Genomic DNA, 144,179 nt, shown 5'->3' on the forward strand with positions numbered 1-144,179 from the left:
GAAAAGGAAAAGATAGGTAATAAATGCAACAGTGGCTATGAAGAAATTGATGTAGTAAGTGTCAAAATGGCATCAGATTTTGAAAACAGAATAGGAGAGGTGAGAGGGTTAGACTAAGAACCAATTGAGCAGTGAACAGGCTTGATGGTAATAAATGTTCTCTGGTTTTGTAAATGTATATAAAAATAAATAAGATAGAGATAAAACATTAAACAAAGAAGTCAATGGAATTTACTATTCTAGATTGTTCCTCCCCTCTACTCTGCAAAGCATAGTTCAGTGGCAAACAAATATTTCAGTTGCAGTTCTGGGTCTGAGTGGAGGATCCTCAAGGTGGCATGACTTGGAGCTAAATGTAAAAGTGCTTGAAGCCTCACTTCTTCTGAAAATATGGGATTAATAATAGTAATAATAATAATAGATTAATTAATAATCTTCTGTAAAAAATTTAAAAATATAATAATTAAATGCCATAGTTTGTTAAAAATCAGCAGTGTGTCTGCCAAATTATGTAAATTGTTTTATTATTACTACAAAATTATTTTTTCTCAAATATTGAACATTATTATAAAAAACTTGAGCTTAAACTTTTTAATTGATAACTGACAATCTTTTTTTTTTTTTTAAGATTTTACTTATTTATTTGAGAGAGAGAGAACAGGGGGAGGAGCTGAGGGAGAGGGACAAGCAGACTCTACGCTGAGCCCAATGTGGGGCTCAATCCCTGGACCTTAAGAACATAACCTCAGCCAAAACCAAGAGTCAGATGCTTAACCAACTTAGCCACCCAGACGTCCCGACAGCTGAGAATCTTGACTAGAGAAAGAAATGAAGTGCTTCTTTTTAGTGACAGATTTGGAGAAAGCAAAAACAAGCAAATGGACCACAAAAGGATGATAACCAGGGGAGGATAACTGTAAGAGTCTACCAGCAGAGAAGATTGATGAGCTGAGAAAGTAACCAGGAATTGGGCATGGATAGCAACAAGTGAGCTAGCTGCAGATTTTCTGTAATGACTCACCTGCTGACGGTCTTCAAGCCATCTGCTCTGTCTTCCGCCCTTTGTGAAATGAGGTCCAAGATCAAGCAGACAATGACTTAGCACAGGTTTCAAATTCAGGCAGACCTGTTTCAACGTCCACCTCCCCAACAACTGTATGACCCTTTATATCTCTGAACTTTAGTTCTCCCCACCCCCCATTTTTTAGATGATGATGATAATGATATACTTCATCGGAATTTTAGGAGTATCAGATTGAGTCTTACATGTGTAATGCTTAATAGTACCTAGTTTGTTGGTGGGTATCTAGTGAATGCTATTTATTATTTCCTGGTTTATTGACATTACATATATATATATATATATATATATATATATATATATAGTTATTCTTTAAATAAATGTTTTCAATGATTATTTAAATGGATATTTCACAAACAAAAGAGAAAACTGGGTATTTGAGAATTGGTTGGCTGGAAAGATTATGTAACATGAACATATAGATAGGATATATACACATATATAATGCACATATATAATGCATATTCATGTGCATATATGCGTGTTATTTATACATATGTGTCTTCTATTATGTATACATATATGTCTTCTATTATGTATTGGATGTATATTTCTTAACCTAAACTCTGTATGTTTTGTGAAATTCTTAGCCAAAGAATCAATATACTTCAATAAATATACATTGAAAAATTAATCTACAAAAACTTTGGCAAAGAAATACATAAAACCAAACCTCTTAGAAATTCAAAGAGAAACTGGCAAAAAAAATCAATCATAGTGGGAAAAAATGATATAAAGATACTTATCTGGTGGCACATGGCTCAAACTTGGCCCACAATTATCTTTACTATAGCTGCCTTACATTACCTTGCAGGCTGTTTTATTTTAAATTTGTTTGGATGCCAATATTTTAAAATATGGGCAAAATTTCAGTGGATAACAATGAACTTTGCTGTGGGAATTAATAACCTCAAAAATGTAATGACTTAGAACAACACAGATTTATATCTTCCTCATACCCCTTGTCCAACAAGGGTTGGCAAGAGCCTCCACTCATTGTAGTCCCTTAAGGATTGGGCTGAAGGAGTTTCCTGCGCTTCCAAGATCGCCATATTCTAAAGAAATATGAGTCAAGTTTTAGCAATGAATTTTTCACCCTAAAATGAGGGACACATATCACTTTCTCTAGTATTTTATTGTTCAAAGCAAGTCACCTGGGTACAACTAATGACAAGTGGACAGGAAAGGCAATCTCAACACAACCTCCAAATAAGGATAATCCAATAGCTACCATGCACCTCAATCAGAATGCAAAATAATCTGTTAATTAAAATATAAATAAGAGTACAAGGATTAGAATAAAACAATAAAATCTAGTTAAATCTATAGATAAACTTGCATACAAATTAGAAAATACATGTTTATAGAAAGTCTATGTATTGCACTATTGCACTTTTACAAAATCTGATAAGATGAATTACCATAAAGAAAATTTGAATAGTTTTTTTAAAAGATTTTACTTATTTTATTATTTGAGTGGGAGAGAGAATGAGAGAGAGAGCATGAGAAGGGGGAGGGTCAGAAGGAGAATCAGACTCCTTGCTGAGCAGGTATCCTGATGCAGGACTCAGTTCTGGACTCCAGGATCATGACCTGAGCTGAAGGCAGTCTCTTAACCAACACAGTCACCTAAGTGCACCAAATTCAAGTAAATTTAATAGAAACATTATCAGTCAAGGGGGGAGGAGTCAAAATGGCAGAGGAGTAGCAGGCTGAGATAACATCAGGTAGCAGGAGTTCAGCTAGATAGTTATCAAACCATTCCAAACACCTACAAATCCAACAGGACATCCAAGAGAAGAAGAGCAGCAATTCTAGAAACAGAAAATCGACCACTTTCTGAAAGGTAGGACCTATGGAGAAGTGAATCCAAAGCTACAGGAAGAGAGACTGTCAGGGGAGGGGCTGGCTCCTAGCAAGTGGCTGAGAAATGGAGCACAAAATCAGAACTTTTAAAAGTCTGCTCCACTGAGGGACATTGCACCAGATGCTAAGCAGGGGTGGAGCCCTCGTGGGGACAGCGTGGTCTCAGGTCCCGCGGGGTCACAGAAGGATCGTGGATGTCTGAGTGTAGCAGAGCTTGCAGGTATTAGAGCAGGGAAGCTGGCTACCGAGACAGAGTGGAGGAGTGAGATCTCAGCTCGGGGTTACCTTAGACTGTGATCCGTGGCACAGTCAGACCACTGCTCTTTGAGCAGGGACCCCACAAGTGGCAGATCCAGTGAGACCCCCCTGGAAGAGTGCAAGGATCTGCGGGGTTTGGAGACTCCAGGTGGAGCTGTGTGTCATAGACAGAGATGCTTGGTCACAGGCTGGGTGAGCTCAGAGCACAGCCGGAGGCCAGGGAGACAGGAGTGATTAAGAGCTTTTCTCTGAGGGGGCACTGAGGAGTGGGGCCCCAAGCTCTCGGCTCCTCTGGGCTGGAGATTGGGAGGCCACTATTTTCATTCCCATCCTCCAGAGCTCTATGGAAAGTGCTCAGGGAACAAAAGCTCCCAAGAGCCAACAGATTAAGCAGATTACTTAGCCTGGCCCCTGGCAAGGGCAGGGCAATTCTGCCTCCAGCAAAGACACTTGAGAATCACTAAAACAGGACCTCCCCCAGAAGATCAGCAAGAAATCCAGCCAAAACCAAGCTCATTGATCAAGAACAGTGGAACTCCAGAGGAGGGGAAAGCGAAACATGGAATTCATGGCTTTCTGCCCATGATCCTTTAGTTTGCAAAGTTAATTAAATTTTTTTAATTTTATTTTTTTTCTTATTCTAATTTTTTTAACTTTTACTCTTTCCTCTTTTACATTTTTTAACTAGGGTATCTTAATAATATCTCTCTTTAAAAAAATCTTTCTGAACCTTTATTATTAGTGTCATATTTTATCCCTCATTGTATCTAATGTTATCTTTGTATACACATAGGGTTTGTTTTTCTAAAAAGTTTTGGGATACAACTTCTTCTCATAGATCAAAATATACCCTAAATCTAACACAGGGTTTGTTCTAGTCTCCAGCCTGAGCAAATTCTCTCCATTTTGTTTTTCTTTCTTTTCCCAACCAACTTATCAACCCCTTTTTTAGAATTTTTTTGAATTTTCATCTTTACACTCATATTCCATCCCTTCATCATGTTTATCCTTATTTTTGTATACACACACACACACACACAGATACACACACACACACACACACACACACACACACACACACATATATATATATATATATAAGTTTTTCTTTCTTCAAAATTTTGGAAGGCAGTTTCTTCTAAGAGACCAAAATACTCCCAAAATAAAGTGGGTGGCTCTGTTCTATTCACGAGTCTAATATATATTTTTTCTTTTTTTCTTTTTCTTTCTTTCTTTCTTTTTTTTTTCTTTGAACTTCTATTTACTCCCTGTCTTCTCCCCATGATTTGGGGTCTATTCTGATTTGGTTAATGCACATTTTTCTGGGGTCTTTGCCACTCTTTTATTATTTTATTCTCTCTTTCATATACTCTTGTCTGGATAAAATGATAAGGCAGAAAAACTCACCACAAAAAAAAAAAAAAAAAGAACAAGAGGCAGTACCAAAGGCTAGAGACTGAATCAATATGGACGTTGATAATATGTCAGATCTAGAGTTCAGAATGACAATTCTCAAGGGCCTAGCTGGGCTTGAAAAAGACATGGAAGATATTATAGAAACCCTGTCTGGAGAAATAAAAGCCATTTTTCGAGAAATAAAAGAACTAAAATCTAACCAAGCTGAAATCAAAAAAAGCTATTATGAGGTACAATCAAAAATAGAGGCTCTTACTGCTAGGATAAATGAGGCAGAAGAGAGATTTAGTGATATAGAAGACCAAATAGTAGAGAATAAAGAAGCTGAGCAAAAGAGAGACAAACAACTACTGGACCACATGGGGAGAATTCATGAGATAAGCGATACCATAAGACGAAACAATATTAGAATAATTGGAATTCCAGAAGAAGAAGAAAGAGTGGGGTGGCAGAAGGTATACTGGAGCAAATTATTGTGGAGAATTTCCCTAATATGGCAAAGGGAACAAGTGTCAAAATTCAGGAGGCGCAGAGAACCCCTCTCAAAATCGATAAAAATAGGTCCACACCCCATATTCTAATAGTAAAACTTACAAGTCTTAGTGACAAAGAGAAAATCCTGAAAGCAGCCCAGGAAAAGAAGTCTGTAACATACAATGGTAGAAATATTAGATTGGCAGCAAATTAATCCATGAGACCTGGCAGGCCAGAAAGAACAGGCATGATATATTCAGAGCACTAAATGAGAAAAACATGCAACCAAGAATACTATATCCACCTAGGTTATCATTAAAAATAAAAGGAGAGATAAAAGCATCCAGGACAAACAAAAACTAAAAGAGTTTGTAAACATCAAACCAACTCTATAGAAAATATTGAAATGGGTTCTCTAAGCAAAGAGAGAGACAAAAAGTGGTAGACCAGAAAGGAATAGAGAAAATATAAAGTAAGGTCACCTTACAGGCAATACAATGGCACTAAATTCATATCTCTCAATTGTTACCCTGAATGTAAATGTGCTAAATGCCCCAATCAAAAGACACAGGGTATCAGAATGGATAAAAAAACAAGACCCGTCAAAATGCTGTCTACAAGAAGCTCATTTCAGACCCAAAGGCACCTCCAGATTTAAAGTGAAGAGGTGGAGAACAATTTACATGCGAATGGAAATCAAAAGAAAGCTAGGGTGGCAATCCTTATATCAGATAAATTAAATTTTAAGCCAAAGACTATAAGAGATGAGGAAGGACACTATATCATACTTAAAGGGTCTGTCCAACAAGAAGACCTAACAATTTTAAATATCTATGCCCCAAATATGGGAGCAGCCAACTACATAAACCAATTAATATCAAAATCAAAGAAACACATCGACAATAATACAATAATAGTAGGGAACTTTAACACCCCTTCACTGAAATGGACAGATCATCAAGCAAAAGATCAACAATGAAATAAAGGCCTTAAATGACACACTGGACCAGATGGACATCACAGATATCTACAGAACATTCCATCCCAAAGCAACAGAATACACATTCTTCTCTAGTGCACACGGAAAATTCTCCAGAATCGATCACATCCAAGTCACAAATCAAATGGTACCAAAAGATTGGGATCATTCCCTGCATATTTTCAGACCACACAATGCTCTGAAGCTAGAATGCAATCACAAGAAGAAATTTGGAAAGAGCTCAAATACATGGAGGCTAAAGAGCATCCTACTAAAGAATGAATGGGTCAACCAGGAAATTAAAGAATTGAAAAAATCCATGGAAAAAAATGATAATGGAAACACAATGGTTTGAAATCTGTGGGACAGAGCAAAGGCGGTCCTGAGAGGAAAGTATATAGAGACACAAGCCTTTCTCAAGAAACAAGAAAGGTCTCAAATACACAACCTAACCATACACCTAAAGGAGCTAGAGAAAGAACAACAAAGAAAGCCTAAACCAAGCAGGAGAAGAGAAATAATAAAGATCAGAGCAGAAATCAATGAAGTAGAAACCAAAAATAACAATAGAACAAATCAACGAAACTAGGAGCAGTTTCGTTGAAAGAATTAATAAGATTGGAAAACCCCTGGCCAGACTTATCAAAAAGAAAAGAGAAAGGACCCAAATAAATAAAATCATGAATGAAAGAGGAGGGATCACAACGAACACCAAAGAAATACAAACAATTATAAGAACATATTATGAGCAACTCTACGCTAACAAATTTGACAATCTGGAAGAAATGCATGCATTCCTAGAGAATATAAACTACCACAACTGAACCAGGAAGAAATAGAAAACCTGAACAGACCCATAACCAGTAAGGATATTGAAGCAGTCATCAAAAATCTCCCAACAAACAAGAGCCCAGGGCCAGATGACTTCCCAGGGAAATTCTACCAAGCATTTAAAGGAGAATTAATACCTCTTCTCCTGAAACTGTTCCAAAAAATAGAAATGGAAGGAAAACTTCCAAACTCATTTTATGAGGCCAGCATTACATTGATCCCAAAACCAGGCAAAGACCCCATCAAAAAGGAGAATTACAGAACAATATCCTTGATGAACACAGATGTGAAATTTCTCACCAAAATATTAGCCAATAGGATCCAACAGTACATTAAAAGGATTATTCACCATGACCAAGTGGGATTTATTCCAGGGCTGCAAGGTTGGTTCAACATCTGCAAATCAATCAATGTGATACAACACATTAATAAAAGAAAGAACAAGAGCCATATGATACTCTCAATAGATGCTGAAAAAGTTTTTGACAAAGTACAGCATCCTTTCTTGATCAAAACTCTTCAAAGTGTAGGGTTAGAGGATACATACCCAATTTCATCAAAGCCATCTATGAAAAACCCACAGTGAATATCATTCTCAATGGGGAAAAACAGAGCTTTTCCGCTAAGGTCAGGAACTGGGCAGGGATGTCCATTATCACCACTGCTATTCAACATAGTAGTGGAAGTCCTAGCATCAGCAATCAGACAACAAAAAGAAATTAAAGGCATCCAAATTGGCAACAAAGAAGTCAAACTATCCCTCTTTGTAGATGATATGATACTTTATGTGGAAAACCCAAAAGACTTCACTCCCAAACTGCTAGAACAGGAATTCAGGAAATTCCTGAATACAGGAATTCAGTAAAGTGTCAGGATATAAAATCAATCCATAGAAATCAGTTGCATTTCTATACACCAACAGCAAGACAGAAGAAAGAGAAATTAAGGAGTCAATCCCATTTACAATTGCACCCAAAACTGTAAGATACCTAGGAATAAACCTCACCAAAGAGGCAAAGAATCTGTTCAGAAAACTGTAAAGTACTCATTAAAGAAATTGAGGAAGACACAAGGAAATGGGAAAATGTTCCATGCTCGTGGATTGGAAGAACAAATATTGTGAAAATGTCTATGCCACCTTAAGCAATCTACACATTTAATGCAATCCCTATCGAAATACCAAGAAATGGAACAAATAATCCTAAAATTATATGGAACCAGAAAAAAAACTCAAATAACCAGAGGAATGTTGAAAAAGAAAGCCAAAGTTGGTGGCATCACAATTCCGGATTTCAAGCTCTATTACAAAGCTGTCATCATCGAAACAGTATGGTACTAGCACAAAAGCAGACACATAGATCTCTGGAACAGAATAGAGAGCCCAGAAACAGACCATCAACTCTATGTTCAACTAATCTTTGACAAAACAGGAAAGAATGTCCAGTGGAAAAAAAGATAGTCTCTTCAACAAATGGTGTTGGGAAATTTGGACAGCCACATGCAGAAAAATGAAACTGGACCATTTCCTTACACCACACACAAAACAGACTTCAAATGGATGAAAGACCTCAGTATGAGACAGGAATCCATCAAAATCCTTGAGGAGAACACAGGCAGCAACCTCTTCCACCTCAGCCACAGCAACTTCTTCCTAGGAACATCCCCAAATGCAAGGGAAGCAAGGGCAAAAATGAACTATTAGGATTGGTTAAGATCAAAAGCTTTTGCACAGCAAACAGTCAAGAAAACCAAAACATAACTGACATAATGGCAGAAGATATTTGCAAATGACATATCAGATAAAAGGTTAGTATCCAAAATCTATAAGGAACTTATCAAACTCAACACCCAAAGAACAAATAATGCAATCAAGATATGGGCAGAAGACATGAACAGACATTTCTGCAAAGAAGACATCCAGATGTCCAACAGACACATGAAAAAGTACTCCATGTCACTCGGCATCAGGGAAATACAAATCAAAACCACAATGAGATATCACCTCACACCAGTCAGAATGGCTAAAATTAACAAGTCAAGAAAGGACAGATGCTTGCAAGGATGCGGAGAAAGGGGAAGCTTCCTACACTGTCTGTGGGAATGCAAGCTGGTGCAGGCACTCTGGAAAGCAGCATGCAGGTCCCTCAAAATGTTTAAAATAAAGCTACCCTGTGACCCAGCAATCTCACTACTGGGTATTCAACATAACAGATACAAATGTAGTGATCCGAAGGGGCACCTGAACCTGAATGTTTATAGCAGCAATGTCCACAATAGCCAAACTATGGAAAGAACCTAGATGTCCATCAACAGATGAATGGATAAAGAATATGTAGTATATATATACAATGGAATACTGTGCAGTCATCAAAAGAAATTAAATCTTGCCATTTACAATGACATGGATGGTACTAGAGGGCATTATGCTGACCAAAATAAGTCAATCAGAGAAAGACAATTATCATATGATCTCCCTGATATGAGGAAGTTGAGAGGCAAAGTGGGGGTTTTGGGAGGTAGGGAAGGAAAAAATGAAACAAGATGGGATCAGGAAGGAGACAAACCAAGGGTTGCCAGGGGGAGGTGGGTAGGGAGAGGGTGGTTGGATTACGGACATTGGGGAAGGTACGTGCTATGGTGAGTGCTGTGAAGTGTATAAAACTGGCAATTCACAGACCTGTACACCTGGAGCCAATAATACATTATATGTTAATTTAAAAAAAAACAAAAACAAAAACAAGTTTTTACCCCTCTGTAAGTAATTATCTAGTACTCAGTCACAGGGCCCTTCTACTGGCTCTGACTTTTCAATGGCTTCATTCTTGATGTAGAATAAATAAATAGATAACTAAAGAAAGAAAGAAAAATATTACCAGCCATTCTCTGATCCCATCATCAAAATATTAAAAATTAATAATAGAAATAAAACCAGAGATACAAAAATAAGAGAAAGAGCACTTATTGGTAATTATAAAAATAAAGTAAGCATAATGTGCTTTGGAGAGATAATTTGAAGAGGCATATATGCTCCTAATAATTTATAAAGAAGTTAATTGTTCAATATGCTTAGATTAAAAAAATTGTGTGGTCGCTGAAATAGCTTCTTAATGTCAAATTATGTGACATCTGAAATATATATAGTAAATTTGTTTTTCTCACTAATTATAGGATACAATTAAAATGTTTTTAATCTAATAATTTTATACATATATAGGTTATACTGGATATAACCAGTATTCCATCATACTTCTAATTCAGAGTTATTTGGAAAAATTTTGTCAATAATTTCTGAAAAGAAGCATTCATTTAATGTTTGTAAGAATAATGGAGAGTGATACAGATGTTAGTTTGTTTTATATTTTTTAATTTTTCAAAATTTGAGTGTAGTTAAAAAACAATATTCCATTTCATTTTAAATGAAAAGAGGGGCATCTTTGTGACTAAGTCTGTTGAGCATCTGCCTTCTGCTCAGGTCATGATCCCAGGGTCCTAGGATCAAACCCCATGTCAGGCTCTCTGCTTAGCAAGGAGCCTGCTTCTCCCTCTCCTTCTGCCTTCTGTTCCCCCTGCTTGTTATCTCTCTGTCTAAATAAATAAATAAATAAATAAATAAATAGTTTTCCAAAATGAATCTAGATAGAGAACTCTTAATCAAATCTAGCATGTTAATGTGTTTGCTTTAAAGCTATGCTGAAAAATGATTTCTGAATCTTCCCAGGTTATACAAGTCACACCTAGTTAAGGTTTGAGTTTAATGTGTTTAGACACGTTTTACAATTCAATTCAAACTCAGAATGAAACTTCAATAAAAATGCCATTCATATGACCCTCTATTTTCATCTTCTGAATTTGCATTAAGCACTATTAAATAACGAATGCAATATAAATAAATTTGTGAAATAGACAACCACTGCATGTTAATGTTCAAAGTTACTCAGTAGTGCAACTGGCACCAATACGTTAACTTCTGACCGCACTCACTGTACTACTATATTAAAACAATTACTCCAAAATCAACCAATCACATTCCTCAGTCTCCTCTACATCCTGAATTATTTAATACTGTTGAGGGCCTTGTCTGAAGAAAGGTGTTTCCTCTGTCATCTTCTGACATATTGAAACCACATCTTCTCAGTCCCTTTCCATCTCTCTGAAAACCCTGTTTGTAACTGTTCCCTACAGGAGGACCTTACCAAAAACACAGATTGATGACCCAATAAAGTTGTTAGACTTAGGACATTTCATCCTTTAACTCTTTGACATTTTGTGAAATTTTATGAGCTCATCTACTTCCATTCAATAACAAGTTGTAGAGGACTTACTCAAACACCAAAAGAACAAATCGCCATATTCTGGAAATATGACACTGGTAATGTTTTATTTCCCCTAATTACTCCACCAGGAAAACAGAACATAGAAGAACAAATAAATAACAAAACAAAAATAAACAAAATAAATCATACATAATAGCTACAATACTAGGGGATAAAGGATTTTAAGCGTCTTCCAGTCTCGAACAAAACACAGCTTTATCCGCTGAGACTGGGATGTACTTGGAAGACTTACTAATTAGAATTGCGGCCAATATGGACAGATAGTGAGTTGGTAAGAGAATTATAAAAATTGAGGTCTATGGATTAGAGGACTTCAGCAGACTGATCACATAGGAACCAACAGAGAATAGTAAGGATTTTTACTTTTACTGTAAGATAAGAGAAACAATTGGAGAGTTTTGCTAAGGAAAATAACATAACATCAGAGATGGAAGGGAATGAGGAAGAACTGAGACAAGGAACCAGTAAGGAGATTTAAAATATGAATTCTGTAGGTAACTACAAAAATCTCTGACCTAACTACAGCATGGCAATAAAATCTTGGAAACACTGGCAAGTGTACATAATAAATGGTTTCTTGGTATTGCGTTAAAATAGGTGTTCTATTCATGTGTTGTTTCACTGAATCAACCTACACTTTTAACATATCCCACAAGATATACTTATGGCGAATCTTTAAATACTAATCTTTAAATATTAATAATTATGATATTTAATTAAATATAATTATGTTAGTAGTAGTAACTACAAATTTTTCTATGGTTTCTGATTTGTGGTCCATATTGCTATAGCTTTCCCTGCTTGTACCTTGTTTTTTGTGTTTTGTTTGTTTTAGTATTTAAAGAGTAATTTTTTTAAAACACTTTTTTCATTTATTTATTTGACAGACAGAGATCCCAAGCAGGCAGAGAGGCAGGCAGAGAGAAAGGGGAAGCAGCCTCCCTGCCGAGCAGACAGCCTGATGTGGGGCTCAATCCTAGGACCCTGGGATCATGACCTGAGCTGAAGGCAGAGGCTTTAACCCACTGAGCCACCCAGGCGCCTCTGTTTTAGTATTTAATTTGAAAACTTAATTAAATATAAAAGTAAAAAAACTTTGAAGTTCATAACTAATTGAAATAAATGAACTTGGATTATTGGATGAATGAAGATAAAGAGGTAGATGGAGTTACCTTGTAATCTTTAATGGGACTTATAAATAGCAACACCAATTTATTTATTTTTCTTTTTGAAAGAAACCATATTTTCCAATTGTATACTGAAAGGGGCTAGAAAAAAACATTTAGTACCAACAAGAATTCCTAGTGCTAAGATAATGGACTCTGAATAAAATTCCCACTAAAGTAAAATAAACCAGGGCTTCATGAAAAAGAAAAAAAAAATTCATTCCAGAAAATAATGAAGCTGTCCAATACTACAGAAGAGGGCTTACAGGATGCAGCAGTCAACTAGGAGAAGCATTCTTTGGCCAAATTTGAGCACCAAAAAGAATGAGTGCATTGAATTTAAAACATATACACCAACAAAGTAAAAACCCATGAATTAATATGCTAATAAAATATACCATTGGTCAGCTTTGAAGACTGTTACATATGAACTCTATTCTGAAAGTTTGTTAAGAATAAAAATTTTATCATGACCTTCCTGCTTGTACTATATTTTTCAGTGCACAAATTGTTGATGAGAGGAAATCTTTCTTTAGAGAATTCCAAGTAAATATGGAAGTAATGGTAGAACTAAAAGCAAAACAAATCAAAAAAACTGTGCCGTGAAATCATGATCTAGGCAATATCAGCAAAGGAAAATAAACAAATTAGAGGGCAGACTGATGGAGAATTTTATGTTGGATGAAACTGGCAGATGAGAACTAGCTCTCTGATCAGTTTCACATCAAGTGAAATAAAACATCTGGATATAAAAGCAGAATATCCAGAAATTACATTACTTACTGTGAAGGAATATAAAGCACAAAGCTCACCCATACGTTATTATTCTTATAAAGGAAAGAGGAAGAGATGCAGGAAGAAGAGAACTTTAATCTTCTAGATCTGACTACCTTCTATAGTAGATTTAAAGATTAAAAAAGAAAGATGATTGATTACAGAGACATAATTTACTCAGTCCAGATATGGTCCAAAACAAATGACACTAGATGAAAAAAATAAAAATAAAAAAGGTCGACAAAGAAGAAAAAATATTTTATTTTACTAGTCTTTGAAATAGAACACTTCATTCCCTCATTGTTATCTCTCCTTCTTCTTGGTTTCTTGCACTATTTCATGCATATCCAAAATTGAAAACAGGAAATTATTTTTAATTGATTCCTTCTTTTTACCACCTACATGCAAACATCAACCACTGGATACTAATCCCCACATACTAAGATTGATCCCATCCTTCCCATTCCACTGCCACCAAATCAATGCAGGACTAATTATTTCTAACCTGTGCTAAAATAACCTTCTTTCCAGAATCTATTTACTCTCTTCCTCTTCTAAGTCACGCCATGTACAGCAGTCTCAGATAAATTTTAATTGTGGTAAAGTATATAAAATCTTTGATAGATTCCTGATAAGTATGAATCAAATACAGGATCATTACTTAAAAATCAAGACCTTAAACAATTAATTAAACCTATTTTTTCAGCATCTGTGGCCATGCCTACTCTTTTTCTATCCTTTGCTTAAGCAAAATATCTAAGGTCTTCATGTGTATTATATATTTTCTCTTCCTGGTGTCATTATTTCCTGATGGGATTCTCTCTAATCCTATTTTCACTTCCTGAAATGCAACCCAGTGCTCAAATTTTACATTAAATACTATTTTTTCCCCCTGATCTTCCAATATGGACCTTCTATTAGAGTGACTTGAATATGTATCTAATTCTTTCTATTATAATATTCCTTTTAATTGGAGAAAGCAGATACACTTATAGTTATTTTTACCCAAAGATCAGCCCCATTATCAATGTCATAAACCTCACTCTCTGCCTGACAATTGTGCTGTAAGCATAAAAACAGTAGAACTATTTGAAAATTGAAAATTAAAGTTATAAATAACTAAAGAACAATTCTGATAAGACATGTCAATAATCGTCAATAATCACAAGTAATTTTACTGTAGAAATAAGAAAATCTATAACAATATTTAGATTTATAATTTTATAATAAAATTATGATTTATAACTTCTAATTATTAAAATAAAAGTTAAAAATATTTAGATCTGGTTGGGTTAAAGAAAAATTATGTATTTTTTTAAAATGTGAAGGTAAGTTTAGGTAACATTAGAGTACAAATCCATTTGATTGAGTAAAACCATCTACTGAATAACAGCTTTATTCTTTTTGTAAGAATGATGCATATTTTTCTTTTTAAAAAAATTAAGCAGTGATAAAAAAGTAAAAAGAAGAAAATAAATAAGGCTCTAAAATCCTTCCTAAACATCTATAAATAAATTTTTAATCACAGAGACAGACAGACACACATATACACTTTTATACTGGGGGAATAATTTCATTAAGACAATCATATTTATATACCTCTCATTACTTTTAATGTTGTCTGAATTTAATAGAAAAAAAGAAATTTGATATAAAATATTTCTCATATTAAGCTGAGAAATTTCTGAAATTCAGATATACATTTCTGTTCACTACCAGAGATATTGGTTCCTAAGATTGAGAAAAGCTTATAAAATCCACTGGAAGCTTAGAATCATTATGTATTTTTTAACTGATTGCTTCCTTGTTTTAAAAGATAAAATAGCAAACTAAGATTTGTCACATTTTTCTCTCACTTCTTGGTATTTGTTATATATATTTTTTCTGATATTTATTACTTATGTTATATATACAGTGTTATTATTATTATCATTATCATTTTGACTCTCCATCATCTAGTTTAGTTACTTATAGGATATTTCAACTATCTTTGTCAGCTTTGAGTCTCTTAGTTGCTAGTCTTAGTTGGTATCTAACTGGATTCAGTGATTGTCAGCATTACCTTTTCCATAACTTGCTCACTCATTTTTAAGAATTAGTTATCAATTACACCTTGACCTGTATCTCACATCATACACAATAATCAATTTCAGATGGGTTGCAGATCTAGATGAATAAGGTAAAGAACCAAACTTTTAGAAGAAAAATAGGAGAACTTCATGTGGTACTAAGCAAAGACTTCCCAACAGGGCATGAAAAACACTAATTATAAAGATAAAGAACTGATAAACTATAGTGCATTAGATTGATAACTTCCAATCATCCAAAGACTTTATTAAGAAAGTGAAAAAAATAAGTTACAGAGTAAGAAAAAATATATATACAACACTACATCCAACAGAAAACTCATTATAATCTAAAGATTGCAAAGCCATATTAGATCTCTCTGTGATGTGTTTCCAGAAACAAAGAGAAGAGAGGAGAGAGAGATGACTTATACATCAATACATATAAATACCTGAATAAATATTTTATGATGTTGAAAATGGAAGTTATTGATTTGAAATGCCAGGGAAGTTTTTTGAAACTACATTTGTTGGAGCCCATTTAAGATCACAATTCTGGTGAGGCCCTGACATCTGTATATTTAATTGGTGTCGCAGGTATGGCTAAGTGTAAACTCTTATATAAAAACCATCAGTATAGAGAGCTTCTCTTAAGCTTTAGTTCTTCTGCGTTTTTTGCTTAGTAACTTTCTTTTTAAGTTAGTTTATAGAAAAAGAACACTCCCAGATATATATCTTTTTTTTTTAAAGTTAAAAAGATTGATTTATTGGCAAATTCTGTTTGTATGCTAACCATAAAGTTGACATTTCTTGGATCCCTTGGAATCTTCAGTGATGCCCCACATTAATAAAAATTATTGAACACGCACAAAAATGCATATTTATTTCTAAATTTTAGATAAGTACTATTATATTAGCATATTATTTATGTTACATTAAACTTTTAAAGCATGGGATTAAGATATCATAATCAATATTTTAAAAATATTTCAGGGCACCTGGGTTGCTCATTGGGTTAAGCCTCTGCCTTCAGCTCAGGTAGTGATCTCAGGGTGCTGGGATCAAGCCCCGCATCGGCTCTCTGCACAGTGGGGAGTCTGCACTCTCCCTCCTCATCCTCCACTCATCCTCCTCATCCTGCACTCATCCTCCACTTTCTCTGCCTGCTTCTTTGCCTACCTGTGATCTCTCTCTTTCTCTGTTGAATAAAGAAATAAAATCTTAAAACAAAATCTTATTAGTCATTACAGCTTCATACCAGTATTAAGTATGAGTATAAAAGAGACTCATTAGGGTGAAGATTCATCACTTAGTATTAGAATGAGTGTCATCATGGGCCATAAGGTATGTAACTTCCTGTTTCAAATTGTCCTTTTGAAAACTTTTGTTTTTCCAAATTATTTGCCAATATGTTTTGATCATTTTAAGGTTTTATTTTTACCTTGGTACTATGGCTGAAGGATGACTTATACTAGTAGTAGTATTTTGCCATTGTTGTTTCCTTGTGCCCTTACAATTGGTTGCAATTTTCTGAATTTTCTATGTAATATTTTTTTAAAAAAGAGCTAAATGACAATTTTTAGTTCTGAGTTACTTAAAACTAGATAGTATTACTTACAAATACAGTTAAAATACTAAAAGAAAAACACAATATGTGACATTATGCTGAAAGAGAATGAATGAATGAGAGCACTACTATCAATTCCCATCCTTCCAGGATCACAGATTTTCCTCAAGATGATTCATCTAGCATAAGAGACACATGGTGCTCACCATGCAGACCAAATGGGGAAGCCAATGTCAACCCATTTATTATGTGTTAGGAATCTTGATTTTCACTTTATTCAATAAAATATAACATTAAATGTCTTGCTTACTCTATGAGATGTGTTCATACAACTCTTTCTAGGACCACTGATCAGAGGGTGCTTTTACTAAGCATAAAGACAGAAAAGAAAGTTTCAACACTTAAGGAAAAAGTTTTATGTAGTATTTTGCAGATGTATTTAACAACTGTCTCGGGTTTTCAGTAAAGAATTTGTTGAGCCGGCAACTTTAAGTCAAACCATGTAAATGGTCAAGTCTGAGCATCAGCGGGGTAATGGGGAATCACAGACCTATTCATCCTTTTTATGCATTTCTTTAAAATTCACATTTTCACAATGAAGTTGCTTCTTTTCACCCTCTATAAGAGCAAAAATAAACAAATGGTACTTCTGCAGGCCTGTTTGAAGACAGAATCTGCAGGAATATTTTCCTAGAGCAAAACTTACAATAAAAATACCCATTACGATATTTTCAAAAGTTGCTTCCAAAATGAAGTAGTTTGATATGATATTTCTACTGCTGTAGTACCACCTCCGTCTTTGATTGGAGATAAAACCAGCAATCTTCTTCTGGAAGTTGAAAAGTTGAGCTAGCTTTGAAAAGGAAGAATTTTTGATCCATATAATTACAAAGGACATCAATGAGGTAGAGACGGTCAAGAATTTAAAATTTTCCAAATCTTAACTCTGCCCATTGTCTTTATAATTTCTGCATGTCAGTTTCATACTTCACCACTGCAGACTGGCTTTTCCCAGAAGACTAGGACTAGCACACCTTGGTACTCTTGGGCTTACATATTCTCACCTTTTCCTCCAGAAAGAAGCAGTCTCTTCCTTTATCTCTGAATCTAAACATTTAATGGGATGGTTTATTTCAAATGCTCTTCCTTTGACCAATCACTGTGGTTAGGCATCTAAGTATATTTAAGAACAAAGTAATCCCACTTGGACATGTTTCGTTGGTAGGGTGAAAGAAAATTAGCTATTTCCTGAAAGAAAAAAAAAAAAAAGGTACATATTCATCCTAACATAATAAGGAGGTATTGGGAGAAAAAACAATGTCCAAAGTCAGGGCTATGTGGTCAGCAAAATGTGTTTCTACAGTGTGAGTACATCCTTGCAAATGAATTAAATCTGTTAGCAAATACCATGTCTCAGCACCACATTATCAAGACGGATAAAGAGACTCACATACGTCATCCTTACATGAAGTAGTTATTTGGGTTGAATTGTGTCCTTCCAAAATTAACAAAATGAGGCTCTAACACCCAGTATCTTGGAAAGAAACTGTATTTGGGGATGAAGACTTTAAAAAGGTAATTATGTTATAAAGGGGTTGGTAGGGTGGCCTTAATCCAATATGGCTGATGTCCTTATAAGGAGAGAAGTTTAGGATACACAGACAAACACAGAAGGGGAACCACGTGAAGACATGGACGAGATGGTTGTCTGAAAGCCAAGAAAGGGCATCCAAAGAACTAATCTTGTTATCACCTTGATCTTGGACTTTTAGTCTGTGAAAAATAATTTTCTATTGTTTAAGTCACCCAGTCTCTGGTACCTTGTTAGAACACCCCTAATAAACTAATACAGTGCTTCACCCATATCTATTTTCTTAATCATATGTATTATTAGACAAATTTTAGAATTGGTTTAAATAGTGACATATCCTTTATTTTTTATTCAGTACTTCTTTTTTGTCTCAAATAGTTGTGTTTGTTTTTCTTTAATGAGGTCTAAATTCAAATGATTTTTCCTTTTCTTATGTTACAACTTCTCTGAAGTCAGTGACTTTGTTATTCATTTCTTTAAATAAGCTTATGTTGGCAATAAAATCAAGAAGTAGTAATCTAAATTGTCATACCATGCCCCTAGGAATATCTAAATCAGTTGCAAAACAATCAAATTTCTTTTTTTGCAAGACTGAGAACAAGATTTGTGTGCTCGCTAATGGAGTCACAAGCAATGTAGGAAAGAAACAATTTTATTCTGTATTAGGGTTCTTTGCTTTAAAGCAGAACTCTTATTTCTTTAAGATAATTCATTTAATCAGTATGGCAAAGGAAATATATCCCAGAGTTTTCAGCATTACATTAAACAGATAATCAATAGTTGGAGACAATAAAATAAAATGTTTGAGCTTTATTAAACTTCGGGGACCTGTGGAAGCAACTGGAAAGTAAAATAGCATTAAAAGTCAGTTAACATAGCTATTATTGCAAAGTGTATCTGAGTCACCACTTAGCATGGGGCTTCCGTGTTATTCAGGCAAAATCAGACTGAAAAACAATCTTGGAAAAACAGAAAATAGAACTAGCTGAAATATTCAATTCCTTAATTTCCAAAAGGTAAGCAGCAATTTAGTTTTGTATAAAAATGCCACATTTCAGATTTAAGGACTCAGTTTGGTGTTTTTTATTTTATTCAAAAAGATTTACCTCTCTTACACTTAAAAATTTTTAAATACAACTATTCGATTCTAATAAATACAATAAAAAAGACAATTAAAATTTCAGTTGAAATATAGGCCATTAAAATAACTTTAGGGGCACCTGGGTGGCTCAGTGGGTTAAGCTTCTGCCTTCAGCTCAGGTCATGATTTCAGGGTCCTGGGATCGAGCCCTGCATCAGGCTCTCTGCTTGGCAGGGAGCCTGCTTCTCTCTCTCTCTCTGCTGCTCTGTCTGCTTGTGCTCTCTGCAGGGAGGTTGCTTCTTCCTCTCTCTCTGCCTGCTTCTCTGCCTACTTGTGATCGCTCTGTCAAATAAATAAGTAAACTTAAAAAAAAAAATAAAATAACTTTATATATAGGAGAGCACATTTAGTACTTTCTATGAATTAATTTATTCATTCCTACAACAATCCTGTTTGAGTTATTTAATAATTGAAATAAATGAGACAGACATAGGTTGGTGTCCCTCCTCCAAGTTCAGCCAGGTAATGAAAGTTAGGCTGGGACTGGGGCTATCCCTGCTGCTGTTTCCCCCAAAGATCCCAAATATTTGGGGGCTCTTGGGCTCTAGATCAGGAAGTACTATAAACACCAGCTATGGTGTTGACTAAACAAAAAGATTTCAGCTCATTACACAAAAGATGCTCAGTTAGCCAACATCCCAAGTGGAGTAGCTTTCCATAGACGTTCTCTGCTTATAGCTGTAAGTTACTATAAAAATGCACACAGGGGGGCGGGGGGCGCCTGGGTGGCTCAGTGGGTTAAAGCCTCTGCCTTCGGCTCGGGTCATGATCTCAGGGTCCTGGGATCGAGCCCCGCATTGGGCTCACTGCTCAGCAGGGAGCCTGCTTCCCCCTCTCTCTCTGCCTGCCTCTCTGCCTACTTCTGATCTCTGTCTGTCAAATAAATAAATAAAATCTTAAAAAAAAATGCACATTGGTGCCATGACACTTTGTCCTACTATTAGCAAAACTAATTTTTTTTAATTTATTTATTTGACAGACAGAGATGACGAGCAGACAGAGAGGCAAGTAGAGAGAGAGGGGGAAGCAGGCTCCATGCCGAGCATGGAGACTGATGTGGGGCTCGATCCCAGGACCCTGGGATCATGACCTGAGCTGAAAGCAGAGGCTTTAACCCACTGAGCCACCCAGGTGCCCCAACAAAACTAATTTTTTTAAATGATCTGAAGTGATCAGTCATTTTAAAAAGAAAAGAAGCCTGTATATATCAGGTAAAATAGCCTTTTACCATTCAAATAGTTGGCCAGTACTCTTCGTGTTCCAATTTTGTTTCATGAACACTGCTAACAGATATAAAAATATGGTATCTCTCCTTCAATTAAACAATGTACAGAAATAAGCCTTCTTTCTAGAAACAGAACTACGTATTTGTACACCTATTATTCCAATGAAAATAGACAATTATTAATAGTTAATATTCTCTTATGCTGGTGTGCACAGATTTGAAGCAATGTAATAGAGTGGGAAAAACAGGGACTTGGACACAGATATGCCCGAGTTTGAATCACATGTCTCTCACAATCTGCGTGGCTGATTGCTGAACCTATCTAAGCCTTTTTTTCATATCTGATAAAAGACCTCAACTTTTACCTCAAGCACATGTTGGGAATATTAAAAGAAGTTATGTATAATTCAAGTGTATATGACAATGTCTAAAACATGGCAGGTGATTAATAAATGCACATTGTTGGTGTTAAGAGGAGCATCATATTGGAAAGAGGGAGAGACGCGGGCTATTGCTGCTCCTGCTGGTGTGGCAGTCAATTCTTTGTTGTCAAGATTTCAAAGCATATTTTCTCTCTGGACCACAATGATATCCCTTGAAACTCCATTTTGGAAACACACTGTCTGCTGACTTTGGGGGTGACCTCAGGGAGGCAGCTAATGAGGAATGGGGCTATAACTAATGTTAATATTAGTGCTAATAGCTAACATGAAAAAGCAAGAAGTTAGACACTGCCCACACTCCAAACACTCAAGTACAAAAAGCTGTTAGATCTTCTCTACCACTTAACCCAGCAATCAGCCATGCTACAACTGATTTTCTCCTCTCAAGGTTGTATTATTTTTTATAGCAGCCTGGTTTCATTTAAATAAAAACCATGAAAAAAAAAAAAAAGAAACACACCATGTTATGTTACTGGATCTGAAGTCTTTTCTAGGCTGAAGAAAATTGCTGTTGGTTCTGCCAAGAAAAATAAAGTATTCTAACCAGGCAGATGATACAAGACCTCTTTATCATCAATTAGTCAGGAAATTGAATCAATATATTTTTTTTTTGGCAGCTGGCTGGAAGCCCGTTCAAAACAATACCTTTAGAACAAAGTGAAAATTAATTTCATTTTTCTGTGTACTGCTGGAAAATTCAAGATGATCATATCTCTGAAAGCTCTACCTGAGGGGCATCTGGTTGGCTCTGTCAATTAGGCGTCAGACTATTGATCTTGGCTCAGGTCATGATCTCAGGCTTGTGAGACTGAGCCCCGTGCTGGGTTCTGCGCTGGGTGTGGAGCCTGCTTAAGATTCTCTCTCCCTCTGCCTCTGCCCTTCCCCCCTCCTCTCTCTCTCCGTCTCTAACAAAAAACAATAACAAAGTCTACCTGAGAAACTAAATCCCTAAATCCTTTCAACAGGGCACACTGATGAGAGATCTCCATAGTATTTTTTTTAAAGATTTTTTTTTTTTTTAATTCATTTGACAGATAGAGATCACAAGTAGGCAGAGAGGCAGAGAGAGGAGGAAGCAGGCTCCCCGCTGAGGGGAGAGCCCGATGTGGGGCTCAATCCCAGGAGCCTGGGATCATGACAGGAGCCGAAGGCAGAGGCTTTAACCCACTGAGCCACCGGCACCCCCTCCAGGGTATGTTTTTATCAAAATTTACATTTGCACAAGTCAAGTCCTATCTCCTGGAAAATTGCTACTGAACATAACAGAAAACTTGTATTTATTGGTAATAATGCAAACTTTGGTGGCTGATAATTCATCATCCCCACCAGAATCCTAGGTCCCTTGCTGCTTGCCCATCATTAGCTGTTCTGAGGGGAAAAAAATCTCAAAGAAAACGTGTCACACAACTTGCGACTGCTTTCCTCAGCCTCCAAAACTTTTAGGTCCTAAGCCACACATATAGCAAATACTCACCTGATTCTTGAGGCAGCAAATTCCTCTGGTTCATTTATCCAGAGCTGACATACATTAGATGCTTACCACTTGTTTAAATGAATTAATAGTAAATGTTTGAAATCATTGATAAAAATTTCAGACAGCAAGATAATTTCTGGATCTGGCAAGAGGCTAAGGAAAGAGAAATTCCAGATTCTTTGAATCCCCTGAACATCAATAGTATTGGGTCATCTTTATTAACTTTCTTAAAACATCATTTTTACAGGTGGATTAGACCTAGGAGTCCCGATAGTGCAACCAAAAGGAAAATACCATTTTTCCCCCCAGGACCCTCTGCCTGCCTTGGCATGATGCCTCAAGAACTTGCACGTGGAGGGAGTCACTGATGTTGGAGAACTACTGACACCAGTCTTGATGACAGCAGAGAGAACTAGGACAAAAGTTTTAGTCTGCCCTCTCTTCCCACTGTGATCTCAAGAGCTAGACCCAGGGAAAAAAAAGGCAGGCTGAGTTTGTGCAGGGAAGCCCATCAGACAGGATCATGGATCCCTCTTATGCTGCTCAAGGGATTGGATTTGAAGGCAGATATTCCTCTTTTTCCTATTTTGGAGTTTGGATTTATAATTTAAAATCTAAATTTCTGGTTGCCACAAAAGAACCGTGGGAACTGCAATGACTTGAGACGTAATCACTTTTGGGCAAATCCTTGTATGATTTCTCTGCCTACATTTCTACATTTTGCAATTACTGAAACACTTATTTTGGGCTGTTGGAGTAGGAAAGCATCAAAAATAAAAATATTCCCGAGTCATAAATAACGCTTATATAGGAAAAAGTACAGTACAGTGGACAATTCAATGGGATCTGTAATCATTCCCCGTGTCAATCCTAGATCAGAGACCCACTAGCTGTAAGAAACTCATTTAGTCATCTGTCATATGTTTGTAAAAATTCCTAGTTCATAAGATGCGAAAGTTAATTTATATAATGTCAATATGTTCTGTGCTAAGTAAATGGTAGCTATTTTTTTTTACTCTACCTAATTCCAAAATTATTTGAGGAGTGATGGGTATTATTTTCCTCATTATTGTTACCATTATCGCTGTCATTATTAGACAAAAGCCGTACATAGACAGTAGTGCTGGAGAGACTATGCATGAATAAATAAAACCTTATGTGGTTATGATCTGACATTCACCTGTACTTGGAAAGCATTGCATAAATCTTGTTGATTAGGTATTATAATTATTTGAGATGATGCTCTTGGCTCACACCTAATTGAAAAAATATTTTCAAGGATTTTATTTTTTTCAATGTTAACCATCATTGGCATAGACTTTATAGAATTTTTCACATTATTTGTTTGGCATTCTGTGAGGAAACTTTTAAATTCTTTTTTTTAAAGATTTTATTTATTTACTTGACAGACAGAGATCACAAGTAGGCAGAGAGGCAGGGAGAGAGAGGAGGAAGCAGGTTCCCTGCCGAGCAGAGAGCCCGATGTGGGGCTCAATCCCAGGACCCTGGGATCATGACCTGAGCCGAAGGCAGAGGCTTTAACCCACTGAGCCACCCAGGCACATGAAACTTTTAAATTCTTGATGGACTTGTACTCCAAGATCATAGAACCGAGCAAGTAAGCCCATAACCCTGGTCTTATTAGCCTTGTGGTCAGGATAAGTAAATTAACTGTCGTAGAAACATCTTATTTACATACAGCATTAGTCTAAAACTATAATTCTTTAGGGTTAATTATCTTTCTGATGAGTAATTCATCATGCTTAAAATGAATTGGCATCTGATCATACCACATAATATCTCTAATGCTTGCTTTCTACCTAACATCCAGTTTTCTCATATTTAGTTCCTTCTGCACATTAGTGTCAGATGAATCTTGCTAGAACATTATTTTTTCCTTCCAGCAAAGCCCAGAGGTCACCTCTTCCGGAGATGTACCTCCTCTTGTTTGGCTGTGCTTATTTCTAAGTACCTACCATTGTACCTTACAGGCTGTGTTGTAATCATTTATTCTATTTTTTTTTTTGTAATCATTTATTCTAGACTACTCTTTAACACTGACTGCAAGGTCTGTGCAAGAAATATGTATAGATAATTTGTATAAATCTCCCAAAGAGTCAATATCTCCCACTTCTTAGAATGTAAAATCCATAATTTTTTACTACCTTGCAAATCGATAAAATTCTGACCCAATTTATCCACTCAATCTAAACTCATCTCAGTTCCAATTTTACCATGTTAATCTGGTAAAATATTTTCTCTTAGCCGCAGGTTTTCTAGGCTTGTTAATACACTCTAGATTCAAACTCTTCTTTGAGACCTAAATCAAGTGCCACGTACTGCATGAAACTTTTCCTGACTGTTCCACTTACACATCTCAAAACTTTTATAGCTGTGGTTCAGTGCATGAAAACTTTGATGCCATATTTAAGTCTGAAACACTGAGATCACGCCTCTGGGATCAGGGCAAGCTTACTAGTACGCTATGATTCTGGTTCCGTAGGTGTAATGAGGACTGAGAAGAGAGCCTATGTCATAGAGTTTCTATGATAAAGAAGGTAAAGCGCTGATTAAAAATTAACTATCGTCATTATACAGAGTGTAGGAATTTAACATGTAATAATAGACTACTACCTCTTTCTAATCCAATTGACATTTTTTTTCCTAGTAAGATTTTATTTCAAGGACAAGAATTTACACTTTCTTTGCGTACCTCACAATATGTAAAAAAAAAAAAAAATGTGTTCTACTCAGCATTTACAGACTTTTAAATTAAAATGTTTCATAAGGTAACTGCTTAATTCTTTTAATATTAGGAAAGTTATTTGCAATATCATTGCTCTATTCATTCACTATGTATTTGCCAAGATAGACTCTTTAAAGTCATTTATTTGGATGCTTTTCTAAGACAGTTTGTTACACCATTTGTAGGCATAGGTTGCTTTCTTTCCATGGATGTGTCCCTTCTAATCGCATTCATTATTGCAATTTCAAGAGACTAAAAATTCTGAGATACCCCAAACCCATGTTCATGTCTCTTGGCTTTTTCAGCACAAGAGTCCTGGTGAAAGTTTTTAAAAATTAATTTCCATATAGTGTTTGCTGGCCAGCTGCAAGGGATCAACATGGAAAACATAGATGCGTTATTAGGCGTAGTACTTTAATAACATGTACCAAGTAAAGTTACTGAAATGAGAAAAAAATAGTTGATAACCTCTTTTCCTTTAAAATTATGACCACAGATGATATTCTATATTACAACAGCATTACTGGTACTCAGAAAAAAAAACAAAAACATCAATCCAATATCTCTTTACATGTATTAAAGGGGATTCATTACTAAATGTCACAGTTAGAAAGAGTCTTGAACTATATATATATATATATATATGTATGTACATACATATATATATGATGTTCAGTCATATTACTGATGTCCAATTTTTTATTATTTTTTCAATTATCCTCAAATGTCATTTAGAGGCTTATTTTGCCACAATTTGTTTTGTATTGTTATACATAGTGCCTCAGTAGAAATTCAACAAAAACCTCCGACTGGAATTCACACCCAAGCTTAGAGGTTTCAGATTGAAATTCCAAGCACAATCAAGGTCATTTAATGTAGTGCTTTGGAAGAAATCCAGAAAAGCGTGTGTCCTTTAGATTTCCTGGAAAATACCAACTGTTACTGAAGAGGTAAAGAAAATAGCTTTAGAATTGTAGAATAATTGTAATTTTCTTTACATACCCAGATCATTAAGACATATTCAGAAGTAAATTTTTAACATCTAAGATAAATGTAATAATAATTTTCTTTTTTGTAATAGTGATTAATTTTTAAAACAAGCTATGCTTCATCTAAAAATGATTTTTTTGGGATAAATGTAAGTCTATAATAACAAAAGCATTGCCATTTAATGCTATTGTCCTTAACGCCAATTTTGAAATTCCCTAAAAAATGTATTAGATAGTTCAGAGCTATTTTTTTTCTTAGAGTTTGCTTTCCCAATTTTAACCATAACTATAAAGAATGTAGTGATTATTTATATTGAGAACCACAGCTAGTGTGAAAATAGTAAGTCTCTTAATTATAAGTAGCCCCGATCATCATTTCTGAGTGTGAACTAAATAGGTCTCAATTCTTATATTTTCTTTATTAACCTGCAGGATAAATATACCCATACGCTTCACGGATAAAGCATTAATCCCATTACAATGATGTGTAGTTTGTGGAAACAGCCCTCCAAACCACGATGAAGGAAGCTGGACAATGAAGAGGGAAAGAATAGAAGAAATCGGGGCACCTGGGTGGCTCAATTGGTTAAGCATCTGTCTTTGGCTCAGGTCATGATCTCGGGGTCCTGGGATCAAGCTGCATTGGGTTTTTCCCTCCCCCTCTGCCTCCAATCCCCGGTCCTGCTCTCTTTTGCTGTATCTCTCAAATAAATAAATAAAATATTTTAAAAAAGAATAGAAGGATGTCAGATCAAACAAGATAACCAAAGAGAATAAGGAAATTGAGCACCAGGACAGAGTTGAAAGCGGACAGCTAGAATGATATTCTGGATCATATCGAAGTAAATGCATGCAGACAGAAATTTATGAGTTCTGTGGAAAGAAAATCATAAGTCTGAGGCCAGAGGACTTTGCAACTGAAAGAGAACTTCTCTCAAACACTGTGTTTCATTTTTCCCATCTGAACACTGTGGTGCATCTGTCAATATCTGCAGTACATTCAAATTCCAAAATTATTAAAATAAATATCATCTTCCAAGAGCTAAAACAGTCTGCCATTTTCGTGAATCTGCTCTTTGAAAATCTGTGAGAGTTACAATAGTTCCCCCTTACCCATGGTTTTACTTTCCAGAGCTTTAGTCACTCATGGTCAGTCGTAGTCTGGAAGCAGGTGAGGTTTTTTTTGACTTATCAGGAGATCGGTAGTAGCCTAATGCTAGGTCACTAAGCCTATGTCATTCACCCTACTTCATCTCACTAGGCGTTTTATCATCTCACATCATCACAAGAAAGGCATTGCAATACAATAAGCTATACTGGGAGAGAGAGAGAGAGAGAGATCACAGCCATGTAACTTTTATTATAGTATACTGTTTTAAGTGTCCTACTTTGTAACTAATTATTGTTGTGAATATCTTCCTGTGTCTAATTTGTAAATTAAACGTCATCATAGGTTGGTATGTATAGGAAAAAAACAACAACATAGCACACACAAGGTTTAGTACTATACATGGTTTCAGGTATCCCCCAGGGGTCTTAGAATGTATCCCTCTTAGGTTAGGGGGTGACTATTTAATTCCATTTCATATGATTTAGATACAGCTCCTAAAGTCACCCACAGAATAAATTGTGGCACAAACTTTCATCACCCGCAGGGGTAAACCACTGTATGAACATACAGACCAAATGGATTAGTAGGGTAAAAATTCTTTGCCTGTGGCTTGGAAATCTCAGAATTTTAATAGGAATATAATACCCGCATCCTATGTCAGAAAAACAATCTGAGGCTTTTTAAGGCAGAGACACAGGGATTCTGCTAGTCATGTTATTAAGATGATTTCATTTATGTGAAAAGTTTAACTGGATCCTTTTGAGAGATTCTTTTTGCATTTGTGATTCTGCATGAAATATGACTCTTGCTATTCATCTATTTTCTTTTCATTTTTTGTCCTTATTTCATTTCCTTTTAAGAATCATTTTATGGGGGCGCCTGGGTGGCTCAGTGGGTTAAGCCTCTGCCTTCGGCTCAGGTCATGATCTCAGGGTCCTGGGATCGAGCCCCGCATCGGGTTCTCTGCTCAGCGGGGAGCCTGCTTCCCTTCCTCTCTCTCTGCTTGCCTCTCTGCCTGCTTGTGATTTCTCTCTGTCAAATAAATAAATAAAATCTTAAAAAAAATTTTAAAAAAAAAGAATCATTTTATGTACATAAAAAAAAAAAAAAAAGGAGGAGATTCCTGCATCGGAAGGCAGGTTTGATGGTATCTTGAACCTAAACAGAAGTTTAATAACTTTTTTTTTAATCCCGGGTAAATCTACAGCGTTTCTTTAAGGTTCTTGAAATTTATTTCTCATTCTGGCATCAGTTAATCTTCTTGGCTCTAAAGTCGGCTCCTAGGACAGAGTGACAGCCTCACATCTATAATCACAGTTCCCAGTAACTCAGCAGAGCCACGGGCCAAAATTCTCTCCCAGGAGAGCCATGGGCCCAGACCCAAAGACAGCGTAGGAAATCGATTGTAATAAAGCTACTACTTCTTTTTCAGAACTATTAATTCTCAAATAAGGAAATGTTTGAGCTCAAACCCATGGTCTGCAAGACATACAACTTCCTAACTTTTTTCAATCTTTCTGAATAGCCTACTCTACAGGTTGAAAAGAAACTAAGTAGAAAAAATTCAAAGATGAGCTTAATGAATAATTGCTGACTAAATGGATGGGTGGCTTGGTGGGTTAAGTGTCTGACTCTGGATTTCGGCTCAGATCATGATCTCAGGGTCATCGGATCGAGATACATATGCACCTGGGCTCTGTGCTCAGCAGAGAGTCTGCTTGAGATTCTTCCTCTCCCTCTGCCCCTCCCCCATGATCTCTCTCTCTCTCTCTTCCTCTCAAAAAAATATATAATTTTACAAAATAAACACATTAACTTCTAGAAGTTATAAAATATCCCTTAGCCTAGACTATTAAAATTGCTAATTTTCTTACTTCCATTTCATTATTTCCTTTCCATCCTTTAAGTACCAAAACAAACAAACAAACAAACAAAAAAACCAAAAAACAAAAAACTTAATCATGGAAGGTGCAATTAGAATTCCATTCTTCCATTCTCTTTCTTGCCAATTTGACTATAAGGTTCTCATGGGCCTGTACTAATCCATTCCGCAAGCGAAATGAGTAAGTCTCCATAGTTAAAAAAAAAACTTATAACAACTTATATATTCATAAAAATTTCCATATCTGGTAACTGGACGTGTGCAAGCCCTCTCTCAATATTTCCTTATGAAGGCAGCCATCTGCAACCAATAAAAAAAAGCACATGTTCCCTCAGCTTGGCAGAGATCATAATCCTAGTACAGGGAGTTTAGTCCTTCTAAGAATATGAAAATCCTAACACTCAGGAAGATAATGAAGCCTCAAAAATAGTCTAAAAATACCTCTCTGGGGTTTTATACCACCCCCGAGGCAATCAAGTTAGGTGAGAATTGTTTTGCCTACCTAATATAAAATGTGAAGACTTGTGAAGGAATTACTAGGACTATTTAGCCTTAAAAAACCACTAAGTCTAGGGACATCCAGACCCAGAGCAGGGACTTCTGCATGACACTGTGGCCCCACCTGGGGGGGTCAGAGAACTCGCAGAGTTAGGACAGTATCTGCAGAGAAGGGGATGGGGCAGCAGACATTAAAGGAGATTTGTTACACATAAAATGATTGATTTCTCTCTATTCATACACGTATTTACACGCAGAGAAGCACACAAACATGTATCTACCTTTATGTAGACAGTAGGTGATAATGGGAGCCTCTTTGATTTTTATATCTGGACCAGGGAACATGGAAGAACAGGCTAAGAGATCTTCTCTCCAGAAGCCCGGAAATACTCAAAGAATGATGGAGACATGCTTGTAGGCATTTACATTTACATCTGTAATTATTTACATAATTTCAAATACCTCCCTAAAAAATTATATTAATTACAAGAGGGAAAGGACTAACTTTACAGCTGAGAAGCCTGGCAGGCACAACCTCCATTAAACAAAGTGGACATCAGTGAAGAGATAAGTCAAAACCATGTGTTACCTGATAGTTACTCTCAAGTGTTCTAACGTTGGGGAAAGTCTTTGTGACACATATTTGTGACAAGACTTACTCTTCAGGTTGAGAATATTTCCCAGGGAAAGTTTTTAAAAAGACAAGCATTGAGTACAAGAGGAAGGAGAACTAATTCTACACCTGGAGTATGGAAAACTGAAGGGCCTTAGTGGACCTCTTTTAAGTTCCACAGTGGGCAAGTTGAGCATTCTCTAGGAACTTTCCCAGGTACTGAATGCTTAATGATACTCATCTAACCTCACTTCTTCACCTTTTATGTGAAGCCCTTTTTCTCCACCTGTCTTTCCCTTCCTGCGTTTAGCTTGTCTTCTTGACTTTAACTGTGACAGGTGTTACCTGCACCAGCCGGTTACCTCCTCATCCATAATGTAGTTTCTCGGAGAGCTAACTTTAATGGTCAGATCTTTGACTCTGCCTAAACTTGTATATGTTCCAACTTTGGTATCCTTTTTGCACATGTGGGTAAGTTCTAGATCCTAATGACAAGTACTTTGGTTGGGGGAAATGACAGAATAGAGAAGCTTCATCTTCTCCAGCATTGAGGAAGAATTTGCCTTCAAAGAGTCCCATTCTCTCTGAATCATGCTTTCATAGCAAGGAAAGCAATATTTAGCAAAGGTCAAGTAAGTCAAAGCTGATTTTTTTGGGGGATATTGTCATTAATGGCAAGTGTCTTAAAATTTGTAAGTTAATACTGCTGGACTTCCATATTATGCCAATGAAAATGTAGTCTAAGGTGTGGGTTATAGAAATGTACTGCATTGTAAAAACAGACATGCATGATAATAACTGGATCCATCTTACTGATGTATTCCCAGGGGATTCAAACCCTTATAAAAATATTTTATTCATATTTCTACTTTTTGGGAAAAAAATGAATACTTACCACAAAATAACTTGTAATTACGACTTTCCTTCTTTAAAGACTTTATGTGTATATACGGGTCTACTTAAAATTAAATGGGTAAGTGAAGATTATAAATATCCAATAATAAACACTTCCTATGAGAATGACAGAACAAACATAGAAATGTCTGTGATACTTAGTATTTTCTCTCCTAGGGTAACAAACCATAGAATTTTTAAGTGCACTTTGGTTTGTCAGCCTCTAGTATATCTGACTTGTGCATTGCCTCTGGATTTTTTTTATATTTCTGAAATGTGTGTCATGTACCACATATAAATAACTTTACTTATTTATAAGTGTTATTGTGACTAGTAATAATAATATTGCGGTGCTAATAATAATTTTATAGAACCATACACTTACATCAAGCTCTGTTTTAGTTAATTGTGAAAAAATACAAAAATACAACATAATGTTTAGGTAAGATATAAGGAAGAGAGAAAGAATAATTAAACAAACAAACAAAAAAGAACATTCAGGTACCCATCAAACATCTTAGGAGAGTGATAACCAATCACCTTGTAAATGCCAGAGAGTCCATCCTCAAATTCATCTTCTTCCCTAATCCCCCTTCTGCTGAATTCTACCATTTGTTTTGTTTTTATCATCAACTTGCTTTTTTTTTTTTAAATAAGTAGTTTGGACTACTGTTTATACATAAAATATTTATTTTTCACCTATTGAACATTATATGAATGGAATTATACTGTATGTGTGTTTGCATATATGTGTATGTATGTGCATTTGTATATAATATATCATAATATATTACGATTGCTTTCCTTCATTCAAAGTGCACTTAAGAATTCTATCCATGGGGCATCTCTTTGGCTCAGTTGGTCAAGTGGTTAAGCATCTGCCTTCAGCTCAGGTCATGATCCTGGAGTCAGGGGATGGAGTCCAGCACATGGTTCACTGCTCAGCAGGGAGTCTGTGTCTCCCTCTCCCTCTCCCTCTGCCTCTCCCCGGCCCTTCCCCTGCCTCTCCCCCCAGCTCATGCTCTCTTACTCTCAAATAAATAAATAAATAAATAAATAATCTTTTAAATTATATAGAAAATAAATAATCTTTTAAAAAGTCTTAACCATTTAATAGAAGAATCTCTAATTCATTAATTTATACTTTGATAGAATATTCCATTGAATGTATAAGAACAAAATTCATTTTATCTTTTTAAAATACTTATTATAAGAGTGATTTGCAGATTGTTTTTCTAGTACAAGAAATAAGTAAGGCTAGGGACATGTTTGTGTATTTCTCTCGGTTCCCATGTGCAAATGTATCTTTAGAGTGTGTAATTAGAACTGATGCACAGTAGGATTTGTTTATCTTCAACTTCTCTAGAAAATTCAGGTTTGTTTTTCAGAATGTTTTTACCAAGTTTAACCCCCACCGAGAGAGTGTGAGTCTTCTCATGACTTTCCATTCATGATAGCATTTGGTTTTGTCCGATTATTAAATTTTTGTCAATCTGGATGCGAAATGGTATTTCATTACACTTTTAATTTACATTTAATTTGCATTTCTCTCAGGGGCTGTCAAATGGGAGGTACAGATTTGGAGGAAGTAGAATACACAGCTGCTTGGAGAGAATCCCCCCAATGTGGAAAGATGTATGAAATAGACTGTCTTTTCCTCTCCTCACAACCTCCAGTATTCTCTAAATACCTCCAATTGGAAAAACCTACCTGGAGCTGTGAGATTAAGGAAGCCCTGAAGGTGTAATTACCTGATATGCAGAGCATGGCAGAGAAGAGCAGAAAATGAAACCGAATCAAATATGAAAATGGCCAACAAAGCTATACAGTATTTAACTTGTTACCGAATAACTTGTTATTCCAGTAGAATACAAGCTTGATGAAGAAATGTGTTTTTATTGTATTCCTTTTGCTTAGAAGATTTCCTGCCACATAAGAAGTGCTCAATAAATACTGAATGAATGAATGAATGATCAAGACCTAAGCCACTCGTAGCTTTTCACATACTTAAATCTTACTTTTTGAGAATTGAACTATCAAGGAAATTGTTATAATTTAATTTTTAAAACTTTTTTTTTTTTAGAGCAGTTTTAGGTTCACAGCAAAATTGAAAAGAAGATAGAGATGTCCCGCATAGCCCTGGCCCCCGATATGCGTAACCTTCTGCATATTTAACGTCCTCCTGCAGAATGGTACGTTGTTATAGCCAGTGAACCGACACCAGCACATCATAATTACCCAAAGTCCGGAAAACGCCTCATGGCTCACTATTGGTGTTATCTAGTCTATGGGTTTTGACGAATAAGTAATATGTACCCACCATTGTAGTCACCTGTAGAATAGTTTCACTGCCCTAAAAACTCTCTGTGCTCGGCCCTCCCTTCTCCAACCCCTGACAACCATTGGTCTGTTTACTGTCTCTGGCAGTTTTGCCTCTTTGAGAATGTTGTAGAGTTGAAATAATACAGTGTGTCGCCTCTTCCGGTTGGTTTCTTTTCACTTAGTAACGTGCATTTTTAAGTTTCCTTTATGTCTTCTCATGGCTTGATAGCTCATTTCCTCTTAGTGCTGAGTTACAGTCCCCCCTCTCTGGAGGTATCACAATTTACCCATTTACCTACTAAAAGACCTTGTGGTTGGCTCCAAGCTTTGGCAATTAGACATAAAACTTCCATAAACATTTGTGTGCAGGTTTTTTTTTTTTTTTTTGAATATACTGAATATGGGAAGGAGAAGGAAATGATTTCTCAAAAGTCCCTGTATTAACCGAGATAATTTTCTAAGATTTAATAATATTCACTCTTCTTCTTTTTTTTTTTAAGACTTTATTTATTTACCAGATAGAGAGAGAGAGAGAGAGAGATCACAAGTAGGCAGAGCAGCAGACAGAGAGAGAGCAGGAAGCAGGCTCTCCGTTGAGCAGAGAGGCAGATGCGGGGTTCTATCCCAGGACCCTGAGACCATGACCCGAACCAAAGGCAGAGGCTTAACCCACTGAGCCACACAGATGCCCCCCTTCTTCTACATGTAGTATAGATAACAGGAATAATTCACTCATTCCATAGCTCCATGCTTGTTCCTGACTCTGATACAATAACAAGCACCCATCCATCCATTGTTACCATGGCTCTCTTTCCCACCTTGTTGTGTAGATCCATTCACCTGACCTAGTTCTCTCTCCCACTGATTGCTCTTTTTCCCCTGTGCTCTCGGTCATTCGTCCTCTTCTTTCATCCCTGTACCCGAGTTGTGGTTCTTCTAGCTCTGTATCTAGCTGACTTATTTTTTATGTGTAAGATATTCACTTAAATGAAACTTCCTGGGGCGCCTGGGTGACTCAGTGGGTTAAAGCCTCTGCCTTCTGCTCAGGTCATGGTCCCAGGGTCCTGAGATCCAGCCCTGCATGCTCTCTGCTCAGCAGGGAGACTGCTTCCTCCTCTCTCTCTGCCTGCCTCTCTGCCTCCTTGTGATCTCTCTCTGTCAAATAAATAAATAAAATCTTAAAAAAAAATAAATGAAACTTCCTCAGTCTTCCTCTGTGCACCAAGGTACTGTGGCCTTTTCCCTCTTGGTCATTCGTGTGTGTGTGTGTGTGTGTGTGTGTGTGTTTCATATCAGTCATCATGGTCTTTAGTTATCCTGCATTCTATTTGTTTTCTTATTTATCTGTTTCACACCACTAGAATAGAAGCCTCTGGGGGCAGGAAATTTGTAGGTTTGTTTCTTGCTCTATCTGCGAAGACTAACACAGTATCTGGCAGCTTCATAAATTTATGAATCTTCCAGGAAACACCAGGTTTTGCTCAGATAGATGGATTAGTTTTAAAATAAGAACAAATGTTATTTTCACTACTATATGACTATCGTATTGAATTTGTATGTAGTAGATAATGTTGCACAAGTGTGTACGCTCATGCTAGGGGGACAGAAGAAATCTCACCTTGTCTTATCATGTGACTCTTTGTACTGATACATTATTTTCTCCAGGACACTAATCATATCGAAGAGAAAAGTACCTCGTTGGCTATCAAAAATGATCTGAGTCTACTTTTGCGCCATAAACATCCTCAGTTTCTTCAATATTGTAAGCATATTATATTATTTTGGCTCTCCTTATCCTCAGAGTCATTCTTCTCTGGAAATACCCCAGGTTATTATATTCTTCTTAAAGTGCCAAGTCTGGAAATTGACAGTGGTCTAAGAAGTGCAGAGGAGAGCAAGAATACAAATTCTATCACTTTGCTGCCTTTGAAAAGAATAAATCCCTAAGCTGATGGGAAACTGACATTGATTCCTTCATGTGTTTAGTACATAACAAAACCTATTATATATAGACATTGACCTCACTCATCCCAAAGACTGAAAATGTAAATAGATTTCTGAAATAAAAATGTTAGGAATATTTTTACAGAAATTGCTTAATATTTATTATAAATTATAATTTATTTACCCATTAAACAATGCCTATCATCTGGTGAATTAATTTATATTGTTGCACAAATGAGGAAGTTTTCAAGTTTGTTGGATAGCTCTTCAGAGTTAATGAAAGTGTTAGATACAAAATTGCAAAGATAAAATTAGACACAAAATTAGATTTTATCTAAAATTAATTTTACCTAAAAATTAATTTTATCTAAAATTAGATTTAAAAATTAGTTTTTAAAAAGTGGTTTCACATTTGAAAGCCATGCCATTATAGTTTTGGATCAGATTTTAGGGTTGAATAATTTTATTGAACACTATGTAACTCAATATGGATAGCAGAGGAAACCAAGACTCAAAAAATTCCGTGACTTACTCCAGATCTGATAGTTAGCAACCTAACCAAGAGTAGAATTCCGGACTTCTGACTTATAGTCTGTTTCTTCTTTAGTTATAACATGTTGTTTCATGCCCAGGGAGGATGATCTCACAAACTGAAAATGAAACGTTTGTTTAGAAAAGTTTATTGCCTATTTTATTGTGAGAGACCAAAGGATGCAGTGTAAAGAAAACCAGTGCTTAAAGCCCAAGGGCATGATACCAGTGTCCTACTGAGGCATCAAATGAGTGAAGCTGGGCAAGTCATTTAATTTCATTGAGCTGGAATTTACCTAGAGGGTAACGGTGAAGATTAAATAAGAGAATATGTAAGTATATTTTTAAAACCCTCAAGTATGATCAACAACTTTTAGCAGCTCAGTTCTATTTTACTCCATACATAATGCTAGGTAAATCCTTTTGTGCTCCTGGATAAAAAACCCTCATGAAGAAAAACAGTAGCTGATTATTTAGAGGAGAAATTCTTATCTAACACATTCAGCACCATGTTATCCTAGATGATCGATTTTTAAAGTTTAGAGTTAATGTTCATAAAATACATGGATCACTCCCCTTTTAAAGTAGATGGAATACACTGGAATAAGCCAAAATATACAATGTTGTTGATGAAGGATTCTGAAGATATCTTCTATGTATCACAGAATCATTGTTATGACTATCAGTTTCATGGGACAGTGTATAAAGACAATAATTTTACATGCTAAATCTTTCAGTTGTTTAAATGCTAGATAAATTAGGGCTTTGTTATGATTATATCTTTTTTACGATTATAAGATATCTTAAAAACATTATCAAACCAAGGGGATGAAAGCAATCTTTATTGAGTTTTAAGTTGACTAGTAGAGCAACCAAATGTGTCACTAAGATTCTCATATTGCAAACCAACATTTATTTAGAAACCATGCATTTGAATATTTTTCTTGCTAAAGGACTTGTAATTCACCAATATTAATATAGAAAATTGCATGAAAATGGGAAAGTGACGCAGTTACAGAAGTCATGGAAGTACAGGGAAGAAGTCCATTTTCAAGGTCCCCGTTCAGGGTTCTACCAGTTTTTCCTAAAATGAGAAAATGCAAAAGCTGGAAGCCAAAGAATTATGTGCATTAGAAACTTTTTGTGCTGGCAGGACAGGAGCTATTAGATCATAATGTCCATAATTTTGTGAATATAGAATTGTTTCCTACACCATTACCCACTTCTTTGTCTGCTCTACATAAATGGCTAAAGCAAAAGGGCTTTTTACTCCGTTCCTTAGGAAACAATTCCTCAGCCTAATAGACCTAACAAAGCCGCCTTTTCTGTGACAGTCACTCAAAAATTTCCTATACTCAATTTCATCCCATTACTTCTGGCTATTTTCTCTTGACTAACCTAAAATTTGTTCTTTCTCCCCTCTTTTTTACCCTTTAGATGCTTTCAAGTGATTGAATTTCCCATTAGTCTTTTTACCAAATTTAATGGATACTGTCTTTTAATCTCTGTCCATTAATCATTTCATTTATACCCTTAATCATTTTTATTGTTCCTTCCTGAAGTTTCATTTGTTCACAGTTTTCTCGCATTGAGAAATCTATATTTCTTCTCTGTATTGTGGTCAGTTTTTAAAGAAATTGAACTGGTCCTATTTCTGCCTAACCTAATCTCACCTCCCAGAGATGATTCTTTTTCGTTGTCCTCAATAGTATATATGCCTAGGTAGCACTTTACTAACTATATAATTAGGCACCCTGTTGTTTTAGGGTGTTTTCTGTATAATTTACTAGGCAATTTTCATAAGCTTCTGAATAGGGTAGATTGTTTTGCCTCCTTTTTTCAGTCTATGGTGTTCATTAAACTGCTCTGTATAGTTAACTTAAAAAAGCAAATTGGGGGGGCGCCTGGGTGGCTCAGTGGGTTAAAGCCTCTGCCTTCGGCTCAGGTCATGATCCCAGCATCCTGGGATCGAGCCCGCATCAGGTTCTCTGCTCCTCAGGGAGCCTGCTTCCTCCTCTCTTTCTGCCTCCCTCTCTGCCTACTTGTGATTTCCCTCTGTCAAATAAATAAAATTAAAAATAAATAAATAAATAAAAGCAAATTGGGTCTTCACCTTTAGCCAGGAACTGCACTAACATAAGCTCTAAAGGGAGTATCAGATCCCATACTTTCAAATGGAGTCCTGGACTAGTTTTACCCATCTAAATTCTTCCCGTGGCAATGATCTCCCTCCCACCTACGAAATATGTTCAGGCTTTCCAACCTAAAGCAACTTCAAGGGAGAATAAAATATATTTAGCCATGATATCTCGTATTTCACATCCTCCTGTTGCTTAAATTAGATGAAGATACGAAGATTTCCAGATAAAATGCAAATCTTTTGAAGTACACAGAAAACACGAAATGTTCTCAGATGAAATACTTTAACTCTCAATGGAGAGTTCGCGACTCGTAATAAGGATGAGATCCACCGCAGGCTATTTGTTAAAGTGGACTGAAAGGAGACGTAGCAGATCTAGAAAGCACCTTTTCCACACAGGAAAAGACAGTAGCTCGGACTGGGCTCTTCCAGCAGAGGGACTCTGCACAGTCCAGGACGAAGGGTGTGGTTGGAAGAGTCTGGAGGGCTTGGAAAGTGCTGTAAAGATAGCCTGTCAAGTGAGGTCTTTTTCCTTTTAGCATATGCTTTGGCCTCAACTTTCTAACAATCTGTTTTCCAGAGATATAGAAATACTGAAAACTGGGGCACCTGGGTGGCTCAGTGGGTCGAAGCCTCTGCCTTCAACTCGGGTCATGATCCCAGGGTCCTGGGGTCGAGCCCCATGTCGTCGGGCTCTCTGCTCAGCAGGGAGTCTGCTTCCCTTCCTCTCTCTCTCTCTCTGCCTGACTCTCTGCCTACTTGTGATCTCTGTCAAATAAGTAAACAAAATTAAAAAAAAAGAAATACTGAAAATTATGGGCAAGAATAAATACCAAAAGATAGGCCTCAGACTCAAATATTGTAAGGCCTTTTTATGTTTCTCCGCTGCATTTTCTGTGTGCCCTCCATATGCTAAATGATATTATTGTGAATATGATCTATGGTAATGCTGACCGTGTTGAAAAGTCAGCCTGGAGTAGAATGTGGTATGAACCACATCCTCCCGGTTCATGTAAGAAGATGGGGAGATCATTTTTCCTATGGTGTTTTAGAATCACTTTGTAAAGCAGGATTCCCTCTGACGAAAACCATAGGATGGATCCAAAAGCTATTAATCATAGTGGTATTTCAAACTAGTAATTTATTTTAAGGGTCAATGATTCATTTCAGAATCCCATATAACTTGAATGAGAGATAGTATAATTTAGCAGTTGGGATTTAAACTATTATCGTTGAAATTAGGCTTAATATTATTTATTTTCTGGGGAAAAAAGGTTCTCAAAATTTGCTGAGGGATCTACATTGCTTTTCCTGATGATCATGGCAAAATCATAAAGTTTCTTTATTTACATGCCTTCCCTTAAGTAATGTTAAAATACATACAGTCAATCTGGGCACCTGGGTGGCTCAGTTGGTTAAGTGCCTGCCTTCGACTCAGGTCATGATCCCCAGGTCCCAGATAGAGCATCAGGCTCCCTGCTCAGCAGAGTGTCGGCTTCTCCCCCTTCCCCTCCCACTTCCTCTCCCCTTTCCCCTTCCCCTCCCCCTGTTCATGCTCTTTCGCGCTCTCTCTCAAATAAATAAATAAAATCTTTAAAAAAAAATACATATACCCAGTCAAAAAGCAAGTCATAGAAAGTGTGTGAACTTAAGCAATGTGCTGTTTATGTTCTATACCAGTTCATAAATCATCTTCACTGAAATGGAATTTATTATCCTTTTTTTGCAGCACCCTCCTACGTAGTACATTTCTGTAAGGCTCATGATCTCACAATTTTCTATAAACTTTTGTTTAAGTTGTAATCAATTATCGAACATACTTTCACAATAACTCTTATCTATACTTTGGGATATGAGTTATTTATTTGGTTGCATCTACTAACCACGGTGTTTTAAATTTTATAATACAAGCAAAGTAATTGGTGGTTCTATTTTGGCAAGATTTATTATTCATAAGCTGCATCTATTTCTAGTCTATGGATCCATTATCTTTTAGGTACTTTATAATTTGTTTTTAATCCTTCATACTACCACTATCATTTTCCCCTGTTTTGAGCAGGTTGGATTTAGTGATTTTTTTTTTTAATGGGACATTAATCAATCTATAATTCTATAATTTGAAGAATTTGGTTTTCATATAAATTATTAATTTGAAAGTGCTTAATTTTATTTTTAATATCAGTAATTCTATCTTTGTTTGAGTTTTTTATTTTTTTAGGTAAATATTCAGTAACAGTCTATAAAATTATTTGTGGGAATTTCTTTCCAGCAAAACATGATGGTTCTTAGATTACTAAAGTTTTATAATCAATTGAATGTATTTTTTTCTCCTCTGCCTTCTACACTTCCGGTTTGAAAATTCAAACCCAACATGAGCTCAAATTAGGTAGCAAGATCACTGGGATCTCTAAATTCACTCTTTCTATTATAGCTATCAGCCTTTAAATAAAGGCCATAAGTGGAAATTTCAAATTTTGAAAGCACTTAAAAGGAGATTTAAGACTATTTAAAAGTAAAGGCTATTTTTGTTTTAGAGCTATTTTGTTATCTTTATAGTTATGCTGATGTAGCTATGGAGACAATATATTTCAACTCTTTCAGGAATGGTTACTGAGAATAGAAACTAGTTTCTAGTTACTGTATGGCTGTATACAGAAAATCCTTCATGGAAGCTGGTTTCTTCGATTCCATACTGCTTTAATTGGGGTTTCTAGATTGTGCTGCAATAACTAATGCTCCCCAAGTCTGAAGGGCTTACCATAATAAAAGTTCATTTTCCACAGATGCAATATCCTTTCTGTAAGTCATCTGTGACTTGATTCCTTGTCACCACTCCCTGGAACCCGGAGGGACTAAGCAGTTTCTATTGAGAAGACAAGCCATCATCTAGTAATGGGGACAAAAAACCATAGTAAGTCAGGTTCTGGCTCTTAAAAATTCTGCTAAAACTTCATTAATTGTAGCTAATTCACATAGAAATGTGTGGTCTTCTTGAAAGGAGAGGAACCTCAGGAAGGGACATTTGTCAAACATGAATACACTCTATTACACACAACAATATTATCTTCCATTTTTTTAGGAGGTTCCTGGACTACTCAAGTTTCCCTTCCATGCAAAAGGATACCAGATGTTCAAGCAGAGAAATGTATCAATGTAAAGATTCTGCATCTTTTAATGCACACACACACACACACACACACAGTATTTGTGTCCTATAACATGTATGTGTGTGCACATTCATGTTGTAACATGTTATCTATCATTTAGTGAACTAAAATTTTAAAATATCATTCATTCTCAAGTTTTTTCACCTGACATTCTGCTTATTGGACTTTCTTCTGTGTTTAATAAACAATTTTATAAGCAAGGGTATTTATCCCATCTTCATTCATGTTAACCATTTGGTTTCTTTTTCTTGATAAACATATTATTCTTGCATACATCAGTAATTTTTTTTCTGATTAATATATTCAATTATTTTCAAGTTATGATTACAAACAAGAGCTTTACTCCCTCTGTTAAGTCTAGCATACTAATTTTCAGCACGAGTTGTATATTGTTTATCCTTCTTTGAATTTGTTTTGACCTTTTGGAATAATTTAAATTTTGGAGTCCATTCTTCTTCAGTGGACAGTTTGTTTCCTTGTTTGTCTGAGAGGGAGAGAGAGTGGGGGCAGGAGGGACAGAGGGAGAGGGAAAGAGAGAATCAAGCAACTCCACCCAGCGCAGAGCCTGATGCAGGGCTCAGTCTCAAAACACTGAGGTCATGATCTGACCCAAAATCAAAACTCAGATGCCTGATGGACTAAGCCACCCAGGAGCCCCTTCAGTGGAGGTTTTTGACATTTAGGTTACTAAATAGCACAATAAACATTCAATTGGACAGATCAGTATCATGAAAAACCATGTGCACAATAACATAAATCTTTTATATTTTCTCCATGTAACCATCATTTAATTTGCTTATTCTGCATGGATAGTTATGGGGTGTCTTAATTAAATACTTTTCAAGTAAGACTTTTCTTCTCAGTTTGCAAAACATAGGTGCATGAAGAAACACACACTAACTTTTTATAAAAATTAGACATTATTCTGGTTAGAAAGTAATAAATCATTTGTTTAATTTGGCAAAGTACACCTAAATTATCTCAGTGAAACACTTTATCTTTATTTTTAAAAATAAGTCTTCTTAGAATTATCATTTTGTGCCAAGAATTTACAGTTTTATCATAATTCATGCCATCATCATTAAACTTTCTGGCAAAAGAATACAGTTAGCTTATTTTGCATGTTTTTGTTGAATGATACAGGGAACATTATAATTTACACGTATCATGCTCTTTATCTTTCTTGCCTTCCAACTTGCCTCTTTCTGGGCAGTTTTATGCACATTTATGTGCAAAATTGGAATTGAGAAGTCCTCATAAATGGATCAGGGAGACTCAGCTTAATTAAACAAGCATCTTTTGTTCTAATATACCTTATATTTTGTATTCCTTGCTGGAATCTGAAGACTACTTAGGTCCAAAGTTCATATTATATTCAATATACGAATGTCCTTGGTTAGTATTTTTTTATATTATATTTAATATATGAATGTCCATTGGCCAATATCTTTTTTATAGAAATAAGAACCATATAATTTTATACTCAAAGAGTGCCAGAATAACATATTGTGCATGTCTCACCATTTCTTCTTCATGATAGCTCTACAAAAGAAGTCAACAATCATGATTTCGAAAAAAATCCTTTCCCTGGGTTAAGTATCTATGTTCCTACTTTCCCCCCCATATGCTAGCATGAGATCTCTCACTATCCTGATTTATACCCTATTTTCTGATTTTCTTTTTTCTTTCTTTCTTTCTTCCTCTCTTTTCTCTCCCTCTCTCTCTTTTCTTCCTTCCTGCCTTCCTGCCTTCCTGCCTGCCTTCCTTCCAGATTGTGTTATTAATTCTACCATCACGCCATTAACTTCTTTTGAGCTTATGGTTGGATTAATCCCATAGGTGGTTTCTCATTGTTCTCAACTTAATTTTCAAATACTCTATTCCTTGATGTTGTATTTCAGCTTTTATGTGTTTAACTATTTTTAAATAAACTTTGAATGTCCATTTCCTTATTCAGGTAGTTTTTCAAGATGTTAGTTCTCCCTCTTAGCTATACCTTAGCTGCGTATTTGATGAAGATTTCTTCACTGAAAATATATATATTATACCTCACATATTCAAGTACACAGGCTTGTGGCAGGACATTTGAGGTTAACATTGACAAATCAACCCAGAAAGTCCACTTGTTTAATTAGCTACAAATCCACCTAAATGTACTATCATCCAGCCAGTTTTTCTCTGCTTTGTATCCAATGAAATGACAAAGCCCTTGTCCAATGCTTATCTGGCATCAAGACAAACTCCTTTTAAGAAACTCTCATGATCTAAAAGGGGTCTAACTCAGGAAATAGAAAAAAATAAGTTTTGCCACATAGGATTCCTTCTTAAGCCCATGCCGTTTTGTGTCTCCAAATGCCTTGTTTACAAGATATTTTAATAAGCCCATTCCTGAAATTGTCCAGGTAATTTCTTATTATTTACTGTTTTAGTCCCCAGTTCCTTATTTTAGAAAAGAAGAACGTTTTTGTATGTCCTTAAAAAATTCTAAAAATATTACAGAGAGCTTTGGTGATCATATTTGCAACTTAGAGGATGGTTTGTAATCTTCCTGGTATGAAATAGTTGAATGAAATTAAAATAGCTAGGCATTCTTCTAATACCAATTAACATTATTTAAAAAATGTAAAGTTTACAAAACCTTGTCATACATGTATTTTCACAGTAACAAGGTTTTATTTCTACATGAGAAAGCAGTGATCTGAGGTTAAAAAGGCTAGTGACCTTCCTAAAGTACAGAAATAATATGCGATAAATGGATATATGTGTTTATTTGACTTCATATTAAAATTTACTTTTTAATTTATTTCTTTGACAAAATTAATACATGTGCCTTTTGGAATATGAAACAAACAAACAAACAAAAAAACAGAAAAAGAAAGAGCCACCCATATTCACAACACACAGATATTAATGAGTTTAAATATGTTTGATTTTTTCTTAATCATAAATATTATATCTCCTTTGAATTTGAAACCGTTTTACCTCAATGACTAGGCCAAAAGAAAATTTAGGATTCAAGTAGTTTCCAATTTCTACTTATTCATTAACTTTGTTCCACCTTTCAGGAAGTAGGGTGTGACTGCTTCATTTTATTCTTCAAGTCTCACTCCCAGATGTTGGCCTTTCCCAAACTATTTTTTTCAGTCTGAGCCAATCCTTATTTTAAAAATTAGTTATTCTTACTCTATTTTTAATTTTTTGTGTTAATTTGCTTGCTTGTCAGAATTGAATTATTGCATCTTTGCCCTTCAGGACCCACGTTCCATTTTAAAAGCTCTTGAGTTAAAAATATATACATTTATGAATATTTAGTGTTCTTTTAAAATTTTACTTAATGCAATTATATTACCAGAATAGTCATAGCCATTTCCACCATCATCTCCAGAGCCAAAATCTACTTGTAATCTACCCTTTCAACTACTTCTCTAATCCCATCACCTATTCGCATCTAGCTCTCCATCCATCTATTATGTAATCTTGGGAAACAATTATTTGACCAGTGAGTCATGCAATTGAAGAATAAGATGTCTCTACGACCTTAGGAAAAGAAACCAACATGAAAACTGACTCATCAGGCCAAAGCATTGTACAGATATTTAAACTGAAAACCATTAAAATTCACTTTTCTGCTTCTAAATAAAGTGTATGCTGATTACCTACACTTAAATGCTGACTAAGAGAAGTAGCATTCTTGGGAATATGGTAGGGGAAGGTGTTTTAAAAGTAATAAGGAAAGGCGTGAAACCTTATTTTAAGTAGGTTTTCTGTTACTAAGCTCCAGCATAGGAAACACAAACTATTATATTTAACATTACTATTATTTAATATTGGAATTTGTATTCTGCAATCTGTCCCTTCCTAGAAAATGATGCTGTCATAGTCACTTCTCTTTGTTTTTACATAAAAATAAGGGTAGTTGCAATTTCTGTTGTATTGTCATCCACTTTTATGTATCCGACACAGTACCATGAAAAGCAGATTCAATATTCACTAAATGAGCAAGTGACTCGACTTTAATATTACTTTTATAAAGGCAGAGTTTAGTCTCGGGCAAAAGCAAATAACATTACATTTTGAGTGAATTTAATCATAAGAATTACGATGTATGAATAAAAACAAAGTTTAAAATAATTACTGTTTCGGTATGCTTTGTAAGCAAGTCCTAAAGGATTCCTTAAAATGGACTAAGAAGTGGCTTTTAAATATGTGAGACTTTGGTTAGTACAGAGCTCCTTCTAAATAGTATAACCAGTTCGTATCTTTAGAAAGGCAAATCACAAGATCTGACCATTAGGCGTGATATAATAAGCATACAGAAAATCGATTGCGGGCTTAGCCTTATATTGGAAATAATGGTTTGTTTTACATAAGCATGTAGTATTCTACAATTGATAGCTGCATCCATTTGTTTATTTGCTGTAACTAAACAGTATCTCACATTTTATAAACATTTTAGATAGGTCTACGTGTTTTTGTCTCTTTTTCACAAAAATATTTGTAGTTCTTATTCACAGATTTTCTAGGATTTATACGTAACATATTCTTAAGAACTTAATATTTGAATTAAAACTGTTTATTAATGCTTCCTCTAATCTCAGTGTACTGTAACAGATATGTCCCCATTTCTCTTTTGTTTTGTTGTTTCCTCTTTTATCTTTTGCCAAACTATTTCACTTCCACATTTTTGTCAACTTTTATCTTGCTTGCTTTACAATCCTGTTTGATATACAGTAACACATCCTCCTCCGTGCCTCTTCTGCTTGCCAATTTTTACTAGGATTCTAAATATTATGAGCATTCCTTTCATGGGGATCATCTTACCAAAATCGCTGTACCATGAAGTTCTCATCTCTTCTACTTAGTGTCAAGTTTAGTTTATCATTCTGAGGTCCATATTTCTCCACAAACTTACTATCTTCTTAGGTTTATTTTCAACTTCCGAGTTATACTTTCTTCACCTTGTTTAGCAATTGACCAAATTAATTTATGAGCCATGCATTTACATGTAATCTTTTGCAACTTTCTACAGTATTTAGAAGATGTTTTAGTGAATTATTCAATATATCATAGTATCCCAGTTAGCAACTGGTATGAATATTACTGCTTACTTACTACTGATTTACTACTGAAAAAAAAAAATGCCCATTTGACCACATCCTTAATTTTGTATTTCTACTTTCAAAGTATAATTTATGTCTGCTAATTTCCTTTTCATCTGTCAAAAATCAAGCATGAATACATTTTCTATTTAAAGTAGACAAATGGATTCATGTCTATAACTTTGAAATTTTTTAACCTATGCGTATTTCAAAATTATTGAAGACACAGAATTTTAAAAATAGCTTGGATAGTAGCTAATGTCATTAGAGGTCATTAAATTTCACCAAATGGTATGCTATTACACGTTTACCAATTTAAATTTAGAAAGAACGTTGATTACAGTAATGGGATACAGGGATATGCCAGGTATGTCTTGCTTTCCAACTTTTATAGATGCTCACATTAGCCACAATAAGACATTGTCATCATGATCAAGGGCATAATGGAAATCAGTTTCTGACAGAGCATATATTGTCCTTGAAAACTGTACTGACAAAATGAGGGGTCCAAGGATACTTCAAATAGTAAAGAATAGATCAAGGATACTTTTACAGTTTAGGAATGGTGAAAACTATTATGGTTTTAATATTATTTGTTTAAAATGTTTCTTACCCCTATATCCAAGTAATATATTTTAAATATTTATAAATATGTATACAGAATATACCATATATTATATATCTCAAAATATATGAGCATAATTTGGATAAACACAAGTAACTTATTGAAGAGATGTTGAATATCTTCTTGAAAAATATATAAGTTGAATTTATGATTCTGATCAGCTGCTATATGTTTACTTTGACCTTTTATGCAGAAAGTGAATGAAATTGATCAAACACTTGTACGTTAAGCGTGTTAATAGACTGGCTTTTATTTATTTATTCTTATTTGTCCACTATTCAAATTCTCTATTAAATTATGGTCATAGATAAGTTGCATTAATTTGTACAAACTCTTCCTGAATAAAACATATCTTCTCTCAGTTCTGAAAAAGATATTCATTAAATGCACAACTTTCAATGTGCACTTAGTCTGGAAATGGTTATTTTTTCAAGCCTACTTGTAACAGGAAGTTGAAAGACCAGTAATACACTTTTTTTTTTAATGATATACTTGTTTTAAAAAGAATTGACTATCAGTCTTCTCCATTCAACTTTGCATGGTCATTATCCTTTTCTTACTATACCAAATAATAGCTTCTTTTTTTTCTTTTTACAGACAATGAGTCCTTCACAGTCTTATACTGAATATAATAGTATCTTGATACTTTCATGTTAACTTTATTGTAAATTGAAAAATTCTGAACCTAGCCTACAGTGATTGTAACCACCGTGAATAAAAGACATTCCAAAAGGCTGTTCCAGAAACACAATAGCAGTGGGAAAATGGTGCAAATTGACTCTGATGTAATGACAATTGATCATGTCTTTTCACTCTAAATTAGTGGTCATGGATGTTTCAAGGATATATATTAGGTGAAAATTTTTGAAATATACATAAGAATACTCGGTTTTCTAACCCTGAAGGCAACTCTTTTCTTTCATACCTCAAGCAGGCAAGAGTTAATTCTGTCTCCTACAAGGATGTGAGCTCTAAGTTAGGTCTGGAAAGCAGCAAAGGAAACCTGGAAACCTGGACTCAAAGTAACACTTCTGTTGTCAAGGGTTACTGATGGGGGAGGGGAAGGGGCTGGAAGGGGAAGGAGTTATGGAAATGAAGAAGAATTGTAGCACATACTACATAAATTCAAATGCTATACATATATTTGGAATGGGATTTCAATTCTGTTGTATTTTTGCCTTTTGCATTTTCTTTTATTTAGTTTATACATGGATGGTGAATTTATGAGTTGGTTGTTGCTGACCTTATTCAGTGTATCACTGCCTAACAACATTCAGCTGTAAATTATAGCCATAATAATTTTGTAATTAAATTTACATTACTATTTACATCTCAAGAACAATAAAATCATGCTATTTCCTAAGCTGTAATATCAGCAAAAATCTTCCATGGAACTTGGTGAAGAGTCTGTGTCATTTCAGTTTACATGAGAATTTCTTTTCCTCCACAAAATTAAAGGTCAAGGGAAAATGATGCTTAAGGCCTTTAAGTCCACACGGAAAGACTGAGTAATATTCTAACTTTTAAGATAGATATGTTTAATGATGATGTGCTGAAGTGTTTTTGCCCAGTGTTACAATATTTCAAAACACCACTCATCACAGGCCTGCCTCACTTTAAGTCTCCCTTGTTATGTCAATTTGCATTACTATTGGGTTTGTTAGAGGAGAAACTGTAAAAAGAAAATGTGGCAATTCCTAGGAAACGCTTGAAATCTTGTGACATTACCAACATCTTTATGTTGATTTATATTTCTGTTATCAGAAATATAAATGTATTTACAAATAAAATATTTCTGAATTTATTTTGTAAAATAAAAGTGATGTCCATGGCATTGTCATTGATGCATTTTCGGTATCATTTAAAATATATGCCCATGTTCTATAATCAGCACATTCATATATTAGCTTCTACCATTTAACCTACTCATTTAACTTGGAGTAGCCATGCATTTTCAAGAATGAAATTAAGTGTTATTTTACATAAGTGAAGTGCAGTAGTATTTGACTATAGAAACACTTCTTGGATTCATATCCAAATGATACATTATAGGGAGCAGAAAAGAGGCTTTTTCTGCCAAAAGTATCTGTGAATTTTCTTTAGAAAATGTTCTTTTAAAAATCCTTTGTATTTGCAAAGCCACTCTGCAGAGACAATTAAAAGCAAAAATGAAATGATAGATCACATGACAGGAGTTCAAATGTGAGGGTTTTTTCCTCGGTTAAACATCGCAGCAGGCATTACAATACCAGAGGTAACGAATCAATTAAATCCATTTTCCCCTCCGCGCCTCCAAAGCTGCGTGCATAGTGTTGCTGTGTAGTTTAGAGCCGGAGCAGTAGGACCCAGGGGCCTCCGCAGCCACCAATAGAAGCGCACACTTGGACCTATTTGCATGCAATGCCGTCTGCTCTGCGCATTAATAGTAATACAGATAACGGGTTTCAAAGAATTCTCTACCGAAGAAGGATTGGATTTTTCCAGGGTGCTGGTACTGAGAAGGAACCCGACTTTACTCTCTCCCTAATTCCCCCACTCTTGGGTTTAAAAGTCCCAGACAGCTTTGGCTTGCTTTAAACTCGGGAAGGTCTCCGTGCCCAGCAAAGTTGGAGGGCTGCGCCTACACCACAGAACCGCTAGATTTCTGAAACAGTCCTCTCGAAGGGTAAGTCTCCCAAATGATTGCAAAGGAAGTGACAGCCGGCTTTAGAAACTGTCAAAAGGGACACGCTCGGTTTTCCATCGGCGGTTGCTGGAGTGCAGAATGGGTGCGGACAGGACCCCGCAGTTTGTCCAGAAATTGTGACTGGTGCACTGGGCTATTTGGGGGTAGAATCAGAAACCTTCAGGCTAAATCGGAAATTGCAGCCGTACGCTCGGGCAGGATTCAACAAGTTTCCCTGCAGGGATGCCATGGGTTTTGTTTGGTTTTGGTTTTTGTGTGTGTGTGTTTTTGTTTGTTTTGTTTTGTTTTGTTTTTATTCCCTTGCAAGTTGTTCCGGGTGTCCGTTCCGGGTGGGCTGCCCCTGCTTCACAAAGAAGTTTCGGGATTTGTGTCTGTTGTGTGGGGCTGCGTTAACCCTTGTGTGAAGCGGTTCTATGCCGCATTTGGGCTTCCTGGGGACAAACGGGAGAACTGCTTCTAGGGATGCTCGGAGCATCAGGGGCCTGCGAGGCTCGTGCTGGGCAACTTCCCCGCGTCATCTCGTGGTCTCTGAGCGTACGGTGGTTATGATGTGGGCAGAGGCGCAGAAACCAGCAGCTCCGACGCCATTTGAGCTTCCAAACTTTGAAACCGTTTTCTAACAAGGAGGGTGAGAACGGGTGCTTTGAAAATATGCATTACTAGATGAATTTTGATGAACTCTTAGTGATATGCAGGCGGTGAAGTCTTTCAGGACCTGCGTTTCCAACATGCAGCTTTTGCCTGGACGTGCGGTGCCTAAGTGGAACGGTGGGGGTTTAAAGCTAAGGCGGGGGGTGGGGGGCTTTATCTGAGGGAGCGAGGAAGAGGGAGAGAAGATAAATGAATGAACAAGGTGCGTCCCATTTTTCACATACAAAAACCACGCGTGGGACGTGCCAGGAAGCGCTCCAGTTGGTGGCGTTTAGCTGGAAAACGTATTGCAGGGAGGTCCGGGCGCCTCTGCATTATTGATGAAGCGCGGTGCCTTTCTGGGGGCCCTTTCTCGCTCCTTCTCCGTGCCCCCTCTTCGGTTCCGCGCTCCCACTGCCTGGGGCTCGGCTTTGGCGCGGGTGCAGCGGCTCGCGCGGCTCAGGCCCACAGCGCTGTGGACACAATGGGGAGAGGCAGGCAGAGCCCTGCGGGCGGGCGGAGCGGGGAGCTCGGCGTGGCGGTCCTGCTGCCGCAGCCACTGCTGCTAATCAGCGGGGACTGCGGCGCGGCGGGGGCTGCTTGCGCCCAGCGGCCACGCGCCGTAACATCCCGAGGGCCCTGCGCAGGAAGGGCCGCAGAGGTCCTGGGTTATCCTTTTTGGGGCCATTGTGCTACCGGGCAGACAGGTTGGGGTGGGGAGATGGCACGCTGAGCCATCCCATTCCGCCGTTCCGTTCAAAACTGCTACTGCTACCCGAAAATCCCGGGGGTGCACCCCAAATGTCCTAGAGAACCTGCACTCCAAAGGGAAACGAGACGAGGAGCAATGAAGGGAAACGCTGGTGAAACTGCAAGAGAACGGCAGCAAGTGATTCGGGGCAATTCTGGTCATCAGCCAGGCTTTTCTTGGCGCTTTTAAGTGAGCTGCTTAGATGCGGCTTTGAAATACGCTTCGGTGGCCTCTCTGTGGCTCCGAAGGGGCAGGCTTCCAGACCCAGGAGCTCACTGGAGACTCCATCTGTAGATGAAGGAAGGAGACTGCGGGGCAGGGTCCTTCATTTCGCAGTGTCATTTAACCCTGACCTCGCAACTCCCACCCTTTCATGCCCTCACCGGGGAGTGCCCTGACCTTGCAAACTCCTCTGGGTCATCTGCCCTGTTTCTTTTCAAGTGGTTTTTATCAGGCTGTGTGTTACAAAGGCCTGTTAAGAAATGGTTTGTGTATTTCCAGGAGTGGTGGGAGATTGTTTAATTTGGAGGTGGATTCCCCCCCCCCCCCCCCCCCCCCCCCGAGCATTTGGAAGAAGGGGCAGGGGAGAAGGACTCTGTAGAAAGGCCCACCTGGGGGGTTGGTTCTTGAAGGGGAACTTTCAGAGGACATACATCTCTTTGAGCACATGGGGAGGGGGGAGAGAATATCATTGCCTTCTTTTCCCATTTTCCATTTGTCCCCTTAATTATGGTTGTTTGGGAACTAGGGTGTAATATTAAATGGAAAATATCTTGAGAATCCATCTATTTATTAGGAGTTTATTACAAGTGTGGTAGATAGGCTTTAAGGCCCAAACTTGGATGCTCCTCAGACCTATTATTTGAAGAGATTCAGGTTGCTACTGCAAAACCTGCCTCTCTTCTATATCTTTTGAAAGCTTTTTGGAAGGCCTGGAGCATGTTGATTTCATTAATGGGGTTTATTAATGGGTTAGTGGGTATCCATCAAGCCCTCCCTTTCCACGCCCCCCCCCCCAAAAAAAAAAAAAAAAAAAAAACCAAAACCCTAACACATCAAAAACAAAAACAGCAGCAACTAAGAACCAATATCCAGTTGGTAAGAGGACTTTTGTGTGTGTCTTAGGAATCTATCTTCCTCCCACAGGAGAGAAGGGTAAAGCTGAGGAGTATGTAAGGTAAAGGTGTGAGGGCATTCACCTCATATCCTTACCACAGATTTTGGACTTCCTTTAACCCTTCTCCACATATATTCCTGCATGTGTCTTCCTAGTTAGCCCTGTATGATCTGCAGCACTGAAGCAAATGACACAGCTGCAGATCCTTGATGAAGGCTTGCTTCAGAAAATAGCTGTTAATCACACGTTTGGGGGATTTTTCCACATGCTTCCGATTACTTCCCTTTCCTTCCCTTCTCCTGTCCTTGAACCAGTGCTGCCATCTTCTAGGCTGTGCCCTGCAAAGGGTTTGTGATTTCCAGTGGCTTAGCACTGTGCTGAGCGTGGGAGGAGGGCAGAGACAGCTGCAGAGAGCCCCATAGGTTTAAAGCTGACTTTCTCTTACTCTCTACTGCCCAGAATAAAGAAAAATATCCAAATATCTCCCCAAAGAGAATTATATTGGCCCGTAAAATGGTCTTTATTTTATTGCATAATGGAATCAATTCAGATACAAAATAACTTTGGTCAGAAATGAAAGGGAAGCGGGGCACCTGGGTGGCTCAGTGGGTTAAAGCCTCTGCCTTCAGCTCAGGTCATGATCCCAGGGTCCTGGGATCGAGCCCCGCGTCAGGCTCTCTGCTCTGCAGGGAGCCTGCTTCCTCCTCTCTCTCTGCCTGCCTCTCTGCCTACTTGTGATCTCTGTCAAATAAATAAATAAAATCTTAAAAAAAAAAAAAGAAATGAAAGGGAAGCTATACACTTGCTTGCAGTATTTGGAAACTAATGGTGTACTCAGCTGTGAGATCTCACCTTTTGGCATCCATCGATCCTTGATATATTAGGAGCTATTTTTATTTAAGCAAAATTTACTATGTTACTTTTATTATGAGGCTGGGCCACTCAAGACACTGCTAAGATGTGAATTTTAGAAGAAAAACAAAAAACAGAGCAGCAAAGCAAGCCCTTGGCAGCTTGATGAATGAGCAGGGGCAATGCACCATTTGAAATGTAACTGGAGGTGAGGTTCCATCCAATCCACTGGAGAATGAGTTCCTCCTTATTGCCCAGAAAACTCAACTGATATCCTTTCTCTCTCTTCTCCTCCTCCCTCAGCTCCCCTCCCCAACCCCTGCTTCTCCATTTCTCTCTCTCTGATCTCTGAGATCAGAAATAGAACCATAATATTATACAAGAGTCTAGACTTATAACCTGGTCACATAATAATTTATCTCTCTAACCTTGCTGTTGAAGTGAGTGAGCAATATTACTCAATGCATTCTTGGCTATATCTAAAATATATTAGTGGCATATGGACCAGCCAAGTCTCCAATGCTACAGGAAATAGAGGTGCTAGACAAGTAACTGACTTACCCAAGGCCACATAGGAGAGAATTGTAAACACAATGTTAGGCATCTTACCTGCAATAAATATTTCATTCAATTTTCCCATCACTCTTTTGAGGTAAGACTTTTATTAGATTTCTTTAATATATGAAGAAACTGAAGCTCAGAGAAGTTAAACAAAAATACACAGCCATTCGTCTGGTAGGGGGAGATCCAAAATTGGAAATAAGCTCTTGCTCATGACACAGTGCATGCTTTTCCAGTATACCATGGAACAATATTTTCTCATTATATTTAAATAAGAAGTTTCATTATTTTAAAAATTTTGTTCCAGCATAATTTTTTAATCTCCTAAATATCCCTTTCATGTCCAAACCCTTTTTGGCACCTCCCTCAGACCAGTCTTCTATGAACAGTGACTTTCCAAGGATGTCAGAGCACAGAGTTCTTTCTTTTTCTTTTTTTTCTAAAGGTTTTATTTATTTATTTGACAGACAGAGATCACAAGTAGGCAGAGAGGCAGGCAGAGAGAGAGAGAGGGAGAAGCAAGCTCCCTGCTGAGCAGAGAGCCCGATGTGGGGCTCGATCCCAGGACCCTGGGATCATGACCCAAGCCGAAGGCAGAGGCTTTAACCCACTGAGCCACCCAGGTGCCCCTAGAGTTCTTTCTTTAATAAGAAAGCCTACCTCTAACCACCGTCCCAACTGTACCATCATCTTTGGAAGTTAGAAAAGAAGCATAAAAATTAAGGTCTTCATCATTTACTTTGCAATTTGCACAGATAGAACCAAGGAGTCTGGAAGAGTCCATTATTTCATTCTGAGACAGAAGCTGGACACCTCTACCTTCACATTTCCACACACATGGATTATCTGATCTGTAGGTTTTGCATCTTTACTGAACCCAATCCTATTCATTTGTTCAGGGTGGTTCATGTTTTTCCTCCAACATGTCATCTCTGACTATTCCAATCCTTATCATTTTTTATACACCTCTAAAATTTCCAATACATTACAATTCCTGCCATTTAATTTGGTCTGGATTTGGAGTTCGGAGGAGTGAGCTAACATTTCTGGAGCATTTACTCTATATCATATCTTTTTGCATAAATTATCTGTCAGATTCAATCTTCTGTCTGTCCTCAGTCACCCCAGATGGTGTGATGTATTTCGAGAGTTTCAAAAATAAAATCCAAATTTGATATTTCTAGTCCATACATTGCTCCTGATCACCACATTTTGTATTTCCAAAAATCACTTGATATCTTCACCTAGAGATGTGTTGCAAAAATTTGTAAGGAAAATTAGTAAAAGGAAATTATTCAAAGGTACATGTGTCATTCTTCCTGACATACTTGTTCTTCTACTTGGTTTTCCAAGTCATAATTTGTCCATCATGCATCTGGGCAGAATAACCTATCATAGGTCCCTCTGCTTCATCTACCTCATTTGAGTAATGGAAAAAAAATATATATATATATATTAAAAATATATAAATATATATATATTTACTAATACTTTTATTTTTCTTGAACCTAGCCTCTTTTCTCCACAGATAGACTTGCACCTAGTCTCCCTTTTACTTCCTGGGATCAGCCTTCTAATCTAACAACTTACCTCCCTTTTTGCCCCACTTAAATCCATCTGCTTCATATCTGCAAGTCATTCAACTTTCTAGAGCATGATTGATGAAGTCCACACTGCATTCATGTCATTCAAGGTGCTCTATCATTTGGATTCAGAATTCCTCTCTTCAGTCTTCAACTTTAGCAATTACTATGAAAATCTCCTGCATTTTCTCAAATACTGAGGATATAGCATTCCTTTCTTCTTTTGTTTGTTGGAACTTCAGCTCATAATGGTTCTCACTTTTCTTGATCCTTGGATCTTTGGAAACACAAAACAGGTGTTACCCTTCTGTGAAGACCTTCACGTTAAGCAAATAGATTTAAATATGTCTCTTTCTACTCTTTTCTTAGTAACATCTCTGAGATTCTTTTGCATTTATGTATTCATTTTTATCAAGAGACTGAATTCCTCGAAGCGGTATTTTCCAAACTTTTGCCATTGAACCAAGGAAACCTCTTAATCAAGAAAAGTAGTATAGAAATGGACCCATCACCAGATTTAATATGTTAAAATATGGGGATGGGACTCTGGAATCCACATCTTAACAAGCATTTCAGATGTAACTAGACACATGGAATTTATCACAACTGTTGCTCCCCAACTCAGCTAGGTCAATTTGGTGCATAATTTGGCAGTTTGGGGAAAGAGTCATCAGCATGGCTTTTTAGATCTCACTGAGGACTATGGGCGTGTCCTCTTGGGTTACTGTGCTTTAAAGAAACATCTGATCACAGAGTTTAGTTTGTCAAATCATGTGATTCATTCTTAGTGAAGGAAGAGAGTCCTGCATCAGAAAGACATACTTGCCAAGAGCATAATTGCATTAAACACATGAGAAGATGGCCTGTAGGGTTGAGGTGCTACAGTGCACAGAGTATTTAGAACTTTACTGACTCTGATATTATGTTATATTGTAATATTACAATACTGTAATATTATGATGTATGTATTTGGCAAAGAGGGAGAAAATAGTGAAGAAAATGACTGTAAATTGTCACTCAATTAAGTAAAAATATATTAAACAAAATTTAAGCCCTCTGGAAACAAATTACATCTCCCTCCAAGAGGTAAATTGTATTATAAATTTGTATATTTATCCCCGTGCATTAACTTTTAATTTCACTATATATAGGCACATCCCTGAATCATATATAGTATTGTATTAAATAACTATATTATTTAAATAAATTGTAACATATTTTGTGCATTCTCAGGAATATGGGTTTTTGTGATTTAATACAGGGAGACTTGATTCATTCCTTTTCATTGCTGTATAGTATCCCATTTTTATGAATCTACCACAAATTTCTTTCTATAACAGTGTAGCAGTGATCTGTGTGTGTGGATGTATCAGTGGGAACATAGACAACACTTTTTAAGGTATATGCCTAGGAGTGAAATTGCTTGACTATGTGGAATTTCATTAATTTCCTTTACTCAGATATTGCCTAAATCCCACACAATGCTTGTAGCATTCCCAGATTCCACACACATTTGTGCGAGCTACCATTCTATCTACGCTTCTCAACATTTAATATTGTCAATTTCTTAATTTTAACAATTGAGTAGTGAGTAGTTTTAATTTTTCTTTTCTGATTGTATGTCCAGTGAACATCTTTTCACTGGGAATTCAGGTTTCCTCCACTATGAATTGCTTAAGAACATATTTTACCTTTTTTTTTTTTTTTACTGAGCCATTTATCTTCTTATAGATTTCTAGAAGTCCTTTGTATATCCTATATTCAAACTCGTTTTTGGTAAATGCATTGAAAATATTTTTCCCTAGGCTGCATCTCATATTTTCTCTATTGTGTATGTGTGTGTGTGTGTGTGTGTGTGTGTGTGTGTGTGTGTTGTTTTTTTAAAAAGTTTATTTTGTTTCTTTAAAAGTAATAAAACTTCTCCATCATGTTTTCTCTTTTTATGTCTTGTTATAGAAACCATTCCTTATGGTGAAGTCATAAAATATTTTCATATATATATTTTAAGTTTTTAAATGTTGCTTTTTACATTCAGCTCTTTGATCTATCTAGAATTGATTTTAGTTTCCATGTGCTGAGAAGTGTGGTTGTCACATATAAATGTTCCATATGTGGATGGATTCCTTTTTTGCCTATAAGGCTACTGGGTATCTGTCCTCATTTGAGACACATATTTCTGGTCATTGTCTGCCAGGTTGGTATGAGGACCATTATCTCACTGAACCATCGCAATGTTAATGAACCAGAGTAAAAGCATTAATTAAGATTTCAACCCAAATAAGTTTATATTCAGTTAGAATTAAAGACCAGTGCTTTTTATGACAAACTGTATAATCTCTTTAAATGGTTTGTGGATTGTTCATGTGTAATGAGTCCTCTAGCTATGCCTAGCATAATTTACTTCAGTTTTAGTTCTTTATGGAGAATATTAATGAATATCCCAAAGACACATTTCCTTGTTTATAAGATTCCAGCAAAGTAGATCAAAGGCAAAATCATGACTCACTCTAGGAATGAAGCATGACTGACCATTTGCCAGGTGACTTATATAACCCAGAGGAGGAACAACATTTTAGCACAACAACCAATAGCTTCTGATCAATGCATATATCTTGAATAAGCACTCCAAAACTTGAACACAGTGGCAAAAAGTTTAGAAAGGAAATTATCTCAGTGTGCTGTGCATATTATATTACATTTTACCTTGGAATGAGGATCTGGGGGGACTACAAAACCACTTCACCTGCTTGTATGAAGTCAGAGACAGTTTCTGTAAGAGTTTGTTTTTTATTCTATAACGAACAACAACATACCAAACAAACATGGTTAGTGTTAAGCCAAGTCTTAAATTATTTAAATACTGGGTACGAACTTAAAGGCGCTTAAGAATGGTCTGGTTTGGGGGCACCTGGGTGGCTCAGTGGGTTAAAGCCTCTGCCTTCAGCTCAGGTCATGATCCCAGGGTCCTGGGATCGAGCCCCGCATCCAGCTCTCTGCTCAGCGGGGAGCCTGCTTCTCCCTCTCTCTCTGCCTGCCTCTCTGCCTACTTGTGGTCTCTGTCTGTCAAATAAATAAATAAAATCTTTGAAAAAAAAAAAAAGAATGGTCTGGTTTGGCAAATGAAATGCAAGAATCTTATATTTATAAGCTTCCCTGAAAACAAGTAAAAAATTTAAAGAAAGCGTCTGCACCAAATACAGATTACACCCAGCCCATTAAATCCAGTTCTTTCCAATTAATGTCTTTTGTCATAAATTGTCAATTGGACCAAGGAATGGAACTATCTTAGGGAAAGAACAAACTCACATAGTATCTTTTCTTATTCATTCTTTTTGTTGACACTGAAACTCTGAATTCTTCAGGGCACTGCCTTTCATACTCAGATTTGGGACTATTATTCTAACTTCTTTCCATTTCTCTTACTTCTTCCCTAGGCATAGTCTCTCTCTCACTGTACCACACACTTACCATCCCTCAAGACAGCATTTTGTTTCCAACTCATTGCCTTTGCCTTTCTGTCTTCTTAAAATATCCTTCTCCTTCTCTATCTATGAGGTCGTTATCCTTCAAGATCTAACTTAAGTGTTACCTCCTTTTTGAGGCATCCTAATTTTCTCCTAGGAAGCTCATCTCTTTTCGATTTGTGTTTTAGGAGAAATTAGTACCTACCTACATTCCTTTATCTTTTTAAAGATTTTATTTATTTATTTATTAGAGAGAGGGAGAGGGTGCACAAGTAGAGGGGGAGGCTAAGCAGGGAGCCTGGGGACACCGGCCTCCATCCTGGGATCATAACCTGAACTGAAGTCAGACGCTTAACTGACTGAGCCACCCAGGCACCCTTATATCCTCTTGATTACAAGTAACATTTGTCAGTTTTAATGACCAGACTGACTAACTGGGACAAAGATGATGAAGAATTTCTCAGTATATCTGTCTAAATCTGCTGTTACAATTTCATTGAGTATATTCCCTGTGCTATGCCTTATAATCTCAATACTTACTCTGTTTAAATAGTTACATTTTACATAGTTAATCACCACATGTTGCTCATAGCTGACATATTAGATCAAACAGGTATAGAATGGCCCATCATCTCAGAAACTTCGATTAAACAGTATTGGGAAGAATAAACTCACAGTAACATTTGGAACAAATGAATGCATGAATGAACAAATGAGATATTAATAGCCTTTGATTTTTTTTAAAGATTTTATTTATTTATTTGACAGACAGAGATCACAAGTAGGCAGAGAGACAGAGAGAGAGGGGGAAGCAGGTCCCCGCTGAGCAGAGAGCCCGATGCAGGGCTCGAGAGAGACAGACAGAGAGAGAGGGGGAAGCAGGTCCCCACTGAGCAGAGAGCCCGATGCAGGGCTCGAGCCCAGGACCACAGGATCATGACCTGAGCCAAAGGCAGAGGCCTTAATCCACTGAGCTACCCAGGGGCCCCAGTAGCCTTTGGTTTTCAATGGACAGCTGCCACTGAGTTGGATTATTGAACATGATCATAGAGGTGAAGATAATTTCACAACTTCACAGAAGTTGCAAGAAACACTTAACCTCAGCCTAACCAAGAAGGTAATTACAACATGAAATACCAAAGAAACTAGAGAGAGGGGTGCCTAGGTGGCTCAGTCAGAAGAAACGGGGGGGGGGGATAGTTAAAGCTATACTTTGATGATTTCCTTGCATATTTACCCAAAGTTTGTTCACCTGAGATGGCAGAGTAAGAAACATCATCTTTTAGGACACAAGCGTATGAGAAATAGGATTGAGCTAGGGGGAACAACTCCGTCTCTTAAGATTTAGATTCCTTCCCATGTGGAGGTAAATACACACACTCTTTCTCAAATATCGAGTTTAGTTTTATATTAATACCCATTGGGACAATTATTGCAAAAAAAAAAAAAAAACTTAGAAAATGCCAAGTGTTGACAAGGATGTAGAAATATTGGAATTGTTGTGCACCGATGGTGGAAATGTAAAATGGTGTAGCCCTGAGGGAAAATGGTATGGTGGTTCCTCAAAAAATTAAATAGAATTATCATAGGATCTAATAATTCTGCTTCTAGGTGTATGTGCTAAAAAACTGAAAGGAGGGATTGGAATAGATATTTTTGCTCCCATGTGCATAGAAGCATTATTCACAGCTGCCAAAGGCAGAAAAAAACCAAAATGTCCATCGGTGGCTAAATTGAATAACATGTTGTATATACTTATAATTAATTATTAGTCAGCTTTAAAAATGAATGAAATTCTGATCCATGCTATGGCATGGATCAACCTTGAAAAAAGGTCTTAAGTGAGAAAAGTCAGACAAAAAAAGTTAAATACTTTATGATTCCACTTATACACAATACCTAGAATAGTGAAACTATAAGGACAATAGGTAGAAATGGTGATTGTCAGGGCCCAGGGGAGCAGGGATTGGGGAATATTATTTAGTGAGTATAGACTTTCAGTTGAGAATGATGTAAAAGTTCTGGAAATGGATAGTAGTGATAGTTACACAACAATGTGAATATACTTAATGTCACTAAATTGTATACTTTAAAAGGTTAAAATGATAAATTTTATGTTATACATAGTTTCCCACATCAAAATTACTATTATTTTTTTCAAGATGTTATTTATTTGAGCTAGATCAATAGTGAGAGAAAGAGAGAGAATGAATTCAAGCAGGGGGAGCAGCAGGCAGAGGGAGGAGCAGGTTCCCCACTGAGCAGGGAGCCCTATGCACTGCTCCATCCCAGGATTCTGGGATCATGACCTGAGCTGAAGGTAGATGCTTAACCGACTGAGCCACTCAGGAGCCCCTACTGTGACAAATATTTATTAAGCCCATTTGTGGTTGGGCAACCTCACCCCTTAGAAAAAAATCTATTGTTCCAACCTGGCTTCTCGGTGCTCTTTAAATGTTAATTTTCAGGGGCCCTGGGTGGCTCAGTCAGTTAAGCAGTTAAGCTTCTGTCTTCTTTTGGCTCAGGTCATGAGCCCAGGGTCCTAGGATCGAGCCCCACATCAGGCTCCCTGCTCAGTGGGGAGCCTGCTTCTTCCTCTCCTTCTCCCTGCTGCTCCCCTTGCCACTGAGCTCTCTGCCAAATAAATAAATAAAATCTTTTAAAAATGTTCATTTTCAACACAGCTCCACAGAATGCTCTCTCTGCCTATTAATATTAAGAGAAAGGCAATGAACCCAGAGGTTTCATGGAAAAGGAACATTAATACAATGGATCGATTTACTCTATGGGATGTGTTATATGAAACAAGCACATTGAATGGAGAAAAAAAAAAAAAACACCTTGACAATGAGTATTGTGCTTGTGGATAAGAAAGCTGGTGAGGTATGCTGGAGGTTTTGGACAGAAATAACTGCAAGACAGGATGCAGTGAGGTAGACCTGAAGCCCCAGGAGGACTTTGTGTCAAGGTGATACAGAGTGGCCAATAAGGCAGCGCCTTAGCCACCTGCACATGCAAACTGCTGGATGAAAGAGTAATGTGATCAAATGGGATTACTCGGTGACACAAATGTATGCAACTTTCATGAATTGCAGATTATGGAGCATCTGCTCCCTTGCTGACTCCTCGGGGGGGCGGGATATGTACAAGGAAGGGTCTTTGTCGGGATGGTGAGAGCACTGATTGCTTTTGGTGCTGGAAATAGAGAAGCAACAGTCTCATCCTCCCCTTTCATGTTTTCTCTCCTTAGTGTAATGATTCACCTTCTGATATAATATTGCTTTAATCCATCCTCCTATTACCATGAAATTTTCTAGGTAGGTACAGTTTGACATCTTATGGATTACTCTTTTTCATGGATGATGATCTGGCATACTTAAAAAATTCACTGAATTTTTCACTGAAAAATTTCACTGAAATTCACTGCCCTTGGTACAGTGCACAAAAGTAAGGCTTTTCACATATCGTGTGAAGGGGCGTGAGCTTGGACCATTTTTTCCAAGAGGGTGAAACACAGGGCTGGTCCTGTCGTGTTCTTTTCCCTGATGCTGTGGATTACAGATGTTTTTCCGTCAAATTAAATTCAGTTTAGTAAACCCGAGAACATGGAAAGAAGTTCTTGATTTCATTAGCTTATTAGAATGACATTCCAACTAAGCAAGTTAATCAATCAGTTTCATTCTGACCGTCGTGACCTGATTTGGGGATATGAAAACTATTATTACAGTGGTATTAAAGTGGGGATGGGTGAGCCTGGTGGTGGGTATTAAGGAGGGCATGTATTACATGGAGCACTGACTGTGGCATATAAACAATGAAAGAAAAAAAAAGTGGTATTAGAGAGTGAGAGCTTAGACAGAGGTAGGGGGAAATATCAGGAAAGAATTTTTCCTTTTTATGAGAGCTGTAGCTGTAACTAACATATTAGTTCTTTATTTTGCCTTAGTTTCTAGTGCCAAAGCAGCAAAGAAATTGGGGTCACAGCTCTTCAATTTTCCTCTTCCATGTCGCTTCAACTTGTCCATTAACTGCCTTCTTTATTTATTTTTAAAAATTATTTCCATTTGAGGAAGAAAAAGTCCTTTGGAGTTTTCAGAATCTTTTCTCCTTCCGTTATCCCTTCTGTATCTTCTGCCCTCCTCTTAAAAATTAAACTTCTTGAAATAGTATCCTCCCGTTGCCTTCCCTTGATTGTCCCTAATTCTTCACCCCTCAACCAACTGTAGTTTTGGGCAGCCCTAATCTGCCCTAATCTGCACAGTTAGACTCTACAGACTTAGGGTTTGACAAATCAGGGACAAACTTTAGACTTCATCCCACTTTAGATTTTTGTGCAATTTGAAATATATCGAATAAATTTCAGGACACCATTTTGTTCTAAATTTCCTCCATACATTTGACTTTTCTACTGCTTGCTCTGCTGTCTCCTTGTCCTCTACCATTATCTTCAATGTTGCATATTCCGCAGATTCTGCCCGTAGAACTTTTCTCTTGATGTTCTGCATATTCTCCTTCTGTGATTTCCTTCACTCCCCAGCTTCAAACTTATATAATGGAGAATAAGATGACACTGTGTGGATAATAATAATTGATGATGATACATATAGATGATATTTATAGAGCATCCTGAGAAGTGCCTTTACACGCTTGCACGTGGTCCTACGAAGCACTGAGCATACAATATGGCCACTGTCTCGCAGAGAAGGAGTTCAAGGTTTTCATGTGCAAGGTTTCACAGGTAACGAGCAGAGCTTCAATTTAAACCTGGTTCTGCTTGGCTTTAGAGTCCAGGCTCTTACCATGAAAAGACCTCATGCAGTTATGTCCCTCCATGGCAGAGGGTCTCAGCTTGGCAGCATGTTAGAATCATCTGCGGAGTTTTGATTTTATTTTCATTTTTGTTTTTATTGTGTTTAGAGTCTTTTGTTGTTTGTTTGTTTGTTTGTTTGTTTGTTTGTTTTTAATCCCTGTGTCCTATATCCCAAATTGCTTAGATGAGAATCTTGGGGTTTGTGAAATGAACAATGATTTTTTTTTTAAGTGATTTAGGTGATTCTCACGGGCAGCTATAATGAGAACCATGGCTTTGTACTCAATATTTTGATGCTATTCAAGTATACTGCTCCAGCACAGATCTCTCTTCCCAGGTTTAAACTTACACTGTCCAGGGTTTACTTTATCTCTTCACTTGTCTGTCCTCAGTCTTACCCCATGATGGGATTTCTCATGTTACAAATGAACTCCCTATCCTTTGATCACCACCTAAATAATCATCCTCTAGATCTTCTGTTTTACTCAGTTCTTCCCCTCCACACTGCCCGAGCTCTCTTGAGTGAAATCTGAGCAGCAGCCTCTCAAGTTGGGATTTCCCTCACTCTTTATGTCTGGGAATCACTAATTTTCTAAATTGTATCTCAGAAAAACCTTGGCAATATCCCCCCCTTGTCTTCATTACCTCTGTAAGTAAAGTTACTTAGTCTATCCTTATCTCCCATATGGAATTTTGTACTGGACTCCCTATTTTGTTTTCCATAATGTTGTCTCTCTTTGATTAAATTTTCTTTGTTTAATGCTGTCAGTCTTACCGTGCTGATATTCTAATATGCCAGTCTTCATTGACCACTCTTTGATGAAAAACTTCTCTCCATTGCCTACATAACACAATTTAACAACTTGATGTAACTTATTAAGCCCTTTCCCCATCTAGACACACCTCTCTCCCTTACCTGATTTTCTTTTTCTTGACGAAAATCCCTACCTTCTAAAGCCCTTCCTGTGCTCTCAGGGCATCTCTACTTTTTCTTTTTTAAAAAGGGCCTTTTTTCTTTTTTTTTTTTTTAAGATTTTTAATTATTTGAGAGAGAGAGAGAGAGAGAGTGCTTGAGCAGGGAGGAGAGGGAGAAGCAGGCTCCCCACTGAGAAGGGAGCCAGACTTGGGGCTCCACCCCAGGACCTTGGATCATGGCCTGAGCTGAAGATAGACCCTTAACCAATAGAGACATCCAGGCGCCCTAAAAAGACCCTTATCATAATTACCAAAACCTGTCTTCCTCATTAGATTGTCAGCACCAGGAGGGAAGGATGACTGTCTGTTTTTCAGTGTTTCTCCGATTGCTAAAAGAGTGCTTTGCGTAGAGGAGTTATTCAAAAGACATGTGTTGCGTGTCAGTGGGAAGGGCTGTAGGCAGAAACTCATATCTATGTCATTTCACACATTTTTCTTTCTGAGTGGGATAATCAAATACTCTCTCTCTCTTTCTCTCTCTTTTTCTTTTTGACCTGGTAAACTCATCTTTGATGTGACATACACATATGGAAATTTGTGGACTTCACCAGACAGAAATAACAGCTTTCTCCCTTTTGGCTTTACAATGCATTGTTCCTGCAACTGTAATAGGAGTGATATCGAATAACACTGTATCATCTTATTCCCCGTCTAAATTAAGAACACTGAGGAACTGGCAGTGTATATTGTTTCTGTTTGTTTCCTCTGCACATAGAATAGTGCCTTGCACCCGGTGATCCTTAAATTCTTATCTTTGATGAATGGGTGGCTGATTTTATGTATTACTGCATGTATTTAAGGACTCCGGCCAGTGGGATTCCAGCAACTCTGTTTTAATGGTTAGAATGTGCAACTTTCTTCTAGGAAAAAGAAATGGAAAAATAGAGTGGTATCTAACATTCTGTCACCATTCCTTAGTGATCCTCTGACTAAGAAAAATTGTTTAATTTGTTATCTGAATAATCAGAATTTCACTGCTTTGTAAGCCCTTGTTCATATTATTATGGACAAAAATTACAAGATAGTTGAAGTGTGACCACTATCCTTAAATTTTTTTTTTTTTTAAAGACTCTGGCTTCCGTAGTGAGACACAGGTGATTTTTATTCTTCATTTATACCTTTAATAGTAGGTAATAGTCCATTTACAGACCTCCGGGCTCTGTAGATTATGTATCTGGCTTAATGGCCCAAACTGAGTATCTTCAAGTTTTGCCGTCCTATTGTAGATCATACGGTATGTTGCTCTCCTGGATGTAGTTTAGAATTTGTCTACATAATAGCACTTAGCTGAATTATCAAACACACATTAGGGCTTTTCTCTATCAAAATTTACTAATACCATTCCTCTACTTCAATGGGGTTACATTGAAAAACTGACTTTTAGGGGCACTTGGGTGGCTCAGTGGGTTAAAGCCTCTGCCTTTGGCTTGGGTCATGATCTCGGGATCCTGGGATGGAGCCCCGCATCAGGCTCTCTGCTCAGCAGGGAGCCTGCTTCCTCCTCTCTCTCTGCCTGCCTCTCTGCCTACCTGTGATCTCTCTGTCAAATAAATAAATGAAATCTTAAAAAAAAAGAAAAGCAAAACTGACGTTTAAGATTTCTAATAGGTATACATTGATTATCCTACATTTAGATGCAGTGTTAAATGTGCAGACATCTTTGCCTTTCATAGTGAAATGCAATAATATAATAACTTAATTTCCATGTGTTTGAGAATGGAAGGCAATGTAAATAACAAATAGTCTATAAAATTTACCTTTAATGATAGAGAATTAATGACCAACTCCGTTTCTCCTTGTGTATGAAGGAATAGGAAACTGAATAAATTCAGGAAAAATATGAAATTATTAAGATTTAACAGCAAGAGATATTTTTACATAATTCACAAAATTACAACACCAGCATACGACTTTGGGCTTAGGCATATTTTGTTGACTCTTTCTTTTATGCATGAAGACAAAAACCATCCCTAAACTTGTGTTCTCTACCCTCCCGTCAGCCATTGTTTCCTAGTAGAAAGAACAATACATCCTCAACCTAGTAGAAAGAACAATACAATAACTTCAGACTTATATGGAGAACTCATAAGAAAAACTCTTCTCTTGGGAAACTTTAGAACAACTAAGTATATTACAAAATGAATCATTTGTTTTAGTCATATAATTTTTGATGTAGTACACAAAGAGTTTCATAATGCCTACATGGGACTGAAAAAAATGAGGATAATTCAATAAAACAGAAAAGACCTGAAAAAAATGTAGGGTTTTGCCATTTGGTACCATATTTATTATTTGGGGCTAAAACTTTGGAATAAAACAAATTAAATTTAAACAACATAGTTTAAACATGCATGCAGATCCATACTAATAATATAATTCCACATGTAAAGATTATAAATGATCTATAATCAATCTGTCCCATCTGCTATAAAGATAATAGAATTGCGCTTTTATGATATGATCAAGATTCATTTTTATGAATATTTGTTAACAGCGTATCACAAATTTCCCTTTTATTGACTACTACCTCGTAACCTCTGATTCTGAATATCCAGACCAGCATATTTGTAAGCACATAACTCACTATCAGAGCTAGTTGTTTCTTGAATTAATTTTTATGTAATCTGCAGATCTATTTGAATTTCTACCGCTATGTGTTTATTTGAAATAATTTATATATAAATATATGGGTAAAATTCATAAAATTATTTTCAGCATTGAAAGAATCAGTATGCTTAAATCCATCAAAATCTGCAATAGTATACTTTGCTTGGTTACTGAACAGCTATGTATTTTATGTCCAGAAACCCAGGTAATGAAAGAAAATATGAGGAAAATTTTACCAACCCTATTATCAATAATTTTACATATTCATATATTTAGTTACACTGACAGATTCTGGTTATCTTTTGTATTGTTTATCCTTACAGTGATGTTGTTTGATCATTTATTCTCTCTCAAGTTTTGTCTCATTATTTGCCATTTTGGATTTGCTCTCATTGGTAGATTTTTTTTTTTCCCAAAGCCCTCTGCATATTTGTCCTGCACATTTCTCAGATATTAGTCCCATCTGACATTTAGTCATTTTGATCACTCTCAGGTTTTCTTGGGTATCTTTTGGGTTGTGAAGTGGCCATAAATAAATAGAAGGTTTGTTCCGTCTATGATTGTGTGGAACATCATACTCAGAGGAAATATGATTTCTGATTAAAGTCTGTATAGGAGTCCCAGTAACCTATATAAGTCCAGATAATCAGACATATTTCCAAAATAACTGAAAATAAAGGACTGAATGCACCAAGATTGCCACACACTGTGTTTCTAGGTGACAGTCTCCCCAATTAAACATTAAAATCTAGAAATATATCTGCAAGTGAAATGCACTTGTGTTTTAAAAAAAGAAAATCCAATTTGTAGACTGTGAGTTCATATTCCCTACTTAGAACTGTATGATTTAGGGGCTGGAATATGCCTTTGTATAAAGAAAATAATGTTAAGTATATAATTTAGAAATTAAATAACAACTTGCATCCAGCCTCCTTATTTAGGAGAGTATAACTGGTGGATGGAAAATAATATTAAAGTAATACATGCGTTAGAAATTACATAATTTGAACTAGGATTTAGCATATTCATCAACCAAGTCTTATGCAAATATATGTTATCACTGTAATACATATGCATATTTATTGAAATTATTACTTTGAGTTATATCTGTTTTTAAATGCTTGTCTCCATTGAAGATTCAATGATGGTTTTGAGTTGTTTTGTGGAACAAAGAATGCAAATTAAAAAAAAATATATTAGGTATAATATCCCAGCATATTCAAGGTGAGAGAATCTGGTATGTATTCCTAATCCTATTACTTTATAGATGAGAAACCAGAGGAAAGTGACATCAAGAGAGGAAAATTGAGGTAGAAATTGAGATAATATTAAAAAAATGTGTACTATTAATTGATGATTAAAATGATGCTTGCTTTGAAAATACTTTCTGTAAACATGTTTCAGAACAAGATGTTGGAAAAATATCAAGTTAGAATCTAGACTAAAAAATAACGTTTGTACTAAAGTGGTAAAGCAGCAAGAAATTCGCAAGTAGAATGAATGCTTGTATCAGGAGTTAGTGATTCATATCTTTCAGCAGCCTATTTCTTTGTAAAAATTAATGTAGTTGTTTCTAATCTTTGATTTCCAAAACTTTGGTGTTTCTAAGGATCAAGGAAAATATGTGAATTGTATCTATGCTATAGAAAAATGTACCATTTCCTTTCTGAATGAATATATGAAGAGACTTGAAATTTTTTCCATAAATTTAGTTTATGATAAGTCCTAAAAAGGATGAATCCAACTAAATATCCCACTATCTTTAGAAATAGGGGGAAAGTATATAGATTGGTTTCATTATTTACTTTCTTTTTACTTTGCTATAAAGTTCCAAATCGTAATTTTGTACACTGTTGTCAGTGCCTCCAGAGCAAATCTGATACAATTTGCAGTATTGTCCCCTGACATGAAATAGAGCTGTGTGAAGAACATATAATTATATGTAGAAACACATGGACTCACAGTCGGGAGCATTTTTAAGAAGAAGAAAAGGAAGTCATGGATGAAGAAAAAAAGAATAAACCGGCTTGACCTTAAGCCAATTAAGTCCTTAATGGACTAATTTATTTTCTTATAATTGTAATGCTATTCTAATTAACTAAACTTTAGTATTATGCTCTGAAAAGGAGAAAACACATGACATTCGTGGAACCTTTGCTATCTGTCTTGTGCAAGCATTTTTACGCGGTTACTTTACTTAATCTCTTCCCACACTTGTAGAATTGGTATTATAGCATTCATTTGGAAATAGAAAGAAGGAAAGGCTTAAAGCCACGTCCGTGAGAAGCAAAGGTAGACTTGGCCCCTCCTGTCTGGCTCCAAATTCTCTAGGCCATACTGCCCTGCATTGCTTCTTTCACATGGAATGTGAATGAGTGTCCTTATAGACTGCTCCAAAACCTTCAGCCGTCAGCAAACACTGTTATAAAAACAAAGGAATTACATTAATTTAATTGACCTCTTTAAAAAAAAATGGGATTTTTATTTTGTTCCTGAAGGTAACTGCTCATCGGGTACATTAGCAATTTGACAGGTTCTTTCCCTTTTTTGGAAAACACCTTATAAGTATTATCTGATTCATGTGGTCTCTCTCACAGAGACCGGTACTGTGATTGAAGAATTTGTTCTCAGCTAGACTGTTTCAGGGCAGAGCAGGGACAGCCAGTGACGACAGGCCAATAAACCGCATCCCTGAGACTGGCTGGCGGGAATGATGGATTAAAGCTGTGCTTCAAGCAAAAGCGCGCTGAATGTTGCGGCGCCACCTTTTATCATTCCCAACTGCCAGGACACTTAACTCGCACACTTGTGGCTGAAACAAAGTTCGAATAGGAATAACCACTGGGTACAATTTATACCCTGGATTACAGGAATGTGGGTGTTGAAGGTATTCATCTGGGAGAAGGGGTTAAACATGTAAAGTCAAGAAGATAGATACATGAGGGGCGCCTGGGTGGCTCAGTGGGTCAAAGCCTCTGCCTTCGGCTCGGGGCATGATCCCAGGGTCCTGAAATCGAGTCCCGCATCGGGCTCTCTGCTCAGCTGGGAGCCTGCTTCCCCCTCTCCCTCTCTGCCTGCCTCTCTGCCTGCTTTTGATCTCTTCTGTCAAATAAATAAATAAAATCTTAAAAAAAAAAAGAAGATAGATGATAGATGGATAGATAGGGTGAGTCAAGTCAGATAGGATTTTTTTTTCTTTTTCATCATTTTAAAAGTTAGGAGTTTTAAAATGTAGTAATTCTGCATAATTTTTAATAAAGGGCTCCTTGCTAATATTTATTTTTCTCCGTATGTAACTTATCTCATTATGAAAGTGGAGAGTTAATTCCTTGACAACAGTTTTTTTTTTTTAAGGTTTATTTATTTATTTATTTATTTATTTATTTATTTATTTGATAGAGATTACAAGTAGGCAGAGAGGCAGGCAGTGGGGGATGGGGGCGTGGCGGGGGGAGCGGGCTCCCCACTGAGCAGAGAGCCTGATGCAGGGCTGGATCCCAGGATCCTGGGATCATGACCTGAGCCGAAGGCAGAGGCTTTAACCCACTGAGCCACACAGACGCCCCTTGACAACAAATTTTATTCCTTATCAGTCCTTGACATGGCACCTCACACAGATACCTGCTCCTTTGTAAATATTTCGTGCATTATTTTACTAAGCAAATACCATTCAGATACCATTGCAGGGTAGCAAAGAAATGAAAATCCACCTCAGGAAGAGAGGGTTATGATTTGGCAAGATGTTTGCCGAAAACATGAAACAAAAAAGATGCGAGATTTTGAGTACTGGGAACTACCTTCTTGGCTCTGTTTCCCCTCAGAATATCACTGCCCAACAAAAGGTAGTCTTAAGCACTAATCCCCAAACCCAGTAATGTCTAAATGCTTTTCCCATCACCAATGTTGGGGGCGGAAAGCGTTTTATCAAGCACGTTTACTTTTGAAGGAAGCCCCTGTAAATGCAACTCTTAATGTCACAATAATAATTAGAGAAGGAAATAGAAAAGGAATCAAGAAGTATTTTCTGAATTTAACAGGAAGCAGTCAGTCTCATTTGGGACAGAAGCTAAAAAAAATTCTGATGAGAGACACAGAGTTAAATAGACTTAATGAATATAATTAAATAGAAGATCTGGATAGAAAAGTACCAGGAGAAACACACCTCTATAGCAGCACCCTACTAAGTGTTTTTACCATTTATCATAGTGAAATGGGTCTGATAATTAACACCAGAACTACAAAATGGCTAACGGGTGGTTGGGGGACAGGACGTAGCTGAGATGAGCTGTCCCTGCATCGAAGGATCTTTGGTCTTCTAAAGGATGGCCAAACTCTTCACATGCTTCCAGGTGTAGCAAGACACCAAGCTGTCTTGAGCACAGACTGTCCCAGCTTCACTGTGACTTTCGCTAATGTCTTCTTCGCCAAACCAAGTCACATAGCAGCCAAGACTCAAAATTTGGTGAAACAGACTGCACGTCTTTCTTTTCTTTTCTTTCTTTCTTTTTTTTTTTTAAGATTTTATTTGTTTATTTGGCAGGGTGGGGGGAGAGCACAAGCAGGAGGAGCAGGAAGCAGAGGGAGTGGGAGAGGGAAAAGCATGCTCCCTGCTGAGCAGAGAGCCAGATCCGGGACTCGATCCCAAGACTCTGGGATCATGACCTGAGGCCTAGGTACATGCTTATCTAACTCAGCCCCCCAGGTGCCCCCAGACTCCACTTCTTACTTAGAAAATCTGCACTATCTTGTTGGCAAGGTGTGGATTTAAGGAAAGAAGTAATTTGCAACCATTTTTACATTCTACCACATAGTCCTTTCATATCTATCTAGCAATTATTTGTATAATTTTATACATATTAATATAGTCAGTCCTGCTGTGACATACAAAATGTTAATTGGTAGAGTGAACACAATTTTAACTTTTGTGCATAAAAAGTAGGTTTTCTCCATACAAAATATCCAACACTGATTTCCAGTAAAAATGAAAAATTAAGGAAATTAACAGATGAAATGCACTGATATTTATTTAGTGGTTTCCTGCATGCAATACCACCACTTGTTTATAGGTGTATTTATATACATTATATAAAGTTAGAAAATTCACCAGGATATGCAATTCAGTATATATGCTTCTTATAAAACAGAGGATGTGATAAAGAGGGGAGATAGCCAGGTCTGCATGAGTGCCTTAAGTGGTTCTAATAGAATCTCCTGAAGCACATTCAGTTTTAAAATTGGTAAAATTCACTACTTTTCTGTCAAAGTTAATGATTAGAACTTTTATATATTTTATTTTAATCTTTTAAAGATTTTATTTATTTATTTGACACAGAGAGAGAGATCACAAGTAGGCAGAGAGGCAGGCAGAGAGAGAGACAGAGAGGAAGGGAAGCAGGCTCCCCGCTGAGCAGAGAGCCTTATGTGGGGCTCGAACCCAGGACCCTGAGATCATGACCTGAGCTGAAGGCAGAGGCTTTAACCCACTGAGCCACCCAGGCGCCCCAGAACTTTTATATATTTTAGAGATGATTTTTCATAAAATGAGATAATAATATAAATAATTTGAGATTGTGTGTATGAACCAGGTCTTAGAGTTGTTAATGCTGTCGTTCTAAACCAGATCGTTTCCCCCGATGATATATGAAGATAAGTCATCTCAGAGAGTACTCTGAAAACTTGAAATCATTAAAATCAGTTGTCTTTGATCATCGTCCTGATTCAATTATTGGGCTGTTGCGTTAGCAGAGTATCATAGGAAAATTATTCACATATAGCAAGCTGTGACGCTCCTGTTGGTGGGGGCAGTGGACTCTGGGCGCCCTGTCTCCAGTGCTTGGAGAAATGACTAGCTCTAAGAACACACTCCAGAAAGGCTTCTTGTGCATCTTCCAAGAAAATAATACTTTCCTCAGTTTTTTTTTCTCTTTTATCACTTAAATCTTTTTTTTAAGATTTTATTTTATTTATTTATTTTAAGAAGCGAGAGAGAAAGAGAGAGAGAGAGAGAACGTTGAGTGAGAGGAGGGGCAGAGAGAGAATCCAAGCAGACTCCCTGCTGAGCGCAGAGCCAGACTCAGGACTCGATTTCATGACCCTGAGATTATGACCTGAGCCAAAATCAGGAGTTGGCAGCTTAATCAACTGAGCCACTCAGGCGCCCCCCAAAAAGTAAATGTAGAAAGACCTCAGTTTACCAATTAACATTTTATTTTGAATTTTATTGCAACTTAATATGTTATTATCATGTACATATTGTATCTATTGTCTGGAATATAATTTCTTTGAGTTCACTAAACTGTCTCTTAAGAAACCAATACAAACCCAGACCCAGTGAAAGGACAAGCTGACATGGACTGAATATTTGCTGAATGAGCTCCAGGGTCTCCACGTTCAAAAAAAAAAAAAAAAAAAATTTGTACTTTCATCTCTCTGTCTCCACTATTAACCTCTAAATATTTTCTAGATATCCTTCTGATTAGCCCCTCTAGATGTGGGCTCTCTGCAAATTGACTATCTCAGCAGCTCTTAATTTTTTCTTTTTAAGATTTTTATTTATTTATTTGACAGAGAGAGAGAGAGAGATCACATGTAGGCAGAGAGGCAGGCAGAGAGAGAGATAGAGAGAGGAAGAAGCAGGCGCCCCACTAAGCAGAGAGCCTGATGATGCGGGGTTCGATACCAGGACCCTGGGATCATGACCCGAGCCAAAGGCAGAGGCTTTAACCCACTGACTGAGCCACCCAGGCACCCCACAGCAGCTCTTACTCTTAAAGTCTCTTGATCATGTCACACAAGTACCAGAGATAAAGATGAACGACTTAAAACTTCAGGAAATGATTAACAGCTCTTCTTCTTTGTTTAAAACCTTATATTTTCCTGTCTCAATTCTATAAAAATTCAGACACTAACACATCCTGTTAGCAAACATAAATCCATCTGCATGCATTTCCTTTCCTAAACTCTGGGTAATTGTGAGACAGTCATAAACAGTTTGTGGGCTGTACATTAAGCCACCATAAGTATCTAGTCCTATGCACTTGCACAGACATCCGAAGTCAGCTGGGACAGAATTAATAGTTTTCTCCGCTGTATTCCAGTAGCAATCAGCACACATTATTTTATGATATGTCTGTCAATATACTGGTTTCGTCTATCTTGGGAGTCTGTCTCTTCCAGTAGACTGTGAGTAACTTGTAGGCAGGGAGCTAATTCCTCCTGATGCATTCTGCCTGGGAATGTTTAGAAGTGAATGAGTGATATGAATGAAAATTCTAAGTGAATACACAATACAATAGCCTTAGTATTTTATTACAAAAACTCTGTGGCAAAATATCAGGTCGCATTGCCTTTGAAAATGCCCCTTCATGTTGACTCGAGACAATGAAATACAATTAGTCAAACTTGTTGCGAACGGATATCCTGCTAGTCACAAACTTCTTGTTCATAACTCTGAAGAAAATGATTGCAGTTCTCACACCTATACATTTCCCTCTGAGTGTAAATATACCTGCAGACCTTTTATTATTTTCTAACTGGAGGGCTAGTGAATGAGCTCAGCATGGTTGAGCAGAAAATGTTGGAGGATAATTGGATCCGGAGGCTAAGGTGGTGAGAATGTTAAAGACTTTATGTGCAGGATTTATTTGTATCAAGTCTACATTTTATTTGAGAAAATTCAGATTTTATTTTGTCATTTTCACTCTGGCTTTTAAACCACTAGTTAATGTTTAATGCCTTCTTGGAGACTCTCCTACCCCATGTTGTCTTGAAATCTCAGTAAAATATTTCTTTTCTTTGTGGGAAAATCATTTATTGTAGATGCCGGGTTTCTAAAACCGTATACTACTGAATTGAAAGGAGAAAGCACCTCATCATTTAATTTGTGTTCAGCTTACTCAATAATTCTAGAGACTCTGCTGAAAAAATAAAATTGGGCCTGTGGATCTCGCATGTTCTGCAGGATGAACAGTACCCTCTGGCTTATTTGAAAAAATAAATTACCAGTCCTCAAAGGGATCCTAGGTCAGTCTTTGAAGTAGATGGCGAAGAGGCTGGTTTCCAGTGGGCGTGTGGGAGTTGGAGGGAAAAAGATGTGCAGATAGGTGGCAAAAGGAAGAACTAATTCAAACAAAAGATGGGGGCTGGTGGAGGGGGTGAGAAGAGCCTTAGGACAGAAGAAGGACTCTAGGGGGAAATAATTAAAGCAGGTTTATTCCTTACACCATTCATCATTTGGTGAGCTGGAAAGCCTGACAGCCCTGTCATGTGTGTTTGTGGGCTTCGCTCTGTCAGGTGATTTTATGAATCACTTATTTTCTGACAGACCTGTTCAAAAAACTGTACAGTATCCCACAGGTGGAATCTGTTGGTAGAACAAAGAACATCTGTTACATTTTTTACATTTCTCACTTTAAACAGTGACTGGTGGGGGGAATGACTTGTTTATCCATTGACTGTCTCTGTGCCTCCCATGTCCTAGGGAAGTTAAGCTCTAGGAAGTTCTTTCTGTCGCTCATTTCTGTATTTCCAGTTACCAATTTCTAGTATGTGGTAGGTGCTCAGTAATATTTGTTAAATTAATGAATGCTTGAATTATTTAGTCTTTGTTGGACCTCTTGCCTCCACATAGGTAGGCTTAGATCCGGAATTAGCCATTTGACAAGTTGAGAGTTCTTACATCCACATTTAGAAAATATTGATGGTCCCATAATTTCTTTCAATTCTGATATTGTTTACTTTCTTCCCTGTGTCCTACTTACTTCACCATTAGGACTTTTCTTTCTACAGGCAGCTTTCCCTAAACCACAGTGTGTCATATGCGCTCCTAAAACACTGTGTGTGCCCCTTACTTTCCTCTTTTGGGGATTGTCTATATTGTAAACACTAAGATCTATGAAAAGAACCATGTATGATATCTTGGTCACTGAGTTTACCCTAGTATTTAGTTTGGTACCTGGATATAATAACAAATTAACAAATGTTTGATTTTTAATTTTTTAAAAACTTGATTTAATTTAATTTATTCCAATTTATTTGAGAGAGATCGAGCATGAACAGGAGGAGGGGCAGAGGGAGAGTGACAAGCAGACTCCCTGCTGAGTGGAGAGCCTGATATATGGCGTTCTGTCCCAGGAACCTGAGATAATGATCTGAGCTGAAGTCAGAGCCTCAACCTACTGAACCACCCAGGCCCATCTTACACTCTTTCTTTCTTTCTTTAGAGAGAGCATGAGCATGAGTGGGTGGGGCAGAGAGGGAGAGAGAGAGAATCTTAAGCCATCTCCACACTCAGTGTGCAGAGCACCATGCGGGGCTCAGTCTCACGACCCCAAGAGATCATGACCTGAGCCAAAATCAAGAGTCAGTCTCTTAACAGACTGAGCCACCCAGGTTCCCCAAATTAATAAATGGTTTTGAATGAATGCACAGTACACACGATATTTTTAAAACTGAAATTTGTTTTAGAGACTGGAAGCAGAGAAAATATTGAAAAATTGAATATTGAAATCTATTCAGCCAGCAATGACAACTGACTTAAACAACTCTCCACATTACTTGTGAATGAAATTAATTAATAATTCAGGGACACTGCCACTGAGTTCGCGGCGGCTGAGGCCCAGAGACTGAATTATATAGTTAAGGACTAGTTGGCAGCTCAATTCTAAATCATCTGGTAGTTATTAGTACATGAATACCTGTAAGTATTTTTTTTCCGAAGATTTTATTTATTTGTTTGAGAGAGAGTGTGTGTGCACAACGCTTATGCACAAGGGCAAGCCCAGTGAGCAGGGGGAGGTGCGGAGGGGCGCAAGGGAGAGGGAGAGAGAGAGAATCTTGAACAGACTCTGTGCTGAGTTCCGAGCCCTGTTCAGGGGCTTGATCTCAGCGTCCTGAGCTAAAACCGAGAATCCATTGTTTAACTCATTAAACCACCCAGGCATCTCTATAAGTGTGTCTTTATGGTAGTTTCTCATAACTACATAATGGATGGAAACTTGGGTGACTACAAGAGCAATGGGATATGCAACATCATTTAACACTGTCTACTGACCTTGTTGGACAGTGAGGCATTTGACATTTCGAGGATGTCCACCCAGGGAGCACAGAATGAATGGCAATTATTGCAAGCTAGGATTTTTTTGTCTAAGTTATCACCATCGCGCACTTGTGTTGCTTTGAGTCATAACCTAGTAACCGTCCCTAGTATTTCCATTTCCGCCCCTCCCCACTATAGTCAATTTTCCTTACAGCAGCCAGAACAATTTCTTAATAATGAAAACATGATCATATCTTAATTGAAAATTCCCATGTCTCCCCTTTGCAATTAGAATAAAATGTAAACTCCTTGTCATTTTCGCTGAAACCCCAAATGTTGTGGCCTTTGCTAACCCAGCCTCATTCCTACCACGTTTTCCTTTCATTTGCTGTGTATCAGCTTCGGTAACCAGCCCTCTGTCCCTGGGACACACCATAGTCATTCATGTCTGTGGTTGCTTTGACCTCTACCTGGAATACTTCTCAGATTTTCACAGAAGTGATTTTCTCCCCCTACCATTTAGATCACAAAGAGAGCTTTACTGATTTCCCTTTGTAAAGTAGCCTATCAATCTGTGAGGCATTCCCTATCCCATTTTCTTATTTTATTCTAGACACACATAAACACACACACACACACACACACACACACCACACACACACACACACACACACACACCCCCACACACACACCCCACAATGGGAACTCTGTAGAAAACCGAATCTTTTTCTTTTTGACTTCTCTATTTTCTTAGCTATAATATTAAGTGCTCAGCAAACACTTGTTGGGTAAATAAATACCTGAATGGATCTATGGGCCTTCAATTAGGAGAAATGTTGGGCATTTTTTTTTTAAGATTTTATTTATTTATTTGACAGAGATCACAAGTAGACAGAGAGGCAGGCAGAGAGAGGAGGAAGCAGGCTCCCTGCTGAGCAGAGAGCCAGATTTGGGGCTCCAACCGCAGGACCCTGAGCTGAAGGCAAAGGCTTTACCCACTGAGCCACCCAGGCGCCCCAATGTGAGGCATTTTTACAAAAAGTTTCATTTAAATTCACAACAGTGACTTCCCCGAGAGATCTATTCACTTTAAACTTAAGGGAAAGTAATGTGCAGGAGTTGGATGATTTTCATGGAATAACAAAGCAGAGCAATTAATTTGAACTCAGGTCTGTCTGACTTGAACCTTCATGCTCCTTTTCACTCTATCAAACTGCCTCCGGATTGTCTAAGTCAGTAGGAATCAGCATGCATTGAAACAAGGAAAAGGGGCGATTTGCATAAATCTATTGGACAGGTTAATAGTAAGAGAGTCTGTGTTGTGTGACTGGAGGTCGTGGTTCTTGGAGTTACCAGCAAAACATTTATGTGAGGATCCATGCTCAGAATAAAGACAGCCAGAAGGAAAGTAGCAAGCACAAAGCAGTTTATGAAAGCAAAAGTACACTCTCAAGCTGGGGGATGGGTGAGTTCCTCGAGGGGAAACCTACTCCTAGACTGTTTTGGGATTGAATATTATTGAGTATTATTATTATTGAATATTACTGAGCTATGGGCTAGGAGAAGCTGTGTCATATGGTGGAGGGGGCTCTAACAGCAGCTGCTTCCAATCATTTGGGGGGACTCCTCCTGTAGGTTGGGAAGGGGAGTTTTTGACCCTATAAAGTGTATACCACAACCATCATGAAAGCCTTTTTCCATAGGGAGAGGGGCAGCAACTGCAATGCAAATGCATTATAATGAGTCTAGGGGTTACCCTGGAGCGGACGTAGAAGAGGAGAGTGTATGCTCTGTACTTATGGCTCTTGGTCTGTCAGCCCCAAGGTCTTGGAAGCCACAGAGTCAGTTGTACCGCAGTCGTACCCCAGTCTCCTAATGTGCAACTGTCTATCCCTGTCCTTGCCCCCAGCTCATGCCTCTGTCATTCCCCACTCAAGGATTTGGTTCTTTGCCTTAGGGCATTCCTTTCACTGCTCATTTCTAGCTTCTACTTAACATTTCCGCTCCTAAAAAAATAGGGATACAAATCATTGGGAAAGGGCATGATGACTACTTCAGGCAGAATGAGGGAGTCAGAGAGTTTGGGTCCACCATTCTTGCTGTACGTCAAGTGGAAGGAATTCCCGAGTGTGACGTCCGTCCGGGAGTCCCACGTAGGTAGAGATATCTTAAGTAGAGATGGTCTGGTAGCTTCGGTGTAGTACCATTTGGGGTTTTATCACTTCAAGTCTAGAGAATACACATTTGATAAATTAAATAAGGGTCATCTTTCAAGAAAGAGAGCTATTATGGAAATTAAGAGGAAGCAGCCATGATAGCCGGGACCAGGCATTTTCCCAATTTGGCCATCCTTGCTTAGCTCGATTATAAAGCATCGTAGCATTTTCTAGGAAGGGTTTAATATGCTGCTGTAGCTGGCCTCCTGGATTCATCCAAAAACAACATCTTTCTCCTAGTAATGCACAGGTTCCCCAACTTCTGACTGTCAGGACATCAAGGACCTGACAGTTCTGTAAGACCATAGTGACCAAGGAATCAATTTGCACTCGGGTCTCAGAGAAAGCAGTTACAGTGTTCTCATTTATCACGGTCAGGCACTTAGATAGATTGTAATAAATTTGGTGAGAGGCACGGGTGCCACAGTTTCCCATGGCCACTCTTGCAATACCAATGAGAGAGGAGATTCCTAGTTTGATATGTCTCTTCCCACTAGGGGACAAGGGCACTCCGGCAAAACTGGGAAGGAATGGGAAAAGGCATAACCTTCCCACAGGCAACATAAGAGGGGGTGAAAGCTTTAGTTATTAGTTTGCCTGATACTCCCATCACTTTCTAGGAGTTTGGGGAGAAGAGTCTGGAGAAGGAAGTCACGACAGAATAGGGCGCCCCAGTATCAGAAAGGAAAATTGTTGTCCTACCTGCCACATGGCTTCCCTCTGTTGCCGAGGGAACAGGGAACTTCCTGCAGGGGGCTGACTGTAGCAGAGGACCCCCTCAGTCCATCATCTCTGGTGGAGCAAGTTTCTGAACCAGAGGTCTTTTGACCTCGGGGGCAGTTAGCCACCCACTGTCCTATTTGCTGACATTTAGGACAGACACTTGTCCTTACTAGGACACTCTCACACGTAGTGGTCAGTCCTCCTGCAGATCAGGCATTTTCCTGATCCCTTTTTCAGGACAGAGTTGGGCATTTTGGAGTGGGATTAGCCCTAGGAGGCCACTAGCAACTGGGCCCGCCTTGCTTCTTGTCTTTTGTTCCTTTCCTGTGCCTTCGCCTCTTCTTCCTGGTCCCAGTTATAAAAGACAGTGGTTGCTGCTAAAAGGAGTTCTTCAGGAGTGGTGCCCAGGTTTCATCCCAGCTTCTGCAGCTTCCACCTGGCATCTGGAACAGACTGGGAGAGGAATTTGTCTTTTAATATAACCTGTTCCTCAAAAGACTGTAGATCAAGGTTAGTATAATTAGTGACATGCTCTTTGCATCTTTCTAGAAAGGTGGTTGTGTTCTCATTTGGCTCCCAGCAGACTACAGCCACCTTAGGTAGCTGATGGACTTCTGTTGGCTTCCTTAACACAGAGGAGAAAGTTGTCTCCTTCCCATCACTTTAAAGGTTGGTTATAATCCCATCCCAGAACCATGAAAGGAACAATGGTCTCTCCTATCGGGGATTTGGTATCAGAAAGGTGAAGACTATTTGCATACACCTGACTTTCTTAAGAAGCCTTTCCTTTTTGATCTCTGAAAGAGTCTTTCCTAAGGTGATCATCACATCTTTCTAAGATAGATCATAGGGCAAGGTCAGATGCTGGAAGCCCTCTATGTAACTGTCTGGGCTGTCAGAAAACTTTCCCAGGTCTCATTTAATCTGTTTAAGCTCTAATAAAGAGAAGGGCTTGTGAATAACTTGAGGTCCAAATTCTCTACTGTGACCAGGGGCACAGCTTGGTGTCCCCAGGTCTAAGTTCACAGGCTCAAAAGGAGAGGGGTCACTTCCCTTTGAAAGAGGTGGATCCTTGGGGATTCAGCCTTTAGTCATGTCCATGGTTTCAAACAGTTGTGTGTGGGTCTTGGTGGATTCTTTTGTCTTCCCTCCTAAATTTTTGTGCCTAAGGCCAGTGGACTATGGTGATGTGCTCAGGGTTGGGGTGGAGTCCCCTTCTGGTGGCATCCAACTACACAAGTTGCAGGTGACTTTCTGGCTTTGGCTGAGGCATTGGGTGATAGAGAGGCATAGTTTCTGGCAGGGTAAGTGAGAGGCTAGGAAAAAGCCATCTTCCAGCATTTAGCCAACCAAAGAAGGTTCTCCACTTTGACAGAAGTCCTTGTGTGGCTGTGGCCAAGACCTCACAGGAAACCCTCTGGCACTGAATAGGAAGTGTGACAAGACAGGCTGGAAGGAAAGGGTCAGCCTATGGTGGGTCAGAGGTGCAGCAAAGACAGACTATAATGGAGATGGTGGTGGCCGGTGCAGAGGCAGCAAGGAGACGTGTGGTCAGAGACTTGGGATCACAAAGTGAGAATCTGGCAAACTGGTGGTTCCCAACAGTAATAAAGAAGAGACCCAGAATAACAATGAGTTAAAACGCTCTTGCAAACGGTAGGTTTCTATGACTGGGGAGGTTAGGACGACATACCTTGAAGGCGATGTCCTGCTAGGGTTCTAAGTTTGAAGTGATTGAGGAGCCCTGGGCCAGCCAAGAAAGGAGTGGCTCAAACCATTGTCCTCCGGTGGAGGCAAACAAACAAGAGTCAGAGACAAAGTGATTTAAGTCACAGCACCACAGGGTTGTAGCGGTGGGAGAGTCTGCATTGTGTGACTAGAGGTCTTGGTTCCTGGAATCCCCACAAGAAGACTTACCTGGAGATCCATGCTTCAGTAAAGACAGCCAGAAGGAAAGCAGCAAGCACAAAGTTTATTAAAGGGAAAGCACACTCTCAGTGGGGGAGAGCAGACAGGTTCTGTGAGGTGGAACCAGCTCTAGGTTGTTTTGGGATTGGATATATTGGTTGTCTCTGGGCTGGGAGGAACTGTGAGGTACAGTGAGGTGGTCTCTAATGGAGGCTGCTTCTAATCATTTGGGAAACTCCCCCCATAATCTGGGAGGGAGAGTTTTTGAATCTAAAAGGTTTGTACTGAACCCTCATTGCAGCTTTTCTCCATGGGGGTGCAGGTGTACCCGCAATGCAAATATGTTATCATGAGTCTAGGGGTTACCCTGGGGCAGAGGTGGAGGAAGACAGCGCATGCTCTGCCCCTGTGGCTCTTGATCCGTCAGCCCTAAGGTCTTGGAACCACAAGGTCAGGATGTTGTACCCACTCCTCTCCACCTCCCCCCCGCCCTTTTTAAGATTCTATTTGCCAGAGAGGGAACACAAACGGGGGGAGGAGCAGAAGCGCAGGGAGAAGCAGGTTCCCTGCTGAGAAGGAGCCTGATTAAGGACTCAATCCCAGGACCCTGGGATCACGACCAGAGCCCAAGGCAGACACTTACCCGACTGAGCTACCCAGGCGTCCCCCAGCTCCCCGCTTCTAATGTGCAACCAGTTTATCACCATCCTTGCCTTCAGCTCCTGTCTCTATCATTTCCCCCCTCAAGGACTTGGGACTCTGCCTCGGGGTGGTCCTTCCACTGCTCATGTCTTGCTTCTGCCTAATAGGCACACGCTGTATGAAACTAGTCAAACATGCCTTGTTAGCCTACTGAACTTACTACCCTCTAGCTTAACAGTCTTTGATTTTTTAGATGCCTATCTAAACACTTTCAGTTATAAAATGAAAAAAAAAAATCCTGGTGACATAATGTGCAGCATGGTGACTACAGTTAACAATACTGTGTTGTATATTTTAAACTGGCCAAGAAAGTAGATCTTAGAAGTTCTCAACCTAAGAAAAAACTGTGTGATGATGCGTGTTAACAAACTTCTTGTGGTAATCATTCTGGAATTTGATACATATATCCAATCATTATTTTTGTATGCTTCAAACTAATACAATGGTATATGTTAATTATATCTCAGTAAAAAAAATTCATAAAAAATAAATGTCTCTTTGAAATAATAAAGTGCTTTAATCCAGTGCGTCTCAAATTTAATACGCACACAGATCACCTGAGGAGCTTGTTAACAATGCAATTTTTTTTTTCCAGGCAGTGCAGATGGTGTGGAGCCCCCCACTTCTGCTTTTTTTGAAAAATAAGGGCTTATTGGGCATGAGTTCACATGCAATACACTTAGTCTATTCTGTATGATTAGGAGGACTTCAGCGGAGGAAGAGGTTGTGAGTTAAAACAGTAATTTTCAAGCTCTGCTGCGTATTAGAATCACCTGGGAAGCACTGAAAACTCCCAGTAACCAGGTTGCACCCAGACCAATTAGATCGGTCTCCAAGGGCATGAGGATTGTTATTTTTAAAGCTGCCTCATTATTCCAACGTGACTGCAGAGACTTGCTAGTCTTAGCGTGGCCCACGGACCCTCAGCCCTGGCATGGGAGCTTGTTAGAAAAGCGAAGTCTCAGGCTCCAACCCAGACCTCTGGACCTGTTGAAGTCATGGTCCCTATCAACAAGGCCATATGACAAGGTGATGTGTGTGCACTTTAAAATTTGAGAAGTGCTCATTTAGAGCAAGAGGTTTGTTTGTTTCTTTTTGTCCGTCCGCCTTCTTTCCTTCCTTTTTCTTTCTTTCTTGCCTTCCTTCCTTTCTTCATTTCTTTCTTTCTTTTTTTTTTTAAATTAAGCTCTATTTTCAGGTATAAGTAGGAAAGCAGGAGTCCAGTGGACCCTCTCAATGCTGTCTGAGAAAAAGGTTCAGGGACGATGGCCAAAGGACAGCATAAAAATGCTCACTGCATTTGGCAATGGCAATTTGTGACTTTTTGCAAACTGTTTCAGTGTTGGAAAGAAGCTGGATGTACAATTACAACCAGACAAATATTCAGTGTGAAAAAAACAAACAGAAAATAGAGATAACCAGTATAACAAAAATTTCATGAAGCTCAGCAGGTTGGTGGTATAGAGAGGGGCACTGGGTTGTATGTGTTTTGTTTTGTTTTGTTTTGTTTGTATGTTTTTTAATGAGAGAGTTGTGCATATTTATACACTAAGAGGAAGAATTCAGAATAAAGTCATTAAAAATAAAATAGAAGAAGTATTAAATGAACGTGATGGTAATGGATCTTGCCATAATGTGATTAGGTAGAATGGGGCTGTGGGGACTGTGGGGGGGGGGGGGGACTTAGGAATTGGGCACAGGTGAGAGTAGTCATGGCTTCTGCTTTCAAGGGGAGCATACAATAATGGAAAATACAGGAAAATAAACAAGCAACCCAAAACAATGTGATAAATAACATAATAGGGTAATACTAAGAATATGATAGTATAGAAAAAATAATTCTATACCATAATTGGGGTTGGTTAAGGAGGGTCTATAATATCTACAATGATACCTGAAGTGAAAAGGATGATGGGAAGGAGGGATCCAGCTAGGGGAGTACGAAAGGCAGGTGTGGTGAAAAGTTAAGCTGAAAGAGGTGAGTTTATGGAGAGTTCTTGAGGGTGACTAAGTATTGGGTCTTTCTCTTCAGGGCAAATTTTATCATGCTTTCCCCTTGACAAGATCATCCTAATAGTAGTGGAAATAAGATTATGTTTGCGTAAGAGGAAGTTTTTCTAAATGTAAGGTTAAATGTAGTGGAAATAAGATTCTATCTGCATCTGAGAAAGTTTTTCCATGTGTAAGGTTAAAGGTATGATCTAAATGTAGACAATAAGGAGATAATTGGGTTCTTGCTGTAATTTGAGCGGATAGTGATAGTCTAAATGAGCTGGTGGGGGAAGAAGGGAGGAGATGGTGAAATCATTTCAGAGTTGTAGGATATAGAAACCATATAGTTCTTGCAGACTGATTGGATCAGGGGTGGGGGAGAATACCACTCTGGTGTCTGAATCCAGCAACTCCATGGAGGATGTCATTCACGGATTAGGACACACAGATCATTTGGTTTGTTTTTAATTATTTGGGGAGGGGGTGCTGGTCAGTTGGGGTGGGTGATGGTTTGGTTCTGGAGATGGTGTTCAGTGGATAGTAGCCTGTGTGGGTCCAAAGCTTGGCATGGAGATATGGGAAAGAGGCACAGATCAGGACTCTTTAGCACAGATGCGGCATATGAGCCAGGAGAACAGACACAGTAGCTCAGGAGGGGCACTAAACAGAAAAGCAGAATGCAAGAAGAGGGATAGGAGAAAAATCTATAGGATTGTCAATTTCTCAGGGACAGCTTGAATTTTAAATTGAGTGGAGAAAGGTAAAAGGAAGGCATAGATAAGTGTCGCCAACATTGAAGAGAAGTTCGTCAGCTCTTTCTGAACTGTGCAATAAGACAGATATGTCAAAGTGGCTGTTGCACTTCCAGTAAGAAAGTTCTTGACCATAGATGGAGATTTTCACAGAGCAACAAGGGAGCAGAGAAAGTGGAGATGGGTTCGAATCTGTGACTCATAGACCCCAAGAGTAGAAAACCTTTTTAGCATGTTGAGGTGAGGGTATGTATAATCATGGCAGAATATTTATATCAAAACCTTTCCTGGTATGTGTGTGCGTGCATACACACACCCATGGAGACCTATTGTGGCCCCTTTTTTGGGTCTGAGGACGAGTTCTCTTTCCTTATCACAGAATTACCATTCGACAATTTTAAATAAGGAATATTGACATCTTTATTTTTGTCAAAGTAACTTTGGGTAATTTTTAAATATCTATGGTATTTACATTTGAACAGCTGATGTAGTCTCAAATTTTAAATATTTGTTTGGATTTCTCCTTACTCCTGTTTCCTAAGGGATTTCCTAAGATTAAAAATATTTGGTTTCATTGGCGTATTTGCCTTCTAAACAGCTGAACAGTTATATTTTGTGCATTATCAAGGCTGAATTTTATTAACAACATACACATCGGAAGCCCTGTAGGCAGAAGCTTGAATTCCTGTGTCCCTGGGCTATGCTTAGGTGCTCCATCTATATTATAACAATTTGGAAAATCTGTACATCAGTCTAGCTTGTAGACTAGATCTGGCTAATATTTAGGCCTACAGGATATGTGGTGGTTTTGTTTGCCTTGGTTTTTGAAAGTGGCTGGGATTACAGACTTTGCAGCAACTAGAAAGCTTCAGGATAGGAAGTTGTGGGTAATTTTATTTGCTTCATCTCCCCTTTACTTTAATACGATGGCTTTGAACCGGGGGTCAGCATCCAAATCACCTAGTCAGGCTTTTTAAATTTAAATACCCAGAGTTTATCTGAGCCCTGGAAAGTTTGAGGTAGTAGGACTCATGAGCCCAGGGACCTATTTTTGATGTTTTATAGATGATATTGATGTATACATTTTGTTGCAAAAGAGAAAGATCCCCTTACAATAACAGATAATTAATTGCCTTGTGTCTTTCTAAGCATCTACTTGTAGACTAACAGAAATCATAGACACTTAAAAATTGCTCATTGCTCTTCCCACACACACTTTTAAAATATCACTTTCTTTCATTAATATCTGATGTCACAGTCTCACCTCACAAGAGACAAAGACACATTAAAGATGGAAGAATATGCACAAGGTATATCACTGTTGTTTTAAAAGTTACCAGGATAGAGTGTGTTCTGGCTGTAAAATGTGGAAGAGGAAGTGACCTAACTTTGAATATAGGAAACAGACATTTCCACAGTGATTACAAATCATAGTTTCAATTGCTGGTCTTTGGAAGAACAGAATATTTGATACATGTTTCTGCCAGATGTTAGAGATTTGCTCATTTCTATTCAGTTTAAGAAACTTGAGTGTGTTTGGAAAAAAGCATTCTCAGATCAAATATATCTACCTAGTTGCTCTTTTTGGACAAAACTATACATTCCAGGTTAAATTTCCCTATTGGCTATCTATTGGGGTGTAGGTGGTAGGGGTTTGGGGAGTAAAGCTTGCTTTGTAGATATCACAAAATGGATAAAAAGAATACCGAATTCAAACATAAATTGTTTATGGGTAATCACTAGTTTTGATAACATACATCACTGGTTTTTTTTTGCATTAGAATGAATGAGTAGGTGTGCCTGGGTGGCTCAGTGGGTTAAGCCTCTGCCATTGGCTCAGATCATGATCTCAGGGTCCTGGGATCTCTGCTCAGCAGGGCACCTGCTTCCCCCTCTCTGTCTGCCTGCCTCTCTGCCTACTTGTGGTCTCTCTCTGTCAAATAAACAAATAAAATGTTAAAAAAAAAAAAAGAATGAATGAGTAAGGGATGACAATAGAATCTCACAGGAAGTACATATCCATGATTTTGGCAAAGTGAGTGACCTCTGTTGTTGGCTGTTGATTATTACTTCCTTTTTTTTTTTTTAAGGTTTTATTTGTTTATTTATTTATTTGACAGACGGAGATCACAAATAGGCAGAGAAGCAGGCAGCAGAGAGCCCAATGCGGGGCATCGATCCTAGGACTCTGGGATCATGACCCGAGCCGAAGGCAGAGGCTTTAACCCACTGAGCCACTCAGTTGCCCCTGATTATTACTTCTAATAGAAGAGTAAGATAATGGGGAAGGAGATGCTCTTTATCCTACCTCTCCTTCCCTCGTTTAGGTAATGTGATTGTAAGAAAACACTTATGTTTATATACACCCTAGAAGAAGAAATATTGAGATTTCCTGGATTATGGTATATATGATAATGTACATATGTAGATACTAGGAAGACCTCTCAGAATCATGATAGTTAGGGGAAGATGCTTGACACCTACTCAGTGAAAGGAACAAAAATGTTAACTTTGGACCAACTAGAGAATCATCTATGTGGATAATACACAGGTGAATGCTTGTTAATTTGCTATCTCATTGTCTCTCCAATGAATTTAGCGAAGTATAACATTATGTAAAGGGCAGTGGTTAGCAAGCTCTTTCACAGAGAAATCGTGGGTCATAAAATATGTTTCTGGGAGGTACTGCCACTTTATTAATTTCAATCACTATAATTAAATCTACATATGCAGCAGTAAAATCCACCAAATCATCAACTGATGCATATTTAGCCTCTGGACTCAGTGACATTTAATTAGTTAGCAGACAGCCAAATGCCAACCTTTCTTTTCCAGTGGCAGACGGATTGCACACATAGTTCCTCTCCACAGTGTCTCTCTTTCATGTAATAAAACTTGACATAATTTCAACAAGAATGCTACCCAAACTGAAAAGCAAATTACGAGTAAAAACTTTGGGCCACTGAAAATGAGAGAAACACCGAGATTAGCCATGGATATAAATATAAAATAGCCTTGTGAATTTGTTCTAATTTGCTGGAATATTTTTCTTCCAAGGATTGGAAGGGGTCGATAGCAAACTACTAAGGCATTTTTCTCTAAGCAGCACTGTTTTTCTCAATGAGACGTGTACTAACAAGGCTTAATTGTGCCCCTTTTCCTCATATGGGAACTTTAATTAGCTTTATAGGAATTTCCATACACTCTAATTCATGAAGAGCTCATTCCAGCCAGGAAGTCACATGTCAAGTGTGGGCTTTGTATGCAGGTCCCCACTCATAAGCGCTATCTTTTCTTCAGCTACAAATTGACTTCATCCCCCAGAACTCAGGCAGTGCTATAAGAATTACCCTGTGGGGGCGCCTGGGTGGCTCCGTGGGTTAAGCCTCTGCCTTCTGCTCAGGTCATGATCTCAAGGTGCTGGGATCAATCCCCATATCCCCATATCCGGGCCAGCCAGGCTCTCTGCTCAGCAGGGAGCCTGCTCCCCCCCCCCCCACCCCACCCCCGCCTGCCTCTGTGCCTACTTGTGATCTCTGTCTGTCAAATAAATAAATAAATAAATCTAAAAAATTAAAGTGTGACAGGAGAGAGCAATCTGACTCTCATTTAAAAGGAAATTGTAACAAAGAAGCAAAATATTGATATTTCTTTGAGAATTGGTTAAAAAAAGTTATTCAGAAATAACACATAACAATAATGTAACCCAAGTAGTGAAAACTAAGAGCAATAGATGATTGCTCACTAAGGATTAAATTTCAATATCCCAAATAAAAAGGACTGTTCCAGAAGTGTGATGGTAATTGAAATTATATCTAGTGCATAAACTGTTTTCATTTTCATATGGCCATCATTTGATGATCTATTTCTTACGTACTCTAGCATTTTACCCAGTTTGGTAAATTTAAAAAAAAAAATAACAGGTGACACTATTTCGTATTACTCAATAATTTATGAAGCTTTTCAGTCAGAAATAAAGGAAATCATACCAAATTACAGTGCTTTGTTGGAAGAAAACTTGCTATGTAAAGATTTTCACCAAATGGCTTAATACGGAATTTGGGGGGGGGGCGATCAGTTAAATTGTGATTCTTAGCTGGAAACAATTTTTAAGTGACTAAAATTGGTTTTTTTTAACACCTATGCTGTTGAAATTAAATATGAGAAATGATTATGTAAAAGATATAGACACCTTGTGTCTATTTTACACCAAAATGAGGAAATACAGTCATATTTTGGAGGTACTATAACTTGGGTATGTTTTAAAATATATAAAATTTGGCTTATTCTTAAATAATCAGTTTGTCTTGCTTGCTTGCTTTCACCTTTTTAGTGAAAATTTTCATGTTTTTAGTCCCCTTTATCTAATAAGGTTAATATTAAAGCCAGAGAAGATATAATTAAATTAATATAGATAGGAAGATAGATGAAAATAATTTAGAACTTCCCAAGCTGTGACCTTAGATGTGTATGTATTCCTTATTAAGTGACAACCCAGGATTGGCATATTGTCTGCTCCTGACATCACAGAATCCCCCTGCACGTAGCTGTGTGTGAGTGTGATAAGCACTTGGGGTATGATGATTCTTTTTAATTTTGAAGCTAGTAAAAGAAACCCTAGCCCAGCAGTGACTCAGCAAATGTAAGATATGTTTACAACTAAAACCATGCACTTTATAGAGAAATATGTTGCGAATTTTTTGTAGGTAATATGTATTGTCTCTACATTTGGAAAATGTGTTTATTCTCTTTGTGTGTGTGTGTGTGTGTGTGTGTTCTCTTTGTGAAAGGACCTATGCATATCACATGTAGGTCATGTTAGAAGGAAAAATCATGGTCAGTATTTTATATCTATACTGAGATATGCAAAAAAGGGAACCAGGCAGCTTAAGGGATTAATTAATCCCCAGTGTGAAGGATTAAAATATAAAATCTTCTTTTATGGAAAAGGTTTTTATATCTTGCTACTGAGGCAGGTTGTAGAAAATTCTTTTACCTGTCTGTGTAGTTAGTTGAATTCTTTTTTTTTTTTTTTAATAGCAAAATGGCTCAAGTCCAGCACAGGCATAGAAACACTTACGGTATCATTTTACAAAGTAGGTATTTAACAAATATGTAGGTTTTGATGAATAATATTATATACTGGTTCAATTTGAATTTTAGTTCCTGGCTAAATATGAGACACTTGGGAAAACCCTGTTTAAAAACCATGTCTTTGAATTGCAATTTCAGTATTATTACTTTTTGTTTGAAAATTACACAGGAACTAGTTATAAAAGCTAATATTCCACATATTTTACGTAAAAATATGTCAGGATATGGCTGCCAATTAATGTAGCTGCAATTCTCACCTTTTCTACCTGGCTTATTGATTGGTTTCAATTAATGTTTGCCAGCAAGTAAATTAACATAGCACCTGAGGCATAATTCTCTCGTGGATCCTGGACACTGAGTTCTTCTCATCCTTGCTGGTTTAACTCCTTCTGAGCACATTGCTAGGAGGTACATTTTAATTCAGTCTAGACGTGAACATTACCCATGGCTTTAATGACAGGTCATTTACAGCAAACTCATGTTTCACTGCAGAGACGTCTCTTTAAGTGACATCTTATCAATGGCAATTCACTTAGTCAACCCTGAGACTATGAGATGGGAGTTTACACTGTGCCACAAAGCCCTCTTTGAATTTGCATTTGAAATGTTCTTATTAGTCTCTCGCTCCCCCCTGCCCTGCATATAAACATTAAGTACTAAAGTTTCCATTTTAGACATTCCCTGTATGGCTTTTACTCTTTGTGTATACATCATTCTCAGAGAATAGGGTATCAGTTGAAAAATGTGTTTTTCCTTGGCAAGAAATATGAGCACAAATATATCTGCCTTAATTATAGACACTGTCAAAGTCTTAATGTTGGCAAATAGAATGGAATATTGTGAAAGGCCATTTTTGTCAGTCACAATATCAACAGCTAATTTAAAGGTAAAATACGTAAGAACAGGAAGATACTAGATTAGTGTATCATGAAATCAGTTTACCATTTTTTATTTAAAAGAGGTTTAGAATTTGGACTGTGCCATAATCAGAATGGATTAATGTCCAAGCTGGACTTTGTCATCTTTCAACACTGAGCATTCATTAAAATCCCAATATATGTCAGGCATTATACTATACATTATATTCTACATTAGAATCCCTATATGATGTCATTACAAAAAGATACTTTGGGGAAAGATGGTTACATTAATAATATTATTTAAGTCTGGACCAGAGGGATCGAGAATGTTGCAGTGTTGCAGGTTTTGTTGGAGAAAAATAGAGGATGTGGAGGGTCGGGGAGGAGGGGAGCAAGAGTAGCTGGAGAAGTATGGGATTAGCAATCAGGACATCCTTTCACAACTGGTGTCCCAGGAGAGATTTAAGACCAAATGCCTGAAGGCACCCCTTGTCTATAATGAATTAACTTCTCTCCTCGAATGGCAATGGTGCAATGCTTATGTACCATCTGCAGAATTGATAAAATAGTCATTCACATCACATATTGCACTCTGAAATTCAGATGAGGAGCCCAGTTGAGAAAGGCTGCCAGATTTCTTGTTTTCCTTTAGCCTTCCATTCTTGATTTGATTGCAGGAGATTCTCTTAAAGTTCCAGAGTTGCAAGTGGTGCTAGTTATGATTTTTTTTTTTTAGAAAAAAATTCACAAAACAGGTGTCTGTATGTAAGCTTAATTGTATTATATGGATGCCATGATTCTCAATAAGATCCTAGCTAATAGGATCCAACAGTACATTAAAAAGATTATCCAGGATGACCAGGTGGGATTTATCCATGGGATGCAGTCGTGGTTCAACATTTGCAAATCAATCAATGTGATAGAACAAATCAGTAAGAGATGAGAAAAGAACCACGTGGTCCTCTTGATTGATGCAGGAAAAACATTTGACAAGATACAGCATCCGTTCCTGATTAAAATGATTCAAAATATAAGGATAGAGGGAACATCCCTCAACTTCATAAAATCTATGAAAAACCCGCAGTGAATATCATCCTCAATGGGGAAAAGCTGGCAGCCCTCCCTTTGAGATCAGGGACACGACAAGGATGCCCACTCTCGCTGCTGTTGTTCAACATAGTACTAGAAGTCTTAGCGACAGCAATCAGACAACAAAAATAAAAGGTATTCAGATTGGCAAAGAAGAATTCAAACTCTCTTTTCAGATGAGTGATTAATGCTTCAAAAGTGACTCTTAGTCTGTCCTGAGACAGGAGCGAAAACTACGTATATTTACTATCAGTTGTTGTCCTACATTTTAGCAAGTATCAGGAGCAATGACTGTGGGTGACAGAAGACCCATATAATATTAGCTTAATTGTGCCACATAAAATAAAAGACTGGAGGCGGGGTAATTCTAGGATAATGAATATAGTTACATGACAACATCACATCATAAGTCTGACATTGATCTGTTTTTCTACCCCTCCTAAAATGGCAGTAGCTCTCTTCCTGGTTGCGTGATAGCTGTGTTACTTGTGGATATGAGTAGGAAGAGGTATTTCTTCCCATGTATCTTTTTCATTGTATTGGCAGACCAATCCTATAAAATCTCTAGTAGGCTTAACACAGATTACATTGGCAAGGATTAGGCCATACACCCATGATTTGTCACTGGCAAGGAAAAACCATCTACAGTGATTGTTTTAGGTTAGTAGTGATTCCACCCTAGGGTACTGGAAAAGAAATCATTTTCCTAGAGTTTATGAGGTATTGATAACCAAAGTAAAATTGGAATCTGGGTTGGCTAGGAAGGAGGGTAAAGACTGGTAGTTAAAGGGTTCTATCGATTCAGTGCGGGATGGTAGAACCACTCCAGATTTTTGAAAAGTGTCAGGAAATGTGAAGGTAAATACAGTCTAGTGGAGTGCATTTTTTATCTACTGGTACATCCCCAATATTAGTGGCTTAAAGCCCACTTATTTGCCTCACATTCTCTGTGGGTCAGGGATTTGGGCATGACTTAGCTGGTCTTCTGTTTCTTGGTCTGCTATGAGGCTGCTGTCAAGGTGTCTGCTGGGACCAAGGTATCATCTGAAACCTCAATTTCTAAGCCAACATACATAGTTGTTGGCAGGTATGTTGCATTAAGGGCCTTAGTTTCCTACTGGTTATTGTTTAGAGGCTGCCCTAACATATGGACCCTTTAACACACCAAGAAGGCACTAGGAGGAATCTGCTGACTAGATATAAGTCCTAATCTTTTGAAACCTAATCACAGACATGCCATCACCTCAGCCTTGCCATATTTACTTGATTGAAAGCAAGTTATTCAAGGGGAAGTCATTGCACAAGCCTGTGAACACCAGGAGGCAGTGATTATTGGAGCCATTTCAGATATTGCCTACTGTAGGTAGAAACATGAGAATTCAGAAGTACAAAAATACAAAGACCTAATAAATATACTTGAGGTACAATGAGTTTTGGGTCTCTTGATTGCCTATGATTCTATTAACTGTGAAAATAGAATAACAACTTTAAAGGGATTTTTAATAGTTCTAAGGTTGTTTTTTGCCCTACCTACAGTCAAAGAGATGAACTACAAGAAGAAATTTTAAATACTGATATAACAAGCATGGAGGTCCAGAATTAAGCTTAGGGAGTAGTATCAGATGTTAGTGACATGCATTAAAAAAAATAAGCAAGTGAGAAATGGAGAATTGTAAGAGATGACCAGAGATCTAGCACATTTTAAAACAAGATCCTTTATTAGTACAATTCATTGGAATAACATAGGTATTACTAGAGAAATCTTATAAAAAACTATTTTTAATCTATAAAAGATAGTTAAATGCTTTACTTCTGTATGCCTGTTACTATTAGAGTAACTTAAATCATATTTACCACATAATAATTGATTTTCTAAATAAATATGGTTTATACTATAAAAGGCTAAACTTAAATATTTATCATGAAAAATAAACCTTATAGAAAAAAGCCTTAAATTACTTTTTTAAAGTTTTAATTAAATTTCATATTACCGAGGACAGTTTTCTTTTGCTTTTTGGTGTCTGAGTAAAATAAATTATTGTTCTTTATATGATTCTGATGGAATATTCTTGCCTTAACATAGATGCCAAAGTACCAAAATATCTAAAACAACGAAGCTCAATATGACTAATATATTATTTAAATGTGAAATCCATAAAATAGTCGAGCATGGGTACTAGACAGTAGGCCCAATTCTCTAGAAAGTTGGACTATTTTTAGCAGAGGGGGACAAATTACATTCACCTACAAATTCATCTTAAAGATCTGGTAAGTATTATCATATGCATTTGATCTTCTGTTGTCTATAAAATATTGTCATTTTGTTTTGCTCTTCCAGGATTATTTTTTTTTCTTGAAATGAATTTGATTAAAGCATAGTCTTGAGGGAACATCAACTCACATTTCAAAACCATCATCTAATTCAGCTGAAATGTGGCAGAGGTCATAGACTATGCCTCAGGATAAAGAGTTAGCATGGAAAATAACTTCACCTTTGATCCCAAGGGAAAGAACGATGACTTTAAGGGAAAGAAGGATGCCTTTAGGTCATAAATAAGGGCATCTCATAACACATTCCATCTGTTTCATCCCTGTACATCATTGCCAAGAGAATGGTGGGGGTCAGGTATTGGTGGAGTGGCCTTTCTTTCAAATAGGAAAACCAATAATACTAATTATTTTCTCCCAAATAGCTATGGATGATAGTTAAAAGTCTTAAACATTATCCATTAAGTATCACCGTCTTTTGAAAATAAATTAACTACATGTCAAATGGAGTGTTGTGCACAGTACCCATGATGATTATAAATAGAGCTGCGTGCGCTTGCTGTCCAGACTCAGGGGATAGGTGACCTTTACATGGCATCCGTGGTAATCCAGATCATTGAATGGTGCGTGTTGCTATTCACTTGTGTGTATGCTGGTTTTCAAGCACTGTGGTCGCTACGTAAGCCATCAAAATGCTGTGTGACAAAGACAGTGAAAATGAAAGATAAAATGATGGGTAGAAAGGGAGAACGCACAAATTTAATGATTAAAATGCTGATTAAATGACTGCAATATGTTTGCTCGTATTGCTTCTGAAAACTAGACAAGATTATCTCTCACCAAGCGGAAGTCAGGGCTTTCCATATACAGCAGGAGTCTTTCTGAAGATGGTAATAATGAACTTGAATGACCAGCCACTCAGGGAAGCAAAATGTTGGCTGAAAGCAACGGTTGGCAACTGAGCCATGATGTCTCCATGAATGCTTGTGGAAATCAAGAAGAAACCACTAGCAAAATTTATTTAATGAATTTGTTTTGTGCAAAAGGCATCATTGCTTTTAGCTGTATGTTGTGGTCAGCTGGAAATGAACACTTAATAAAATAATAATTCAGAAACTTTTGAAATTGGGGAAAGATAGGAGAGAATGAACTGAAATCTTTGACAGCAAAATTAGATTTTGGAAAAGGCATGGAGGCCAATTTATTTTGTAGTTTTCCCTAACATACTTGAACTTCTGATATATATGAAAAGATGAGCTGAATCTTTCATCTGTAGCTTTTAACATTTTGAATTAGTTTTTCCAAAAATGTCACATTCTCTAGGTTCTTTGATGTACTCTGTAATATTACTTTTAAAAAAAGTTTCCTGTAGTCCACTATCCTAATGAATAGCAATAGAAAAATAGGTTTCCTTTCTTGCCCATTGAGTTAATCTTCTCTTGAAAAAATATTCTTTTCTGCAAAGATTATGAATTTGTAGATGTTTGATTAAAGGCTACAGAAAGAACAGTAGAATTACTGTTGTTTACTGACAGTGTATTTTAAGTTCAATCTTAAGCTAGCTTTACTTTATAAATTTTCTTGGCGGGACAACTTTAATTTTCATATTTTTAAACAGCAGGGATTCTGTGAACGGTTCCACTCCCCCACCCTTCCAATACACATGGAAATTATTGATGGTTCATTTTGTTATTTTTCCCTGGGAACCTAATCTAGTCTTCAAATCCTTAACATATGTTTCCAGGTTTATACCACTAATCAGATTCAGCATTCCAAATGAACCATCTTTGTCATTGTGCATATCAACCATGTAGTTTGGAAAAAAAAAAAGGCTAAACCTGTGAGGGGAAAGTGATGAAGATACTGTGTCATTTAACATTTTCAGGAATATGTTTTAGTAAAATTTGAAACAAAAGCATAGAGATGTGTGGTAACCACATAAATTTTTGTTATTAGTTTCGTTATTAAGTTTGGTGACAATAATATATCAACTGTCAACTTTTGATATTTGTCTATTCATAAAATTAATACTTGAATTGCTGATTCAATTAAATATTCCTGAGCTTTTGAGGGGAAATTCATCATAAGAGATTATGTTTTTAGGTTTCATTAAAGTCATAAATGGTAGTCTCATAATTTTCTTCAAATTTGGATCAGTTATCCTATTCCAGTTCTTTCCCTATTTGAAAAAGAATGCATAGTAAAAAAGTAGTGCTCGGCCCACCTGCTTCCCCCTCTCCCTCTGCCTGCCTCTCTGCCAACTTATGATTTCTCTCTGTCAAATAAATAAATAAAATCTTAAAGAAAAAAAAAGTAGTACTCTTCAAATTGTGGCATCACAAAACAGTGGTTTAGCACAGTCATGCTTCAAATTTAAGAACATCGATGAACTTGGATAAGGGAAATAAAGGCTCATCTTTATTTCTACAAAGTTCTAACTAAATTGATCATTTCCTAATTATTTATGTGAGTAATAATCTAGAATACTGTGTGGTAGTATTTGTGATTTTAGCTTTAATAGAAATCCCCGATATTTCTAAAGAACACTAGAAATGTAACCAAATTCTGGAATATACTCTATGCTCACCACTAATTGGAAATCACTGAAGTTATTATAGCATGATCTTATTACTTAATGCATTAAGAGAAACATTTCTCCAGTTATGTAGGACTGCTAATACAGCACCCAAAAACCTAGCAAGTTGAAACAGTTTATCGTGTCTCTTAGTTGAATGATTTGACTGAACTGAGCAGTTCTGGGGGGATCTCATGAGATCCCAGTCAGTTGTAAACTGGGACCACAGTTACACGAAGGCTTATATGGACTGGTTATTCAAGATACCTTACTGACAGGACTGACAGTTAATATTGGTGGCAGGCAGATCATCTGAGGCCAACAACCATAGCGCCTACTTTCGGTTTCTCTCTGCCCTGTGGTCACTAAGTTCTGAGAGGCAGGTTTCAAGAAGTTCCTGGGCTCACAAGACCCAAGGCAGAAGCTACAAAGCTCCACATGACCTAACATTATTTCCACCAGCCCAGATTCAACATAGGAGGAGTCTATATGAGACTATGAATACTGGAAAGTCTGATCCATTGAGGGCCCTCTTTGCAGAATAGCTAGTACAGATCATATTAGTGTAACACATTTTTTAAAGGATTTATTTATTTGTTTTAGAGAGCGAGAAAGGAGGGATGGGGAAAGGGCAGAAAGAGAGGGAGAGAGAAGGAGAAAAGCAGAGGCTCCCTGCTGAGTGCAGAGCCCACTGTGGGGTTCGATCCCATGACCCAGAGTTCACAACCTGACCTGAAAGCAAGAGTCAGAAGCCCAACTGACTGAGGCACCCAGATGCCCCTAGTATGACACAATTTTAAAAAATATTTAGAAAACCGTATTTTGATCTAGTTTTCTTTGCAATGTTATTTCTGAAGATTACACATTTATAAGCTTTATTCTGAGAAGGGTCTCTAGTCTATCCAATTACCAAAGGGATCTCTCCCCCCAAATATTAAGAAGCTCTGGTTTAACAGAAATATGTTTTAATAGCACAATTTGATTTTTTTCTGAGATACACATTAGAAAATCTCATATCAAAATAATTTCAGTAATTTTAATAAATCATAAATGTATCTCTTTGTCTCAATATAAACTTACTGAGAACATGACTTGTATAAGGCGTTTAGCAAATGTTAATTAGTATGCTACTTTGTTATCCCTTTTAAAAGAACTGTACAATAAGTTCTTAGCATTAGAGCTAATACATTTTTTGTCTCTCCACATGATTTTATGTGTTTTTGTAATATGATATGAAAGCTACATAACCTCAAAACTTCATATTCCCTTTATTAGTCTGGCTGCCAGAAAGGTTAGAACTATATGACTACTGTGCCATTTCCCCGTTTACATCAGATAATGCGTCTGTTTTAGCATTATATGCAGATCATCATATTTACATATTTTATAGAAAGCTTATTCCTTCAAAGGGTTGCATTAATAAAAATAGACTGTCTCTTGACATTAATTGCATGACCTAAATATTTCAGAAAACTTTAATCTGATTCAGGGAATGTTGTTGTTGTTTATTAACATATAATGTATTATTTGCCCCAGGGGTATAGGTCTGTGAACTATCAGGCTAACACATTTCACAGCACTCACCATAGCACATACCCTCCCCAATGTCCATAACCCAGCCACCCTACCTCTCTCCCCACCCCCAGCAACCCTCAGTTTGTTTCATGAAATTAAGAGTCTTTTATGGTTGTCTCCTCCTGATCCCATCTTGTTTCATTTTTTCCTTCCCTACTCCCCACAAACCCCTGCCCTGTCTCTTGAATTCCTCATATCAGAGAGATGATATGATAATTGTCTTTCTCTGATTGAATTATTCTGCTCAACATAATACCCTCTAGTTTCATCCACATTGTTGCAAATGGCAAGATTTCATGTCTTTTGATGGCTGCATAGTATTCCATTGTGTATAGATCCCACATCTTCTTTATCCATTCATCTGTTCATGGATATCTAGGTTCTTCCCAAAGTTTGCCTATTGGACATTGCTGCTTTAAACATTCGGGTGCATGTGCCCCTTCAGATCACTACATTTGTATCTTTAGGGTAGTGTGATTGCTGGGTTGTAGGGTAGCTCTATTTTCAACTTTTTGAGGAACCTCCATGCTGTTTTCCAGAGTGGCTACACCAGCTTGCATTCTCACCAACAGTGTAGGAGGGTTCCCCTTTCTCTGCATCCTCACCAGCATCTGTCATTTCCTGACTCATTAATTTTAGCCATTCTGACTGGTGTGAGGTGATATCTCATTGTGGTTTTGATTTGTATTTCCCTGATGCCGAGTGCTGTGGAGCACTTTTTCATGTGTCTGTTGGTAATCTATATGTCTTCTTTACAGAAATATGTGTTCATGTCTTCTGCCCATTTCTTGATTGGATCATTTGTTCTTTGGGTGTTGAGTTTGGTAAGTTCTTTATAGATTTTGGATACTAGCCCTTTATCTGATATGTCGTTTGCAAATATCTTCTCCCATTCTCTCAGTTATTTTTTGGTTTTGTTGACTGTTTCCTTTGCTGTGCAAAGCTTTTGATTTTGATGAAGTCCCAATAGTTATTTTTGCCCTTGCTTCCCTTGCCTTTGGGGATGTTTCTAGGAAGAAGTTGCTGTGGCTGAGGTGGAAGAGGTTGCTGCCTGTGTTCTCCTCAAGTATTTTGATGGATTCCTTTCTCACATTGAGGTCCTTCATCCATTTTGAGCCTATTTTTGTGTGTCGTGTAAGGAAATGGCCCAGTTTCATTCTTCTGCATGTGGCTGCCCAGTTTTTCCAATACCATTTGTTGATTCAGGGAGATTTAATCTTTATAGTCTGGTATAGCAGTGGGAAATGATTTAACTTTTCCCAAAATAGTTTTCATAGAAAATAAACATTTAATAAAGAGGTCCCGAATTGATGTCATTGAGATAGTAGGCTGCTTAGGCATAATTACGCATGTGCGGACATTCTCATGAAAAGGAAGTAGAATTTTCCAGCCTATGCTTTATCATGTTGCCCAAACTAATTCATTTTACACTAGTTCCTTAGAACTCTACTTAAATTCTTAAGGAAGGCCGTAAATCATCTCTTTTTGACTTTTCCTGCCAAAAACCATTCCGGACCTGCCACTGAGTATAAATAATGTCTTTATTTTCTACATACATTCAGCAAGACACTCTTATTTATGCTTGCTGCAGTAGCTATCAATATTCTTCTTTGGGCAGATACCTTCTGCTTCAGCATTTCTTTTAGTTCAACAAGTGACCAATACAAAATTAATGGATATCCAGCTTACGGGATCTTTTAGCTGAAATTAATTTTAGAGGAATGTTAACGGCAGCTTGGAGTTTTGGCCATAAATATAAAATTTCATTAGCTCTTCCCTGAAATGCAACATTGTTATTTATTTAAGAGAAACGCCATTATGTTCCCTGTACTATTTAATATCTCTAAATTTTACTTTTAACCTTTTTCAATAATTACATTTTCTATTGACATGCCTACCTCATATCGGTAGCTTTAGATTATTGAGCATCTGTAGCACGTACGATTTATTTGTTTCTTTTATTCTTTAGACACAGTGTGGAGAAAGATAATCACACAATGGTTTATCACTGTGACCAACGGATGATTATAGCACCACAATAGTATAATTAATGGAAAGAAAAATCAAAGAATGGGAACACATCCTATTACAGCTTGTTAGAACATTCATTCTTGCACATAGTTTATGGTTATTTATTCCCTGGCACAATTTAATACCCCTCATGTCGCTAAGTGCAGGAAATTATTTTTCATGCTTTTGTAAAAATTTTCTGCTGATAGATTTAGTTTATCTCCAGTCACAGAGAGAAAGAAAAATTCCATGGTTTCTCTGGTGATTCTCTCATTTAGCAAAGTTTAAAATGTCATAGAGCTGGATACCTTTTAGAAGGGGCATACACCATTGGAAAAGATTCTATTTCAATGCTTAAATCGTTTAAGTGTCAACCGAGATTTGGAAGATACCTGTACTTAATAGTAATTACAGTATTTATTGCCTTAAAATAGGTTCTAGTCATTATGGGTAATGAAAATTTAATGCATGTAAATGAAGGCAGGTTTTTTTTTTAAAGATTTATTTACTGGGGGGCGGGGGGCATGAGGAAAGGGAGAGAAGTAGACTCCCTGCTGAGCATGGAGCACAAAGTGGAGGCTTAATCCCATGACCCCGAGGTCATGACCTGAGCTGAAATCAAGAGATCAGCAGTACTGTGCTCAATCGGCTGAGCCACACAGGCAACCCAAAGGCAGTTTTTTGAATATCAGAATTTCCTTTTATACAATACACTGAAATTAGTAATAAAATGATGTTATCAGCAGACCTTTGTAAGCAGTTCAAATTTGTTGGCACTCTCCTTCTTCGTTCCGTCTGCCTTCTTCCTATTTCCTGGTCCACCTTCGCCTCTCCACTTGCACTTCCAATTTATTATTTTCTTTGTTCTCACTATTTTTTTTTAAAGATTTTATTTATTTATTTGACAGAGAGAGATCACAAGTAGGCAGAGAGGCAGGCAGAGAGAGTGAGAGGGAAGCAGGCTCCCCGCCAAGCAGAGAGCCCGATGCGGGACTCGATCCCAGGACCCTGAGAACATGACCCGAGCCGAAGGCAGCGGCCTAAACCACTGAGCCACCCCTGTAGCTCCTTTAAGAATTGGTGGAAGTGCCCAAAACATCAAAAGACAGTGACTTTAATCCCACTCTCCTTTTATTTCCCTCCCATTTAGCCTATAAGACAGACAAACATACTGAAACACACAAAGAGACATAAATAACATAAAATTTAAAAAAAGAAAATAAAAGCATTATTTCCAAGACACCAAAAAAAAAAAAAAGAGAGAGAGAGAGAGACATGACTGCACACATGCAAACACTAGTATAATCTAGTATGATTATTTGTGGCTCTTCTCTTATTAAGCTTACAGTAGAGTATGGCTATAAGGTAAGAAAAACTTGAACACACATCCCTGATATCTCACATCAAATAAATACACAAGAGAGGTGCCAGCATGGCTTGGACTATTAAGTGTCTGACTCTTGATCTCAGCTCAGGTCTGGATCAGGGTTGTGAGATTGAGCTCTGCTGGGTGTGGAGCTTACTAAAATAAATACATAAATAAATAGATAAGCACACAGTAGCAGTTGACAGGAAATTTTATAGTACAGATTATAACTTTGCCACAGTTGCAGAGTATACAGAGTTGTAGAAAACATTTAGGAAAGAAGTAATGTTTTCTTAAATTATTTTATAATTATTTTTTCAAATATATGCAATTTCATTTCAAGCAATGAGATTTTGGAAGGGACATAGTCAAACACACATGCCTGGTTAATGTATACTTTTTGCACTACGTGTTCTTAGCTCATCAAGATTGTTCAAATTCCACAGTTTTAAAGATTTTCAACTCAGAATGCATTTGTCTGACATTTAATCATTCTAGCAGGAACAGATTGTGCATTTTCTCAGTGCCTTTTACAAGACTCGGAATACCAACATGAGTAGATTGAGATGCTGTGTATAAAATTGTGTACTCTTAGGAGAAAGCAAAAGTAAAACAGGTAAATCATATCAACTACACTTAGCTCTAAATCCCGCAGTTCAAAATTTTATTCAGAAGGTTTCCAATAAAATAGTTAACATTTAAAATAGAAACAATGTATGCTCTCTAGAGTAAAATACTTGGGAGAACTCCAACACTATTATTTTGAAGATAAGAAGGAATCAAAATTTATAGCTTGCTTTCCTCAGGCTTCTTGATTGATATTAGCTGTCACCCTTTTCAAAAATGGTTCTCTGCATGATGAATTGATTAATTGTAAACTGAATCCAACTCAAAATTGCTATAATGAGATATCCATACACTTCTTTGTCCTTAATGCTAAGCTGTATGTGGTTTTTTTTTTTGCTGATACTATTTACATTTTTTATTACTTGCCATTAGAATTTTTGTCCCACTTCATTCTTTTTCTACCCTCAAAATAATCATTGAGTCTTCTTTAAATTTCCATGAGACTTCAGACATCCCTTAATGACTAGTCAATTTTAGACCTGAAAACTCTTATATTGGCATGCTGGGTTATTAAATTATTTGTGGTTTATCAGTTTCACCTGCTGTTTTTCAGTTCTTGTGCAGCTGGTGTTATTGGCTGAGAACCAGGTCAACTGAATTCATATTTGCTACATCTTCATGTTTGCCATTAACAGATTGACTCTTTCTAATTTTCTATGCTACAATGAAAACATTATACAAAACTGGCTTCAGTTGTGGTCAGGAAGTTTGGAAGAGTCTGCTTGTGTTTGTTTGTTTATACAGCAAACTAATGGAAAATATATTTATTTAGTTGCAAAGCTCCTGTGATAAAAATGACAATATGACATACTAATGCTTTACTGCACTGAGACTAAGTCCAAAAATCTATTTGAGAGTTGTAGAACTCACTGTTCATCATGAGTTGTAGAACTCATCTGTATCACATGCCCACATTATTCCTGGATATGTTATATAATATTCATTCCATAATACACCTATTATTCATATATTTATCTAGGCTGTTTTGGTACTGTACATACAATATGGGTACCTCTGTTAAAAGGTCTATATGTTTATTTCTTATAATGTAGTATAATACAGTAATGTCATATTTATCTTAGCATTAATAATCAATTATATAATAACTTGATAAGGATTAAATTTTCCAGAGGTTCCAAGTTGGCCATTTAAGAAAATGATTTATATTGACACTTTTATACACTGTTGATAGCCTGCTACCTTAGTAACTTTTTCTGGAAGGACATTTACTCAACCCACCTTGAGATGCTATTTTATACTTCTGAAAAAATTGATTTTTTATTCTGTTTTGCTTCAAAGAAAAAACAGATTCACACAAATATAATTATTTATTTTTGTGCTAACTGTATCAGGAGAAATTGGAAAATAATCAGGAGAAGTTGGTTAAATACATTACGGCCCTTTCATCACTTTTCTCATCAATTACTTTTTCTCAGCAAATTACAAACAAAAAATATTTAAATATGATTAAAAGAAAAGGAATTATCAGATAAAAGTATTCTTACACAGAATCTCTGTGTATAATAATGCTTTACTTAATATCTTTAGTATTTTTATAACTTTCTGAACCCTGTTTCCCTGATCCACCCACCCACATTTCCTCTGTAACAATCAGTTTGTTCTCTACAGTTAAGTCAGTTTTGGGGTTGGTCTCTTTCTTTTTCTTTTTTTTTTTTTTTTAATTTATTTTTAGTGTTCTAGAATTCATTGTATATGTACCACACCCAGTGCTCCTTCAATACATGTCCTCCATAATACCCACCACCAGGCTTGCCCAACTCCTCACCCCCCTCCCCTCCAAAACCCTCAGTTTATTTCTCAGAATTCACAGTTTCTCATGGTTTGTCTCCCCCTCTGATTTCCCCCAACTTACTTCTCCTCTCCATCTTCCAATGTCCTCTGTGTTATTCCTTATGCTCCACAAGTAAGTGAAACTGTATGATAATTGACTCTCTCTGCTTGACTTATTTCACTCAGCATAATCTCTTCCAGTCCCATCCATGTTGATACAAAACTTGGGTATTCATCCTTTCTGATGGAGGCATTATACTCCATTGTATATATGTACCATATCTTCTTTATCCATTCATCCGTTGAGGGCATCTTAGTTCTTTCCACAATTTGGCAACTGTGGCCGTTGCTGCTATGAACATTGTGGTACAGATGGCCCTTCTTTTCATTACATCAGTATCTTTGGGATAAATACCCAGTAGTGCAATTGCAAGGTCATAAGGAAACTCTATTTTTAATTTCTTAAGGAATCTCCACACTGTTTTCCAAAGTGGCTGCACCAACTTGCATTCCCACCAATAGTGTAAGAGGGTTCCCCTTTCTCCACATTCTCTCTAGCACATGTTGTTTACTATCTTATTAAATTTGGCCATTCTAACTGGTGTAAGGTGATCTCAATGTGGTTTTGATTTGAATCTCCCTGATGGCTAGTGATGATGAACATTTTTTCATGTGTCTGTTAGCCACTTTTATGTCTTCTTTGGAGAAGTGTCTGTTCATGTCTTCTGCCCATTTTTTTTTAAGATTTTATTTATTTATTTGACAGAGAAAGAGAGATCACAAGTAGGCAGAGAGGCAGGCAGAGAGAGAGAGGGAAGCAGGCTCCCCGCTGAGCAGAGAACCTGATGCGGGGCTCGATCCCAGGACCCTGAGATCATGACCTGAGCTGAAGGCAGAGGTTTAACCCACTGAGCCACCCAGGTGCCCCCCCATTTTTTGACATGATTATCTGTTTTGTGTGTGTTGAGTTTGGGGATTTCTTTATAGATGCAGTGATCTTTATTTTGACCTCATTCATAAATGATAGTTTTGCTAGAAATACAGTTTGGAGCTTTTGTTAGGCTTTCATTTTTGCTGTTGAGTCAATGGCTAACACTTGTATGTGAGGTATCCTTAATTTCTGCTCTAAAATGGTATGTATACACGTGTTTGTCATGTGATGTGTAAGTCTGGATTTCTTTTTATCATGACTAGTAGCGTACTTGTGGCTTCATGCTTTCTATCCATTTTGGAAATTTCTAAGCCATAATGTCTCTGGGTTTCCTACTAGGTCTTTGCTGGGGTTTCCTCAATCTAATATCCACGTTCCTTTCCTTTTATCATCTTTCTTTTCCTGCTTCTCTGCTGTTTTGTAATTTTTTCAGCTCTGTCTTTGGTTCATAAACTCTCATTTCAGCTCTAAATTTGTATTTAAAGAACCTATATTTTTATTTCTAAAATTACAAATGTGTATCTTTTTGCAAATTGTCTATTGATGCCTTTCCCAGATGTGCTTCTTACTCTCAGCTCCTTTGCATGGGTTTTCAAGAGTAGCTCCAGTTTCTGGTCTTGACTTTTTCCTTTGATCTCCCTTCCTTATGAAATATTTCTCTTACTCCTGTGGGTAAACAAAGCCAACAAAAATGTTTATGTAGAATCTAGTAATGGAGTCAGAGTATCTAGTAAAAGTAGTCATCTTGCCCATTGATAATTTACATTTCTTGAGACATGTGTCCTTATTGTATTACTGTCATTTTTATGTGAGTATATATTGGATAACCTTACTTCTGAAACACTAATGTCTAATTTATGAAAATACTGTCTTTAGAATTTATTCTCTCCCATTTATTGTTTTTTATATCTAAATTAAGACTGTTTACTTACACAGTTACTCAAATAATTATGTTGCTGCTGGTTTCTCTGTTCTAAATTCCAATTTTGGAAGTTAGTGCTTATGTAGTAGACTATAGTTATATAAACTATAAAAAATTCATCTTCACTAGTTTCCATTTTTTTCAGTGATAATTTTTTCAGGGCCAGATCATTCTTAGGAAAAAATTAAGATCTCAGGAAATAGAAAAAAGGTTAGATAGGACACATATTGATATGAGACAATGATTCTCACTTATCTGTCCTATATTAACTGTTGGTCTATACTAATCTACTGCATACTGTTCAATCTAATTTTTATATGTAAAAGTTAAAATTTATATGTTTTGTAGATTGACTTCTTACTCTTTTACATTAAAAATGATTGTGTGTGTGTTTGTTTCAATGTAGAGGTTTTTAAATTTCCTCATGTAACTTTTGGGATGGTTTATATAATTTAATAGAGTTTTGACAGACCCAGTGGGATTTCAAGGATTAAAATGTTATTTTCAACCAATAAACATGATAAAAAGGAGGTATGACTTCAAGCTCGACAAAAGCCTCCTTAGGGTCAGGAAAAGACTTTAAAAATTATGATTGCATACAGTACAATAAAACTGTCCAAAATAAAAATATTTGCTGGGGGAGGAAATCCATCTGTCATTTCTCTTTCCCAAAAGCCCCTTTTGGACCAAGAATTTCAGTAACATAAGAAAGGTGTTGGCTTTCTAGCTATAATGTGCGTAATAACTTTCTACTATAACAATAAGTAAAATATACTGAATCTATCATTTTCCTACTAGTATGTGGTATATAGGAAAATTTTCAAGTGGTCCAATGAAAGCTTTTTTTTAAAGATTTTATTTATTTATTTGACAGACTGAGATCACAAGTAGGCAGAGAGGCAGGCAGAGAGAGAGGAAGGGAAGCAGGCCCCGTACTGAGCAGAGAGCCCGATGTGGGGGCTCGATCCCAGGATGCTGGGTTCATGACCTGAGCCGAAGGCAGAGGCTTTAACCCACAGAGCCACCCAGGCACCCCCAATGAAACTCTTTAAAATCATCTTTAAAATTGAAGAATTTGGTAAATTTGCCATGTAGTTTTATCATAAATAAAGGCTTTAAATAGTTTCATTATTCAAATATGCCCTTTCCACTTATATAGGCATTGGCATAAAACATGTTTGTCAAAGAAAAATATTTTCGTGTTAAGGTATATAAGAAACCATATAGATTAAAACAATTTTTTAAGTATAGTTGACTCACAATGTTAGTTGCAGGTATACAACAAACATAGTGATTCAGTGTCTCTATACATTACATTATGCTCATTACAAGTGTAGCTACCATCTGTGGCCATACAACACTAGGACAATATCACTGACTATGTACCTCATCCTGTAATTTTTATTCCCCCGACTTATTTATTCCAAAACTGAAAGCGTGTAGGTCCCACTCCCCTTCACCCATTTTGTCCATCCTCCCACCTCTCTTCTCTCTGGCAATTACCAGTTTGTTCTCTGTATTTATAGATCTGATTCTGCTTTTTGCTTGTTTATTCGTTTGGGCTTTTTACGATTCCACACATGAGTAAAATCGTACATATTTGTCTTTCTCAGTCTGACTTGTTTCACTTAGCATAATACCTTCTAGGTCCATCCATGTTGTCACAAATGTCATAGTTCACCTTTTTATGGCTGCATTATATTCCATTGCAGATATGTACCACAATTTTCCTACCTATGGATGGACACTTAGGTGACTTTTGTATATTGGCTATTATAAATAATGTTGCAATAAACATAGGGGTATATATATCTTTTGAATTAGTGTTTTTGTTTTCTTTGTGTAAATACCCAGTAGTGGAATTATTAGAACATATGTTAGTTGTATTTTTAATTTCTGAGGACTTTCCATACTGTATTCCACAGTGGTTGTACCACTTTACATTCCCACCAACAGTGCACTGGGGTTCCTTTTTCTTCACTTCCTTGCCAATACTTGTTATTTCGTGTCTGTTTGATTTTAATCATTACAACAGGTGGAAGATGATAGCTCATTGTGATTTTCTTTGGGGCAGCCCAGAGAAAGAGGGAGAAGGAATCTTAAGAAGGCTTAAGAAATAGTCAAATTCATAAAATCAAAGACTGGATTGGTGGTTGTGGGAGAAAGAAGGAAATGGTGAATTACTAATCAATGGGCAGAAAGTTTCAGTTAAACAAGATGGGTAAGCTCTAGAGATCTACTATGCAACATTGTACCAATAGTCAACAATACTATATTATACACTTAAATTTAAGAGAGTAAATCTCATGTTATGCTCTTACTATAATAAAATAAGTTAAAAAAAAAAAGAAAAGAAGCAATGAAGTATAAATTTTTGCCAGAATTTACTTACACAAAAATGAGTTAACTCAGAACTTCATAAAAATCTTTGGACCATGCCATTTCTTAATATCTTTATCTCCTGTCCACCTGAGCAAACCATATCCACCCATTCTATCTAGGCATTGCCATTACTTAAAATTTTACCAGCTCAGAAAGCTTATCCTCTCAGCTTCTGTTCTCTGACCATTCCAGCTGTATATCATGCTACAAATATACATGTTCTTAGAATCATTCCCATCTTTTTGACTTGGGCCATTTTTTGTCTGGCTGAAGTTATGTTTTTTATGTTGCTCATTTCAATCCTGATGATATTTACCAACACAGACCACCTGTGCCCTTTGCCACAGAACAGAGGTGGTGTGGTTGGACAACAAGAGGCTATAACTGAGAAGCAGGAGTTGAGATAGCTTGTCTCCTTTGTAACGCCGAAAATAGCTCTGCTCAATAGAAATATAAAGCAAGCCATACAAAAAATTTAAAGTTTTCTAGTAATCACATTTAAAAAGTAAAACAAAACAAAACCACAAAACCCTACATATAGGTTACCATATAACATGTTATTTATACTACAAAAACTAGGTTCAACTAAGTTTTTGTAGTATAAATAACATGTTATATGGTTGTATTATATTATGTTGTATATGTTGTGCTTACAGTATATCTTAGTTTGAATTACGCATATTTCAAGTGCCCAGTGGTCATGTATGGCCAGTGACTACCATATTGAGCAGCATATCTCTAGAGGCACTTAGTATATGCAGCCTTGTCTTCTCCTCTGTAAAATAATAGAATTCTATTTGGTAGTAAGTTTCACCAACCTAAAATAACAGTGGTTGTTAAAACACAGTACTTTATTTCTCTTTAAATGCCTAGATATATGAGGTTAAATGTTAGTAAATTGTTTCAGCTCCAAAACTCCTCAGGGACCGAGGTCCCTTATAGCTCATAGTTCTTCCATCTCTATGGGGGTGACCTTTGGCACCATTGTCTAAAGTAGCAGTAGCTAAGTTCTGGGTGGGAGGATACAGAAAGGAAAACATAAGAACCGGCTAAAGGGGAACAGCGTCTTTCAAAGAATGTTCACAGAAGCTGCTGCTTTTCACTTCCCACTTACATCCCACTGGCCAGCACTCAGTTTCAGAAAATCTATCCTTTTGTAGTCAACCAGTTGGTCAGCTATAATTACGAAAGAAAGGAAGACATATATTTGAATAAGTAACAGCCCCTATGTTAGACTTTGATGACATCCCACCCATGGACTCAGGTAACTACCAGATTTGTACCCCTGGTAGATATGCCCTTGGAAGAGACTGTCAGAGAATCCAAGATGTCTCAACAACTTAATATGTTGCTTTCTCCAGAAAAATTCATATAATAGGGTTGAATGTTTCAATTTGGTTTGGAATATTATTGTATTTATTGTAACTCAAGATTTTGAGATGTCAGTGAAATCTGGATGGTGCATAAATCACGCTATTGCTGAGTAGGGGACTCACTGTGGATGTGCTGTGCTGTTTAGTAATATGGTATACCGTGGAATCCCAGAGAATTTCCATACTATAATTAAATTACATTCAAGCTTCAGAAAAAATGAAGAGTCATGAGACAGCCATTCTATAAAATTTTTCAAATTTGAGCCCCAGGCATCCTTTAAAAATGCATTTGTTCACTCAAACTTACTAAATTCCTTAAATTTAGATTCTTTTATGTCTCATGCCCTACCTGTAAACAGATTATATGTGTGTGCACGTGTATGTGTGTATATATACACACACACAATCTTCTTAGTAATAAAAAGTAATCTTATTAGTAAGTACCATCTAATGGTCTTTCCTTGAAAAAGAATATGATCAGGCTTTGTATATAGTCTATAACTGATTTTTTTTTTAATGAACCAAAGGATATGCTTTAAATTTACAGACCTTTCATAAACTTTCATTTTGTGATCAAATATGGCAACTGTTTAGAGAAGTCAAAAAACCTATTATTTGGAAGCTTATCAGCACTCTCAGCATCTCCTTAGCAAGTTCCTTGATTTATTCTGTAGCCGTTAGGAGTCACCTCGTTTGGCTTTATGTGCTGACTTACTTTATAAATTATTAATGTTCTCACTGCCTGGTTAAACACTTCAATTCCTCAAAAATTTTTTGATCATGCCAACAATATTCTCTCTCTGTTAGTACTGGTCCCCGTTAGGAATAGTTTCAGATTGAAAAGTAACTTCTTAATGGTGCTTTAGCAACAAATCCACCTTTTTGCTAACTAAATGGAAAGGAATTCAGGAGGGAAATGCAGACAAAATCAACAATTGACCCTCTAGGATTTTTTTCAATAAAAGCAAATTCTGGGAAAACTAAACCATATTAAGAAAAATCTATAATTCGATTTTAATTAAACTTTTATCTTATCGTGTATGTGTACCTATGTGAGAAAAAAACAAATTAAAAGGAGGCACATTTATCCATCTTATTCATTTGCCTTAACTATCTATTTGCCTGTGACTGTTTATTTAGCCAATAATAAAGGTGAATAAGCACATGAAACAGTGTATGAAAGAAAGAATTAACCATGACTTATTTAAAAATCATACCTATTGTAATTTTGATTGATTTCTCCATTCATTAATATTAATAGTTCAAAATAGTTGTAGTCAGAACCTATGTATTTTAGAAAGCTATTTTCTTTTATGTTCATGTCAAACAACACCTGTGCCACATCAATTTTTAAAGTCCCCATAATTTAATTAGCTACATAGTATTCACTGGAGAGGAAGGAGCATAATTGAATTGTTTCCTAACTGATGGAAATTCAAGTGCCTCCTAATTTTTGATATTTAAATTTGATATTTAAATAATACTGCAGTGAACATCTTCATTTAAAAATTTGGATTATTTTATTAAGATAGAGATTTTTCAACTTTAGGCAATGAGTATATATTTAATTCTTATTTTATATTATGGTTCTTACAAACCATTCTTACAAAAATGTTGACAATATTTTCAGGGAGACTTCCCTCCACAAAACCAGATATAACTATTTACAAAGTGTAGGAATTAATAAAATGCTAGCATATTGTTAAGTAAATAAACTTTTTGTTTCTGATTAAAATTTTCTGTCAGTTCCATTCCCCTTTATAGACTTTACATTTTGTCATTCACAAAACTTAATAGTTTCATTATTAATCTTTGGATCTCAATAGATCTTATTGTGACATAAAATTTTACAGATATTTGTCATGCCACATTTGGTCATTTTTTTGTTGTTGTTCTTTTGTATTTGTTTTAACATATGAAAATCCTTCAGTTTTAAGCAATAACATATCTCTAACCTTTTTGTCATTACTTCTGGTCTATATGTTTGGCATTTATTCTCCCTTTTCAGATGATTCAAAATGATTGGATTGATTATGCTTAAAATATCTTAATCTTTTGGGTGCCTGGGTAGCTCAGTGGGTTAAGCCGCTGCCTTCGGCTCAGGTCATGATCTCGGGGTCCTGGGATGGAGTCCCGTGTCGGGCTCTCTGCTCAGCAGGGAGCCTGCTTCCCTTTCTCTCTCTCTCTGCCTGCCTCTCTATCTACTTGTGATCTCTCTCTGTCAAATAAATAAATAAAATCTTTAAAAAACAAATCTTAATCTTTTGTCATACGTATGTGTGAAGTAGGTATCTCCATCTTCTTTTAATTCTATAATTCTTTAATTCATATTGCTAAAATGAAAAATAGATGACAAATCAATTTATCCATCCATCCATTCATTCTTTTTTTTTAAAGATTTTATTTATTTATTTGACAGAGAGATCACAAGTAGGCAGAGAGGCAGGCAGAGAGAGAGGGGGAAGCAGGCTCCCTGAGGAGCAGAGAGCCCGATGCGGGGCTCGATCCCAGGACCCTGAGATCATGACCTGAGCCGAAGGCAGCGGCTTAATCCACTGAGCCACCCAGGCGCCCCTATTCATTCTTTTTTAATAAACATTTTTGAATGACCATCTAAACTTTCTCTTACACAATGTGAATTCTGTGTCATATTAATCATTCTTAATCAGGTAGAAATAGTCCTAGTCAACCTACCTGCCCAACACCAGTTACAACTAGCTGGGTGATCAGAATCAAGGAAACTATATGGACCACATGGAGAACTTCAAGAAAGCTTTTATCCTTCTAGATACTTACCTCTCCGCCTTTCTCCTACTTCCAGTACTTCTGTCAATAGGCCCCTTGGTTCTTTTCCTAAGAAATGAATCCATTGTCCTTCTTGAAATCATGTATTTGTGATTTTTTTCATTTCCTAAGGAAGGGTCAGAATAATTTTGGAAAAGGATAAAACAATATTTATTATTTCTTTACTCAAAACACTAGAAGGTAGTGATGACCTTATAAAGTCTCAATCCAAAGATCTCTCTGGGATGACAACAAGTGCCTATTTTTCACTGTCATGTTGAGGTGTTAGTAGTGTGTAGGAGGGCAACTGAATGAAGATGTAGGTTATCTAGGTGCCACTTTCTTCTGCTGCTACTTCATTTATGGAGATCAGTTTAGTTAAAAGTGTTTTAGATATGAGAATATCATCTTGTATTTATTTCAATTAGAACTGATGAGAAAACAGTACAAATGCTCAGATGCTGATTCATTGCCATGGATGTCTTTTTTTCCCCTTAATCCCCTGTTTATATAGATCATTCACATAGGGTATAGTTCAATCCCCAAATATATCCTTGCTCTAATAAGATGTATTGTTTATATCTTATAAGCAACCAAAATAGACTTTCAGTGTAGTAGGACAACAGGTCGGACTCTTCTTAGTACAAATGAACAATAAGGAAAAGCAGTAGCATCTGGAAATGGGAGGGACTGAACATACTTGGCCTTGGGAGTTGGCTAGAGGGATTGCCCTGTTGATCTTCTGAGAAAAGTTAAAGGTTATAGAAATGTACAGTTGAACATTTTAGCATATAAATTATCACTGTCACAAATACATAAATGTACTCATATACGAAAATTTTAATGACCAGAGAAACTAAATCTCTGCCGATTTCTCATTTTTGTTCTAATGTTCAAGAAAGTAGGTAAAAAGGTCTCCCCAAATGACTCAACAATGCTATTTTTTTTTTGTTTTAGATAGAGGGAGGAAAGCTACAACTATATACACTTAAATTTTAATGAGACAAAAGAGTAAAATTATTTACCCAAGAGCGATTTATATTGTAAACACGAGAAAGGAAAACATCTCACACAGGTTTTGTACACTGAGTTCCTCACTCCAGATCCTACTTTTATTAATGAGATATTTCACGTGTAATTTTTTGTATCCTAAAATCACTTAGTGTTATTCAATAGTAATTTTCAGGCTGCTGGAATTTTCTGCACTCTCCATTTGCATGATTTCTTACTCTATTCTAGATTTTAAGAGAGTTTTTGTTGTTGTTGTTGTTTGTTTGTGTGTGTGTGTGTGTGTGTGTGTGTGGTTGTTTTTTTTTAATTAAATTTTTTTTTAAGATTTTATTTATTTATTTGACAGATAGAGATCACAAGTAGGCAGAGAAGCAGACAGAGAGAGAGGGAGAAGCAGGCTCCCTACTGAGCAGAGAGCCCGATGTGGGGCTCAATTCCAGGACCCTGAGATCATGACCTGAGCCAAAGGCAGAGGCTTAACCCACTGAGCCACCCAGGTGCCCCTGTGTGTGTGGTTGTTTTTTTTTTTTTTTTAAAGATGTTTTTATTTATTTATTTGACAGCGAGAGAGAGAGATCACAAGTAGGCAGAGAGGCAGGCAGAGAGAGAGAGGGGGAGCAGGCTCCCTGCCGAGCAGAGAGCCCAATGTGGGACTCGATCCCAAGACCCTGAGATCATGACCTGAGCCGAAGGTAGCAGCTTAACCCACTGAGCCACCCAGGCGCCCTGTGTGGTTGTTAATAAAAGAATTCTAGAAAGCCGCCACTGCTTCAGATGGGGTATCTTGAACTGGTGTTCAGTCACACACATTGGATTAAGTGTAATTAAGTTGGAATTCAAAGAAAAGTTCTTATAATTATGAATCAGACAAGGGAAGGCAAAGCTGCTTTATTGAATGCCTTACATATTCAGTGGGTTTGTTTAATGCTGTATTGATTTGTTGTGCACTTTTTGTACCTGAAGTCTTTCATTGGTCTTATTTTGAACATTTATTTTTTAATTAAAAAAAAAAAAGAGGGGCGCCTGTGTGGCTCAGTGGATTAAGCCGCTGCCTTCGGCTCAGGTCATGATCTCAGGGTCCTGGGATCGAGCCCCGCATCGGGCTCTCTACTCAGCGGGGAGCCTGCTTCCCCCTCTCTCTCTGCCTGCCTCTCTGCCTACTTGTGATCTCTCTCTCTGTCAAATAAATAAATAAAATCTTAAAAAAAAAAAAGACAACATATACTATTTATCAAATGTTCATATTTTACTTCACTTGCTTCAAATCTCTGAAGAAACATAACAAATGGCTCACATGCCTCAGATTCCATTCTCCTCTTCCCTCTGGAGATAACCAGTATACAAGGTCATACGGTTTAAAAAAAAAAAACCCTGCATTTTTCTTCTTTTTGCATTGATTTTCTTCCAAGAAGTGGGGAAAACAGAGAAAAGCACATTTTTATTATAATTATTCTCATAAGATAGAATCCTAGAAGCAACATTATATGGTCAAATTTATAAAATGTTTAAAGCTATTAATATTTTTTATCAAATTGCTTTTCAGAAAAAAATGAAGTTCTATTCCTTTTTTTTTTTTGAAGATTTTATTTATTTATTTGTTAGAGTGAGAGAGAGAGAGAGAGAGAACGAGTGCACAGGTAGGCAGAGTGGCAGGCAGAGGCAGAAGGAGAAGCAGGCTCCCTGTGCAGCAAGTTGCCTGATGTGGGACTCGATTTTAGGATACCGGGATCATGACCTGAGCCGAAGGCACCTGCCTAACCAACTGAGCCACCCCGGTGTCCCTGAAGTTCTATTTTTAATAAAGGATTCTTTTATTTTTTATACTCTAAAAAGAATTTTCCTGATTATGTTGCTAAACACTTTTTAACATGAGAAAATTGTTCATGTGTACTGTTTGTTCTTACAAATATCATGGCTAACAGCACATTACCTAAGATAAATGAATACAGTTTGAAAAAGATTATGGAACTTCACATACCCAAAGTATGCATGAGTATAAAGTGTTTACTAACATTCTTTCAAACATGATTTTAAAGATAACATTTGAAAGCAGCATCCATTTCTCTTTTTATTTTAAGTTGATGGAGAAAATGTGAGCATTCTGTTTGAAGCATTTTCTTTTTTCCAGACAGAAGGAGAATATAAAAGCAGGACCAAGGTAGGCCAAGGTTGGTGGCAAACCACATTACCAACTTATCACAGGACATATCACTCTGTCACTAAGAAGTCTGATTTCAAGTTCCTTAAGTTTTGTAAAAAACATTATAAAAATGTAGATATAACAAAGATAAATGAATAGGCTATTTTTCTATTTGGTGGCTAACATATTATTTGTACATTCAAAATGAATACATCTAATAAGTAATTTTATTACAATTAAATAACCGGAATGCATTTGTATATCCTTCTATAATTTCTGAAGAGTTTTTCTTTTTTTTTCCTAGAGACTGAGAGTATTAAGGAAATCTACTCTTTGCTATTTGAGGATTATATAGAAGTTATTTAAAATACTCATTTCAGAATCCAGTCTAGGCCTCTCTACTTATCTGAACTTCCCTTTATTAAAAATGATACTTAATTTCAAATTTGGCCATGTCCAAAAGTTTTAGGAATAAGCTGTAGTCTGAATTTGACAAAATATAATAGAATTATGGAACCACTGCTCATGACTAATTAAATAAATTTTGGAGATTAGATTTCTCAAATACCTCTTGAATATAATCTGAAGGTGGTACAATTTACTGAGTCATTTTTGTTGTCTTTGAGAAAATGGAGTTGAAGTTAAAGTTTGTACCTTGGATTTTTCACCCTGTCAAAGAGCATATCCCTGTGTATTGGGTTAAGAAGATGACCTATATCATACTTCCATGAAGCTGCTTTTGGAAGAACAATGTTCCTGCGTCTTTCTTTTGGAAACCAGTTGCCAGAAGAGTCATATAGTGTACTTAAATGGACCAGTGTTTTCAAGGTGATGCCTCCTATCTCAGGACACTAATCTACCAATCAGACTGCTAAACAATTGGTTGTCTGCCTTAGCATCTCAACTCAGTGGTTTCATTAAAACCATTCTCTACCTCAAGCCAGGGTAAAGGAACAAATCTGATCCTTTTACTCATAATTTTTTTTTTTTTCTATTCTGTGTGGCATCTCCATTCTCTGAGGATAATTAAGCATGGCCTTATGGAGCCTGTGCATTTTGATCTCTCCCAGCTCTCAGCTTTGCCTCTGGGCACTGTCTGCTTTGCGTTCTATACTCAGCAAATCACTCCTTTTATTTCTCCTAAACATGCCACCGCATCTCTTATCCTTATCCTGAGATCCTGTTGCTCTCACCCTTCCCAACCTGGTCTTTTTCTGGATAATTCCTGCTTTTCCTCAGGTATAAGTTTTATAATCCTATCTACCTTGATAGAAAACATCTCCAGCTCTAGAAAAGCAACATGTAAATTCTATATTAAATTAATTATGCCTGTTTCCCCACAAAAGAAGGTACCCTCCTTGAAATCAAGATTCAAAACTATTTTGCTCTTCCTAGTGTTCTGTGGCTAATACAACACTAGGCACAAAATAGTTTCCATGAATAAATCAGAAAAATGATTCATAAGTTGATTTTTTTTTTTGAAAAAGAAACATCAGGTTCATAAAAATTTACTTTAAATATGTAGTTGGAAATCCTAATATGACCCTTATAACCTTTGAAGTCATGATAATGCCAGAAGTTCTTGGCTAGAAATCAACTTTATGCTTGTTATGACAAGGAAACTTACAAACAAGCTTATCATGTACAATAAATTAGTGTGACCCGGTTAATGTAATTTAAAAAATCCAAATACTTGAATTCACATTAGCTACATAGTTGGTTTTAAGAATAGAAAACAGTCTTAATATTATTGTTTGATTTGTACTCCTAGTTGACATTTTTACCTGCCGTAGTAATGATACATTTTTCCATGCTCAAATTATACCCTGTTGCAGAACAGATAGATAAATCTTTCTATCTATAACCATTCTATAGAAAACTATATATTCTGTATAAACATGCCTATTCTGTATTTTGTGTTATATAATGCATAATGTATTATACTTTATTAATTCTCATACTATTGTTTCTTTCATAAATTTTGAAGAGTTGGCCTTTTTTCCTTTTCTCCTTTGGGACCTGGAACATTGAGATTTTGTAGTGACTTTGTGAAGGGCAGAGCTAATGATACAGATTTCCCTGAAATTCTGTTCTATGGCTGTGAAAATCTGGCTTTAGAAATTTCACAGTGAGGCAGCTATTCCTTGCATTAAGGATTATCTCATTAACACGAAAACGTTATTTACAACACAAGATTTTTTCTCAAGTGAGTTGGGGATTTACAGACTTGGGTTTAAATCCTCTTACTGGACAAGGACAGATGATATCTGTCAAAGCCACAATTTTTATACCTCAAAGATGTTTATAATAGTAACTGTCGTAATTGCTGTGAAAATATGAAATGGTGATAGAAAGTGCCTGGAACATATTAGACATCCTGTAAACAGTAGCTATTTTTTTTAATTTAATTTAATTTTTTTTTTAAGATTTTGTTATTTATTTGACAGACAGAGATCACAATTAGGCAAAGAGACAGGCAGAGAGAGAGGAGGAAGCGGGCTCCCTGCTGAGCAGGGAGCCTGATGTGGAGCTGGATCCCAGGACCCTGAGATCATGACCTGAGCCAAAGGCAGAGGCTTTAACCCACTGAGCCACCCAGGCAACCCACGTAGCTGTTTTTAAAATGTTACTATCAAATGTTGCCTTTTCCTTCATTTATCTTACAAATGATAACTGGGTATATACTTAGGATATTTTGGACGCAATAGGAGAAGTGGAAGAAAATTTCAAAGATCTAGCATCTGCAACCTGTCCAATTTGTAGAATATTTATTAAATAAATATGTGACTAACTGGGGACATTGAGGTACAAAGGGCTATGGAGCTGGAAGTCAGCATAACAGTACCAGGTAACCATGGTCTTACAATTTAGGACATGAGTAGTGGAAGATCCGTTTGTATTCATTTTCTATTGCTGCTATGACAAATTACCGCAATTTAAGTGGCCTAAAGCAGTGCAGATTTATCAGAGTTCTGTAGGTCAGAAATCTGAGCCAGTCTCACCTGGCTAACATCGAAGTGCGGGTGGGGCTGTGTTCTTATCTGGAGGTGCGGCTGGGGCTGTGTTCTTATCTGGAGGCTGGGGGTGGGGGTTGCTTCCTTGCCTTTCCTTGGTTGGCAGCCCTATTCCTCCATATTGAAAGCGGGCAGCCGCAGGCTGAGTTTTTTTCACACTGCCCTCTCTCGGGTTCTCCCTTCTTAGCACATCTCTCTATCCGAAGTAAGCCAGGAAAAATTCTTTGCCTTTAAGGTTTATGTGATTAAATGAGGCCACCTAGATAATCCGGGAAACTCTCCACTTCAAAGTTCCTAACCTTAATCCCATCTCCACAGTCCCTTTTTCCACATAAGGCAGCTTATTTATAGGTTCCACGGATTGGGATGCGGAAATCTTTCGGCTGTAGGGACTTTGTTAAAGTATTGGGAATGAGCAAAACAAACAGGGAGTGTTGAAATTTTGCCAGAATCCAAAGAAAACCTCTGTCAGCAGTAGGTGATGTTTATGATTTACACCAATCTGGTTCGTCAAGAGCCTCATGGAATAGTCACTTCACTACTCTTTCTAGAACTGAAAAAACACTATTTTATATTTCAGAGTTACTTTTAATTAATACAGACTGTCCTCTACCCGATTCTGAACTGATGAACTCTTAAGTTTGGAATTATATTTTGAAATATTTTTTTTTCTCAAAATGTGTTGTTCTAATTTAGCCATTTTGTCACCAAGTTGTGTTTTAAACCAGAAGCACATGACCACAGTCTTTATAACTTCATAAATGTAAGGATAATACCCCTTTGGAGGGAAAAAAAAAAGTTAACATGTTGTCTTATAATAAGCCAGACGTGGAATGATAGGAAGAAAATGCAAGATATTTGCCTAGAATCATTCTTGAACTAATTGTAGTTTCTCTTCATTTCTTTTTCACTTGTCGTTGATTAGCAGCTGTTGTTGCAGTTGGCTCTCTTTGGGCTTTGTCTGATGGGCCTCATGGGGAGAATTTGATGGTGATTAATGTTTACTGTGCTCTTATATTGGGCCATATATCTCACTTAATTTTATGGGAATCTCATGTAGCAAATATTTTATTCCTCCTTAAAAATGGAAGCAACACTTGGGGAAAGGGGTTTACCCAGTATCTAAAGATAAGTGATGTAGCTGGCGCTCAGCTCCTGTTTGCAAGGTTCCAAAGCCTCAGCTTTCCCGATAAATTACAACATTTCATGGTTTCAAGACATAATATTTTTTAATATTGTCTATGATGCCAAATCAAGTTTTCTGGATTCTTTCTTAATTTTTAAGTGATCATACGTAAATATCTAAAATCGAAGGTTTGAGATCCTGCATTAAGTTCTAATATCTCCTCAATATCCTGTTTTCCTTACCTTTGGATATACCCAGAAGTAGGACTGTTGGATCAATAAAGCTGAAATTTAAAAAAACCAAAAAAGAATAAAGTCACACCCTGGCCATCCTATCAGGCACACATATTAACTAAAAATATATCCAACACCCAAATATACAGCCAATATTGTGAAAATCTTAAAATATTGTCATAAATTTGTGTGACCTTGGATTAGACAAACATTTCTTAGATAGGACATGAAAAACACAAACAACAGAAAATAAAATAGAAAAACTAAACTTCATCCAAGTGAAAAAAACAATTAAGTTACAAGGGGACGTAATCAAGAAACTGAAAAGACAATACATGAAATGAGAGAAAATAGTTTCTAATTAGATACCTGATGAGGAATTTGCATCCAGCGTATACTAAAACACAATGCCTCAACAATGAAAAGAAATTTAATCAGATGAAAAAAATGGGCAAATAATTTGAATAGATGTTTATCCAAGGAAGACATACCAGTGCTCAATAAACACATGAAAAGGTGTTTGACATCAGTAGTCCTGAGGAGAGTGCAAATCAAAACAAGGAGAGACAATTTCACATGCATGAGGTTGACTATAATCAAAAAGGTGGACAATAACTATATTGGTGAGGAGTGGAGTGACTGGAACACTATACATTGCTGGTGTGAATATAAAATGCCATAGCCATTTTGGAAAACAGTTCAGCAGTCCCTCAATATGTTAATAGGTTTACTCCAGGAAGAAGAAATTCTACTCCTCGGAATATACCCAACAGAACCGAAAGCTTATGTTCACATAGAAACTTGTACATGGATATTCACAGCATTATTTACAATGGTCAAAATTGGAACAACACGGATGTTCATTATTTTATTAATGGATACACAAATTATAAACATGATACACAGGGACGCCTGGGTGGCTCAGTCACTTAAGCTGCTATCTTCGGCTCAGATCATAATCCTAGAGTCCTGGGATGGAGTCCTACATCAGGCTTCTTGCTCTGTAGGGAGACTGCTTCTCTCTCCGCCTCTGCCTGCCACTCTGCCTGCCACTCTGCCTCTTGTGCGCTCTCACTCTCTTTCTCTGACAAACAAACACATAAATAAATAATTAAAAATTTTTAAAAAATGATACACAAATTACCACATATTTCGTGATTGTTAATTTCCTACCTCGCTTTCTTCAAGATAGTCACCTTACAGCAACTTGAAGTCATTCTGAACTTAGAATTATGTGACTTGATTTTATTTACTCTTCTATTACCTAACTTCAAAAACTCTTTGAGGTATCTCTCTATTTTTTTTAAAAAAGTAAGAGAAAACCACAAAAAAAAAAAGATATAGAGTATGTCCATGTAAGGGCAATAAGCTAGTTCGTTTGCTCTTTATTTTTTTTTTTTTTAAAGATTTTATTTATGTATTTGACAGAGAGAGAGATCACAGGTAGGCAGAGAGGCAGGCAGAGAGAGAGGAGGAAGCAGGCCCCCTGCGGAGCAGAGAGCCCGATGCGGGGCTCGATCCCAGGACCCTGAGAACATGACCTGAGCCGAAGGCAGCGGCTTAATCCACTGAGCCACCCAGGCGCCCCTCGTTTGCTCTTTATTATTCAGAGCTACTTGCTATACTCTTCCTCTGTGTGTGTGTGTGTGTGTGTGTGTGTGTGTGTACATGAGCAAGTGGACTATCTTTGGAACATGTACTTTTCTTAAGTTGAAAATTGACAGTAGAAGGAATAAAAATGGAATTTTCTGTACAGATGAAGAAAAAGTTCATTTCTTCCCATGTTGGCTACTTATAGATGGGTCTGATACATGATTCTAGAAATTCATGAGATAGAGTTGTGTCCATAACCTGGTTCCATTACTGTTCACTTCTTGTGAACCATTTCTTGGTATTAAAATCAGTAAGAGAAGAAACTGGAGAAAGCCTGTGTTTTTATTGAAAATCATATACTGTTTTTCATGTTTCATGTAAGGTAGCTACTACCATTTTTCAAAGGCTGGGCTTTTTAACTTTTTTAATTCTACACAGTGTATGAGCTGTGTCAATTTTTTAGCTAAAAATGCTAATGATTAGGATATGGGAATTAGTGCATTGGATTTTTTTCCCCACCATAGAAAATAAGTTTCTGAAGAGTAATGTTATCTATTCGAGATGCCCTATAGGAATTTGCCTGTTTAATTGAAGATAGAGTATTAGTTTATTATTTATTGGATAGAAACTCTAGCAGGATATTCAATGCCTGAAGCAGAGATTTACTTTTAAAGAAGAAAATTACATTTTCTTTGATTGGTCCATGTTCTGCTAAATGCTTAGAATATTAAAGCTCTAAGTTGGAATTTTAAAATGCTGTTAGGATAAAAGTGATTTATATGTGCAGTAACAATATAATAGAAGAATAAACCATTCATGTTTTACTCCTAGCAGGCATGCAGATATAATTAAATAAAAACACTTCATAATATAACATACTGTTCTTGATAAAGTGAAGATCCATTTTCATGATTTTTAATAATATTCTTTGTCTTTTATTATCTGCGAAAAACATTAGCCTCCCCAAAGTTTCCCTATATGTGAAGGAGTCTGAAGGAAGCCCGATGCCCATAGAATAGGCCTCCGTGTCTCCTCTGAAAGGGCTCTGAGCTTTAAACATGCCCTTTCCTTTCTCCCCACTGTGCTATCACTGTCTGCCACAAGACCAGCAGAATATTTTTTTTCCTTTTTGCTGCCAGTTAGCACCCGAATTCCACATCCTTGTTTATTTTTCACTCCTTAAATGCCCTCTGACTTCACATTTTCCCATTCTACCCTTACCTCCCCCTCATTTCTGACTTCTGAATTCCTTTCCCAGGGGCCTCTGGCACTTATTTACCAATGTCAACAATATTTTTGATATACTCAAGTATTTCTCTGAAAGCTCGTTTTACTTTTTAACTGTGATTGAAATCTAGCTATTTTCTGAGGTCATTCAAAGAGGCCGTCAGTCCGCTACCTCTCTCTTGTCACTGAGCTTGGAGATGGTGTAAAGGGTCCTCTTTGCTCTTCTTTGGTTCTTTTAAAGTCATTTCTGTTGGTATTTAGGAATCGCATGTTTTCATACCAGTGACCAGTCCTTTATCAGTTACCCATCCATTCTCCTCCTTTGTTGAAGATTTTGGCACCCTCTCACTGTCAGTCTCTCTTATCCTGTCCCATCTCTGACCTTAATGATTTGGGGATCCACTTATGTAGCAGACTTCTAACACACTGTCCTCTCAATTTCTCAAACTCATTTCCTCCAAAGATCTTGCTTGTGCTAGAGCCAACCACTTTCTTCCAGTTACTACCGATGAACGAATTCATTAATCTTGACTTCAAGCATCTTCCTCTCTGACCTCCAGTTTTACCATCTCTATCTCACTTGCTCTGGTATCTCAACTCTGTCAATTATTTGGCCCCTCAGGGACTTCATAATCTTTCTTTCAAAAATGTTCAGTCTTCTCAGCCTCATGCATTTCTTCCCTCTTTGCCAAGGTTGTTTTCTGAGGTCTATAATTATAATGCCTACACTCTCAACCCTTGGAAAAATGGCAGTCCTTGTTAAATACAGTTGTTCCTCTCTTTGTCTAGTTGAATGTGACTGGGAGAAACATAATCTAGTGAGTTGTGTCCCATTTAATTTATGGTTATTAATAGCAAGTAAGCAATTTATGCTGATCCAAATCAGTTATTTGTAATAGGTAATAATTTAACTTTGTTAATTAGTTTTAATCACAGTGGGAATGGAGGTTAATAAATCTTTGGCTCCTCTCATTGCTAAACTGTAGATTATGACACAACTATGTATATCATAACATGTGTGTTCTTTAATGGACATTTCTAGAATTAGACAGCATATTTAGTTTATTATTTAATTAACATTGCCCCATGCACTGGAATCAGGTGCCTTTTGTAACATTACCTAGTACTTCAGAGAAATCAAAGAAACCACTGTTAAGACATTGAAGATGTAAGCTTTTTTATGTTCCTAAGGAAGTCTAAAATTTTTAAGGACTTCTTCCTGTCAGAAGCAGGCATTGCAGATTTTTAAATTACCTGACTGTTTTAAAATAAGAACTACTAGTATTCCTTGAATTATCTTCATATTATTTCAAAAAATAATCTTATTAATACTTTATTTGAAAAGATAAATTAAGAAAGCAAAAGATGAAAGGACTTACTTGAGCAGCTCTAGTAAAACTATATCCATGGAAAAGTATTAATTCTGCTGTATTAGAACTTTGTATGTGAATGGGATTGTTGTAGTGATACACATTATTAACTCAATAAATACTCATATTTAACTCCATGTGATATATAATGCTTTTATTCCCATTTCTCAGATGGAAAACCAGGGCTTAGAGATGTTATAAATCCACACTTTAATGGCCAGTAAATGGTAGAGCCAGGTTTTTAACTCAGGATCTAGCTCTAGGATCTTCTCTCTGAAACCTGACATTATACTGCCTCTGTGAAAAAAATGCGAAGAGCTGATATTTATTGAGTTCTTACTATGAGAAGTCACTATGTAAAGAACTTTCAATTGTAACACGTTTTAATTGCCATGTAACAAACTACCACAAACTTAACTGTTTAAAACAATACATATATATTTTGTCAGCGTTTCTGTAACTCAGGAGTCTAGCCATGGCTTCACTGGGTCCTCTTCTTAGGATCTCACAAAGCTGCAGTCAAGGTGTTGGGTTTGTCATGTCCTAATCCAGAGGCTTAGCTAGGGATGCACCCACTCCCAGGTTCATATAGTTCATTGTCAAGTTCATATAGTTCAAGTTCATATAGTTCGTATAGTTCAAGTTCATATAGTTCAAGTTTATGAGGATTTGGGTTTTTTTTTTTTTTAAGTTGGAAACATGTCCTTTTTTTTTTTTTTAAAGATTTATTTTTTTGACAGATAGAGATTACAAGTAGGCAGAGAGGCAGGCAGAGAGAGAGAGAGGAGGAAGCAGGCTCCCAGCCAAGCAGAGAGCCCGATGCGGGGCTCGATCCCAGGACCCTGGGATCATGACCTGAGCCGAATGCAGAGGCTTTAACCCGCTGAGCCACCCAGGCGCCCGAGGATTTGGGTTTTTGTTGGCTGTTAGTCACACTCAGATTCTGCAGGTCAGGCACAGTTAGTAGAAGGCACCTATACTAATAGTAAAGACCATGTAGATTTCTTTTTTTAATTAATTGTTTTTATTAACATATAATGTATTATTTGCCCCAGGAGTACAGGGTCTGTGAATCATCAGGCTTACACACTTCACAGCACTCACCATATCACATACCCTCCCCAATATCCATAACCCAACCATCCTCTCGATACCCACCTCCCCCCAGCAGTCCTCAGTTTGTTTTGTGAGATTAAGAGTTTCTTATGGTTTATCTCTGTCCCGATCCCGTCTTGTTTCATTATTTCCTTCCTTACCCCCAAAGCCCCCACCCTGCCTCTCAAATTGCTCATATCAGGGAGATCATATGATAACTGTCTTTCTCTGATTGACTTATTTTGCTGAGCATAATACCCCCTAGTTCCATCCACATCATTGCAAATGGCAAAATTTAATTTCTTTCTATGGCTGCATAGTATTCCAGTGTGTGTGTGTGTGTGTGTGTGTGTGTACACCACATCTTCTTTATCCATTCATCTTTTGATGGGCATCTAGGTTCTTTCCATAGTTTGGCTACTGTGGACATTGCTGCTATAAACGTTTGGGTTCACATGCCCCTTCGGATCACTACATTTGTATCTTTAGGGTAAATACCCAGTATTGCGATTGATGGGTTATAGGGTAGATCTATTTTCAACTTTTTGAGGAACCTTCATGCTGTTTTCCAGAGTGGTTGCACCAGCTTGCATTCCCACCAACAGTATAGGAAAGTTCCCCTTTCATCACATCATCACCAACATTTGTCCGTTCCTGACTTGTTAATTTTAGCCATTCTGACTGGTGTGAGGTGATATCTCATTGTGGTTTTGATTTGTATTTCCCTGATGCTGAGTGATGTGGAGTATTTTTTCATGTGTCTGTTGGTCATCTGGATGTCTTCTTTGCAGGAATGTCTGTTCATGTCCTCTGCCCATTTCTTGAATAGATTATTTGGTCTTTGAGTGTTGAGTTTGATAAGTTCTTTATAGATTTTGGATACTAGCCCTTTATCTGATATGTTGTTTGCAAATATCTTCTCCCATTCTGTCAGTTGTCTTTTGGTTTTGTTGACTGTTTCCTTTGCTGTGCAAAAGCTTTTGATCTTGATCAGTCCCAATAGTTCATTTTTACCCTCGCTTCCCTTGCCTTTGGCAATATTTCTAGGAAGAAGTTGCTGTGGCTGAGGTGAAAGAGGTTGCTGCCTGTGCTCTCCTCAAGGATTTGGATGGATTCCTGTCTCACATTGAGGTCTTTCATCTATTTTGAATCTATTTTTGTGTGTGGTATAAGGAAATGGTCCAGTTTCATTCTTCTGCATGTGGCTGTCCAATTTTCCCAACACAATTTGTTGAAGAGACTATTTTTTCCATTGGACATCCCTTATATAGCATAGAATAGGTAGACATTTTCACAATATTTGGTCTTCCAATCCATGAGCATGGAACATTTTTCCATTAATTTGTGACTTCCTCAATTTCTTTCATGAGTACTTTATAGTTTTCTGAGTACAGATTCTTTGTCTCTTTGGTTAGGTTTATTCCTAGGTATCTTATGGTTTTGGGTGCAATTGTAAATGGGATTGAATCCTTAATTTCTCTTTCTTCTGTCTTGCCATTGGTGTATACAAATGCAACTGATTTCTGTGCATTGATTTTATATTCTTACACTTTACTGAATTCCTGTATGTGTTCTAGCAGTTTTGGAGTATAGTCTTTTGGGTTTTCCACATAAAGTATCATATTATCTGCAAAGAGTGAGAGTTTGACTTCTTCATTGCTGATTTGGATGCCTTTAATTTCTTTTTGTTGTCTGATTGCTGAGGCTAAAACTTCTCGTACTATGTTGAATAGCAGTGGTGACAGTGGACATCCTTGCCATCTTCCTGACCTTAGGGGAAAATCTCTGTTTTTCCCCATTGAGAATGATATTCACTGTGGGTTTTTCATAGATGGCTTTGATAAAATTGAGATATGTACCCTCTATCCCTACACTTTGAAAAGTTTTGACCAAGAAAGTTTGCTGTACTTTGTCAAATGCTTTTTCAGCATCTATTGAGAGTGTCATATGGTTCTTGTTCTTTATTTTATTAATGTATTGTATCACATTGATTGATTTGTGGATGTTGAACCAACCTTGCAGCCCTGGAATAAATCCCACTTGGTCATGGTAAATAATCCTTTTAATGTACTGTTGGATCCTATTGGCTGGTATTTTGGTGAGAATTTTCACATCTGTGTTCATCAAGGATATTGTTCTGTAATTCTCCTTTTTGATGGGGTCTTTGTCTGGTTTTGGGATCAAGGTAATGCTGGCCTCATAAAATGAGTTTGGAACTTTTCCTTTAATTTCTATTTTTTGGAACAGTTTCAGGAGAATAGGAGTCAATTCTTCTTTAAATGCTTGGTAGAATTCCCCTGGGAAGCCTTCTGGCCCTGGGCTCTTGTTTGCTGGGAGATTTTTGATGACTGCTTCAATCTCCTTACCAGTTATAGGTCTGTTCAGGTTTTCTATTTCTTCCTGGTTCAGTTGTGGTAGTTTATATGTCTCTAGGAATGCATCCATTTCATCCAAATTGTCAGATTTGCTGGCATATAGTTGCTCATAGTATATTTGTATAATTGGTTTTGTTTCTTTGGTACTGGTTGTGGTCTCTCCTCTTTCATTCATGATTTTATTTATTTCGGTCCTTTCTCTTTTTGATAAGTCTGGCGAGGGGTTTATCAATCTTATTAATTCTTTCAAAGAACCAGCTCCTAGTTTCTTTGATTTGTTCTGTTGCTTTTTTTGTTTGTTTGTTTGTTTCTATTTAATTGATTGCTGCTCTAATCTTTATTAATTCTCTTCTCCTGCTGGATTTAGGCTTTCTTTGCTGTTGTTTCTCCAGCTCCTTTAGGTGTAGGGTTAGGTTGTGTATTTGAGACCTTTCTTGTTTCTTGAGAAAGGCTTGTATCTCTATATACTTTCCTCTCAGGACTGCCTTTGCTGCGTCCCACAGATTTTGAACAGTTTTGTTTTCATTATTATTTGTTTCCATGATTTTTTTCAATTCTCCTTTAATTTCTTGGTTGACCCATTCATTCTTTATTAGGATGCTCTTTAGCCTCAATGTATTTGGGTTCTTTCCAATGTTCCTTTTGTGATTGAGTTCTAACTTCAGAGCATTGTGGTCTGAAAATATGCAGGGAATGATCCCAATCTTTTGGAACCAGTTGAGACCTGATTTGTGACCCAGGATGTGATCTATTCTGAAGAACGTTCCATGTGCACTAGAGAAGAATGTGTATTCTATTGCTTTAGGTTGGAATGTGCTGAATGTTTCTGCGATGTCTATCTGGTCCAGTGTGTCATTTAAGGCCTTTATTTCCTTGTTGATCTTTTGCCTGGATGATCTGTCCATTTCAGTGAGGGGGTATTAAAGCCCCTAATATTATTGTATTATTGTCATTGAGTTTCTTTGATTTTTTTTATTAATTGGTTTATATAGTTGGCTGCTCCCATGTTAGGTGCATAGATATTTAAAATTGTTAGATCTTCTTGTTGGACAGACCACTTAAGTATGATATAGTGTCCTTCCTCATCTCTTATTATAATCTTTGGCTTAAAATATAATTTATTTGATAGAAGGATTGCCACCTCCACTTTCTTTTGTTGTCCATTAGCGTGGTAAATTGTTTTCCACCCCCTCACTTTAAACCTGGAGGTGTCTTTGGGTCCAAATGAGATTCTTGTAGAAAGCATACTGATGTGTCTTATTTTTTTTATCCATTCTGTTACCCTGTGTCTCTTAATTGGGGCATTTAGCCCATTTACATTCAGAGTAACTATTGAAAGATATGAATTTAGTGCCATTGTATTGCCTGTAAGGTGACTGTTACTGTATATTGTCTCCGTTCTTTTCTAATCTACTACTTTTAGGCTCTCTCTTTACTTACAGGACACTTTCAATATTTCCTGTAGGGCTGGTTTTGTCTTTGTAAATTCATTTATTTATTTATTTATTTATTTTGCCTTGGAAGGTTTTTAATCTCTCCTTCTATTTTCAATGATAGCCCAGCTAGATATAGTATTTTTCTCATTTAGTGCTCTTAATGTATCATGCCGGTTCTTTCTGGCCTGCCAGATCTCTGTGAATAAGTCTGCTGCCAGTCTAATATTTCTACTATTGTATGTTACAGACTTCTTGTCTGGGCTGCTTTCAGGATTTTCTCTTTGTCACTAAGACTTATATGTTTTACTATTAGGTTACAGGGTATGTACCTATTTTTATTGATTTTGAGGGGGGTTCTCTGTGCCTCCTAGATATTTTTTTTTTTTTTTTTTTTTTTTTAAGCCTACAGCACCCGGTATTCCCAGGCGGTCTCCCATCCAAGTACTAACCAGGCTGTGCCTCCTAGATATTGATGCTTGTTCCCTTTTCTGTAGTAGGGAAACTGTCTACTTTAGTTCGTTCCAATATACCTTACAGCCCCCTCTCGGTTTCTTAACATGAATGCTTACTTCCTCAAACCATCAAGGAGAGTCTTTAAAACAAGTTGGCCAATAAGAAAGATCTTACATAATATAATATGATGGGAATGACATCCCTTCCACTTTGCCATATTGTATTGGTTAGAATAAAGTCAAATATTCTAATCATACTCAGGGGAAAGGGGACTCTACAGACATGTGACCTTTAGGAGTTGGGAATCATGGAAGGACCACCCAGGATTCTGTCCATCACAGTCTTCCCTCTGGACCAAAATGATTCACATCTTTCACATTCAGATTATATTCATGCCTTCTCAAGGCCTCTAAGAAGGAGTCTCATCCCTTTACAGTGTTTGCTCAAAGCCCAAAAATCTCAACATCAAATCAGATCAAGGCATGGGGGAAGTTCTTTAGGTGTGGTTCCTCTTGATTTATGGTTGTCAGAATCTAACTTGACCCTTCAGCATCCCTGCCTTCTGGTGTTTGTGCTCTTATGTATACCTACCTACATATCCCTTGGTGTGAGCAGGACCTACCTGTAAGTTGCTTCTGACCAATAAAATATGGCAAAGGTAATAAGATATTACCAAGATTGCTTTACACGATACAACACCATCTCTCGTGGTCTCATTATAGGGACTTTTTTTTTCTCCCTACCGCATTTGAAGAAGAAAGAGGCCATGTTGAGAGATCTTTATGACAAGACGCTGAGGGCAGCCTTCCGACAATAGATAGCAGGAATCTAGGGCCGGCAGGGGAACAAAGTTTGTCAACAGCCTGAGGGAACTTAGAAACCAATTCTTTCTCAGTTTAGCCTCCAGATTGGAATAACAGCCTGTCAGAAACCCAGATTGCAGCCTTGTGAGACCATAAGCAGAGGACCCAACTAAGCCATGTCTGGACTCCAGAGTCCTAGGGACACGGAGATAATAAAATGCTTGTTTTAAGCTGTTAAATTTGTGGCGATCTGTGACACAGCATGAGATACGAATATGTATTAGCTTCATTAATTCTCACAACAACCCTATGAGGTAAGAACAATGGTTATACCTATTTTATAGTTGTAATAACAGAAGTACAGGAAACATTAAGCTACTTTCCCAGAATAACCTAGGCAGTTGTGACAAAGTGGGTATTTCAACCTGCTTAGTCTACCTTTAGAGTTTGCATTCTTCCCCATTACACCACACAAGGTTTGGGATTTTTGTTGGTGGTGGTGGTGGTGGTGGTGGTGTTTTTTATTTTTAAATTTCATACATATCCTAAAGATTTAGTTAACATGTTCTACTAATTGGTGTCTGTCACCTGTGACTTCAGTTCTGTATGATGAAATATGTTTTATCTTCATTTGCTCAGCAGTCAAGAGGAGTGATTTTTAGAATATTAATTACAAGTTATCCCTGTATTTTCTCCATCAGATCCTTCTCTGTTAGGCAGCGCGGATTACTCATACATCGATTGCTCAGATCACCTTGGTATTTCTCTTTACCCTCCAGCTACCTGCCATTTTGTCATTTGTCTTCTCCCTTGGAAGCTGTCCAAGTTCATGGAGAGGAGGGGAAACTCAAACCAATCTTAATAGCAGCTCTTCTAAATGCAGCTGTAAGGGAAGAATGAGCAACTATTGTCTGACATCTTTATCATCTGTGAATTTCAATTATCTATATGATTCCCACCTCCCATTAAATTGAATAATTGACAGTTGGATTCAATGCCTTTTAGAGGTATTTTTGCATTCTTTAACACTGAACACGAAGCTAATAGAATCATAAGTATGTAAAATTTTAAAACAAAAGCAAACATATAAATCAAAGAGAATACTCTTTCTTTTGTTTCGTTCCAGTTCCTGTGGGATATGCAGGCTCATACACACATACCGCAGTATTCTAATGACCAAATGCACTTTTAATGTTCTTCTCCATAGTCACTTGAAAATTTGGCTCAAGCCTGACATCGTTAAATAGCTGTAATAATATCAGCAGAGGCACCATGCTCAACTACGTGCAAACATAATTAGAATTTAAATGCCATTTTCATTTTTTTGTTATGTAATTTTGTTACATAATTAAGAATGTTAGCACATCAAAATTATATAAATACTGTATCTGTGTGGATTACCACTTTTGTGTTTTCAAGTGAAAGTATTGTTTTGATTGATCAACATTCCTTCTTTTCTGTAAATATATAAAAATGAACACACAGAGATAGATAAAGCTTATTTCTGGTACAGTTTCAGAACTGCAGTGCAGACATCTTACCTTGTAAAATGAATTTTAATAAAGTGGGTATTCTTTAAAACACCCTCTGGGAGCTGAAATAGCTACATAAAGACAAAAGTGAATTCCAATTTCATTTTGCTCTGTGTGCAAAATTGTACATTTTACAATTATAAGAGATTATATTGAGATTGAAGAAGGTCAGGGAAGGATAGCAAGACTATGCAATGCGTGGAAAAATGTTATCTTTTTTTAATCTCAGTGTAGTTATTTTCCTTTTCAGTATAATTATTTTCAGTGTAATTACATTTCAGTGTAATTATTTTCCTTTTCATTTTTTGTATTTTTCTATTTTCCAGAATGTTTGCAATAAACATATATTAGTTTCTAAGACCAAAAAAAAAAAAAAATACTATTTTATAAAGACACTATGAGGGTCCAAGTGGCTTAGTAGTAGTTGCTTACACATACTGAAGACAGCGAAGTGTTGGGTTCAGGGTGAAGTAGTTTATAAACATTGCACATTTCCATTCTTTCTGCAAATCTGTGAGGTTATTACCATTTTAAGATGAGGAAATTGAGGCCTAAAAATCGTTTAAATGTCCTATCTGGTTTCCCAGCGCTGTCTGTCTCAAGTGCGTGTTCTTCGGTACTCTGAATTCTTAGTGGGAACTTTAACTACTCACTCATTTCTTAAGAGGGAGATTATTGTCATGTGATTTTTATTACTGACAGAAAGGGCTTTATGAGGTTTTTAATTTCTAACTACTAATTTCTTTTGAAGAAAATTTTAATTTGATTAGTTAAAGACTTGCCCTGGAGGGAAGTTGGAAATAAGAAGAGGGTCTTGTATTTGTATCTCTTTACAACTGAGTTTACGGTATCCGGTTGACTGGTGTGCAGCCCTTTGAATGCAGGGGAGTCAGAGTGTGTCTTCAGCTGCTAAAGAGACTTTACTTATGGAGAAAACTATAAATATCTTTCATTACAGAAAATGAGAATGCCGTTAGGACATCTTGGCTCAGAAATAGTTGAAATAAAAAGCCAAAATGCCTCCGACCAGGAATCCTTTAATTGATTGGTGCTCTTTACAAATAAAGAAGAAATTTTCAACCTAATATAATTCCCAGAAACTAAACCCATTCATCCCTTTCTCTAAACACTCTACTACTTCGCCTCCAAAACAGGAACTCAGGGTTCAAAGGAAACTTGGCTGGTTCTTTAGCCCAAACAAATGGAGCTTATAGTGACACTAGCCACATTCATTATCATTCAACTTGAACTGGGTCTGTATCTGTTATTTGGTCATAATCCCTGACCTATGTAAGCCAGTTCTTATACATCAAATCTTTCACATTTCTTTACATGTTAATTATAGCCTAAAAATTTTTACATACACTCACACCCACACACATGTAAAATATTCCTATTTATCCTCTAGGGAATATTTGATGAGCTTACATAAATTATTACTCCATAATTAAGATCACATTATCACTAATTGTTATACCTGCCATTTAGCAAAAGTATCGAATAAGAAATTGTTATAGGACACAACAAATAATGTCTTTGTTTTTGAAAATTGTCCTATCATTTTTTTTTTCTTTATGTAAAGTGACTAGCTTTCAGGCAGATTGGAAACAGGAATAGAGGAGAAAATATTCTTTGATGTTATGAATGCCCACAAGCACCAGCAGCTGTGAAGACTAGTAATGAAGCATTTGGCCCTCATTTGGCACTGCTCACTCTTGAGAGGATTTTCTTACAAAAGATCAGCTATTTGATGAGTTCCACAGGCTATCACTTTGACTTCCACATATTGGCATCTACATGCTGTTGCAATTGACGTTGTACCTTCCACATGGCACAGTGCCCATCTCACAGATGGACCCAGGTATTGGCAGAACACAGAGAAAATATTGTCATTACATTCAAGTGTTAGGTACTAGATGTCTTTCCTTGAGTGTCAAATTGCGATTTCTGAAATGACTTCATCCTCCTGAAGAACGATAGTAGGCATTATTCAGGATTCCTTACGATGGGCAACAACTACAGAATTACTACTAAGACGTATTGTTCTTTCCTGAAAATTTAACATATGAGAGTCAAATGGAATTACCCCAAGGTCAGTCTTCCAGTTTAAAAAAGGGAAAAAAGGTTTGAATCAAATCTGAAATTCATGCACTGTGCTTTAGTTTCGGCATGTATTAACATGCACATCTTTCTTGAGTTAAATGAGATCTAAGAAATGAACTTATTGGGTGAGTTAAGCATTGGGTATGTTAAAATTCTGTCTCAAGGCAGAGGGAGATACTTAAATTGCTTTTCCAAATGAAGACTGTAACTTTAACTGTAATAGTCTTCAAAAGTTGACAGGGATGACATTATCCTAAGTCTTTTTCCATTATGAGTGAAGCATGCCCCAGCTGTGTCACTGGTAAGGTTAAAAGGTGTTATCGCGTGTGCCTTTTAAATGAGCGTCACGAGTGAAAAGTGAACATTGGGTCCAAAATTTGGCTTACGTCTGTGCACGCTGTGCCTCATTGTGGCGTTGCCAGCTTCTCTGAATGAAAATACAAGAGCAAATTAAGCAGCTTTATGAACTCACAGGGGGAACAGTTGTTCTAGTGGCTTTCATACAAATGTCTAATTAATTCTTGAAGTAACCCAAATTGTCTTTTGTGATCTATGAATGAGAATCTAAGAGAAAACCTGTGCCGAAGAAACTAAGTGAAAGGAGAGCGGGGATTTCATGATTAGCTTGCAGTTCGCAGTTTTGGGTCCCAGCACAATTTCGTTATTTTCCTCATTAATATTACATTAGTAGGCTAATGAAACATTTGGGTGAATACATTATAAGTAATAAAGGCATTAATTTTATTTTTCTGAACACTCAATTATGCTAATTGGCATCTGTTATTGTTTACTGTATATATTTATCTGTAAAAATTAAGAACAAATGTAGAACACACAGCTGATTTTACATATTCCCAATACAGTAAATTTCAGTACTTTGTGTACTTTTTTGTACTCTTGATATTATGACCAATTTAAGAAACTTAACCATAGTTAATTTATAATTCCGTTTAAATTTAAATTGTTTTCTAGCTCTAAATATGTATTTTTTTTGTTTTAACGTTAACCAAAAGTTTCTGTTAGAAATAAACAGCATTGTTTTATGGACCAAATCAACAAAAACAAAAATAGCTTACAGACGTAAACTTTTCGTAAGCATGAGCTGTCAAACTCTGGATCAGTTTAGGCTTTTATAGATTTTTCTAATGTTTAGCTGCTCAATGGGAAAATTTAGGAAAAAAAAGACTCCCTTGCAAATTTTGTCAGAGATTCTTATAGAATAGTTATTGGTTGTCAGGAAATCTCTGTTTTTTACTGTCACAGCTGGAACGTCTGTCTTCAATGAGGAAGATTTCTATGTGAAGGACAATTCATTTCTACAGCATTTTCCGTGGTTCCCTTACTGTAGTATCCCATCACATTCATATCAAATTGAAAGACATTTTATTTAAACTTTTCTTCTAAAATAATGTAGGCAATTAATTTTTATAATAATGATTTATTCAGTTAAGTGCCTATCACCAGATGAGAATGAGTTATAGGTGGTATGTCTTTTTTTTTTTTTTTAAGATTTTATTTATTTATTTGACAGAGAGAGAGATCACAATTAGGCAGAGAGGCAGGCAGAGAGAGAGGAGGAAGCAGACTCCCCGCGGAGCAGAGAGCCGGATGCGGGGCTCGATCCCAGGACCCTGAGATCATGACCTGAGCCGAAGGCAGAGGCTTTAACCCACTGAGCCACCCAGGCACCCCAAAAGGTCAACTTATTAAGTGAATGTGTGCCGTGCATGTTTTTTTGCTTTTGTCAGAAAATAGAGAACAGAAGATCATTTTGATAGTTTAGCTCTGTTTGACAGGTTCTACCATGAAGTCCATAAAGTTACCTGGGATCAGTGTGTTAGAGGTAAAGGTTAGACTATGAGTTGAGAGGCCATTTGGATATTACCATCAATCACCAGCTAACAGTTATTCTTATCTGAATTACAGTTTGAGATACTATTTTGTTGTATGAAAAGAATATTTTGCTTAAAATGCTGCATTCATCCTCATGTGAAGGACCATTAACCATAGTTCTCCTTATTTCACTGTAGTTCTGGCAAGTTTAAATCTATTTTATGTACTTATGTGGGGTATAAAAGGCACGCATTTGTGAAAATTTCCTAAATCAAGTGAGTGTGAATTATGACTTATTTTAAATTACCTGGCTATAGGTAAAACATATCTCATGAAAATATCTTGTATCTTACTTGCAGCGTTGGTAATAATTGAAAATGTCTCCATACTAAAACCCACACTATAGAAAATAAGGTTTTGCAGATATTCAGTAGTTTTATTATAACTTAGGTGTTTTGTTAAAGTTTGTGACTATCACCTGCTTATTCACAATCCATTATTCTTTATAAGCATCAGTTTCCCATCAATTAGAAGAATTGGTTTTGTTGTATGTGCAAATATATCAAATCATTATATGGGATACACCTTAAATGGATACAATGTTATATGTCAATTATATCTAAATAAAACTGGGGAAAAACAATTGGCTTTGTTCATTCTGAAGATGCTATCAAAGTAACACCCTCTGTTTATCTGTTTTGTTTCTTGAATTCCAAATATGAGTGAAATCATATGGTATAGGGGAAGGGAAAAAAGAGAGAGGGAAACAAACCATAAGAGACACTTAACTATATATAGAGAACAAACTGAATGTTGCTGGAGGAAGGTGGGTCGGGGAATGGGCTAAATGGGTGATAGGTATTAAGAGGGCATTTATGATGAGCACTGGGTGTTACATTTAAGTGATGAATCATTAAATGCTACTCCTGAAACCGATATTACACTATATGTTAACTAACTAGAATTTAAATAAAAACTTCAAACAAACAAACAAAAAGAAATAACTCCTGATCATAACTGAGAGCACCAATAGCTAAAAGGCAATATACCATAATTCCTAAAGCACAACATTTTTCTCCTTGTTGTGAAATACAAGTTCTTTTCTCTTTCCAAATAAGCACCTTTTCTTTGGAGGAATATAATTTTTAAACATAAAATTCAATGATTTTTAAGGAAATTGGAAATTTTTACTTTAAATTTAAGTAAAAACATAAGGATAGAAAATACAGATCAAGTTAGCCTAAGACATTTTTGAAACATGACCTAATGGCTTCCTTATGACATTTCTGGTATCTTTACTTCTTGGGCCATCTTAATTATATCACTCTATCTCTGGGACTACGTAGGGCCAACATAAGTAGATCATATTTATCTTGTTTCACTAAAACTGTTCAAAAGTGAAACATTTTCATGCCTTTCAAATAGTCTTCCGATTCTTTAAGATGGTGTTCAGAATTAGTGTTTCAGGCGGTGTTAGTGTTTCTTCAGACAACCCTTTTACAAGTCTAATCCTTATGAATCCTTTTTATTCAAATATTCCAAAGCTTCAAAGAACATTATTTAGTTATAATAAACAGTAATGTATCTTATACCCAGGAAGCAATTGCTTTAGCAATAGACCAGATTAGATTAAAAACAACATCTACGGGATTCTCAGTATGTTATTCTGAATTTGCTATGATAATGGGAAAAGGTAGTATATAGGATCTCTGCAGAAATTATATTTCACGGAGATTTTCTAAAAATTCAATAAAGCCTTTTAAATTTTCTAAAATGTTTCTGTCTCTTTTAAGAGAAAATGGATTTTCATTCTGTGGCATAGTGACGTGAAATGGGAAATCAAGAAAGCTACATGACACATGTCATTTACCAGACCGACATGTGTGATCTAATAACTGGTAGAATACAAAGGGCTTATAATAAGCAGGGTTATTTCACATGTTTATATCATTTTAGGAAAAATTTGATTAAACATTTAGCAATATTATTATTAGAATTGTCAAAATGGCCATTTATTTTTATTTTGATTTCTTTTTTTAAATGACCACTTAAAGAAATTGAATCATGTAGAGTCTAGAGAAAATAGATTATAGGGCATAAAGTTTTCATTTACTGCCTTACTCAGTGATGCAATTGTCAACCAAGTTAACAAAAGTAATTGAAAGTTGAAAAAAAAAAAAAATAAATAAAAAAAAGTAATTGAAAGTTGAAAGGGATTTTTTTAATGAGAATTTTTAATTCAATGTTCTAAAATAAAAGATAATAGAATTACAGAAATTAAGGTGAAATGAAATCCAGTTGAGAGAAGGGAAATGAATGGCTAGTAAGCTGGTAATAATAAATGAAGTAAGAAATGAAAGAGAATTCAAGTCCTACCACAGGAACATGAGGTTGAATACAAGTTAGGCAAACATTTAAGTGCTTTTGCTCTAAGTTCACTACATTGACCACTGGCACGGATGGGTTCTCTGTTTTGCTTTCTATTTCCAGCCAGATTTCATACACTAATGTTTGAATTAGCCATTCTCAGAGAGGATTCCCAGTCAATATTATACCAGGGATTATAAAACAAAATTTTGGCAATCTCTATGAGATTGGATCGTTTTATTCATAAACATGCCACATTTTCCTTTACTGTAATTTTAATGTCTTTATTTTGTATCTTTTTCCTTAATATATTTTTTAAAGATTTTATTTATTTATTTGACAGAGAGAGAGACAGCGAGAGAGGGAACACAAGTGGGGGAGTGGGAGAGGGAGACGCAGGCTTCCCGCTGAGCAGGGAGCCCAACAAGGGGGTCAGACCCATACCCTGGGATCATGACCTGAGCCAAAGGCAGAAGCTTAACTACTGAGCCACCCAGGCAGCCCTTTTCTTAATCTTTTTTTTTCCTTCTTTCTCTGTTTTCTCCCTTCCTTTTCTTAGCTTTATTGATGTATAATTGACAAAATTGTAATATATTATACAATGTGATGATCCGATACTCATATACATTATGAACGGATTTCCATGATTGCTTTAATTAACCCACCTATCTCCTCGTATTTACCTCTTTTTGTGTGTGTGTTTATGAGAACATAAGTTCTAATATTAGCAAATTTCAATTGGGCTAAATACAGTATTATCAGTTCTAGTCACCTTACACATTAGATCCCCAGACCTCACTCATCTTATACTATACGTTTGTATTCTTTTACCAAACCTGATTCAAATTTTTGTCCTTTTTTTTTTTTTTTTTAAGATTTTTATTTTAGAGTGAGAGAAAGAGAGCAAGCGCTTATGAGTGAGGCTGGGAACATGGGGGAGAGACAGAAGGAGAGGGAGGGAGAAAAGCTCAAACAGACTTCCTGCTGAGCTCAGAGCCTGACTTGGAGCTTGATCTCCAGATGCCAAGATCATGACCTGAGTGGAAATTAAGAGGCAGACACTCAACCTACAGAGCAGCCCAGGAGCCCCTGTCCTCTTCTGGTTTTTAAAAAGTATTCCAGGCAGCCATGATCCAAGAGGAGTATCATCTTTCATTGCGCCTAAGGTGAAGCTTCCTTCTGACTACTTCTCTGAATTGCTAAGTGACTAATGTCTTTTAAAAACTTTTGTTTAAGATCCTTTCCTGCAGGGGCGCCTGGGTGGCTCAGATGGTTAAGCCTGGGGCTCAGGTCCTGATCTCCGGGATCAAGCCTGCATGTGCATCAGGCTCCCTTCTCAGCGAGGAGTCTGCTTCTCCCTCTCCTGCCTCCTCTGTTCATGCTCTTTCTGTCTCAGATTAATTAAAAAGAAAGTCTTTAAATTTAAAAAAAAAAAAGATCCTTTCCTGCAATTTCAAGGACTTCACAATTTCCTCTGCCTTTATCTATGATACCATTTTTTTCAACTGTTCCTTTAAGAACCCTCTTCTTTTTGCTTGATTTTAGACACACTTCTCTAATTTCATAGCATGCATCCTTTATTCTCTCATATCCACTCTTGAGCCAAAATTTTTCTTGAAACTTTCAGTTGGTGATCTCTATAAGTGTTACTCTTGTCCCATCATGTTTATAACCTCAAAAGTTGTTCTTGACTCTCTGATTTAAATGCTAAGACCTTAAAGCTATGGTAACACAATTTAATATTGTTATTTAAAATATTATTTAAAGAAAAGATGCCACCAAAGAATATTTTAGCTTCCCAATATTTTCCCCACAATGTATCTGAATGATTATTGTATAAAGAGAAATACACAGGAAATGTTTTTAACAAACTATCTGGTAATGAAATGGGACCATGGATAGAAATGAAATTAGGGAATTGGTATTGAGGGGGCTGTTTTTAATCAAATACATAGCAAGCCAAGTATTAAATGGAGCCTGTAGCAGTATATTAAATCATACATTATTATATGAAATCATCGATTTTATAAATACAGAGCTATTTTAGACATATGCAGTATTTCAGAATCTTATAAAATGTCTGTAAAATAAATAGTCATGTGATGTGTGCTGGTAATTGTACTTTAAGCATAACCAGAATATTTTTCACACGTATTTTTAAACCATATCTGTAATGAAAAGGAAAATAAAAAAGAACAAAATATTCAAATTCATCATATTTCTTTCTATAGCTTAATTTAATATGCTATTTTAGAAAGTTCAAGTAATTTTAATATGTGTAAAAATAATGACAATACTTAAGAAATTGATTATACTTTCCTTATTTCTTTTCTTTTTTTTTAATTTAATTCATTTATTTGACAGACAGAGATCACAAGTAGGCAGAGAGGCAGGCAGAGAGAGAGAGAGAGGGGGAAGCAGGCTCCCGGCTGAGCAGAGAGCCCCATGTGGGACTGGGATCATGACCTGAGCTGAAGGCAGAGGTTTTAACCCACTGAGCAACCCAGGCGCCCCATATACTTTGCTTATTTCTTATATGACTTAACATTGAAAACATCTAACATTCTTCATTCAGGAATAAACAAACAATCTAATGATAAGCATGCTTATCATTATGGTACCTTTAATTTTTAGAAAAACTGCCACAGTACTAGAAGCCATTGGATGTTTATTTTTTTATTAGGTTTTTTTGTTTTTTGTTTTTTTGACCCTGAGTTTTGTGCCTATGGAAAATTTATAGAAGAGGAGTTAAAGATAGGGGCAAAGGGGACATAATGGGCCAACATAGTACTTACATCATGACACCTACACACCAAGAATGAACAGCATCATATTTTCTCTAGTATTATTTTGTAGAGATAGTATAATCGAAGGAATGTGCCATGATGAAGCCAGAGAGTATATTTGCAAATGGCAGAGAAGAAATGGGGCCTTACTGGGAGGGAAAAAAGGAAAATTGAACCCAGTCTTACATAATAATGTTAGATGGAATGAAACACCACAACATGCACCTGTCATTAAATGTGGAGAAGCTATAGAGTAAGCCAGGCTCCCTACAGGAACTAAGGTGGGAAAAACACAATTCCTCAGATGACATAGACAGAAACAAGACTGTCTTCTTCAGGGGGCTGGATTCACATCACCAAGTGCTCTAGGTTATTAGGTTAGCTTCCCTCCAAATACTTCAGCTCTCAGTATAAGATATTTTCTGTATAGCTGGCTAAATTTCATCTCTGTGAGAGTAGAGATTGTATCTGGAATTGCACATCATTAATCCTGAGTATCTAGGAATGTGACTGGCACATGTATGGCACGTAATGGCCGATGGAATGCCTGGAGATGAGGGAAGGGCAACAGTTCTTGCCAAAGAAACTCATGTGATGCATTTGACCCAAGCAATCTGTAGCATGTGTGGGGTGTGTACTATGAAGAGCTAAAATGGTGAAAATAACAAAATAGGAGTTCATGTATATGTAGTGAACACAATTCCTTTAGCATTGATTGTCTGATAATTGCAAGGCAGAGATAAAACAACATCTCTGCCCTCCATTGCTTACTTAGGACATTCAGGTCATTGGAATTAAAAGTGAAACAAATAGGGGACCTGGGTGGCTCAGTGGGTTAAAGCCTCTGCCTTCGGCTCAGGTCATGATCTTGGGGTCCTGGGATCGAGCCCCGCATCGGGCTCTCTGTTCAGTGGGAACCTGCTTCCCTTCCTCTCTCTCTGCCTGCCTCTCTTCCTACTTGTGATCTCTGTTTGTCAAGTAAATAAATAAAATCTTTAAAAAAAAAAGTGAAACAAATAGAAACTAGTAAAATGCTATCATCACACCACCTACAGATTTTCAGACTAATGAGAAAAGAGATACACATAGTTTTAATTCATTATGATACTAGAGGCACCTATAGCAAACCCACAACATAGTAGGAGAAAAAAAAAAAGAATAAATTAATAAAAACTTTCAGTTTTCTGCAGAAAAGTAATTCAAAGTGGTGCCTAGGTGATTCGGTTGCTTAAGTGTCTGACTCTTGATTCTGGCTCAGGTCATAATCTCAGGGCTGTGGGATCAAGTCCCACATCTGGCTCCATGTTGAACATGGAGTCTGCTTGAGATTTTTCTCTCCCTTTCCTTCTGCCTTTCACGCTCCCCACCTCCCCCACCCCCGCTGATGCTCTCTCTCTCTCTCTCCACCTCTCTCTAAAACAAACAAACAAATAAAAAAGACCTTTAAAAAAGTATATCTTAAATGTTTAGCTTGAGTGATTGGTGGGTAGTAGAACAAAGAGAAGGAGCATTTATGTAGAAAAGGTACTGATTTGGAACCTCTTAGGGTATTTAAGTTTTTAGTAAAAGACAACTTCACCATAGGTTGAGAAGAATAGAATACAGGAGGAGGGTGCTGGAAAACAGCAACATTTAAGGCGCCAACACAGAAAGAAGTAGGAAGAAACCATGGGCTGAACAATCAACAATGTCATCATCTATAAAATGCTACAACTGGACAGATTATAGCAAGTGTTCTAGAAATATGGGAAAGAACTATGGAGGCATAAAAGAGGAAAGAATACTCTATGACAAGAATATAATCAAATAAATAACTTAGTTTTTTCTCTTATATCATTGCATTTCTATGGACTATTTCTATAATCATTCTATACTGGCATAACTTTTTCAAATAGGCAATTTAAGAATTATCAGAATTGTTATGGAGTAAAAAAAATCATAAAGCTCTGGAATTCAGTAAGTGGTGCCCTACAGTATAAAACAGAATTACGTCCATGTTAGCAGAAATATTTTATAAAGAAAATGGCTGTATTTGTTGGTTCCCACTTTTCAGAATTATAACTTCTGAGTTTCAACATCAAATTTTTATGTGTGAGTGTGTGTGCGTGTGTGCGTGCTTGTGTGCATATATACAAGCATATTTGTTTCTAGCAGTCAGTGGTAAGTGTCATCTTATATGCCCCGATGATTTTATATAATTTGGTTTATCTTGCAGTTCAGCCAAAACACTATGTCATTTTCTTGGACCCCAGACTTCCTTTCACTTTCTCCCACAGGACTCTGTGACAATCTTATAAAGACGTTCCTTCCTTCCACAGCTACATGGCAGCTCTAAGGCATAGTTTTGTACCTCTGTTCCTACCCCTTGCCATTGTTCCAATTGGCCTTACTAGCTGAGCAGATGATGATGGGGCAGGGGATGG

Source organism: Meles meles, chromosome 4 (assembly GCF_922984935.1).
Source record: "Meles meles chromosome 4, mMelMel3.1 paternal haplotype, whole genome shotgun sequence".
NCBI classification, from domain to species: domain Eukaryota; kingdom Metazoa; phylum Chordata; class Mammalia; order Carnivora; family Mustelidae; genus Meles; species Meles meles.